The 135,512-nt window shown below is 43.0% G+C and overlaps 4 protein-coding genes and 1 pseudogene across 4 annotated transcripts; 3 read left to right on the plus strand and 2 right to left on the minus strand.

Annotated features, from left to right (window-relative positions):
- Window positions 1-17,994: 17,994 nt before the first annotated feature.
- LOC149444970 (trypsin-like) lies at window positions 17,995-24,474 on the plus strand. Its single transcript, XM_089654371.1, has 5 exons — window positions 17,995-18,034; window positions 20,475-20,622; window positions 21,371-21,624; window positions 21,818-21,954; window positions 24,280-24,474. Exons 1-5 carry the CDS (start codon window positions 17,995-17,997, stop codon window positions 24,427-24,429), a joined length of 729 nt encoding a protein of 242 aa, XP_089510497.1. The 3' UTR covers window positions 24,430-24,474.
- A 7,498-nt stretch (window positions 24,475-31,972) lies between these two features.
- On the plus strand, window positions 31,973-36,109 carry LOC149444971 (trypsin-like). Its single transcript, XM_089654352.1, has 5 exons — window positions 31,973-32,026; window positions 32,098-32,288; window positions 32,780-33,033; window positions 33,228-33,364; window positions 35,821-36,109. Exons 1-5 carry the CDS (start codon window positions 31,973-31,975, stop codon window positions 35,965-35,967), a joined length of 783 nt encoding a protein of 260 aa, XP_089510478.1. The 3' UTR covers window positions 35,968-36,109.
- A 3,669-nt stretch (window positions 36,110-39,778) lies between these two features.
- LOC149444972 (U2 spliceosomal RNA) lies at window positions 39,779-39,894 on the minus strand (annotated as a pseudogene).
- A 19,094-nt stretch (window positions 39,895-58,988) lies between these two features.
- On the plus strand, window positions 58,989-67,455 carry LOC149444973 (trypsin-like). Its single transcript, XM_089654351.1, has 5 exons — window positions 58,989-59,035; window positions 61,455-61,599; window positions 62,129-62,382; window positions 62,938-63,074; window positions 67,234-67,455. Exons 1-5 carry the CDS (start codon window positions 58,996-58,998, stop codon window positions 67,381-67,383), a joined length of 726 nt encoding a protein of 241 aa, XP_089510477.1. The 5' UTR covers window positions 58,989-58,995; the 3' UTR covers window positions 67,384-67,455.
- Window positions 67,456-76,770: 9,315 nt separating this feature from the next.
- Window positions 76,771-114,243, minus strand: LOC149444974 (anionic trypsin-2-like). The gene is made up of 12 exons (XM_089654373.1): window positions 114,103-114,243; window positions 113,759-113,964; window positions 110,808-110,980; window positions 100,831-100,995; window positions 99,873-99,985; window positions 97,588-97,763; window positions 92,373-92,581; window positions 86,040-86,182; window positions 82,023-82,176; window positions 79,623-79,873; window positions 78,018-78,154; window positions 76,771-77,155 (listed from the first exon to the last, which is right to left on the minus strand). The coding sequence occupies exons 8-12, from the start codon at window positions 86,077-86,079 to the stop codon at window positions 77,006-77,008; spliced, it is 732 nt and encodes a 243-aa protein (XP_089510499.1). The 5' UTR covers window positions 86,080-86,182; window positions 92,373-92,581; window positions 97,588-97,763; window positions 99,873-99,985; window positions 100,831-100,995; window positions 110,808-110,980; window positions 113,759-113,964; window positions 114,103-114,243; the 3' UTR covers window positions 76,771-77,005.
- Window positions 114,244-135,512: the final 21,269 nt, after the last annotated feature.

Genomic DNA, 135,512 nt, shown 5'->3' on the forward strand with positions numbered 1-135,512 from the left:
TGAATTGCCCCAGACACCACTCAGGCTGTGTTTGGAAGTGGGCTGGAAATGTTTGCATATTTTTGGCCTTGTAAAGTGTGTTTGTGTGTTATTGCACAATGATTGTGTTTTTTCTTTTTGCATTGAAAGCCTCACACATGTCAATCGTTTTGTTTAAAATCTGCTCTTGTTTTAATTTTGCTTGCTTATTTAGACTCAAATGCATTTTTCTTACAAACCTGCTGACAAATGTATGTGTAGGGGATTTGTAGAGGTGGGAGGGGATTTGTAGAGGTGGGAGGGTTTTTTTCACATGCTTTGTTTTCTTGATATTTTGATCTGAAGACTTTTTTTTGTGAATGGATCTTCATACTAAGTGATTGTGTAAGTAAATCCTATGTGCATGAAAATGTTACTTGATTCATCTTCCCCTTTGTTTCCTGCTATAACCTGAGCACACACAGTTCACTAGAAGTATCTTTAGATTGTAAGCTCTTATGAGCAGGAGTGTTTTATTTTTGCCACATCAATCCTATTTTTGTGACTCACCAAGATATTGACTGTACCTACTTGTTCCTGCTGACCAAATAAATGAAGATATATTTGATCAATAAATATTTGACCGATGTTTTTGTGTTTATTTTATGTTCAATATATGAACAACCTTAATAGTTACTTTGTATACTTATATAATCTGCTCAAATGTAGCTTGTAAGAGCGTGAATATGCAAGTGTGTGCAAACTGGCTTTTTCAAAACCAAACAAAAAAATAAAAAACCTGCCTGCACCACAATATTATGTACTAATGAATATGTCACATTCACTGTGCAGCCAGCTACAGGTTTTCTACAATTCGATTTACAGTAATAAAATAGTCCACACTTTGTTGATTTTTGGCCTTTGGCAACAAATATTAGCCAAGGTTAAAAAAAAACAAATCAATAAGAAACACACATTTGCGAAAGCTATCATAGCCGCACATAAAAATGCGCGATTGCAAACAAATAAGCACCAAACAGGTGTCCGCATGGCGCATGAACGGCTATCCTGGAAGTCCGTCATCACGTGCGCGCGCACCCGGAAGTGGTTGTGGGGAGTGTAAGTGGATGAGAAGTGGTTGGAGGTTTTGTGTTGGTTGAAAATTTTGATAACCTTATTGGCATTTGGACATGGCGAGAGCACAGTTCTCAACTGAGGAGATGATCCTTATATGTAAAGTAACTGTGGCCATTGCAAATATGTTTATAACATGTGAGGGACAAGTAATTGTAATTTTGTGGGTGGGGCCTAGCAGAATCTCACTTGGTGCACATGCTACTTATCTGTACATTAGCTCCTGGGTATTGATGGGTCAATGATATTAACCACTTGCCTACTGGGTACTCATACCCCCTTCCTGTCCTGGCCAATTTTCATCTTTCTGCACTGTTACCCTTTGAATGACAATTGTGCGGTCATGCCACATTGTACCCATCTTAAATTTGTATCAGTTTTTTCAGACAAATAGATCTTTCTTTGGGTGGTATTGACTTGCTGCTGTGAGTTTTACTTTTTGCTCGATAAACCACAAAATAGCTCATAATGAATAAAAGTCTGTTTATATTATAACATTTGGTAAACTGGTAATTTAGCAACACTGATGTGCGTTGATGAGGCGGCACTGCTGGCCACAGGTGGGCGGAACTGTTGGGTGGCACTGGTGGGCACTGATCATCGGGGCCGACCCCTGCTTTGATAACTGCTGGTTCTCGGCAGTACTTTCCACACATTCTGACAGCGTGATGAAAGTGCAGCCAAGACCCGGCAAATGCATTTCCCGGTGATCAGCGTGTCATTGGACATGGCTGATCACATGGTAAAAAGCCGCTGTGATTGGCCTTTACCACATCACGTGATCAGCTGTGTCCTTAAGACACAGCAATCACGGAGAGCGCGTTCTGCCAGGATGTCATATGACACCCTCCCAGAGCTGCCTGGATGCAGTGTAGCGTTATTCGGCTATCTGCGGTCGCCCAATAGGTAACCAGCTAGGCCTTCATGGCTAATCTTTGATATCTGGACATGTATACTGCGTATAATGCATTACATTCTACAATGTGTTGGTGTACATGGTATAACAGTGTGCAATGCATTGCTGGATTCTGCATGACAGTGGACAGCGTATCACAGTGTGCAATGCGTAGCTCCAGCCTGCATGACAGTGTACAGTGCATTACAGTCTACAATGTGTGGGTGTACACGGTATTACAGTGTGCAATGCGTTGCTCCATCCTGCATGATAGTGTACAGTGCATTACAGTCTACAATGTGTGGGTGTACACGGTATCACAGTGTGCAATGCGTAGCTCTATCCTGCATGACAGTGTACAGTGCATTACAGTCTACAATGTGTGGGTGTACACGGTATTACAGTGTATTACAGTGTGCAATGCGTTGTACACTGCAGTGTGCACTAAAGCATTTTACACTCATGCACTGTACACACTAACGCATTTGACATTTTTAGTGTGCAATGCGTTAGTGTGCAATGTCTTGGACAGTACAATACATGTGCATACCCTGAAAAAGGGTCCTGCACATTTTTGGCCCGGATGCGGTGCAATTTGAGGTGTGCAAAATGTTTGTCTCTAATTGCAACGCACACAAATTGCATGTGATTTGCCCAGGAGTGCGGTGTTAGACCACAATGCATGTATGTGAAGCCAGAATAAAAGGATGTGGATTTTGTCTACTTTTACTTGCGCATGTTAACATTATGTAAGTGCATTTTTTTTCTGTTTAACATGCTATAGAAATGCAACATGCATTTGGATGGAGTGTTTTTGTATGTGCATTTTGGAAGTATTCTAAACACACATTGACCCTAGGGCCACACCATATCTTATGCAGGCCATAGATGGGGCGAAAATTGGCCGATTTTTCGGCCGAAAATAAAATCGGCCGATTTTCGGATCGTTAGTGGGCTATTTGTTCGGCCTTTTTTCGGTATTTTGGCAGATTTTTTTTTTCGGTAAAGTTGGAAAAAAAAACGGCCGAATTTGCCGATCGGCCGATTTTCGCGGCAATGATGGGCAAATTGGCCGATTTTTTACTGATAAAAAATCTGCACATGAGCAGTGACCTGCAAGAGGAAGACAAAAAGAAGAAAAAGAAGAAGAGGATGAAGAAGAGGATGATGATGATGAAGAAGAGGATGATGATGATGAAGAAGAGGATGATGATGATGATGAAGAGGATGAAGATGATGCAGAAGAGGATGAAGAAGAAGAGGATGATGATGATGAAGAAGAAGAAGAGGATGATGATGAAGAAGAAGAAGAGGATGATGATGATGATGATGAAGAAGAGGATGATGATGAAGAGGATGATGAAGAAGATGATGATGATGAAGAAGAAGAGGATGATGATGATGAAGAAGAAGAAGAAGAGGATGATGATGATGAAGAAGAAGAAGAAGAGGATGATGAAGAAGAAGAAGAAGAAGAAGAGGATGATGATGATGATGAAGAGGATGATGATGAAGAAGAAGAGGATGATGATGAAGAGGAGGATGATGATGAAGAATAAGAAGATGATGAAGAAGAGGATGATGATGAAGAGGATGATGATGATGAAGAAGAAGATGATGAAGAAGAGGATGATGATGAAGAGGATGATGAAGAGGATGATGATGAAGAAGAAGAAGAAGATGAAGAAGAAGAAGAAGAAGATGATGATGAAGAAGAAGAAGAAGAGGATGATGATGAAGAAGAATAAGAGGATGATGATGAAGAAGAAGAAGAGGATGATGATGATCAAGATGATGAAGAAGAAGAGGATGAAGAAGAAGAGGATGAAGATGATGAAGAAGAAGAGGATGAAGAAGAAGAGGATGATGATGAAAAAGAAGAAGAGGATGATGATGAAAAAGAAGAAGAGGATGATGATGAAGAAGAAGAAGAGGATGATGATGAAGAGGATGATGATGATGAAGAATAAGAAGATGATGAAGAAGAGGATGATGATGAAGAGGATGATGATGATGAAGAAGAAGAAGATGAAGAAGAGGATGATGATGAAGAGGATGATGAAGAGGATGATGATGAAGAAGAAGAAGAAGATGAAGAAGATGATGATGATGAAGAAGAAGAAGAGGATGATGATGAAGAAGAATAAGAGGATGATGATGAAGAAGAAGAAGAGGATGATGATGATCAAGATGATGAAGAAGAAGAGGATGAAGAAGAAGAGGATGAAGATGATGAAGAAGAAGAAGAGGATGAAGAAGAAGAGGATGATGATGAAAAAGAAGAAGAGGATGATGATGAAAAAGAAGAAGAGGATGATGATGAAGAAGAAGAAGAGGATGATGATGAAGAAGAAGAAGAGGATGATGATGAAGAAGAAGAAGAAGGATGAAAAATGAGAGGAATTCCAGTATGGCAAAAAGTGTCCCTGCAGAGAGCTCCGCTATTTCTTTGACAGTTCCTTGACATTTACAGCGGTTGCAACATTGTATCTATTTGTTTCCGAATAAAAACATCTGTATCCTAAATGGATACAAATAGATACAATGTTGCAACCGCTGTAAATGTCAAGGAACTGTCAAAGAAATAGCGGAGCTCTCTGCAGAGACACTTTTTGCCGGCTGTAGACGGGATGAAAATCGGCCGATTTTTTTTTTTACCATTGCTGGTAACGTCGGCCGCTTGAACAACCAATTTTTCATTTTTTAAAAGAAAAATCGGCCGTTTTTCTCCCCGTCTATGGCCTGCATAAGCATTAGTGTGCCTGGGGGAGGGGGGGACCTTTGGCCTTTCCAAACACAGTAGATGCTCCAAGAATGTTTCCTTGAACTCTTGAAATGGTTAAAAAGGAAAGACCCTCTAGATAGCCTGCACTGAGAATTGACTGTCATGATGACGTGTCAATGATTATTTGCTCTCATTTTTCAGGAGTGGTACTGCTTGCGGTTGAAGCTGGTAGAAATCCACCTTCACGTCCTCCACTCACCTTCACTCGTGGCCAGTGGATATTTTGTGGCCCCAGGCAAGAACTGGCATCGAGGACCTGCATAATGACCCTGGCATGCCAGAGGTGGTTTGGAAGCAGCACAGCAATTTGACCATCCCTTTCCTCTATGTTGGTTTTAGGGGTGCAGAATTGCTTCTCGTTGGTGAACGGACTGTCGCCGGATATCAGAGTCCCCATATTTTCAAGATATGTTTTAGCCATGTTGGCTTATTTTTATGTTATTTTCCAAGTGTGTCGCACCTAACCGCACAGTAGTGTGGTGCCATGCGTATTTGTGGCTGTGAATGGGGCTGTTTTTAATAGACGTGTGTAGGTGCAACAACGTTTTCATCATGGTACCTGCGCACATCTACACAGGGCATTGCATTTCTTTGCTGTGCTGGAAAATGTGTGTTCTTGCATGCGTTTCTGCACCACCAATGGTGTGAACAAGTCCTAAGGGCTGGTTCACACTATAGAAACAGTCTAGATGTGTTCCTGATGGGTTTTTTTCATGCCCTTTTGGCATGCATGTTTAGTGTGTTCCAGTACATTTTGAATGCGTTTTGGACATGTTTACATTGCATTTTTATATCCCTTCCACTTATTTTTTTCTATTTTCTTTGTATTCAATGTAGTTAGGGACATGTGCGTTTTAGTACATTCAAGGACGTTTCAATGTGTTCCAGTACAGTTCTGTGCAGAAACAATGCAGCGTGGTCAACTTTGTTTACAGCACCTGCAATGCACTGAAAATGCAAGCGCTGATGTGAACTATGACATTGACAACCATATAACCTTCTTTCTGTGCGTTTGTGATGCTGAAAAAGCAACTGAAACACATGTAGTGTGAACTGGCCCTAAAGTTTATTAGAGGTCAGGGAACGGGACTGACCAGGAATTGTGAATTCAATCAGACTAGTGGTGAGATACAATCAGCAATTGTATAATAATGTGAGATCTGAGCTGTAGCTGATAGAAAATGAGACACATTCACTTGATCAGTAAATAGATAGTTAAAGAGTGGGGCGGTGATCCATAGATTTGCATATGGGACAGGTGATGGCGGGGTGGGGGAGGGGGTCAAGTTGTATAAGGAGACAGATTTAAAAGAGAAAAATGTTACAATGAAATATACACGGCATGAAAATGGCACATTTCCTAATTGGCAGAAGAGTACATTCATCCACTTTCTAGTCATTAGGCAAAATCATAATTGTTTGATCAATATTCCTGGCACTGACACAACCCAGAAAATTGATCTCCATTTTTTAGGATGTAGCCATGACCGGGATTAGAACCCATGACCCAAGTGCTGTAAGTTCTGAGCTCTAACCACTAAACCACTGTGGGAGACACAGTTTGAGCTATAATGTAGAATAGTTCCATTGTTTGAAAATGATAGAGCGAGCGCTGGTCAAATTATATAGACTACTAAAATGGTCTTACACAAGATAAATATAACCACGAACAGTAGTGTATGAACTCGTGAAAGGTCATCCACCCCTGTGACAGTGTACTACACTATTGAGCACCTTTCTGGCTCCTGTGGCTGAGCTAATTCCTCCCCAGGACCATTTGGGCACCCACCCTGATGGATGGATGGATGGATGGAGCTGGATGACTAACCCATAACTGCCAGCATACCGCTGCACCCCCAGATGTGTGGAGTGTATAACCCATACACATTAATACTTTTGTTCTGGTGAGTGTAGACCAGTCCCAAGGGTGGTTTACCTTTCACGAGTTCATGCACTACTGTCCGTCACGGAGAGACCACACGTGCCATTCATAGGCACTCTCTGAGTTGGTACTCTCACACGAAGGACATTCCATTATTCAGGAATGATTCTATGAACATATTTTAGCACCATTTACAATATTACATCATTGTTGCAATTCTTTGCACTTTTTGGTTTTTACATGCGTTCATTATTGATCACATGCATTTATAGCGCTGCACTTGTCTTTACCATAGAATAGTTACGTGATTAAAGAGAATGAAGATATATAATTATATTGGGAAATTAGAAGTATATAAATTATTTGAGATATAAGTGTGTAAATGTTTAACATTTGAGTACAGAATGTATGACATTCATTAGTAAATGCATTAGTTTCCTGATCATTTTGGAGACACAGCAAGAAAATAAATAGAAGAAAATAGAAAATTCTAATACAGGTGTACAGGTGTATTTATAACATTCTAAGAATTCTTTTGCCATCATGAAAACGCCAATGTAAATAAAGCCCGCGCTTGTGCGCCATCTAGCGAACATATCCGGTATTGCACCTAAAAATGTGCCAGTGATAGCAAAGTAGTCAATAGACGCTCGTCAATGAGCTTGCTAGACGCTGGTCAGACGACTGATTGATTGACCGGAGTCTGCCTGAATGGTCAGTCTCTGCTATTACACTCACATCTTAGTGAATCAGGGCCTATGTGTTTCAATATCTTCAATATATATATATATATTTATTACACACAATATACTACATATTCCCCCACGTGAATAATTTCTTTATGCAGAACGGATTCATAAATAGTGAACATATAATCATATCAGGGTTGCATTGTGATTTGAGGTATTGAATGCTTCATAATGGCTCATATAAAATATGAAATTGAAACTGGTTGCATCTCTCTTCACCAGTCTCTAAAATATCCCCATGAATCAGTTATTCGATAATATGACTTTAGACCATGACAAGCACAGGATTTGGTAAACATCAGTGGCCCATATAGCTGGAAGGCCTATTCCATGGCTTGTAGTTTCTTCCGTGTATCCCACCACAGTCATGAGTATTGGGTAATGATAAGCTGACCTCACAGTCCAGTCCTGGGTTTGACTTTAGTACATGAGTCACCTTTCACCATCCTAATTGCTTGGTCCACTGAAAGTAATTGCTCCAATCCACATACATCCAGGATTGTCTCCATTCAATGCACAGGGGTTTTCATTTTTAAAGATTAATTGATAAGTTGTAACCATACTTAATTAAGTATGGAGATTTGACTATTCAAATTTATGCGGACTTAACAGTAAAGACCCTATGGAGAAGGAGATCCCTGAGACCCCTGTTGGAGCAAATGAGGAAACAGAATGTGCAGTTTAGATGGGGTATCTCAGCATCTCTAATTGGCTGGAAAAATGGGGTCACAGCCTATTTGAGATCTCCGGAGGAACTAAGAGACTTTTGCGAGAGACTGGATTTGCAAAGAATGGAGATAGCGGGGTGGGAAGAAGAAGAAGATAAAGGAGATATAGATGTTTCAAGAAAAGAGGACTGGCTGCGGGTCGGGGGGAGGGGGAGGAAGACTTTGGGGTTGGGGAGGGAAAGGAGGGAGAATTAAGTAGAAATTGTGTTTTTTTTTTTTCTCCCACTTCCATCTCTCGCCCCTGGTCTCTCCCCTCCGGGTGTCGAGGTCCTTTAGAACGCTCTGGTGAAGGGAGGGAAGTAAAGATTCTTCTTGAGCCTGGAGGATAGAGAGAGGAGATTTTGGGGGGGTCGGAGGAGAGGCGAGCCGTCCATGGGCGGAGCTTACGCCCTAAGTTTTAAATCAAAGGTGGAAACAGATCCACAAATGATTTGTAGGCAGTTTATAGGCCTAAAAATGGGTAGGGGAAAAAAAAGAGAGGGGGGGAGGGATGGGGGGTGGGAGATGGGTGTCGGGTGGGAGGATGAGGGGGGAGGGGAGGTGGGGTTAAAATACTGCACGATAGAAGGGCCTAATAGGAAGAGGTATAGTAGAAGAGAGATAGACAGATTAAAGAAGGATGGAAGAAATACAGGTTATAATATATAATGTGAACGGGTTGAACTGTCCTGGGAAAAGATTTAAGTTGTTTAAAGAGTTACACCATAGGGCAACGTCAGTGGTATTTTTACAGGAAACACATTTTGAGATAAAGTCAAATGTGAAATTAAAATCTAAATATTATCCAACATGGTACTACGCTGACTCCCCAATTAAAAGAGCAAAAGGAGTGGCAATAGGGTTGGCAAAGAACAAGAGATTTGAACTGGAGGATAGAAGAACTGATCCAGAGGGGAGATTCCTGTTTTTGAAAGGTAAATTACAGGGAATCGAGTGTACATTAACCAATATATATTGCCCCAACAAAAAGCCGGAGAACTATTTGAAGGGCCTGTTGAAAAAACTGATGGACTTTAAAAAAGGGCGTTTGATAGTAGCAGGAGACTTAAATCTCTGTATGGATCCCCAAAAGGATGCAACCTCCCCTGTGCGGAGAGAGGGGGCTGGGTCTCTGAGAGCTTTGAAGAAAGCGATTCACGAGTACCAACTGGTGGACACTTGGAGAATAATGCATATGAGAGACAGAGACTACACCTTCTTCTTTAAGGCACATGAGATATATTCGAGGTTGGATTATATTTTAATAGATCATCAACTCATAGAGTTATTGGTTAAAATAGAAATAGAGATGAGTACATTCTCGGACCATGCCCCTGTCACAATGAAAATGGGATGGGGAAGACGGTGGACGGGAGGTTTAGGATGGAGGTTAAATGAGGCCCTTCTTATGGATGAGGACATAGTGCAGAAGATCGGGGAAGAGATCAAGTTATATTTTAAGGAGAATGAGACAGAGGAAGTATCGACAGCCACAGTATGGGAAAGCCACAAGGCATATATAAGAGGTATCCTGATTGCGATGGGAGCAAGGAAGAAAAGAGAAGAAGAGAGAGGGTTAGTGGGCTCCTAAAAGACATCCTGGATTTAGAGCAGATACAAAAGAAGAAAATAGCAAGAGAAATAGGACAGAAATTAATGGATAAAAAAGATGAATTAGAGAGATTGGTGGACGAAGAGAGGAGAAGGGTATATAATAAAGTACTAAATGAAAGATATAGATGGGGCGACAGACCAGGAAAATACTTAATGAGAGCTCTGAATAAAAAGAAAAATAGAAATTATATAGAAAGGATAAAAAACCCTAAAGGAGAGTTGGTTTATTCAACCAAAGAGATTATTAAAGTGTTCACGGAATACTATAGAAAACTGTATAATATCAGTCCCCATGGCTCTTCAAAGGAAAATGTAAAGGATATTAACGAAAAAAGGATGATATATTTAAAAAATGCAGGATTACCAAAGTTAAGTGAAATACAATTGAACGCCTTGGACGCGGAAATTTTCCAGGATGAAATAAAAGTAGCATTAAGAAGTACAGGGGGTGGAAAAAGTCCAGGACCGGATGGGTATACAGTTAAGTACTATAAAAAATATAGTGAAATATTGTTACCTAAGCTGAAGAAGTATATGAACGACCTGGGAGGAGGGATGGAGGGGAGAAGAGAATCTCTTCAGGCCCATGTTGTACTCATTCAAAAGGAGGGAAAAGACCCTTCCCAGTGTTCTAGCTATAGACCAATTTCATTATTGAACACCGATACTAAGTTGTACACAAAGGTTTTAGCAAATAGGCTGAAAGATCTAATGCCTGAATGGATTCACGGAGATCAGGTGGGCTTTGTCCCAGGGAGAGAGATAAGAGACAACGGGTTGAGAACACTGATGCTCATTCAGAAAAGTAGAAAAGGGAAGGCCCCGACGGTACTATTGTCGATTGATGCCGAAAAGGCGTTCGATAGAGTGGACTGGGGCTTCATGATGGACAACTTAGAAGTGTTGGGGATTGGAGAGAGAATGCGTGAGTGGATAGGTAAATTATATAGGGAGCCCACCGCAATTATCACGGTAAATGGGGAGAGGTCGGAATCCATTGGAATGTCCAATGGAACAAGACAGGGCTGCCCATTGTCCCCCTTGCTGTTTGTTCTGTCAGTGGAACCCCTGTTGTCTACGATAAGGAATAGTGGAGCGGTAAAGGGAATCCAGATAGAAAATACAGAGCATAAAGTAGCGGCCTTTGCGGATGACTTATTGTTTTATGTAGACAACCCTCGAATAACATTACCAAATATAATGAAGATCTTGAAGGAATATGGCGATCTATCAAATTTAAAAATTAATCCAACAAAAACAGAGATCTTGAACATCAACGTACCAAAGAGTGAAAAGGAAAAGCTACAAAAAGAGTTCCCCTTTACATGGAGAGAAAAAGATTTAAAATATCTAGGAATAAAAGTTGCTATCTCATATAAACAACTGTATAGATTAAACTATATTTCTTTGATAAATGAGATTAAGGAAGAATTAAAAATATTAGAAGGTGGAAACCCATCATGGATAGGACGTATAAACCTAGTTAAAATGGTAATCATACCTAAAATACTGTATAGATTCCAAATGGTCCCAATTAAACTCCCAGAGGTGTTTTTTAAGATAATGAAAAAAATGTTAATAAGATATATCTGGAGGAACAAAAAATCAAGAATATCATATGAAATATTGAGTAGAACTAAAGAGAAAGGGGGAATGGGACTACCTGATGTCAAGAGATACTATAAAGCAGTAATTTTAGCAAGAATTTATGATTGGACATTCAACCACAAGGGGAAGAGTTGGGTAAAAATTGAAAACGAATTGAGTGGGATTAGTTTGAGTAAGATGATATGGGTTCCAGCACATCTTAGAAGAGTTAAAGAAAGCACAAGTATTTACACTTTAAATGTTTTAAGGGTATGGGATAATTTACACAAAAGTAGGAAATGGGAATTCAATTCTATATTAATGCCTCTTGTAAATTCTGATTATTTCCCCCCAGGAAAGGATGAGATATCTGGTAGATGGTTTAAAAGGGAAGATATCCAACTGAGAGATGTACTGGTAGAGGGGGAATTGAGACCATTTAAAGAATTAAAAGAGAAGAAGGGAGAAAGTTTTATTGGAATAGATGAGTGGAAATATCATCAGTTAAAATGCTTTATTGGAAAACTACCAAAACCCCTGAGATTAAAAAAGGATTGGAATATGTTTGAAAGGTTGTTGGAAACACGTAGAGATGGGAAACATGGAATTGCCAAAGTTTATAGAATACTCACAGAATTAGACACAGACACAAAGTTAATTTTTATAACGAAATGGGAAAGAGATATGGAGGTGGTGTTAGACGAGGACCAACAGAACAAGATATATAGATTGATACACGAGAATGTTAGTATGAGAGACGTGGAGATTAACTATAAATGTTTGACAAGATGGCATATCACACCGAGTATTGAGCACAAAATGAGGGGGGAGAATTCTAAAATGTGTTGGAGAGGTTGTGGGGAAGAGGGCACGGTGTTTCACATTTGGTGGCAATGTCCGAAAATTCAGGCTTTCTGGAAGATAATAGTTAACTCAATAGAAATAATAACTGGAAATGACATAGGGTTAGACCCAACGATATGTCTCCTACATAGTGTTGGGATCACAGTAAATAAATATAAAGAATCAGGCGTATGGTACTATTTAAATGCTGCAAAGGGGTTGATACCCAAGTTCTGGCAAAAATCAGAGGTGCCGAAGGAGGAAGACTGGATCAACAGAGTAAATCAGATAAGTAGAATGGAAAAATCTTACTATATGCAGGAAGATAGGATGGAAATATACTATACAAGATGGGAAAAATGGGAAAAACCAGGACTGAAAGAGAAGTATAGAAAACTATAAATTAAGAAACTATTGGGCCTCGAGAGAGTATAGAACGTGCAAAGGGGAGGGAGGGGGAAGGGGGGTGGGAAAGGGTTGGGAGGGGAGGGAAAGAAAAGATTTATTAGAAGGGGCAAGGTAGAAATGTATGGAATATTTATATGTATTGTTATCTCTTCTTATGGATTTTTTTTGTAAAAAATGAAAAACTAATAAATATTTAAATTAAAAAAAAAAAATTGATAAGTTGTAACAATTTTCATCACAAATCCCAATTGAAAGTTCCGCCAGCAGTGCTTAGCTTTCACCATTTTGCTGTAAGCCGACCCCACATTGTCTTCAATAGAGCAGTTACTGTGATCATTCAGCATATAATTCCACTGAACAAAATCCTAAAATGGTTTAGTATCACCTTGACATTTATGCTTATCAGATCATCTGTCCAGACAAAGCAGCAGAAGAAATTCTTGCCAGTAACTTCACCATGAAAGTAGAAAGTTCCTTACATCCATACATGTCATAGACTTCAGCATATTATAAACAACTGATTCAATATAATTCAGATTCTGACCGGAGTGATAACTTTCACTCACCCCTCTTATAACTTTAGAGAAAGCCTCCCAAAGTATTAACTTATTCTACCCAGTCTGAGCATCCGTGTGCAAATACAAAGCCATTTTGTAGCATCTCACCTCAGGAGTTACATGTATACAGATGGTTTTAAAATGATTATCAGGTTTAAATGCCTCTCTCTGGTTTTAAAACAAAGATCAAGAGATAAATGATAATGAAAATAAGAAAGAAAAGAAAAAAAATGAAAGAAAATAGCACAATGTAGAGTCCATTGTTTGATGACAATTGAAAGAGTCCATTATTAATTAATTTTATAGAGGTGTCAAATGCAAAATAAGACATTTGCTTGTTCTCCCCCATTAGCAAAACAGGTTCTCATACATTTCTCATCCTTCTGTCTTTCACTTATAAAGGAGTATTTCTGGTCACACAGATTCACACATCTTCAACATCTGAAAGGCAAGAAGTTCTCAAACAAAAGTTTTATTAGCCAAATCCTTCTGAAGATAAGACAAAGTCCTATCTAATTCACCCCCACTGCCATAGAGGTCTAATTTGCATTCAAAGACAGATTATTATTATTATTATACAGTATTTATAAAGCGCCAATAGTTCGCTCAGCGCTGTACATTACAAAGGGGGACAGAACATGTGACAGAACAATACCAATACAATGCAAAACATGAGGGGGTCGAGGGCCCTGCTCTTTCGAGTTTACAATCTAGGAGGATATGAAGGATCTTCACCTTCTGCTATATCTACATTTATGACACCTTGTACTCTCCTCAACTGTTTGTGAAGATTTGCATTTGTTTCCAATCATTTATCACGGTCTGCCTTCATTTTATCATATTTCATTTTCAAATGGTCATATTCCTGTTTCAACTGATAAAATGGTATCTATGTCTTTGATTTTTGTTTATTATTTTGATTATTATTATTATTATTATTTGTTATTATTTTGATTGTTTTGCAAATTAGGATCACAATTCTTTGACCTGGTAAATCCCCCTTGGCTGTTTGGATTATTTGTCCTAAACAATGTGGCTACATCAACTTTTACAGCCTTCTTGTTTGACTGTCTCCATAAATGATCTGCTCTTAATAACGTCATTTAAATCATGAGGATTTGGGGTAACCAGTAAAATATTTTCCTGGATATCCTCACACAAAGCACCTAGAACCAAAATCCTGTGTACCAAGCCTCCATGATCAAATGCAGAACTATTACCAACCAACATTTCCGTGATAGTAGCTATCCTATGTGACAATTCATAGGGAGATTCATTCAGCATTTGTTTGCTCCTCCTATGAATAATAACATCAGAATGTATACCATACAATACACACAATAATTCCAGGAATATATCTCTTGTCCTTAGAGGCTGAATACAGATCTGTTTAATTCTAAACCAAAGCCCACGACCTATAGAATTTTGCACAACTCTTTCTACATCAGATGGATCAGAGTGTACATATCTCTGGATGCTGCAAGTCACAAAACCATTTTAAAAAACTGTTTAAATCATGTCGAGGAACCATTCCTATTTCTTTAAGAATTGTGTCTAATTCGTTTGGTTTTAAAGGTTTAATTACGAGCCGTACTTCACCGGGATTATTACAATTGTAAACTGGGGTAGTCACAGTGGGTGCAGCTGGCAATGAATTATCAGATTTGATATGAGTTTTTTTATCATTTCTTGGTTCTGGGAGGACGTCATATGGCGTCCTCCCACTCTAACCGCGCATGTATGGCTCCGGGAGCGCGCAGTGCGGTGATCAGTGGTGCACTGTGGCCCTATATCTGATCTCCCCGGACCCTGCATACACTATATCTGGTATCCTCAGACCCTGCATACACTATATATCTGGTCTTTCAGGGCCCTGCATTCACTATACCTGGTCTCCCCGGACCCTGCATTCACTATACCTGGTCCCCCTCGGACCCTGCATACACTATATCTGGTCTCCTCGGACCCTGCATTCACTATACCTGGTCCCCCTCGGACCCTGCATACACTATATCTGGTCTCCTCGGACCCTGCATTCACTATATCTGATCTCCCCGGACAATGCATTCACTATATATCTGGTCTTTCAGGACCCTGCACTCACTATATCTGGTCTCCACGGACCCTGCATTCACTATATCTGGTCTCCCCGGACCCTGCATTCACTATATCTGGTCTCCCTGGACCCTGCATTCACTATATCCTCTCTCCCCGGACCCTGCATTCACTATATCTGGTCTCCCAGGACCCTGCATTCACTATATCCGGTCTCCCCGGACCCTGCATTCACTATACCTGATATCCCAGGACCCTGCATTCACTATACCTGATATCCCAGGACCCTGCATTCACTATATCCACTCTCTCCGGACCCTGTATTCACTATATCTGGTCTCCCCAGACCCTGCATTCACTATATCCGGTCTCCCAGGACCCTGCATTCACTATATCCGGTCTCCCCGGACCCTGCATTCACTATATCTGGTCTCCCAGGATCCTGCATTCACTATATCCACTCTCTCCGGACCCTGTATTCACTATATCTGGTCTCCCCGGACCCTGCATTCACTATCTCTGGTCTGCCTGGACCCTGAATTCACCATAGCAGGTCTTTCCGGACCCTGCATTCACTATATCTGGTCTCCCCGGACCCGGCATTCACTATATCTGGTCTCCCAGGACCCTGCATTCACTATATCTGGTCTCCCCAGACCTTGCATTCACTATATCTGGTCTCCCAGGACCCTGCATTCACTATATCTGGTCTCCTTGGACCCTGCATTCACTATACCTGGTCCCCCTCGGACCCTGCATACACTATATCTGGTCTCCTCGGACCCTGCATTCACTATATCTGATCTCCCCGGACAATGCATTCACTATATATCTGGTCTTTCAGGACCCTGCACTCACTATATCTGGTCTCCACGGACCCTGCATTCACTATATCTGGTCTCCCCGGACCCTGCATTCACTATATCTGGTCTCCCTGGACCCTGCATTCACTATATCCTCTCTCCCCGGACCCTGCATTCACTATATCTGGTCTCCCCGGACCCTGCATTCACTATACCTGATATCCCAGGACCCTGCATTCACTATACCTGATATCCCAGGACCCTGCATTCACTATATCCACTCTCTCCGGACCCTGTATTCACTATATCTGGTCTCCCCAGACCCTGCATTCACTATATCCGGTCTCCCAGGACCCTGCATTCACTATATCCGGTCTCCCCGGACCCTGCATTCACTATATCTGGTCTCCCAGGATCCTGCATTCACTATATCCACTCTCTCCGGACCCTGTATTCACTATATCTGGTCTCCCCGGACCCTGCATTCACTATCTCTGGTCTGCCTGGACCCTGAATTCACCATAGCAGGTCTTTCCGGACCCTGCATTCACTATATCTGGTCTCCCCGGACCCGGCATTCACTATATCTGGTCTCCCAGGACCCTGCATTCACTATATCTGGTCTCCCCAGACCTTGCATTCACTATATCTGGTCTCCCAGGACCCTGCATTCACTATATCTGGTCTCCTTGGACCCTGCATTCACTATATCTGGTCTCCCCGGACCCTGCATTCACTATACCTGGTCTCCCCGGACCCTGCATTCACTATATCTGGTCTCCCTGGACCCTGCATTCACTATATCCGGTCTCCCACAGTACACAGAACATGGAAGTCCAATTATTTCTATAAATATAAACTACTAAATACCTTTTCTCATCAACAGTATATAGCTTTCTTGTGACTTCTATCAGTGTCCAGCAGAGCACTGGTTAAAGCTTGTGGAAGAAGTTTTCATTCTCTCTCAATCATCCTATGAGGCTGCATGACCCCTGACCCTGGAGAGGGGTTACACCAAACTGAGTATGCACAGCTTGCCCTCAAGGCTCTGTACTATCAGCAGATGGATTGGGGACAGTAGAAGAAGGGGTGGATCAGAGAAGACAGGATCAAACAGCCTTTTTACACAATGCAGAAGATAATCCCTTAGGTTCCACAGTGAGAATAACAAGCATGCTTTACTGCATATACAGACTGATTGTACTGCTGTGGGTTTAGTCCCCAGTCACACCAGTGCGAAGTTTAATGAGATTTGATAGTTTCAAATCACATGACAAGTCACACCCTATTGTTTGTTTTATTGGTGCGATTCCGACTCCGCTGGAGTCGCACCGATTTGAAGAGTACTTCATGCACTACTTGTAAAAAGTTCAGGTGTGACTCGCATAGACATTTGTACATGAAGTTGCACAGATGTCTTCCAAGTGGCACCTGAAGTCAGACTGACATCCGACTATGAAATTGTGTGAACTCAAGTGAAGTCGCACGATTTCAAAGTCAGATTTGGTGTCACCGAAGACTCTGTAACTATCTATCTATTTATCTATTTCAGGTACACACAGCGCTTTACATATATATTGTACATTCACATCAGTCCCTAACCCTCAAGGAGCGTACAATCTAAGGTAACACATTAATATCAGCAATGGTCTTTGCTGTTTTTATTTTCACAATATTTAAATTATTTATTCATACTTTGTAACAATCCTCTGACAGTGTGCACTGTGTGAAATATAATAGTTTTAGGACATTTTGGATGAAATGTTTTTAGTGAAACAGGTAAGATGATAAACAGATCTTCAATCCTCTATATCTGCCCCACGTGGGAATTTTATAATCAAACCATACGGCCATTAGGGTGACTGTCCATAGACATGCTGCTATAGGATCTGTTTAATTGCATTTGTAATTGCTAAGGCTGTGTGTCATTGGACAGAACCCCTCCCACTTCTGCTTCAGGGTATAAATTCAGGACAGCAAAAGCTGAACCCTTCACTGAGCAGCTCACAGATCAACCATGAAGCTCCGTGTGGTCGCAGTCTTGCTGTGCTTGGCAGGTATGACCATGGGAGGCAAACAAGGCACCTGTTCAGGGGGGCGGTGCTGTGCCTCAGAAGAAGTCAGCAATGTCACTACAGCAGAGGAATCCAGTGAGGAGTGGGAGTATCAGGCCTCCCCTGGACACTGCTGTCCTCCGGGATCATCTCAGTCCTGGCTCCCCACCACCATGCACTGCGGAGAGCTCCGACCCTCAGAGCAGCCTACAGCCTGGCCAGGTGCACTGCATGCTGGGAGTTGTAGTCCTTTCCCCGCCTCCGACCTGCCACCTCCATAGGAGTGAACTACAATCCTGGCAGGGTGTGCGGGGACAGGACTACAACTCCCAGCATGCAGTGCGCCAGGCCAGGCTGTAGGCTGCTCTGAGGGTTGGAGCTCTCCGCAGTTGATGGTGCTGGGGAGCCAGGACTGAGTTATGATCCTGGAGGACGGCCGTGTCCAGGGGAGGCAGGGATCTCTGTCACTGAGAGGGAAGGGAAATGTGGCTGTGAGGAGGATACATACCGGCAGTACATGGCTGCCCCCCTCGGTCCCCACCCCTCCACCAGGCCTGGTGAGTGATCTCCATCCTACTGCTGTGTATATCATGTATACTATGGGAGAAGGGGGAGGGCTGACAGACTGCCAGGTGACTGACTCATGCCACTAAATGACACCTTCATGCCGCTCATACCACTAACTGACACCTTCACAGAAAGATGTGGCTGACCACTAAGTTCTGCCCAGCAAACCTTGGTGCACTGGGGGGGGGGATTTTTGTGTTGCCTATGGCAGCACAAAACCTAAATACACCACTGGGTGTGACATTTAATTGTACTATACAATAGTTTTGTGGTGTGGTGGTTTTTTTTTTTTTTTGTTTTTTTTTAATAAATGGAGTCTATTTAAAAAACATCCATTGGACAATTGTCACAAGTGTTTTCCTCATATCTTTTTAATACTAAAGACTTCCTATGATCGCCAGCTCCATCTAGTGGCCAAAATGTATTATAGCCTAGTTGAGGTGTTTAAATATACTGCATTTTGGCCACTAGATGGAGCGGACGATCATAGGAAGTCATAATATAAGAGGAAATATGGGTAAAGTGTAAAATTCGTGCAGCCTGAGCAAATGCTTCATCCATTGATGAATGTTTTATAAATAGACCTCTAAGTAATGCTAATTAACAATTTTGATTTAATTTGTAAAAATACTCAATGGAAATGCCATACATGGCTGCTGTGCTTCTGTGGAAAGTGGAACTTTTGACCAATGTTGTTACAAATGGAAGATATAGTCATCCCTATCTATAAATGTGTTTTTGAAAGCTCTGCTTTTTCACTGCTCTGCTGTATATTTTAAAAAACTGGATTCCAGGCAAATGTAAAAGACACAGAATAATGCAAATTGTATTAATCCGGGCTTTTATTTCTCAGAGAAGAGGTCCAAGTTACCCCTTGTCTCCATCCCGGAGTTCCACCCCTTACCTACCTCCCAGTACCACCCTTTTAAACAATACAGAACCAAATATCAATTGGTATGGAATTTGTAATAACAAGAAAAGCAGCAAAATAGATCCCATGCAGCCAGCAACAATAGACCCCCCCCCCCCCCCCCTGCAGCAATGGACCACCTGCAACAATAGTCCCCCAGGAGCATCGACAGATCTATCCAGTCAGCCTCAACAGATCCTCCAGCAGCTAACAATAGACCCCTCCCTCAGAGTAGATCCCTTCTTGAAACAATTGACCACACAGACATAAGAACCCCCCCCCAGCAAAAGTAGAGCCCCCACCATAAACAGTAGACCTCCCTATGATCATTAGACTCCTTGCAAAAGTAGATCCTCCCAGCAGACTGCATCAATGGACCGTGCAGTACACCCCACCACCCCTTGCCATTTCATACTTTCAGTGCTGGAGGTTCCCCCACGTTCCAGCTGACAAGGTCCTGATATTAATACAACATTTTATTTTCCAATGCAATTTGACCTGATATCAGCCACTAAGTGCCAGCAGAGCTTAGACTGGGGGGGAGGGACTGTACAGCAGAGCTTAGACTGGCTCCTTTGTAAGCTTCTCTCCCCCCCCCCCCCCCCCCCCCCCAGTTAGCTCTTCTGCAATGTCCATGTGTTGGCAAGAGAACATCTTGATAAGAGATGAGCTCATCAGTCTGCTGCTTCTCCTTTACTGTCCAGTCAAAGGCTGAGGGAGGGACAAGAACTTAAAATGTTGTTAACTGTAGCAAAGAAAAAAGCAGGTCTTCTGCCCTGCCAGCTGCATGGCAGAGCTGTGTAAATCTCAGATCTGGGTGAACAGAGCTACATATCCTTTGGTAGGTGAAAAGCTCTTTTTTTATATTTCATCTGTTTTAGCTGAGAGCCTGGAGTTGAGCTTTAAGCAATCTGCTGTTGTAGTGGCTGCACAATAAATGGTTCTAATCTCAATCTTTGACTGCAGTTGCCTTTGATGACAAGATTGTTGGAGGTTACACCTGCACCCCGAACTCCGTTCCCTACCAGGTGTCCCTGAACTCCGGGAATCACTTCTGTGGGGGGACCCTGATAAGTAGCCTGTGGGTGATCTCTGCTGCTCAATGCTACAAATCGTAAGAGCAATTTTTCTCCTTTAAATCCTGTTTTTTGTGTTTTGTTTTTTTTTTTTGTTCAACAGTCATCAGCATAGCTCTCTGCATAAATACAAGGTGCTCAGGGGTGGGGCTAGGGTTTTCTCTCTATGGTAGGTGGTCCTGACAGATGCAGAAAGTGGTGCTGTCATGATGACATCAGCATATCTCTGCATGAATACAAGGTGCTCAGGGGTGGAGCCAGGGTTTTTCCCTGCAGTGGGTGGTTCAAACTGATACAGAAAGTGGTGATGACATCAGCAAAGCTGTGCATGTGTACAAGGTGCTCAGGGGTGGGGCTAGGGTTTTCTCCCTGTGGTAGGTGGTTCTAACAGATGCAGAAAGTGGTGCTGATGTGATATCAGCATAGTTTTTGCATGGATACAAAGATGCTCAGGGGTGGGGCTAAGATGCACTGCGATCACTCTATCCTTAGTTGTATTGGTTGACTAATGCTGGGAAAACTGAGAACATTTTGTGGTAAAGAGGTACTGTAGACAGCAGATACACTTTTTTTTTTTTTTTTTTTTTTTGGGGGGGGGTATTAAATGCCCAGAACTGAAGCTTTAATCTTCCCCAATTGCCTAATTATTTATTATTCAACTTAACTGCTAAAATTGAGCACCTAAAGGCACACTGGTGCTATGTAAAAGACATGACGTTACATAAAGGAATAAAGATCATTATGGCATGTGATAAATAAATATGTATGTTTTGCTAATTTTTTCAGGAGTATTCAGGTCAGACTAGGAGAACATAACATTGCTGAGCAAGAGGGTACCGAGCAGTTCATAGACTCCGCCAAGGTCATCAGACATGAACTCTACAACTCCCGAACTCTGGAAAATGACATCATGTTGGTCAAACTCTCCAAGCCAGCCTTTATGCAGCCCTACATCGAGGCCGCACCTCTGCCCTCTGCCTGCGCTGACGCCGGTACCAACTGTCTGATCTCTGGATGGGGCAACACTCTGAGCAGCGGAAGTAAGTCACAAAGTATTTACTAGTCTTGTGGACATCTAAATCTTGGAAAGTATCATACTTAGAAGATTTTTTGCTTAGATTTTTACTCTGTACCCAGGTCACCAATAACACTAAATAGTGTGAAATCTTGGAAGGGTCAAACATAGAAGATTCATTTTATGCTGACCTATCTTTGTTTTATTTTCCTTTTTAGCTGATGATCCAGACCTTCTGCAATGTCTGGATGCCCCAATTTTGTCCGATCACCAGTGCCAAAACTCTTACCCTGGTAAAAGCTCAGAAAATGTGTTCTGTGCTGGCTATCGGGCCGGTGGAAAGGACTCCTGCCAGGTAATCTGTGCCGGTTTTTGTACTTGTATATCCATCTGTGAGTAGGGTAGTACTATATCCTCAAATGTACAAGAATATAAAAAAAATGGGGAAAATCTGGTTTTGAGGTACCAGAGACAACCAAATATATCAGATGTATATCTTGTGATGTTATTGGAGGTTTCACTTAACTGTGGTGCTAACCAATGAGTTCAGTCCAGCCTGGGAATATGGGTTTAGGGCTATTGGCCCATTTAAAAGAAAAAAAATAAAGTTCCTTACATCAGGATTCCCAAAGAGGGGGGGGGGGGGTCAGCTTTAAAGAAACAGCCTCCTGGCTATTTAGCAGCTCACCTTTGGCTACACAGCTCTCAGCCTGGGATGCATTTCTATCCAGAACACACTATGCTTCTGCACCACTGAAACTCCAGTTGTCAGCCTGGACATGCAGACATCTGCTCCCTGCAGCGCTGGCCTATGCCCTGAGCAGGTGACTTCCTGTCTCCTGGGTGGGGCCCTGAATGGCAGACAACCCCTTGACCAAAAAGGACATGTGTGCTCCTAGACACACAGCCTGCTGGTCCTCAGTAAAACTTGGAACTTCATCCCTCCAAAGACTCCTTGAAGCCTCTAAATTCCAGAACCAAATGTGAGTTGCAAAATACAGAGAAGTGGAAGACCAGTTTTCTCAGCTTAGAGCATCCATTCTGGAGGACTGCAGTCTGTATTAATGAGAACCCTGTGTGCCTATTCGTTCTGTTTCTTTTCAGCAATAGATCATGTCTAATAGTGCTCTACTGCTCTAGCCACGGGCTAGACAGGTGTAACAGGCCTCTATACTCAGAGGAAGTGCTGTAGTGTCACTGTATTCCCCATGTAAACACAACAGTGAACTGTGTTTTTACATTCACGCCTACAATGCGTTTTTTATTTATTTCAGGTACTTGTATAGCGGTGTCAATTTAAGCAGCGCTTTGCATAAACTGTATGTTGTACATTCACATCAGCCCCTAATGCTAAAGGGGCGTACAATCTAAGGTCCCTAACTCACATTCATACATACACATACTAGGGCCAATTTAGACAGCCAAATTTACCTACCAGCATGTCTTTGGAGTGTGGGAGGAAACACACGCAGGCACTGGGAGAACATGCAAACTCCAGGCAGGTGGTGCCGTGGTTGGGATTCAAACCAACAACCCTAGTACTGCCAGGTGGCTAACCACTGCCCATAAGTCTGTATGAAAATTGAAGGGCTAGGAGCTTATAGTTTCAGCTCCTGGGCTTACTGCTGTGCAACCATCGGCACTGACAACTGGTGGTTTTAGTTCCAGTGCTGTCAGGAGCCACTATCCCAGCACTGTTTTTAAAATGGTGGATGGAACTTCAGTGGTTTAAATTTAAACTGAACCTTCAGTGTAAATCAACTGAATACATGCCATGTGCTCTCAAACTATGTTTAAAGAAAATGAAAGTTGGGCTTTAAACAGTCACATCCTGAATCGAAAACCTTGTCCCCTGCCAGCATAATCTGGCGATGGTCCCTTCCCTTGTGGGGAAGCATTGGTCTTTCTGACGAAGTCTGATACATCCTCTGAGTCGGACCTAATTCTCCAATCAGCAGGGAGAATGAGCTTTGCTGATCACAGGTCTGATCCTGCTTGGGTGTAGAAGACTTCTGCAGAGGGACCATTACTTCCCCACAGAGAGCAAGGGCCCCACTCTGCAGATGCTGGCAGGGGATAGGCATTTCTATTTAGGCTGTGACTGCTTTAGAAAGAAAATGAACTTAAGATAGTGAACATCTTTTTGAATTTGTTTACCTCTGGAATGTATTTAGCTGCCTTAAACTGAGTTCAGTGGGCTTTAAGTATTAAACAAGATATACCACGGGTTAGCCTTCAACACAAAAGAACCTTTGAAATAAGTTTCTGGTCTCAGGGAACCCCTGCTGGAACTTACTATACCTACAACTCATGATATATTCGTGTGATGGTCAGTGGGAAGAATGTTCCTTACACTTGTGGTCATTGGAAAGAATTATCCCTTTTTTTTAGAGCTAAAAGATCAATGGTGTCAGCGGGAACCTGAGAGGTAGAAATTGCTAATTGCCCAAAGAACTGATGGCCTCCACTGGAGGAACCTTATGGCTCCATGAAACCTGCCACAGGTAATTGTTCTCCCAAGGAATTAATTTGCTCTGAAATAAGATCATTTGCCCAGACAGCACTGCTGCAATTATGCAAACTCTATTAGTTTTACATCTGCTAAAAATGAGATTGTTCTTCAAAATTCGGTTTACTACTTTGAAGATGACTATTTGATCTGAACAATCTGTCTCCTCAGGGTGACTGTGGTGGCCCCATGGTATGTAATGGAGAGCTCCAGGGTATCATCTCCTGGGGATATGGCTGTGCTCAGAAGAACTGCCCTGGTGTGTACACAAAGGTCTGCAACTACGTTGACTGGATCCAAAGCACTATGCTTAACAACTAAACCTTTATCTAGAAGGATCCTTCCTAATGATTGCAGAAATAATTTGGAATTGCTATCTGCATCAATGAATAAATTAATAATGGTCTAAACTATGGTGTGTGTGTGTATATATATATATTTTATATTTTTTTAACCTATAAATATATTTAGTTTCCAATAAGGGTCAGATTATGTTAATGTTGAGCTCCCGTCAAACCGCTAAATACACGGGTGAAAAAACATTAAAGGGCAAAAGGTTAATACCAAAATAAATTAGGTACCCAAACGTCTTGCAATAAAAAAGCACCCCAATTAACTTTCACTTAAGGGACGCAAGGACTGCAAATGTCCTGACCTATGGTGAGGCCTAGTACTGGACTCAAACCACATGAATACAGAGACACAACTCTAGTCCCTGCATGTACAGGTGACTCCTTAACCACTTGCCTACCGGCCACTTCTACCCCCTTCCTTACCAGGCTAATTTTCAGCTTTCAGCGCTGTCGCACTTTGACAATTGCGCAGTCATGCAAGATTGTACCCATATGAAATTGTTCGTTTTCTCAAATGGAGGTTTTTTTTTTTCCCCTTTTGGTGTTATTTATTCACCACTGAGTGATTTACTTTTTGCACTATAAATGAAGTGCAAAATATTTGAAGAGAATTATTTCTATTAAATTTTGCAAACAGGTAATTTTTCTTCATCACTGATTTGCGTTCATGAGGCAGCACTAATAGGCAACACTGAAGGGCACATAGGCAGCACTAGTGAGGTGGCACTACTGGGCACCAATCATCAGGGCACTAACCATCGGTGTCCTGATCGGTGCCGATCCCCGTTCTGACAGCTGCCGGTTCTTGGCAGTACTTTCCTCACGCTCTGACAGCGTTAGGAAAGTGCAGCTGAGAACTGGCAATTGCATTTCCCTGTGATCAGTGTGTCATTGGACATGGCTGATCATGTGGTAAAATGCTGCTATGATTGGCCTTTTACCACATCAGGTGATCAGCTGTGTCCATAGGACACAGCAATTGCCAGGGGCACGCAGGAGAGCGTGTTCTGGGAGGACATCATAGGACTGCCTCGCCGCAGTGTAGCTGTCATTCATATCTGCGGTCGGCAACTAGTTAAGAACCACCTAAAACAAGGAACTTAGGGAAATGATCCAGCACCAGCTTAAATTAAAACATAGGCAAGAATTAAAAGGAGGAGCTGCATACTCACCAAGTTATTGAATCACCTGCTGAAAGGGCTTAAACTGACTGATTGATACCCCTTTTAAAGGGTTACCCTAGCTACACGGGGTTATAAAACAAAGTCCCTACTAATCTCCCCCTCCCACTGGCCAATGTTGAATATCTGTTGGGGCCCAAAGTTTAAGTTGGAGAACTCTAAACAGAATTTTGTAATCTGAGCAAGGGGGACACACTTCAAATCCATGGGGGTCCCAGAAAGAGGTAGCACTGTCCAGTTAAGCAGAAATTTGACACCAATGATGGCCAAAGACCTCTCACCACTTTGGCTTCTATCACAAAGGGTCCTACCGCTCCTGGGGCAAGCAAAACAGTCACTGGATTTTGACTGTTAGCAATTCTGGCAGTCCCTGACATGTCAGTAGCAGTTGGATATCTGGATTAATGCTTGTTCGCAGTCTCTCTACAGATTTCCAGTAGTAGCCCCAAGCAGGAGGGCTCACGCATTTAGCAGCAGTGATCAGGGTGGCAAAAGACGTCTCTGGAGCAGACAGCAGCCATGGTCTCAAAGCAGTAGGATAGACTTTTAGGAAGTGTACCACACAGGGTCTCCTCTCTCTCATAACAATGCTCCCTCACTCCCCATGTGAGACTGCTTCCCAATGTAGGCTTTCACAGTTAACCCTCCTTCCTCAGCAACTACCCCTTCTGGGACATGTAGTCCCTCTCAGCCTTTCTCTGGTTTGGGCCACTTTCCTGGGGACTACATCCTCCATGAGTCCTTGAAGCTCCCAGCATTACTGAGCGATACTCTGTTCCTGCAGAGTGGCAGCACTCCCACAGCAGAAGCCAATAGGAATCCTTTTCCCTGTAGAGGGAGGAGCAAGGGAGGAATTGCAGCAGCAGAGGAAATGGTTACAAAGAAAACAGAGGCGCACTGGCCTAGCACATTACCTTAGATCACATTTATTGATAAAAGGTGATAGGTAATCACTTTTTATCAATAATTGATAGTTAAGGTAATGCACTAGGCCAGTGCGCCCTCTGTTTGTTTTCTTTGTATCCAGTGTCTTTGGACTTCCCCAGCCCTTTGAGGGCAGCAAGGCGTGCACTATCCAGGGTCACCAGGATGGATCCATACCCTTTATCGAGTTTCCTACCCACGTGCAGGAGTATTTGTTTGTCATTGAGGAATGGGTTACAACTGGCTCGACTCGCTAAATGGTGAAATGAGTCCTGATTATATATGTTTTTCTGCTAACCTGATTAATTGAAATGTAAGCACTCCAGAGTGACATCATACTGTATATGGTTTTACTTAAGCACTTACTATGAGTTAGAAGCCACAGGCAAGATTCCTTGGAAATACATGCAGACACCCCTCTGTTTAGGGCAACACCATATCTTCCTTTCATCTATGACAGAGATAACAATATGAGGAAGATTATGAATGTGTTATAATAATCCTGCGCTTCTATTAATATTATGTGTACAGTTTGTGTAAGAACAAATTAATTAAATCCCAAGAACTCCAAACCCAGAAAACGTAAATAAATTAAAATACAGTGGGGCAAAAAAGTATTTAGTCAGCCACCAATTGTGCAAGTTCTCCCACTTAAAAAGATGAGAGAGGCCTGTAATTGGCATCATAGGTAGACCTCAACTATGAGAGACAAAATGAGAAAACAAATCCAGACAATCACATTGGCTGATTTGGAAAGAATTTATTTGCAAATTATGGTGGAAAATAAGTATTTGGTCACCTACAGACAAGCAAGATTTCTGGCTCTCGCAGACCTGTACCTTCTTCTTTAAGAGGCTCCTCTGTCCTGCACGCATTACCTGTATCAATGGCACCTGTTTGAACTTGTTATCAGTATAAAAGATACCTGTCCACAACCTCAGACAGTCACACTCCAAACTCTACTATGGTGAAGACCAAACAGCTGTCGAAGGACACCAGAAACAAAATTGTAGACCTGCACCAGGCTGGGAAGACTGAATCTGCAATAGGCAAGCAGCTTGGTGTGAACAAATCAACTGAGGGAGCAATAATTAGAAAATGGAAGACATACAAGACCACTGATAACCTCCCTCCATCTGGGGCTCCACGCAAGATCTTACCCCGTGGGGTCAGAATGATCACAAGAACGGTGAGCAAAAATCCCAGGACCACACGGGGGGACCTAGTGATTGACCTGCAGAGAGCTGGGACCAACGTAACAAAGGCTACCATCAGTAACACACTACACCGCCAGGGACTCAGATCCTGCAGTGCCAGATGTGTCCCCCTGCTTAAGCCAGTACATGTCCGGGCCCGTCTGAAGTTTGCTAGAGAGCATCTGGATGATCCAGAAGAGGATTGGGAGAATGTCATATGGTCAGATGAAACCAAAATAGGAACTGTTTGGTAGAAACACAACTCGTCGTGTTTGGAGGAGAGAGAATGCTGAGTTGCATCCAAAGAACACCATACCTACTGTAACGCTTGGGGGTGGCAACATCATGCTTTGGGGCTGTTTCTCCGCAAAGGGACCAGGACGACTGATCCATGTACAGGACAGAATGAATGGGGCCATGTATCGTGAGATTTTGAGTGCAAACCTCCTTCCATCAGCAAGGGCATTGAAGATGAAACGTGGCTGGGTCTTCCAACATGACAATGATCCCAAACATACCGCCCGGGCAACGAAGGAGTGGCTTCGTATGAAGCATTTCAAGGTCCTGGAGTGGCCTAACCAGTCTCCAGATCTCAACCCCATAGAAAACCTTTGGAGGGAGTTGAAAGTCCGTGTTGTCCAGCGACAGCCCCAAAACATCACTGCTCTAGAGGAGATCTGCATGGAGGATGGGCCAACATACCAGAAACAGTGTGTGCCAACCTTGTGAAGACTTACAGGAAACGTCTGACCTCTGTCATTGCCAACAAAGGATATATAACAAAGTATTGAGATGAACTTTTCATATTGACCAAATACTTATTTTCCACCATAATTTGCAAATAAATTCTTTCCAAATCAGCCAAAGTGATTGTCTGGATTTGTTTTCTCATTTTGTCTCTCATAGTTGAGGTCTACCTATGATGCCAATTACAGGCCTCTCTCATCTTTGTAAGTGGGAGAACTTGCACAATTGGTGGCTGACTAAATACGTTTTTGCCCCACTGTACCTACCAACAGAAGGCTGTAAACATAAAAAGTGTTCCCACCATATCAATACATAAAAACGATATACCGGTAATACAGAACTATACTGCACCAACTATTATATTCATAGAATGTGCAAATAAATGTTTCCCTTATATCTCAGTATTCAGTGTATACAAATGAAACAATATACTGTTTCAAAATTAAGTCTCTGGTGTATTGCTTGCACATGAAGTTCCTATATCCTGCTTTTCCACCAGAGAAGACCGGATCAAACAGCCATTTTTACACAATGCAGAGGATAATCCCTTAGGTTCCACAGTGAGTATAACAAGGATGCTTTACTGCATCTACAGACTGATTGTACTGTTGTAGGTTTAGTCCCCAGTCACACCAGTGCGAATTTGAATGCAATTTGATAGTTTCAAATCGCATGACAAGTCACACCCTATTGTTTGTCAAATTGGTGCGATTCCAACTCCGCCGGAGTCGCACCGATTTGCAGAGTACTTCATGCACTACTTTTTACAAGTTCAGGTGCGACTCGCATAGACATTTGTACATGAAGTTGCACAGATGTCTTCCAAGTGGCACCTGAAGTCAGACTGACATCCAATTATGAAATTGAGTGAACTCAAGTGAAGTCGCACGATTTCAAAGTCAGATTTGGTGTCACCGAAGACTCTGTAACACGTTAATATCATTAGCAATGGTCTTTGCTATTTTTATTTTCACAATATTTAAATTATTTATTCATACTTTGTAACAATCCTCTGACAGTGTGCACTGTGTGAAATATAATAGTTTTAGGACATTTTGGATGAAATGTTTTTAGTGAAACAGGTAAGATGATAAACAGATCTTCAATCCTCTATATCTGCCACACGTGGGAATTTTATAATCAAACCATACGGCCATTAGGGTGACTGTCCATAGACATGCTGCTATAGGATCTGTTTAATTGCATTTGTAATTGCTAAGGCTGTGTGTCATTGGACAGAACCCCTCCCACTTCTGCTTCAGGGTATAAATTCAGGACAGCAAAAGCTGAACCCTTCACTGAGCATCTCAGAGATCAACCATGAAGCTCCGTGTGAGCGCAGTCTTGCTGTGCTTGGCAGGTATGACCATGGGAGGCAAACAAGGCACCTGTTCAGGGGGGCGGTGCTGTGCCTCAGAAGAAGTCAGTGATGTCACTACAGCAGAGGAATCCAGTGAGGAGTGGGAGTATCAGGCCTCCCCTGGACACTGCTGTCCTCCAGGATCATCTCTCAGTCCTGGCTCCCCACCACCATTGAGAGCTCCAACCCTCAAAGCAGTCTACAGCCTGGCTGGGTTCACTGCATGCTGGGAGTTGTAGTCCTCCCCCCCCCCCCCCCACCTCTGATCTGCCGCCCCCACAGGAGCGAACTACAATCCCGGCAGGGTGTACAGGGGAAGGACTACAACTCCCAGCATGCAGTGCGCCAGGCTGTAGGCTGCTCTGAGGGTTGGAGCTCTCCGCAGTTGATGGTGGTGGGAGCCAGGGCTGAGTGATGATCCCGGAGGATGGCAGTGTCCAGGGGAGGCAGGGATCTCTGTCACCGAGAGGGAAGGGAAATGCAGCTGTGAGGATATATACCGGCAGTACATGGCTGCCCCCCTCGGTCCACCAGGCCTGGTGAGTGATCTCCATCCTACTGCTGTGTATATCATGTATACTATGGGGGGGGAGGATTGACCAGAGACTGCCAGGTGACTGACTCATGCCACTAACTGACACCTTCATGCCGCTCATACCACTAACTGACACTTCACAGAAAGATGTGGCTGACCAATGAGTGCTGCCCAGCAAATATTGGTGCACTAGACAGTGGGGGTGCACTGGGGAAGGGGGGGGGGGGGGGTGATTTTTTTGTGTTGCCTAGGGCAGCACAAAACCTAAATACACCACTGGGTGTGACATTTTAATTGTACTATACAATAGTTTTCTGTTTTGTGGTGTTTTTCGTTTCTAATAAATGGAGTCTATTTAAAAAAACATCCATTGGACAATTGTCACAAGCATTTTCCTCATATCTTCTGTAATACTATAGACTTCCTATGATCACCAGCTCCATCTAGTGGCCAAAATGTATTATATATCCTAGTTGAGGTGTTTAAATATACTGCATTTTGGCCACTAGATGGAGCAGACGATCATAGGAAGTCATAGTATAAGGGGAAATATGGGTAAAGTGTAACATTCGTGCAGCCTGAGCAAATGCTTCATCCATTGATGAATGTTTTATAAATAGACCCCTAAGTAATGCTAATTAATAATTTTGATTTAATTTGTAAAAATACTCAATGGAAATGCTATACATGGCTGCTGTGCTTCTGTGGAAAGTGGAACTTTTGACCAATGTTGTTACAAATGGAAGATATAGAACATCCCTATTTATAAATGTCTTTTTCACTGCTCTGCTGTATATTATAACAAACTGGATTCCAGGCAAATGTAAAAGACACAGAATAATGCAAATCTGTATTAATCCGGGCTTTTCCTTCTCAGAAGTCCAAGTCACCCCTTGTCTCTGCCCCGCACCATCCCTTAGTTCCACCCCTTACCTACCTCCCAGTGCCACCCTTTTTAGAGAATACAGAACCAAATCTCAATTGGTATGGAATTTGTAATAACAAGAAAAGCAGCAAAATAGATCCCCTGCAGCCAGCAACAATAGACACCCCACCAGCAACAATGGACCACCTGCAACAGTAGAGCCCCCACCATAATCCGTAGACCTCCCTAACATCATTAGACCCCCTTGCAGAAATAGATCCCCTCCAGTGACAACACATCCTCCCAGCAGACAGCATCAATGGACCGTGCAGTACACCCCCACCACCCATTGCCATTTCATACATTCAGTGCTGGAGATTCCCCCCACGTTCCTGCTGAAAAGACCCTGATATTAATACATTTAATTTATTTCCCAATGCAATTTGACCTGATATCAGCCATTCAAAGTCCCATCAGAGCTTAGACTGGGAGAGGGACTGTACAGCAGAGCTTAGACTGGGAGAGAGATAAGCTTACAAAGGAGCCCGTTAGCTCTTCTGCAATGTCCATGTGTTAGCAAGAGATGAGCTCCCCAGTCTGCTGCTTCTCCTTTACTGTCCAGTCAAAGGCTGAGGGAGGGACAAGAACTTTAACGTGTTAACTGTAGCAAAGAAAAAAGTAGGTCTTCTGCCCTGCCAGCTGCATGGCAGAGCTGTGTAAATCTCAGATCTGGGTGAACAGAGCTACATATCCTTTGGTAGGTAAAAAGCTCCTTTATATTTCATCTGTGTTTAGAGCCTGGAGTTCAGCTCCAATCTGCTGTTGTAGTGGCCGGACAATAAATGGTTCTATTCTCAATCTTTAACTGCAGTTGCCTTTGATGACAAGATTGTTGGAGGTTACATCTGCGCCAAGACCGCCGCTCCCTACCAGGTGTCCCTGAACTCCGGGAACCACTTCTGTGGGGGGACCCTGATAAATAGCCTGTGGGTGATCTCTGCTGCTCAATGCTACAAATCGTAAGAGCCATTTCTCTCCTTTAAATCCTGTATTTTTCCTGTTCAACAGTCATCAGCATAGCTCTCTGCATAAATACAAGGTGCTCAGGGGTGGGGCTAAGGTTTTCTCCCTGTGGTAGGTGGTGCTGATGTGATGACATCAGCATAGTTCTTGGCATATATACAGAGGTGCTCAGGGGTGGGGCTAAGATCACTGCAATCACACTCTATCCTTAGTTCTATTGGTTGAATGATGCTGGGAACACTGAGGCCATCTTGTGGTAAAGAGATACTGTAGGCCGCAGATTGATACTTTTGTTTAGGGGGCCCAATAACAAATGCCCAGAATTGAAGCTTTAATCTTCCCCAATTACCTTATTTAACTTAACTGCTAAAATTGAGCACCTAAAGGCACACTGGTGCTATGTAAGACATGATGTTACATAAAGGAATAAAGATCATTTTAGCATGTGATAAATAAATATGTATTTTTTTTCTTTTTTTTTTCCCAGGAGCATTCAGGTCAGACTAGGAGAACATAACATTGCTGTGCAAGAGGGCACCGAGCAGTTCATAGACTCCGTCAAGGTCATCACACATGGAGGCTACAACTCCCAAACTCTGGACAATGACATCATGTTGGTCAAACTCTCCAGGGCAGCCATTATCAATTCCTACGTCAGGACCGCACCTCTGCCCTCCAGGTGCGCTGCCGCCGGTACCAACTGTCTGATCTCTGGATGGGGCAACACTCTGAGCAGCGGAAGTAAGTCAAAGTATTATTTCCTAGTCTTGTGGACATCTATATCTTGGAAAGTATCATACTTAGAAGATTTTTTGCTTGGGTTTTTACTCTGTACCCAGATCACCAATAACACTAAATAGTGTGAAATCTTGGAAAGGTCAAACATGGAAGATTCATTTTATGCTGACCTATCTTTGTTTTATTTCCCTTTTTAGCTGATTATCCAGATCTTCTGCAATGTCTGAATGCCCCAATTTTGTCCGCTAGCCAGTGCCAAAACTCTTACCCCGGTGAAATCACCAAAAATATGTTCTGTGCTGGCTATCGGGCTGGTGGAAATGACTCCTGCCAGGTAATCTGACTTTTTTTTTTTTTTCATGTTTGTATATCTATCTGTGAGTAGGGTAGTACTGAATCCTCAAATGTACAAGAATATAAAAAATGGGAAAATCTGGTTTTGAGGTACCAGAGACAACCTAATATATAAGATGTCTATCGTGTGATATTATAGGAGGTTTCACTTGTGCGGTGCTTACCAATGAGTTCAGTCCAGCCTGGAAATACGGTTTTAGGGCTATTGGGCCCATTTTTAAAAAATAAAAGTTCCTTACATCAGGATTCCCACACGGGGGTCAACTTTACACCACATTTAAAGAAAAAACTGCCTCCTGGCTATTTAGCAGCTCACCTTGGGCTACACAGCTTTTAGCCTGGCATGCATTTCAATCCAGAACACAACACTATGCTTCTGCACCACTGAAACTCCAGTTGTCAGCCTGGTCATGCAGACGTCTGCTCCCTGCAGCGCTGGCCTATGCCCTGGGCAGGTGACTTCCTGTCTCCTGGGTGGGGCCTGGAACAGTGGACAACCCCTTGATTATAAAGGCTGTGCGCTCCTAGACACACAGCCTGCTGGTCCTCAGTAAAACTTGGAACTTAATCCCTCCAAAGACTCCTTGAAGCCTCTAAATTCCAGAACCCAATGCTAGAGTTGCAAAATACAGAGAAGTGAGACCAGTTTTCTCTGCTTAGAGCACCCATTCTGGAGGACCTCAATCTGTATTAATGAGAACCCTGTGTGCCTATTTTCATTTACTTCATTTTCTGTTTCTTTTCAGCGATAGATCACGATTAGACGTGATCTATCGCTGGCTGCAATCAGCCTGCAATAGATCACTCTAGCAGTGATCTACTGCTGTAGCTACAGGCTAGACATAGGTGTAACCGCTCTGTGGTGGCCTCTATACTCAGGAATTGCTGTAATGCCACTGTATTCCCCATGTAAACACAACAGTGAAGTGTTTCCATTCATATCTACAATGTGTTCCTATTTTAGGTACTTGTATAGTGCTGTCAATTTACGCAGCGCTATATATAGATAGATAGATAGATAGATAGATTTACATTCACATCAGTCCCTAACCCTCAAGGGGCATACAACCTAAGGTCCCTAACTTACATCATACATACTAGGGCTAATTTAGACAGGAGCCAAACTTACCTACCAGCATATCATTGGAGTGTGGAAGGAAACCGGAGGAAAGCCACGCAGGCACTGGGAGAACATGCAAACTCCAGGCAGGTGGTGCTGTGGTTGGGATTTGAACAAATGATCCTAGTACTGCCAAGCGGCTAACCACTGCCTATCTGTCTGTATGATAATCGAAAGGCTAGGAGCTTATAGTTTCAGCTCCTGGGCTTACTGCTGTGCCAACATTGGCACTGACAACTGGTGGTTTTAGTTTCAGTGCTGTCAGGATCCCCAAGAGCCACTGACACCAGCACTGGGGATAGTAAGCCACTATCCTAGCGCTGTTTTAAAATGGTGGATGGAACTTCAGCAGTTTGAATTTAAACTGAACATTCAGTTTAAATCAACTAAATACATTCCATGTGCACTCAAACTATGTTTAAAGCCCAACTTTCATTCTTTGGACAGTCACATCCTGAATCAAAAACCTTGTCCCCTGCCAGCATAATGTAGAGACAGTCCCTTCCCTTGTGGGGAAGCAGTGGTCTTTATGCCGAAGTCTCTGACATCCTCTGAGTCAGACCTAATTCTCCAATCAGCAGGGAGAATGAGCTTTGCTAATTACAGGTCTGATCCCGCTTGGGTGTAGAAGACCTCTGCAGAGGGACAATTACTTCCCCAGCAAGGGCCCCACTCTGCAGATGCTGGCAAGGGATAGGCATTTCTGGTTGGGCTGTGACTGCTTTAGAAAGAAAATGAATAGAAGACAGTGAACATCTTTTGAATTTGTTTACCTCTGGAATGTATTTAGCTGCTTTAAACCTGAAGGTTCAGTGGGCTTTAAGTATTAAACAAGATATACCACGGGTTAGCCTTTTTTCAACAGTTTCAACACAGAAGAACCTTTTGAAATAAGTTTCTGGTCTCAGGGAACCCCTGCTAGAAATGACTATACCTACAACTCATGATACATTCATGTGATGGTCAGTGGGAAGAATGTTCCTTACACTTGTGGTTATTGGAAAGAATTACACCCTTTTTAGATAGATAAAAGATCAATGGTGTCAGCAGGAACCTATCTGAGAGGTAGAAATTGCTAATTGCCCAAAGAACTGATAGCAACCACTGGAGGAACCTTATGGCTCCATGGAACCTGACACAGGTAATTGTTCTCCCAAGGAATTTGCCCTGGAATGAGATCATTTGCCCAGACAGCACTGCTGCAATGATTATGCAAACTCCATTAGTTTTATATCTGCTAAAAATTAGATTGTTCTTTTAAATTCGGTTTACTAATTTGTTGAGATCAAATAGTAATTTTCAATCTGTCTCCTCAGGTTGACTTTGGTGGTCCCGTGGTATGTGATGGACAGCTCCAGGGTATTGTCTCCCGGGGATATGGCTGTGATCAGAACTACTCCTGTGTCTACACCAAGGTCTGCAACTACAACTCCTGGATCTTCAGCACTATGGCTGCCAACTAAACCTTTATCCAGAAGGATCCTTTCTAATGATCCCAGAAACAAATTGGAATTGCTATCTGCATCAATGAATAATAATGGCCTAAACTATGGTGTGATTTTTCTTTGATATTTAACCTATAAATAAAGTTTCCAATAAGGGTCAGATTGTGTTTAATGTTTAGCTCCATTCAAACAGCTAAATACACGGGTGAAAAAACATTCAAGGGAGCCCTCTTACAAATTTGTCAATCCAGTCCTGAGGTTAACACAGGAGTGCTGCACAGCCCTGTCTGGTAAGGTAGGAGAATTGATTTCTCCTTGCTGCAATTAACACATACAGGTCTTGTCCCTCCTCCAGCCTGTGATTGGACCGTGAAGAAGCAGCAGACTGATGAGCTCATCTCACTGTCACTCTGCTGTCTCCTCCTAGAAATGTCCTTTTAGCACTACAAGCAAAGTGATTTGCTGCTTCTCACTCTCCATCTGAGCTCTGCTGTACATGGGTGGCAAAAGCTTAATACCAAAAAAAATTAAGTATCTAAATATCTTGCATTAAAAAAGCACCTAAATTAACATTTGTCACTTTAGTTAAAGGACACAAGGACTGCAATTCACCTGACCTATGGTGAGGCCTAGTACTGTAGTCAAACCACATGCAGATTGAGACACAACTTTAGTCCCTGCATCTATGGGTGACTCCTTAGGAACCATCTTAAAACATGAAACTTGGGGCAATGATCCAGCTTAAATTGAAACATAGGCAACAATTAAAAGAAGGAGCTCCATACTCTTATTAAAGCAGCTGCTGAAAGGGCTTAAACTGAGGGTTTGATATCACTATAAAGGGTTCCCCTAGCTATAGGAGACACAGTTATAAAACATAGTCCTTACTAATTCCCCCCCCCCCCCCCTCCCCTGGCCAGTGTTGAGTATCTGTTGGAAGCCAGTGTTGGGGATCAAAGTTTAAGCTGGAGAACTCTAAACAGTGTTTTGCAATCCAAGCAAGGGGGACACACTTCAAATCCATGGGGGTCCCAGAAAGGGGTAGCACTGTCCATTTAAGCAGAAATTTGACAACAATGGTGGCCAAAGACCTCTCACCACTTCAGCTTCTATCACAAAGGGCCCTACCCGCTCAAGTGAAACAGTCACTGGATTTTGATTGTAAGCAATTCTGGCAGTCCCTGACATGTCAGTAGCAGTTGGATATTTGGATTAATCCCTGGTCGCAGTATCTACACAGATTTCCAGTGGTAGCCCCAAGCAGGAGGACTCACACATTTAGCAGCAGACCTCATGTGCAGTGATCAGGGTGGCAAGACGTCTCTGGAGCAGACAGCAGCCATGGTCTCAAAGCAGCAGGGTTGGGTTTTAGGAAGTGTACCACAGGTTCTTCCCCCCCCCCCCCCCCCCAAGAACCCTTCCCAGAATAAACATCAATTTATAAGAATTAGACAACAGGTGTACCCAATAGACTACCGGGGTTGTATATATTTTCCATTTTTGTACTCGTAGTTGTACAGCTAATGACAAATGATCAGCCCCAGTTACTGCACCTTCACACCTCCAGAACACCCCAATTATTGTACCATCATACCTCAGATCACCCCATTCCCTATACTTTTACACCTCAGATTACCTGAATTCCTATACCTTTACATCTCAGATCACCCCAAATCCTGAACCTTCATACCACAGATCACCCCAATTCCTGCACCTTCACATCTCAGATCACTACAATTCCTCCACCTGTACTTCTCAGATCATGCCAATTCCTGTACCTTCATACCTCAGATCAGCTCCAACTCATGCATCTTTACTTATTAATCCAAGATAGTCACTGGTCAGGGTAGTTTTTATTGCTCCTGTAAAATCCAAAGTGATATCTGGCATTCACTCATTTCCTATGAGGAAATTCTTTAACTAGTTGCTGATCGAAGATAGCCAAATGATGGCTGCACTGCGGCTGGCCAGTTCTGAGAGGGCGTCATATGACATCCTCCCAGAACACGCTGTCCTGCGCACCCCGGGGGCACGCACCCGGCGATCTCTGTGATCGCTGTGTCCTATGGACACAGATGATCACGTGATGTGGTAAAAGGCTAATCACAGCGGCCTTTTACCACGTGATCAGCTGTGTCCAATAACATGCTGATCACCGGGAAATGCAATTGCTGGTTCTCGGCTGCACTTTCCTCACGCTGTCAGAGCGTGAGGAAAGTACTGCCGAGAACCGGCAGCTGTAGGGGCAGGGATCGGCACTGATCATCAGGGCACTGATTATCAGTTCCCCGATGATCGGTGCCCAGCAGTGCCACCCACCAGTTCCGCCCACAAGTGCCCAGCATTGCTGCCAGTCAGTGCTCAGCAGTTGCGCCAGTCAGTGTCGACTATCAGTGCCACCTATTAGTGCTGCCTATCAGTGCCCATCAGTGCAGCCTCATCAACGCACATCAGTGAACGAGAAAAATTACCTGTTTGAAAAAAAAAAGTTTCTTTTATAAAATTTTGCAAATTGTTTGTTTTTTTTGTTTATAAAGCAAAAAGTAAAACACCCAGCGGCACGTAAATACCACCAAAAGAAAGCTCTATTTGCGAGAAAAAATGATAAAAATTTCATATGGGTATAATGTTGCATGACTGCGCAATTGTCATTCAAAGTGCAACAGTGCTGAAAGCTGAAACTTGGCCTGGTAAGGAAGGGGTATAAGTGCCCGGTAGGCAAGTGGTTAAAAGGAGATCTATAGTCAAAGCATATGTATTCATTTTATAACATCAGCACTGTGATAATACAAACAATAATTATTTTTGATAGTCCATTATAAGTGTGCGACTTAAATAAGAACACATATATGTAAAAGCTGAGATCATTCAATGCAAGGGACTTTCAGTCATGTTTGGTTCTGATGGATTCAACATCAGGACTCCCAGGAGTTTCATGAATAGAAGAACAACTAATAAAGTTTAAAGTGTTTTTTCTTTTTTTTTAAGTCTGCAAACGTGCAAACTACAACGAAAAACCCGTAAGTGTTTCACAAAAAAGTGCAAGTGCAAAAACACCACACAAAAAGTGCACTTAGGGGTGTGCCTTGTCCTACCCCCGAAGGGGTTGGACCACTACCCTGATCCCCCGGGGCACGAAGCTCCTGACAGGGACAAGGTTCCCATTTGGTCCTCCTGGCCAAAAGGCCTGGTGGACCACTGTTCCTTATGCCCAGCCGAAGCCGGACATCCAGTACTTGGTCAGGGGGCTCTCCCGAAGAGAAAACCCCCTAGGGATCAGGGGAGGAAGGAACCAAAAGGCCACACATCCTCCCCCTAGACTTCAGGGCAGGCCCGAGGACCCACACCCTCCATCATGTGAAAAAAAACACACACATAAGTAAAAAGTGACAAACGTGGGAGTGAAAAAATAAATAAATAATTAAATAAATCTATAAAAATAAAAAAAGTGGTCGTGCCAAATTGTGCACTGACCAGGCCCTGAGGCCTGTAGCAAAAAAATTGCCCAGGACTTGGCCAAAAGGCCCGGTCCTAGAGGCGCAGTGCAAAAAGTGTTTAAACGCAGTGACCATGTGCTCTGTCGCAACGTGGGGTCCCACACCCAAGTGCTACTCAGAGCACCCCTGAGGCGACTACTCAGGGGGCACTGTGTTTGCGAACTCTCTGCCTTCCCAGCCCCTGGCCAGACAAGGTAGATCAGTCCAAATCAGGAGGTACTGGGTCCTTCCAGTTTTCTCAGGGGAATTACTCCCAGGGCCCCAGCTTAACTTGTGGCACTCCCCGGTTTCTGTCCCCCCGGTACTAGCCTTCCAGACCCCCATCATACCAGTGAGGGTACTATACAACAGCCATCCCCGCAAAGCTAGAATGGCCGGGAGCACCCCCACTGGACACTGATAAGAACAGATACTACACTTGATCTTAGCCAAAAGGCCGAGAAGCGAAGGGGTATAAGTGCCCGGTAGGCAAGTGGTTAAAAGGAGATCTATAGTCAAAGCATACATATTCATTTTATAACATCAGCACTGTGATAACAATACAAACAATAATTATTTTTGATAGTCCATTATAAGTGTGTGACTTAAATAAGACCACATATATGTAAGAGCTGAGATCATTCAATGCAAGGGACTTTCAGTCATGTTTGGTTCTGATGGATTCACCATCAGGACTCCCATGAGTTTCATGAATAGAAGAACTAATAAAGTTTAAAGTGTTTGTAAAGCCAAAACCTTTTTTTCTAGTTTTGGGTATAATGATGACGGGTCACTACCTCTGACAGGTCCTTATTGCTGTCTGTTTCCTGGTTAGGGAGATTCACTGTTGGGGACAAGCTTGTGCTCGGTCAGATCCCATGTTTGGCTGTGTCCGGAAGGGAACTGTCATTTCTGGTCCAATGAGCTACGGGCAGGGGATTCCCTCAAGGTTCACAAAGGGACCTCAGATTTCACATAGGAGGATTAACTAAAGAAAAATATTTCCTCCATGGTTTACAAAAGGGTGGGAATGCTCGTGACATATTTGACCATATATTAGGTCTCATCCCTTACCCCTGTATAGGCAGCTGAGGAGTGGGGGATCACTCGCTCTCAGCTCACTGGCCCAGAAATGACAGTTTCCTGCAAAGTTCAGACCACACCCAAGCTCATTACTCTTCCCCATCTCTATTTGCCCTGAAGACCATTGTCACTGAGTCTAAAAGTCAAGGAAATTCATAACTTTAAGTTTTCATCGGAACAGGAATAAAGAGATATCTTCCAATGGCAACACATTTTTCTGGTGAAAAATGTCTAGGGGAGATCTTGTTTTGGAGAGATCTACTCTTCCTTCTTGTACCAGACAAAAAGTGAAGTAAAACAACTGAGACAACAATAGCAAAAAACTAAATTGAAAAAGATTTAAAGTGACAACAAACTCTGATTTAAAAGGAACTATTCAGGTGTCTATACGTAATTTCAAAATGTTCCTTCTATTGCTTTCAGCCTTCTCCAAATCTCCAAGTTCCCTTATATTTGTTGCTGTGATCCCATTTCCTATTAGAAGGTGGCTGCGATTGTTCTCCATGGTCCTACTGCATGGTGGAACATAGCCACCATTTCTTGCTTGCACCCGAGATGGTCTGCGGACCACAGTCCATAGTCCCTAGTCCATCTGTAGCACCCTCCTAGTTAGCTAGGGGGAGCTAGAGTCCTGATTATAAGAGAGGAGGGCTGAGTAGCAGCCTGGGTGTAAGAGTCAGGAGGTCAAATTGTGGTCAGGGCTGAAATGTTCTGCAGGACAGCCCCCCTGGAATTTCCCCCTGCTCTATAGCTTTGGAACATGTCTAAAGGCAGTGGGCAGAGTGACTGGCCTGATCTCTTGAGGGATCCTGGCCAATCCCCAACAGGAGGCTTGGCAAGGGGCTGGGACACGCTTTAAGAGTTTCTGAGCCTGCTCAGCTGTGGGAGAGTTCGGGTTGCTCTTTGAATGACAATTGCGCGGTCATGCAACACTGTACCCATAACATTTTGTTATTATTTTTGTTACACAAATAGAGCTTTATTTTGGTGGTATTTAATCACCACTGAGTTTTTGTTATTTTTTGCTAACTAAACAAAAAAAAACTAAATTAGTTTTAAAAAAAGACACATTTTTATTAATTTCTGTTATAAAATTTAGCAAATAAATAACCTGCCTTCATAAATTTAGATCAAAATGTATTCTGCTACATTTCTCTGGTGAAAATAACCAAAATCAGTATATATTATTTGGCCTGTAGGAGAGTTCTAGAGTCCACAGATATATATATGTGACAATCGATCAATCCTGATGTACTGACGGTCAATCTAATTTCACGTGATTGGCATGACAAATGCAGTATGAAAGCACACCAAATGAATTTCAGATGTCTATGTACACTAGCCCTATAGAGTTATTCCCTGAAGAAAGGATTTTTTTTTCAATACTTTATGAAGTTTTTAACTGATGAAGGTAGAAGATATAAATTATAATAGGTTTAAAAATAGTTTCAGTCCAACACAGGCTAAAATGTTTGGAAATAGGTAAGATTCTACGGTGCGAAGAGAGGAACAGGAGGCGCCAAGCTAAGTGCCGTATGTAACAGTAACGTCTAATAGTAGTAATAAAAACACTCCCAAGAGCAAGAAATAAAAAAAGCTCATCTGTGTTATGGATGTAAGACCACTCTGAATCTGTTCTGTAGGATATCACCAGTGTGTTAGGGGTGACAACAGGATGGAAAAAGCCTTGGGTGCAGTGTGCAGTCTTCCTAGGATGTGTGGGAGGATGGTGGAACCGATGGACGGCGTCCATTCCTGGGAGAAGCAGGAAATGGTCGCACAACCAGCATGGAACACACCGGTGGAACAGACGTCACAGAAAGTCTCTGAGGGTCAGATGTCCAGATTACACAGAGAAAAGCAGCAGAAACAACAGGCTACGCGCTCGGAGCATTTATCTCCTTCTACGGGCCTCATTTTCTATGGTGCAACCCTAAACCACATGGGGCATTAGTAACATGTGAATGAGTCCATAAAGTCCAAAAATATCATCAATTAGTCCATAAGATGTACATCATAAAGGCAGCTACACCAAGAATGTGTAGTGGGGCCATTGCTGTTTCCCTTTTAAAGAACTGTTTCCCTTTTAAGACTGCATGTTGTCAGAAAGGGTTTGATTGGCTCAGCTCTCTGCAGTATTGGAGTGTTTGCCTCTGTGATGAAACTGCAACTCCCACAGACAATGTAAATTTTACTGCAGAGGACTACAGGACCAGGATGCTTTGCAAGGAGGAAGAGGGGGAGGAGCCACGTGTGCCTTGGCAGAGGACATGCGGGAGCTAGTCTGCAGCCCCTACTTTTGAAGTACACTGACACTGTTTCCAGAACAGCAGAGGTTGCTAAGGACAACGGTTATCTACAGCAGCTGAAGTCAGCAGCAACTGTGATCACTGGTACCAGTCACCCGCGACGGCAGTTACCGACAGCAACGACATCTCCCACCGCAAAGAGAGAAGTCAGAGTGTTGGAAATCGCAGAGGAGGTGTGTGACCATCCCAGGAGAGGCACCTCAGAGATTGTGCAGCACTGACAATTGACAATAGGAAAAAACTAGCCATAGAGACAGAGCCCCATTCATCATCCCTTCAAGGAGTTAACCCCTGGAGACTATTCTTCTTGGATGTGGTGAGCAACTGCTAACCTGTGACATGTCAGTCCTTAAGAGCGCTCCACCGATTCACTAACACAGGCCTATGCAACACATAGACTCACACAGTGTTACAATCCTACAGTATACAAGTGAATTTGGGACTGAGCCTAAAGAGACGTCAGTTTAGCTGGGGACATATTGCTGCTGTAGTTGCAGGGGGTTAATTCTGATCTATAGCTATACCGCTGTATATTGTACGTATATACATGAATATTGTGTTTATTGATGTTATTGTGCCAATTCTAGAAGGTTTGTGTATTCACTGCATTTAACTGCTATTTTCATGTTAATTTGCAGTCTATTTGCAGAGTTTTACCTGTCTTATTAAACCTGTTATAAAACGTCCCACTGGTGTACTGGTGTGCTGTGGATCCAATATATATATATGGTTCATCACTAAAGTAAGGACAGAAGTGCCTGTTAATTCCAACGGCTCCTTCGGGGGTGAGCACTAAACGTGGGGACCTCTTCTGGGATACCTTCTGGTCCCTGTTACAGAGTGATAACCACCACTACTGGCCAAGCCGCCATAATGGATTCTGCTACCGCAGCCAAGAGGTGTGAAGAGCAAAATGTCAGGTTGGGGCTCTGTGTAATTATGTGTCTCTCTGGGCCACTTGGACAGAGGAACAAGTCCAGAATGTACAGTCAACTTTAGTACCTGATCAGAAGACATTCGAAGTGGACCTGAAAGTTGATCAGGCAGCCTCCAGTACTTATACTCTGTTAGAATGGAATAGAGGGATCCCAACCTGTTTCCAGGGTCTAACATACAGTTGCCAGGGGACCTTGAAGCCCAGCTTATATAGACAAGTACGCTGGATGAACACCCTGAGATTACTTACTTACAGTACGTTTAAAACCAGTAAAATTTTATTAGTAAAGTATTAGTAAAGTATTGCACTCACAAAGAAGGTGTTTATCCGTCGGCTACACACCTTCTTTGTGAGTGCAATACTTTACTAATAAAATTTTACTGGTTTTAAACGTCCTGCACCATCATATCTCTTCTTATTCCTCGAGCTTTGCCCATGTTATTGGAAGATCATTTGCTGCTTAGCTGTTCCATATGTGCTGATTGGATCACTATTGGTTGCTGTTCCTCTCCTGGGATATCCTGCAGATCATCGCTCCCAGAGCAAAATGCTATCATGCTGGTTTATAATATAATCAGCATATAGCTCTGGTGAGTGCATTCATTTCATCTGGTGTCAGATTTGCACACGGGGGTTTGTTTTCAAGATTATTATTATTATTATACAGTATTTATAAAGCGCCAATAGTTTGCTCAGTGCTGTACATTACAGAGGGGGACAGAACATGTGACAGAACAATACCAATACAATGCAAACATGAAGGGTTCGAGGGCCCTGCTCTTTCGAGCTTACAATCTAGGAGGGAGGGGATGGTGGCACAGGAGGAGATAGCTGTGGGGGATGGAGTGGTAGGAAGAGTGGAGGAGGTCGGCAAGTTAGCAGGGGGTGGGGTAGGCTTCCCTGAAGAGATGGGTTTTCAGGGTGCGCCTAAAAGAGAGGAGAGTAGGTGATAATCTGATGGGTTGGGGCAGGGAGTTCCAGAGGATGGGTGACACCCTGGAGAAGTCCTGGAGGCGGGCATGGGAGGAGGAGACCAGGGAACTAGAGAGAAGGAGGTCTTGTGAGGAGCGGAGTGTGCGTGTTGGGCGGTACTTGGATATTAGGTCGGTGATGTAGTTCGGGGCAGTATGGTGGACAGCTTTGTACGTCAGCGTTAGGATTTTGAATTTGATCCGTTGCGCAATCAGAAGCCAGTGGAGGGATTGGCAGAGGGGGGTGGCGGAGACGGAGCGGTTGGAAAGGTGAATGAGTCTGGCAGCCGTATTCAGGATCGACTGAAGTGGGGATAGCCAGCAGCGAGGCAGGCCAGTGAGGAGGGAGTTGCAGTAGTCGAGTCGTGATATGATGAGGGAGTGGATGAGCTGTTTAGTGGTTTCTGGGGTTAGGAATGTGCGGATTTTGGCGATGTTGCGGAGGTGGAGTCTGCACGAGTATGTTAAAGATTGGACTTGGGGCTGGAAGGATAGGTTGGAGTCCAGAATGACACCAAGTACTCTGGCCTGCGGGGCGGGTTTGATGGTGGTGTTGTTCGATGTGATAGAGAAGTCAATGGGGGGTGGTGTCCGGGCTGGGGGGAAGACAAGAAACTCGGTTTTGGAGATTGACATTAAGTTGATATTGGACTATCACTGTTATGGTGGCTGGACTTATGTTTATATTTATGAATTTATTTATATTTTTATTATTTATCCTTGCATTTTTTTTGAATAATTAGCGCACTTATTATTATCTTTGCATGTTACAAGATGAATTTGGACGCACAGGGAAAGCTACGGATTTAATCTACCTGTTTGAACATTCATTTCAGCGGGAAGATGAACAGTTGTCTGAGTATATTCGACGGCTAAATGCTGTATCAGATTGTACTGGAGAAAGGAATAGAACCTACAGATGTAGACCAAGTCAGAATGAAACAGATCCTGAGAGGTGCACTGAGTTTAGACCCTATCTGGATTCAGTTGAAGACTTTACAAGGAGGTACTTCACTGCGATACCCTGAGCTTAGCAAGAAGGTACGGGAGGAAGAGGCCATCTTGGAGGAGAAAAAGAAAGGATCAGGATCTACACTGACTACAGAGGTCCGAGCGGTCAACGTGTCCAATGACGGTTCAGAAATAGACCTTTTGAAGAGTCAGATGATGGAGCTGATGACATTACTGTCCGACAGGATTGCCACATCTGAGGAGGAAAAGGTATTGAAACCCATGCAAGCAGAGAGAACACAACATGTTCATACAAGAGAACACTCTCTTTCAGTGGTCTGTTACAATTGTGGAGGCATTGGTCACTATCAGCATGATTGTTCCAGCCCACCCAAGCCACAAAGAAATCAATAGATGGCGGGAAACTCCAGAGGGCCCTGGTGAGGGAGCCAATCGGGTGCCCAATTAAGTCAGTTCACTCCAGTTCCCAAACTGTAAACAAAGGGCAGGTGGGGCCCAAATCTTTGTATAAAGTCTCATCTAAAGCCTCAGTTAGGCTGCCCAAGCTATTCTCTGATGGTCCCAAATCATAGGGAATCAGTGCACACCAAACTCAAAACCATCGGACTAGATAGCAACGGAAACGCACACAAAACAAAAGAGGGATTCAAGCCCAAACAGCCGAGCAAACCGCACCAAAGCAGCCAGGCAGGTTCTCTGACCAGCTGGTGGGCCCTTCTCCCATAGTGCATATTCAGGTAGAGGGTGTATACACAAAAGCCCTCTTAGACTCTGGCGCCCAAGTGACATTACCGTGATTTCTATGATAAACACCTGAGACACCTGCCCTTGAGGAAATTAGAAAGTCTAGAGAGTTGGGGTATAGGAACTAAGACGCTTTCCTACGACCGATATCTCCCAGTCAAGCTTGAATTTGTCGTAGGACAGCCAGTGACTTCTGTCACATTGGCCATTGTATGTCCACGTCCTCCAGGGGCAACTCGGAGTTCCATGATTGTGGAGATGAACACTGACTTAGTTCGACGGTTACACACTCCTCATGTCTCAGAGAGTGAGACTGCAGCTGAAAGTGTACATCCCACATTGCTCTCGCTATACCAGAAGTTGATTCAGAAACAGAAGGCTCCAGCTGAAGGAGTGGGAAAACTATGGAAGTTGGACAGGACAGAAAAGGTTTTGCAACCAGGAGAAGTAGTGTGTTTGCGGGCTTCAGTTAAATTGAATTAAGACCAACCTGGCCCTTACGTTGTCCTTGAAGGTGACCCACAGACAAAAGATCTTGGTTTGGAATTGATTCCAGCAATCATTTTGATGAAGGCCTTACGGAGAGCTAATGGAACGGTTCCTGTCAGTGTTCTCAATGTTACTGATTCTCCAGTGAAGCTGTGGGCCCGAATGATGATAGGGCAAGTGAACCCAGCCACACCCATCACACCACATGATACAGTGGGGGAAGCTGATGAAGAATTATCAGAGGAGTAGTTCTATCCAAAGGGCTCTCCTATGATATCTGAATGGAGAGAATGGACCAAAACACAAATTGGAGTGGAGGAAAATTTTCTCTGCAATTGAGTTTTATGTGGGATGTGCAAAGAGTGCAGAGCACAATATTCATCTACAAGAGTGTTGTCTGATCATAATTATTACAACAATTATTATGACAGAAACCCAGCTGAATACTTGTAAATATTACAATGAACAACAACTCTCAAAGTCCCATTTAAGATACTTCACATCAAGCATAGAGATCCTACACCGTCCAGCACATGTCCGATCTATAATATGCACCTCGGTAGCTTCCATGCATGCAATAGTGTTTAATAATGTGCAATAATTAAAAGAGGTATAGACTCCAGAGAGAGAGATATCACTCCCCCCCCCCCCAGTACAAATCATTAGTAATACTTTATCTGGACCATGCAGTTCAGTTTTGGGCACCAATTCACAAAAAGAACATTGGGGAACTGGAGAAAGTACAGAGAAGGGCAACCAAACTGATAAGAGGCATGGAGGAGATCAGCTATGAGGAAAGATTAGAGGAACTGAATTTACTCTCTCTTGAGAAGAGGGGGGATATAATCTCTATGTATAATACATAAGGGGGGTATGATCTCTATGTATAATACATAAGGGGGGTATGACCTCCATGTATAATACATAAGGGGGGGGTATGATCTCCATGTATAATACATAAAGGGGATATGATCTCCATGTATAATACATAAGGGGGATATGATCTCCATGTGTAATACATAAGGGGGGATATGATCTCCATGTATAATACATAAGGGGGGATATGATCTCCATGTATAATACATAAGGGGGGATATGATATCCATGTATAATACATAAGGGGGGATATGATCTCCATGTATAATACATAAGGGGGGATATGATCTCCATGTATAATACATAAGGGGGGATATGATCTCCATGTATAATACATAAGGGGGGATATGATCTCCATGTATAATACATAAGGGGGGATATGATCTCCATGTATAATACATAAGGGGGGATATAATCTCCGTGTATAATACATAAGGGGGGGATATGATCACCATGTATAATACATAAGGGGGGGATATGATCTCCATGTATAATACATAAGGGGGGGATATGATCTCCATGTATAATACATAAGGGGTGATATGATCTCCATGTAGAATACATAAGGGGGGATATGATCTCCATGTATAATACATAAGGGGGGGTATGATCTCCATGTATAATACATAAAGGGGGGATATCATCTCTATATATAATACATAAGAGGGATATGATCTCCAAGTATAATACATAAGGGGGATATGATCTCCATGTATAATACATAAGGGGGGATATGATCTCCATGTATAATACATAAGGGGGGATATGATCTCCATGTATAATACATAAGGGGGGATATGATCTCCATGTATAATACATAAGGGGGGATATGATCTCCATGTATAATACATAAAGGGGGGATATCATCTCTATATATAATACATAATGGGGGATATGATCTCCATGTATAATACATAAGGGGGGATATGATCTCCATGTATAATACATAAGGGGGGATATGATCTCCATGTATAATAAGGGGGGATATGATCACCATGTATAATACATAAGGGGGGATATGATCTCCATGTATAATACATAAGGGGGGATATGATCTCCATGTATAATACATAAGGGGGGATATGATCTCCATGTATAATACATAAGGGGGGATATGATCTCCATGTATAATAAGGGGGGATATGATCACCATGTATAATACATAAGGGGGGATATGATCTCCATGTATAATACATAAGGGGGGATATGATCTCCATGTATAATACATAAGGAGGGATATGATCTCCATGTATAAATACATCAGTGGTTCATATAGTGAACTCGGTGTAGAGTTATTCCCCCTGAGGTCATCACAGAGGACAAGGGGGAACTCTTTACATCTGGAGAAAAAGAAATGTAATGTTCAAACACAGAAAGGTTTCTTCACAGTGAGAGCTGTGAAAATGTGGAATAGACTTTCTCAAGAGTTGGCTGTGGCCAGCTCAGTGGATTGCTGTAAGAAAAGTCCTGGATTCTTTCTTGGATACACAGAATATAACTGGATATAACATTTATAGGTAAAGTTGATCCAGGGAATATCCGATTGCCTCTCGGGGGTCAGGAAGGAATTTTTTTCCCAGCAGGAGCAAATTGGATCATGCTTTGCTGGGTTTTTTTTGCCTTCCTCTGCATCAACTGTGGGTATAGCATTATAACTTTTTTTTTTCTATGGTTGAACTGGATGGACGTTTGTCTTTTTTCAGCCAGACTAACCATGTAACTATGTAACTCTATGTAATAATGTGAGTTATGATCTATACCCGTGCTCCCATATTATTGACAGGAAAAAGCTCCTCTCTCAGCCAAAATAACTTCCCTTGAAATACAGTTTACTGGAGGGTTTCTGATTGGCTGACAAAACACTTTTGACCTTACATGAAAAGACTTCACTTGTCATCAGATACACAAGTCATCCTTTCACCATTTTCCATGAATTACCCCCTGGAGTCTATTTACCATCAATAAATATTTCTTGTATGGTCAAGTCACATTATTTTCAAGCTTAAACATGTATACAATGTACCCTTAGAAATGTCTAACTAGATAAACAGGCTATTCCCCAAATACCAAGGTGACCTGCATACAATTAACATAGCAAAGAGTTCTTTGGATGTGTAAAGTGGTTCCAAGAATGAACAGTATGTGTTTCAATATCTTCTATATATATATATATATACAGTGGGGATCAAAAGTTTGGGCACCCCAGCTAAAAATGTGTATTAATGTGCATAAAGAAGCCAAGGAAAGATGGAAAAATCTCCAAAAGGCATCAAATTACAGATTAGACATTCTTATAATATGTCAACAAAAGTTAGATTTTATTTCCATCATTTACACTTTCAAAATAACAGAAAACAAAAAAATGGTGTCTGCAAAAGTTTGGGCACCCTGCATAGTTAATATCTTGTACTGCCCCCTTTGGCAAGTATCACAGCTTGTAAACGCTTTTTGTAGCCAGCCAAGAGTCTTTCAATTCTTGTTTGAGGTATCTTTGCCCATTCTTCCTTACAAAAGTCTTCCAGTTCTTTGAGATTTCTGGGCTGTCTGTCACGCACTGCTCTTTTAAAGTCTATCCATAGATTTTCAATTATGTTGAGGTCAGGAGATTGTGAAGGCCATGGCAAAACCTTCAGTTTACGCCTCTTGATGTAATCCCCCGTGGATTTCGAGGTGTGTTTAGGATCATTATCCATTTGTAGAAGCCATCCTCTCTTTAACTTCAGCTTTTTCACAGATGGCATCAAGTTACCATCCAAAATTTGCTGAAATTTTATTGAATCCATTTTTCCTTCTACTCGTGAGATGTTCCCTGTGCCACTGGCTGCAACACAACCCCAAAGCATGACTGATCCAACCCCATGCTTAACAGTTGGACAGAGGTTCTTTTCATTAAATTCTGTGCCCCTTCTTCTCCAAACGTACCTTTGCTCATTCCGGCCAAAAAGTTCAATTTTAACCTCATCGGTCCACAGAACTTGTTTCCAAAATGCATCAGGCTTGTCTATATGTTCATTTGCAAAGTTCAAACGATGATTTTTGTGGTGAGGACGTAGAAGAGGTTTTCTTGTGATGATTCTTCCATGAAGACCATATTTGTACAAGTATCTCTTTATAGTGGAATAGTGTACCACAACTCCAGTGTCTGCCAGATCTTTCTGGAGGGATCGTGCAGTCAAACGTGGGTTTTGAATTGTTTTTCTCACAATCCTGCGAGCTGTTCTGTCTGATATTTTTCTTGGTCTTCCAGATCTTGCTTTAACTTCCACTGTTCCTGATGATTGCCATTTCTTAATTACCGTATTTTTCGCACCATAAGACGCACTTTTTTCCCCCCCAAAAAGGGGGGAAAATGTCAGTGCGTCTTATGGAGCGAATGTAAAGCGGCCGGTCCGGTATTTCTGCCGCCACCATGTCAGAATACCGGGCTGGCCGCTCAGCTGTTCTCTCCTGCAGGGCCTTACCTGTTCCTCGCTCCAGCGCTGCACAGTCTTCCCGCGCTGGCTTCTGTGACAGCCGGGTGCCCACTGCGCATGTGCTGCGCTTTGTGAATGATCCGGTGTCTTCTGGGACACATGAAAGGTCACAGAAGGCGCCGGGCCATTCACAAAGCGAAGCGCTTCTTGCACCTGCGCAGTGGGCACCCGGCTGTCACAGAAGCCGGCCCAAGAAGAAGAGGGAAGGAAACTCCGCGGATGTGGGAGCGGGTACCTGTCAAATTCAGGTACCCGCTCCCCCTCCCTCCCCAAAGGTCAGCAGTCTCTGGTCATCCCCTTCACTGTCTGCAGTCTCTGGTCATTCCCTGCACTGTCCGCAGTCTCTGGTCATTCCCTGCACTGTCTGCAGTCTCTGGTCATTCCCTGCACTGTCCGCAGTCTCTGGTCATCCCCTGTACTGTCCGCAGTCTCTGGTCATCTCCTGTACTGTCTGCAGTCTCTGGTCATTCCCTGTACTGTGTCCGCAGTCTCTGGTCATCCCCTGTACTGTCTGCAGTCTCTGGTCATTCCCTGTACTGTCCGCAGTCTCTGGTCATTCCCTGCACTGTCCGCAGTCTCTGGTCATTCCCTGCACTGTCCGCAGTCTCTGGTCATTCCCTGCACTGTGTCCGCAGTCTCTGGTCATCTCCTGCACTGTGTCCGCAGTCTCTGGTCATCTCCTGCACTGTGTCCGCAGTCCCTGGTCATCTCCTGTACTGTGTCCGCAGTCTCTGGTCATCTCCTGTACTGTGTCCGCAGTCTCTGGTCATCTCCTGTACTGTTTCTGCAGTCTCTGGTCATCTCCTGTACTATGTCCGCAGTCTCTTGGTCATCCCCTGTACTTTGTCCGCAGTCTCTGGTCATCTCCTGTACTGTCTGCAGTCTCTGGTCATTCCCTGTACTGTGTCCGCAGTCTCTGGTCATCCCCTGTACTGTCTGCAGTCTCTGGTCATTCCCTGTACTGTCCGCAGTCTCTGGTCATTCCCTGCACTGTCCGCAGTCTCTGGTCATTCCCTGCACTGTCCGCAGTCTCTGGTCATTCCCTGCACTGTGTCCGCAGTCTCTGGTCATCTCCTGCACTGTGTCCGCAGTCTCTGGTCATCTCCTGCACTGTGTCCGCAGTCCCTGGTCATCTCCTGTACTGTGTCCGCAGTCTCTGGTCATCTCCTGTACTGTGTCCGCAGTCTCTGGTCATCTCCTGTACTGTTTCTGCAGTCTCTGGTCATCTCCTGTACTATGTCCGCAGTCTCTTGGTCATCCCCTGTACTTTGTCCGCAGTCTCTGGTCATCTCCTGTACTATGTCTGCAGTCTCTGGTCATCTCCTGTACTGTGTCCGCAGTCTCTGGTCATCCCCTGTACTATGTCTGCAGTCCATTGGTTCAGAATATTTTTTTTTCTTGTTTTTCACCTCTAAAACCTAGGTGCGTCTTATGGTCAGGTGCGTCTTATGGAGCGAAAAATACGGTACATTCCGAACAGAGGATATTGACATCTGAAAACGCTTTGCTATCTTCTTATAGCCTTCTCCAGCTTTGTGAGCGTCAACTATTTTCAGTTTCAGTTTTCTAGACAACTGCTTAGAAGAACCCATGGTGCTGATTGTTGGGGCAAGGTCAGAGGAGTCTGGGCATTTAAAACCTTTGAGATTAACATCACCTGGTCTTCCCAGACGATGATTGAGAACAATCCATGACACTGGCAGGTCTCAGCTTGGCAAAGGGGGCAGTGCATGCTATAAATTCTGCAGGGTGCCCAAACTTTTGCAGACGCCATTTTTTTGTTTTCTGTTATTTTGAAAGTGTAAATGATGGAAATAAAATCTAACTTTTGTTGACATATTATAAGAATATCTAATCTGTAATTTGATGCCTTTTGGAGATTTTTCCATCTTTCCTTGGCTTCTTTATGCACATTAATACAAATTTTTAGCTGGGGTGCCCAAACTTTCGATCCCCACTGTATATATTTATTACACACAATATACTACATATTCCCCCACGTGAATAATTTCTTTATGCAGAACTGATTCATAAATAGTGAACATACAATCATATCAGGGTTGCATTGTGATTTGAGGTATTGAATGCTTCATAATGGCTCATATAAAATATGAAATTGAAACTGGTTACATCTCTGTTCACCAGTCTCTAAAATATCCCCGTGAATCAGTTATTCGATAATATGACTTTAGACCATGACAAGCACAGGATTTGGTAAACATCAGTGGCCCATATAGCTGGAAGGCCTATTCCATGGCTTGTAGTTTCTTCAGTGTATCCCACCACAGTCATGAGTATTGGGTAATGATAAGCTGACCTCACAGTCCAGTCCTGGGTTTGACTTTAGTACATGAGTCACCTTTCACCATCTTAATTGCTTGGTCAACTGAAAGTAATTGCTCCAATTCACATACATCCAGGATTGTCTCCATTCAATGCACAGGGGTTTTCATTTTTAAAGATGAATTGATAAGTTGTATCAATTTTCATCACAAATCCCAATTGAAAGTTCCACCAGCAGTGATTTGCTTTCACCATTTTGCTGTAAGCCGACCCCACATTGTCTTCAATAGAGCAGTTACTGTGATCATTCAGCATATAATTCCACTGAACAAAATCCTAAAATGGTTTAGTATCACCTTGACATTAATGTTTATCAGATCATCTGTCCAGACAAAGCAGCAGAAGAAATTCTTGCCAGTAACTTCACCATGAAAGTAGAAAGTTCCTTACATCCATACATGTCATAGACTTCAGCATATTATAAACAACTGATTCCATATAATTCAGATTCTGACCGGAGTGATAACTTTCACTCACCCCTCTTATAATTTTAGAGAAAGCCTCCCAAAGTAACTTATTCTACCCAGTCTGAGCATCCGTGTGCAAATACAAAGCCATTTTGTAGCATCTCACCTCAGGAGTTACATGTATACAGATAGTTTTAAAATGATTATCAGGTTTAAATGTCTCTCTCTGGTTTTAAAACAAAGATCGAGAGATAAATGATAATGAAAATAAGAAAGAAAAGAAAAAAAATGAAAGAAAATAGCACAATGTAGAGTCCATTGTTGGATGACAATTGAAAGAGTCCATTATTAATTAATTTTATAGAGGTGTCAAATGCAAAATAAGACATTTGCTTGTTCTCCCCCGTTAGCAAAACAGGTTCTCATACATTTCTCATCCTTCTGTCTTTCACTTATAAAGGAGTATTTCTGGTCACACAGATTCACACATCTTCAACACCTGAAAGGCAAGAAGTTCTCAAACAAAAGTTTTATTAGCCAAATCCTTCTGAAGATAAAACAAAGTCCTATCTAATTCACCCCCACTGCCATAGAGGTCTAATTTGCATTCAAAGACAGATTATTATTATTATTATTATACAGTATTTATAAAGCGCCAATAGTTCGCTCAGCGCTGTACATTACAAAGGGGGACAGAACATGTGACAGAACAATACCAATACAATGCAAAACATGAGGGGATCGAGGGCCCTGCTCTTTCGAGTTTACAATCTAGGAGGATATGAAGGATCTTCACCTTCTGCTATATCTACATTTATGACACCTTGTACTCTCCTCAACTGTTTGTGAAGATTTGCAATCGCTTCGAATCATTTATCACGGTCTGCCTTCATTTTATCATATTTAATTTTCAAATGGTCATATTCCTGTTTCAACTGAGAAAATGGTATCTATGTCTTTGATTTTTGTTTATTATTTTTATTATTATCATTATTATTATTTTGATTGTTTTGCAAATTAGGATCACAATTCTTTGACCTGGTAAATCCCCCTTGGCTGTTTGGATTATTTGTCCTAAACAATGTGGCTACATCAACTTTTACAGCCTTCTTGTCTGATTGTCTCCATAAATGATCTGCTCTTAATAACATGTCATTTAAATCATGAGGATTTGGGGTAACCAGTAAAATATTTTCCTGGACATCCTCACACAAAGCACCTAGAACCAAAATCCTGTGTACCAAGCCTCCATGATCAAATGCAGAACTATTACCAACCAACATTTCCATGAGTGGAGCTATCCTATTCATAGGGAGATTCATTCAGCATTTGTTTAATCTTCCCATGAATAGTAACATCAGAATGTATACCATACAATACACACAATAATTCCAGGAATATATCTCTTGTCCTTAGAGGCTGAATACAGATCTGTTTAATTCTAAACCAAAGCCCACGACCTATAGAATTTTGCACAACTCTTTCTACATCAGATGGATCAGAGTGTACATATCTCTGGATGCTGCAAGTCACAAAACCTTTTTAAAAAACTGTTTAACCTCCCTGGCGGTCTGATTATTTCATATTTTTGGTGCTGAAAGCGGTACCATTATTTTGCATGGAAATATGTAGTTTTTTTATTGTAGGCTGTAATTTTTAGGAATAACACTGAAATTTGAAATATAGCGCCAAGTTCGCACATCGCTGAGCAAAGTCGCAGAATTGTTTTCAGTGTCTGATGAGGAATTTCCCCCACTAATCATTATCACTCAATTCTGCAAGTGGTTCTGATTTACTATCGCTGTTCTCTAGCCGGTCTAAAACCGCTTTTGACCTAAAGGGACGCTTTTTGGACGCCATGGACTTTTCTAAGTTTCCAGGCACAAAGAACAATCAAAATGCAGACAGGGGACAGGACAATGCACTCGGGACAAAATGTATGTGAAATGGTTTGAAAAAAATGAAATTTTTTTTAAATTTTCAAATTTCCCGCCGCCGGCGCCCATACGTCCCGACGTCACAGGGACCGGAACACAGGAGCCGGATGCCGGCATCAGACGGAGGAGATGGCCGGGGACGCTGCAGGGGACACATCGCGGGTGCGAAGGACAAGGTAAGTGCTGCAGGGACTCCCTGTGCAGCGCCGCATGGTAAGCCCGAGTGTAGCTCAGGGTTACCGCTTTTGGTACAGAAACTTTACCCCGAGCTACACTCGGGAATACCGCCAGGGAGGTTAAATCATGTCGAGGAACTATTCCTATTTCTTTAAGAATTGTGTCTAATTCTTTCGGTTTCAAAGGTTTCATTACAAGCCGTACTTCACCGGTATTATTACTATTGTTGTTAACTGGGGTAGTCACAGTGGGTGCAGCTGGCAATGAATTATCAGATTCGATATGAGATTCTTTATCAGTTCTTAGTTCTGGGAGGACATCATATGACGTCCTCCCACTCTAACTGCGCATTCGCGGCTCCGGGGGCGCGCAGCGTGGTGATCAGTGGTGCACTGTGGCCCTATATCTGATCTCCTCGGACCCTGCATACACTATATCTGGTCTCCCAGGACCCTGCGTTCACTATATCTGGTCTCCCTGGACCCTGCATACACTATATCTGGTCTCCCAGGACCCTGCATTCACTATATCTGGTCTCCCAGGACCCTGCGTTCACTATATCTGGTCTCCCTGGACCCTGCATACACTATATCTGGTCTCCCAGGACCCTGCGTTCACTATATCTGGTCTCCCTGGACCCTGCATTCAATATATCTGGTCTCCCAGGACCCTGCATTCACTATATCTGGTCTCCCCAGACCCCGCATTCACTATATCCGGTCTCCCCAGACCCCGCATTCACTATATCCGGTCTCCCCGGACCCTGCATTCTCTATATCTGGTCTCCCCGGACCCTGCATTCACTATATCTGGTCTCCCCGGACCCTGCATTCACTATATCTGGTCTCCCAGGACCCTGCATTCACTATAGCTGATCTCCACGGACCCTGCATTCACTATACCTGGTCTCCCCGCACCCTGCATTCACTATATCCAGTCTCCCCGGACCCTGCATTCACTATATCTGGTCTCCCCAAACCCTGCATTCACTATATCCGGTCTTCCCGGACCCCGCATTCACTATATCCGGTCTCCCCTGACCCTGCATTCACTATATCTGGTCTCCCCGGATCCTGCATGCACTATATCTGGTCTGCCCGGACCCTGCATTCACTATATCTGGTCTCCCCAGACCCTGCATTCACAATATATGGTCTTCACGGTCCCTGCATTCACAATATCTGGTCTGCCCAGACCATGCATTCACTATATCCGGACCCCCCGGACCCTGCATTCACTATATCTAGTCTCCCCGGACCCTGCATTCACTATATCTGGTCTCCCCGGACCCTGCATTCACTATATCCGGTCTCCCCAGACCCTGCATTCACAATATCTGGTCTTCCCGGACCCTGCATTCACAATATCTGGTCTGCCCTGACCCTGCATTCACAATATCTGGTCTGCCCAGACCCTGCATTCACTATATCTGGTCTGCCTGGACCCTGCATTCACTATATCTGGTCTCCCCGGACCCTGCATTCACTATATCTGGTCTCCCAGGACCCTGCATTCACTATATCTGGTCTCCCAGGACCCTGCATTCACTATATCTGGTCTCCCCGGACCCTGCATTCACTATATCCGGTCTCCCCGGACCCTGCATTCACTATATCTGGTCTCCCCGGACCCTGCATTCACTATATCTAGTCTCCCCGGACCCTGCATTCACTATATCCGGTCTCCCTGGACCCTGCATTCACTATATCCAGTCTCCCCGGACCCTGCATTCACTATATCTGGTCTCCCACAGTACACACAACATGGAAGTGCAATTATTTCAGTAAATATAAACTGCTAAATACCTTTTCTCATCAGCAGTATATAGCAGTCTTGTGACTTCTCTCAGTGTCCAGCAGAGCACTGGTTAAAGCTTGTAGGAGAAGTTTTCGTTCTCCTCCAATTATCCTATGAGGCTACTATCCCAAGAAAAATAAAAAACCCTCTAGCAATACAAACCAAACTGAGCATGCAGAGTTTGCCCTCAAGGCTCTGTACTATCAGCAGATGGATTGGGGACAGTAGAATAAGGGGAGGATCAGAGAAGACAAAAAATTACACAATGCAGAGGATAACCCCTTAGGTTCCACAGTGAGTATAACAAGCACGCTTTACTGCATCTACAGACTGATTGTACTGCTGTGGGTTTAGTCCCCAGTCACACCAGTGCGAAGTTTAATGTGATTTGATAGTTTCAAATCGCATAACAAGTCACACCCTATTGTTTGTCATATCTGTGCGATTCCGACTCCCCCGGTGTCTCACCGATTTGCAGAGTACTTCATGCACTACTTTTTACAAGTTCAGGTGTGACTCGCATAGACATTTGTACATGAAGTTGCACAGATGTCTTCCAAGTGGCACCTGAAGTCAGACTGACATCCGACTATGAAATTGTGTGAACTCAAGTGAAGTCGCACGATGTCAAAGTCAGATTTGGTGTCACCGAAGACTCTGTAACACGTTAATATCATTAGCGATGGTCTTTGCTATTTTTATTTTCACAATATTTAAATAATTTATTCATACTTTGTAACAATCCTCTGACAGTGTGCACTGTGTGAAATATAATAGTTTTAGGGCATTTTGGATGAAATGTTTTTAGTGAAACAGGTAAGATGATAAACAGATCTTCAATCCTCTATATCTGCCCCACGTGGGAATTTTATAATCAAACCATACGGCCATTAGGGTGACTGTCCATAGACATGCTGCTATAGGATCTGTTTAATTGCATTTGTAATTGGCTAAGGCTGTGTGTCATTGGACAGAACCCCTCCCACTTCTGCTTCAGGGTATAAATTCAGGACAGCAAAAGCTGAACCCTTCACTGAGCAGCTCAGAGATCAACCATGAAGCTCCGTGTGGTCGCAGTCGTGCTGTGCTTGGCAGGTATGACCATGGGAGGCAAACAAGGCACCTGTTCAGGGGGGCACTTTTCAGGGGGACAGTGCCATGGTTTGGAAGGAGGGATGTCAGTGATGTCTCTACAGCAGAGGAATCCAGTGAGGAGTGGGAGTATCAGGCCTCCCCTGGACACTGCCGTCCTCTGGGATCATCTCTCATTCCTGGCTCCCCACCACCATCCACTGCGGAGAGCTCTGACCCTCAGAGAAACCTACAGTCTGGCCGGTTGCACTACATGCTGGGAGTTGTAGTCCTTCCCCTGCCTCCGACCTGCTGCCCCCACAGGAGTGAATTACAATCCTGGCAGGGTGTGGGGACAGGACTACAACTCCCAGCATGCAGTGCGCCTGGCCAGGCTGTAGGCTGCTCTGAGGGTTGGAGGTCTCCACAGTGCATGGTGGTGGGGAGCCAGGACTGAGTGATGATCCTGGAGGACGGCAGTGTCCAGGGGAGGCAGGGATCTCTGTCACAGAGAGGGAAGGGAAATGCGGCTGTGAGGATACATACCGGCAGTACATGGCTGCCCCCCTCGGTCCCCACCCCTCCACCAGGCCTGGTGAGTGGTCTCCATCCTACTGCTGTGTATACTATGGGAGGGGGGGCTAACAGACTGCCAGGTGACTGGCTCATACCACTTCACGCTGCTTGTACCACTAACTGACACCTTCACAGGAAGATGTGGCCAACCACTAAGTTCTGCCCAGCAAATATTGGTGCACTAGAGACAGTGGGGGTGCACTGGGGAGGGGGGGGGGGGTGATTTTTGTGTTTCCTAGGGCAGCACAAAACAAATACACCACTGGGTATGACATTTAACTGTACTATACAATAGCTTTCTGTTTTTTGGTGTGTGGGTTTTTGTGTTTTTTTTTTTTTTCTAATAAATGGTGTCTATTTAACAGTTGGACAATTGTCACAAGCATTTTCCTCATATCGCCTCTAATATCTTAGACTTCCTATGATCGCCAGCTCCATCTAGTGGCCAAAATGTATTATATATCCTAGCTGAGGTGTTTTGTTTAAATATACTGCATTTTGGCCACTAGATGGAGCGGACGATCATAGGAAGTCATAGTGTAAGAGGAAATATGGGTAAAGTGTAACATTCGTGCAGCCTGAGCAAATGCTTCATCCATTGATGAATGTCTTATAAATAGACCCCTAAGTAATGCTAATTAACAATTTTGATTTAATTTGTAAAAATGAAAAATACTCAATAGAAATGCCATACATGGCTGCTTGGCTTCTGTGGAAAATGGAACTTTTCACCAATGTTATTACAAATGGAAGATATAGAACATCCCTATTAATGTCCATTTGAAATCTCTGCTTTTTCACTGCTCTGCTGTATATTATAACAAACTGGATTCCAGGCAAATGTAAGACACAGAATAATGCAAATTATGTATTAATCCGGGCGTTTATTTCTCAGAGGTCCAAGTCACCCCTTGTCTCCATCCCTGAGTTCCACCCCTTACCTACCTCCCAGTACCACCCTTTTAGAGCATACAGAACCAAATATCAATTGGTATGGAATTTGTAATAAGAAAAGCAACAAAATGGATCCCTTGCAGCCAGCAACAATAGTCCCCCAGCATCATCAACAGATCTCTCCACAGCCATCCTCCATAGATCCTCCAGCAGCTAGCAACAATAGATCCCTCCCTCAACAGAGTAGATCCCTTCCTGAAAAAATTGACCACACAACAACATAAGACCCCCCCCAGCAACCATAGAGCCCACACCATCAATGGTAGAAATCCCTAGCATTAGACCCCCTTGCAAAAATAGATCCCTCCAGCAACAGTACATCCTCCCAGCAGACCGCATCAATGGACCGTGCAGTACTCCCCACCACCCCTTGCCATTTCATACATTCCGTGCTGGAGGTTCCCCCGTGTTCCAGCTGAAAAGGTCCTGATCTTAATACATAATTTAATTTATTTTCTAATGCAATTTGATCTGATATTAGCTACTCAAAGTCCCAGCAGAGCTTAGACTGGGAGAGGGACTGTACAGCAGAGCTTATAACAGGGGAGAGAGAAGCTTACAAAGGAGCCAGTTAGCTCTACTGCAATGTCCATGTGTTGGCAAGAGAGAATCTTGATAAGAGATGAGCTCATCAGTCTGCTGCTTCTCCTTTACTGTCCAGTCAAAGGTTGAGGGAGGGACATTAACTTAAAGTGGTGTTAATTGCAACAAAGAAAACAGTGGCTCTTCTGTCCTGCCAGCTGCATGGCAGAGCTGTGTAAATCTCAGATCTGGGTGAACAGAGCTACATATCCTTTGTGTAAAATGCACCTTTATATATTTCCTGTGTTTAGAGCCTGGAGTTGAGCTTTAAGCAATCTGCTGTTGTAGTGGATGTACAATAAATGGTTCTATTCTCAATCTTTGACTGCAGTTGCCTTTGTTGACAAGATTGTTGGTTTCACCTGCACCAAGACCGCCGCTCCCTACCAGGTGTACTTGAACTACGACAGCCAATTCTGTGGGGGGACCCTGATAACTGACCTGTGGGTGATCTCTGCTGCTCAATGCTACAAACCGTAAGAGCAATTTCTCTCCTTTAAACCCTGTATTTTTCCTGTTCAACAGTCCTCAGCATAGCTCTCTGCATAAATACAAGGTGCTCAGGGGTGGGGCTAGGATTTTCTCCCTGTGGTAGGTGGTCCTGGCAGATGCAGAAAGTGGTACTGTCATGTTGACATCAGCATAGCTCTGCATAAATACAAGGTGCTCAGGGGTGGGGCTAAGATGCTCTGCAATCACTCTATCCTTAGTCCTATTGGTTGAATAATGCTAGGAAAACTGAGGACATCTTGTGGGTAAAGAGGTACTGTAGGCAGCAGATTTGTGGTGTGTGGGTTTTTTTTTGTTTAATGGGGGCCCATTAAAAAAATGCCCCCTGAAGTTTTAATCTTCCCCAATTAATTACCGTATTGAATTTAACTGCTAAAATTGAGCACCTAAAGGCACACTGGTGCGATGTTAAAGACATGACGTAAACTACATAAAGAATAAAGATCATTTTAGCATGTGATAAATAAAGATGTATGTTTGGCTAACTTATTTCAGGAGCTTTCGGGTCAGACTAGGTGAATACAGCCTTTCCTTGAATGAGGTCACCGAGCAGTTCATCTACTCCACCAAGGTCATCATACATGAAGACTACAACTCCTCAACTCTGGAAAATGATGTCATGTTGGTCAAACTCTCCAGGGCAGCCTTTTACGATGGCTATGTCCATGCCGCACGTCTGCCCATTGGCTGCGCTGCCACCGGTACCAACTGTCTGATCTCCGGATGGGGCAACACTCTGAGCAGCAGAAGTAATTCACAAAGTATTTCCTAGTCTTGAGGCCATCTAAATCTTGGAAAGTATCATACTTAAAGATTTTTACTCTGTACCCAGGCTGAATATCTTCTTGCCATGGGAACTCTGCCATACTGAAGTTTCTATCTGCCAAACCCAGCTCTGATGAAGGGAGCACCCTTCGAAACGCGTTAGCCTTCATCCCCCCCCCCTTTTTGGGTTACCTGTAACCCTGTTTGGATTATGGTTACTTGTTATACAATCATTTTGTGAGTATATTTCCTTAAAAAAATTAGTCACTATTTATTGAGGTAATGCGCAAGGTTTGTGCGCTCTTTCATCTTCCTCTACAGTTTTAAGCTTCCCCAGCTTCATGATAGAGCTGCACAACCTCTGATCACCAGCGGATGAACACACAACACGCTGCTTGTCACTAACGCCTGTTTGATCTGAGTCTTTGAGCACAGGAGATAATGGATCAATAACCCTAAACCGTGTTAAATCTTGGAAAGATCAAATGTGGAAGATTAATTTTATGCTGACCTATATTTTTGTTTTATTTCCCTTTCAGCTGATTATCCAGATCTTCTGCAATGTCTGAATGCCCCAATTTTGTCCACTAGCGAGTGCCAAAACTCTTACCCCGGTGAAATCGCTGAAAATGTGTTCTGTGCTGGCTATCTGGCCGCTGGAAAAGACTCCTGCCAGGTAATCTGTGACTTTTGTATGTCTGTCTGTGAGTAGGGTAGTACTAAATCCTCAAATGTACAAAAATATAAAAAAAGGGAAAATCTGGTTTTGAGGTACCAGAGACAAACAAATATGATGTATATCCTAGCCCCACCCCTGAGCACCTTGTATTTATCTCTATCTCTTTACATCAGGATTCCCACACAGGGGGGTCAGCTTTACACGGCATTTAAAGCAAAAACTGCCTTCTGGCTATTTAGCAGCTCCCATTGGGCTACACAGCTCTCAGCCTGGGATGCATTTCAATCCAGAACACAGCACTATGCTTCTGCACCACTGAAACGCCAGTTGTCAGCCTGGTCATGCACATGTCTGCTCCCTTTAGTGCTGGCCTATGCCCTGGGCAGGTGACTGGGTGGGGCCCTGAACGGTAGACAACCCCTTGATTATAAAGGCTGTGCGCTCCTAGACACACAGCCTGCTGGTCCTCAGTAAAACTTGGAACTTCATCCCTCCAAAGACTCCTTGAAGCCTCTAAATTCCAGAACCCAATGCAAGAGTTGCAAAATACAGAGAAAAGTGGAAGACCAGTTTTCTCTGCTTGGAGCACCCATTCTGGAAGACCTCAATCTGTATTAATGAAAACCCTGTGTGCCTATTTTTTTTCATTTACCGGTACTTTTCTGTTTCTTTTCAGCAATAGATCACATCTAATAGTGATCTATCGCTGGCTGCAATAGATCACTCTAGCATTGATCTAGTGCTGTAGCTACAGGCTAGATAGAGGTGTAACAGCTCTGTGGTGGTCTCTATACTCAAAGGAAGCGCTGTAATGTCACTGTATTCCCCATGTAAACACAACAATGAACTGTTACATTCATGCCTACAATGCAAAAAAAATGAAACCTTAAAATCTCCTGCGCTTGAATAGAGCAACCTACCACTAAGCTCCTAACACCCCCCCTTCAATAAAGTGTAAAACAACAATAAATAATAAATGGTGCAGCGCTGAATAAATGCTAGATCAATATACAATCAAACAAATTAAATAAACATAATTTAGTAAAAATTGGTGTATTACTAATTAGTGCTCACACATATAATCAAATTATTAAAGTCATATTAAGTGAATAATATATTTATGCATGTGTATAAAACTCTGTGAAATAATAAAATATATATATCCACTGAAAAAATGTCCCAGCAAAGTAAATATAAATCCGTGATCCACAGCAATGACTCGCATGCAAATATTGTGAATCCAAAAACCTTCTAAAGTGGCCCCTCACCTCCCAATAGTGACCACAAAGGCCAGCTTGCTTTTGGGTAAGTAACTTTCCCAGGAACAATCTCGTCACCACTAGATGAATCCGCCTGGAAATCCACAGGCCTTTATCCTCCTGAGTAGTCCTGTCAGGAATGGACTCGGCACTGGTGGTGGGACTCGCCTGCCATGTGGGCTGCAGTACCAGGGCTGACCAGCGGGTGCTCTCAGCAGCCAGAAGCTCACTCCAGGCAATCAGCCAACACCTGGGGCTGATTGCAGGGGGTGTATTTAAGGAATGGCCAGACCTGTGATCAGGGCCTTGGTGTATGTTTTCCCATGAGCCCCTGTACCTGGTATCCTGTGTTCCTGCCTCGTTGCTGACCCTGCTTGATCCTGACCTCTGCTGACCGTCTCCTGTTGAACCCCTGGCTTGCCTGACCATCCTGCCTGATCCCCTGTACCACGCTGTCCGTGAGTTACTGAACCCGGCTTGTGACCCTGACTATTCTCTGCCTGCTCCCCCTGTACCACGCTGCCCGCACGATACCGACCCAGCTAGTCTGACCTCGCCTACTTCTGACAGTCGCCCGTCCATCCCGCTCGGATCGGGATCTGTCATCCCCTTCACAGCAGGCTCAACCCGGGCACATACCCTCAGCAGGACCCCTCTGCCACCGCCGGGGGTGCCCAGGAACGCGACCTGGTTTCAGTCTTGCACCAAGTCCATCCCCACCATCAGGGGCCCTGGTGAAAAGGCAGACTGGGACTTAGACTCTGCATCCTGGGAAACCCCGTGCCGTGGACCACTAGAGATCCCGTTGGGCGGAGCCTGACAGTACCTTGCAGCCTGCCTGACCATTCCACCTCTCCAGCCCTGACTACGCCTGTGTTCCTGAGGCCTGCTACTTCCCTGTGTCAGTCCACACATTTCTGGTCACACCCGAATCCCTAACTCCACACCCCTGGTACTTGTCTCAGTAGTTCACCCACACAGGATCATGATAAAACAGATACTGATTTACACTATGGAGGATCTTTATCCGTTTTTATCATGATCCTTTAGATCATGAGAGCCACTTTAGAAGGTTTTTGGATTCACAATATTTGCACGCGAGTCATTGCTGTGGAGCACGGATTTAGTGTGTGTGTGAATATATTATTCACTTAATATGACTTTAATAATTTTTGATTATATGTGAGCACTAATTAGTAATACACCAATTTTTACTAAATCGTGCCTACAATGCGTTCCTATTTTAGGTACTTATATAGCACCGTCAATTTAAGCTGCGCTTTACATATATATTTTACATGCACATCGGTCCCTAACCCTCAAGGGGCGTACAATCTAAGGTCCTTAACTCATTCATACATACACATACTAGGGACAATTTAGACAAATTTACCTACCAGCATGTCTTTGGAGCGTGGAAGGAAACCCATGCAGGCACTGGGAGTACATGCAAACTCCAGGCAGGTGGTGTCGTGGTTGGGATTCGAACAAATGACCCTAGTACTGCCAGGTAGCTTACCATCAGTCTGTATGACAATCGCAAGGCCAGGAGCTTATAGTTCAAGCTCCTGGGATTACTGCTGTGCAACCATCGGCATGGACTTTTTTTTTTTTTTTTTTTCTTTATTCAGTCACATCCTGAATTGAAAACCTTGTCCCCTGCCAGAAGAATCCAGAGAAATTCCCTTCCCTTGTGGGGAAGCAGCGGTCTTTCTGCTGAAGCCTGACACATCCTCTGTTGAGTCAGACTTAATTCTCCAATCAGCAGGGAGAATGAGCTTTGCTGATCTTTGCAGAGGGACCATTACTTCACCACAGAGCAAGGGCCCCACTCTGCAGATGCTGGCAGGGGATAGGCATTTCTGTTTAGGATGTGACTGTTCTTAAAAAGAAAAGAGGTGCCAACTGAGGAGGATTGGAGGGGTAGAGTAAACCAGATCTCAGAGACAGAAAAATTGTTCTATATGCATGAGGACAAGTTGGAGTTGTATAATAAAAAATGGAAAGGCTGGGAAGAATACAGAGAAAAGGAAAAATATATGATGAGATAATATCCCAGGAAGAGGTTTAGGAACAACAGAATAATATGGACATAATCCGAGAAGAGAAAATGTGTGGGGGGGGGGGGGGGGGGGGGGGGAAAGGGAGGGGCTAAGGATAGAGGGGGGGAGGTTCTTGGGCGGGGGATGGTAAAAAAAAGAAAGTTGCATATAAATAAATTATGAGGAGAAAACAATGTTTTTGTTTTTTTTTTTTTCTTTTTTTTTTTTTTTAGACGAGTTTAATAGAAATGTTTTTGTATATGATTTGAAAAATCAATAAATATTTATTAAAAAAAAAAAAGAAAATAACAGCACAGTGAACATCTTTTGAATTTGTTTACCTCTGGAATGTATTTAGCTGCTTTAAACTGAAAGTTCAGTGGGCTTTAAGTCTTAAACAAGATATACCACGGGTTAGCTTTTTTCAACATCAAAGAACCTTTTGAAATACGTTTCTGGTCTCAGGGAACCCCTGCTAGAAATTACTAAACCTACAACTTATGATACATTCATGTGATGGTCAGGGGAAAGAATGTTCCTTACACTTGTGGTCATTGGACAGAATTACCCCTTGTAGATAGCTAAAAGATCAATGGTGTCAGAGGGAACCTGAGTGGTAGAAATTGCTAATTGCCCAAAGAACCGATAGCAACCACTGGAGGAACCTTATGGCTCCATGGAACCCTGCCACAGGTAATTGTTTTCCCAAGGAATTTGCCCTGGAATGAGATCATTTGCCCAGACAGTACTGCTGCAATGATTATGCAAACTCCATTAGTTTTACATCTGCTAAAAATTAGATTGTTTTAGATTTTGGTTTGAAGATGACTATTTGATCTCAATCTGTCTCCTCAGGGTGACTGCGGTGGCCCCATGGTATGTAATGGAGAGCTCCAGGGTATTGTCTCCCGGAGATATGGCTGTGCTCAGAAGAACTGCCCCGGTGTCTACACCAAGGTTTGTGAATACACCGACTGGATCCACAGCATTGTATCTGACGACTAAACCTTTATCCAGAAGGATCCTTTCTTATGATCCCAGAAACAAATTGGAATTGCTATCTGCATCAATGAATAAATTAATGGTCTAAATTAGGGTATTTTTCTTTTGTTGTTTAACATACATTTTTATGTTTCCAATAAGGGTCAGATTGTGTTAATGTTGAGCTCCAGTCAAACCGCTACATTCACAGGTGAGAAAAAGAGTCCTCTTACAAACTTGTATTTGTGTCAATCCAGTCCTGAGGTTAACACAGGTGTGCCGCACAGCCCTGTCTGGCAAGGTAGGAGACTTGATTTCTCCTTGCTGCAATTAAGTAACATGTACAGGTCTTGTCCCTCCTCCAGCCTGTGATTGGACAGTGAAGAAGCAGCAGACTGATGAGCTCATATCACTGTCACTCTGCTGTCTCCTCCTATGAACATGTCCCTTTTTAGCACTACAAGCCAACTGATTTGCTTCTTGTGCTGCTTCTCACTCTCTCAATCTGAGCTTTGCTGTACATGGGTGGCAAAAGGTTAATACCAAATAAATTAGGTACCCAAATGTCTTGCATTAAAAAAGCACCCCAATAAACATTTTTCACTTGTCACAAATGTCCTGGCCTATGGTGAGGCCTAGTACTGTACTCAAACCACATGTGTATGGAGACACAACTCTAGTCCTTGCATGTACAGGTGACTCCTTAGGAACCACCTTAAAATAAGAAACTTGGGGCAATGATCCAGCACCAGCTTAAACTGAAAGGCAAGAATTAAAAGATGGAGGAGCTGCATACTCACCAAGATATTAAAGCAGCTGCTGAAAGGGCTTAAAAAAAAAACAGAGGGTTTGCTATCACTTTAAAGTAGGGGTGGGCAACTCTGGCACTCCAGCTGTTGAACTACACATCCCATGAGGCACTGCAAAACTGACAGTTACAAGTGTGACTACCAGAGGCATGATGGGACTTGTAATTCTACAACAGCTGGAGGGCCACAGTTGCCCACCTTTGCTGTAAAGGGTTACCTTAGCTATAGGAGATGCACACAGGGTTATAAAACATAGTCCCTATTAATCCCCCACCTCCCCTCCCACTGGCCAGTGAATATCTGTTGGAAGCCAGTGTTGGGGCCCGAAGTTTAAGTTGGAAAACTCTAAACAGAGTTTTGTAATCCGAGCAAGGAGGGCACTCTTCAAATCCATGGGGGTCCCAGAAAGGGGTAGCACTGTCCATTTAAGCAGAAATTTGACAATGGTGGCCAAAGACCTCTCACCACTTCAGCTTCTATCACAAAGGGCCCTACCTCTCCTGGGTCGAGTGAAACAGAGTCACTGGATTTTGACTAAGCAATTCTGGCAGTCTCTGACATGTCAGTAGCAGTTGGATATCTGGAGTAATCCTTGGTCGCAGTCTCCACAGATTTCCAGTGGTAGCCCCAAGCAGGAGGCCTCACACATTTAGCAGCAGACCTCAGGGGCAGCAGTGATCAGGGTGGCAAAAGACGTCTCTGGAGCAGACAGCAGCCATGGTCTCAAAGGAGCAGGGTAGGCTTTTAGGAAGTGTACCACACAGGGTCCCCTCTCTCATAACAATGCTCCCTCACTCCCCATGTGAGACTGCCTCCCAGTGTTGGTTTTCACAGTTAACCCTCCTTCCTCAGCAATTACCCCTTCTGGGACCTGTAGTCCCTCTCAGCCTTTCTGTAGTTTGGGCCACTTTCCTGGGGACTACATCCTCCATGAGTCCTTGAAGCTCCCAGCATTACTGAGCGATCCTCCGTTCCTGCTGAGTGACAGCACTCCCACAGCTGAAGCAGAAGACAATAGGAATCCTTCTCCCTGTAGAGGGGGGAGGAATTGCAGCAGCAGAGGAAATGGTAAAAGAAAACAGAGTGCACACTAGCCTAGCACATTACCTTAAATAACATTTATTGATACAAGGTGATAGGTAATCACTTTTTATCAATAATTGTTATTTAAGGTAATGCACTAGACCAGTGCACCATTTGTTTTCTTTGTATCCGGTGTCTTTGGACTTCCCCATTTCTTTGAGGGCAGCAAGATGTGCGCTATCCAGGATGGATCCATACCCTTTATCAAGTTCACTCCCAAGTGCAGGAGTATTTGTGCTTTTCATTCAGGAAACGGTTACAACTGGCTCGACTTGCTAAATGGTGAAATGAGTCCTGATTATACATGTTTTTCTGCTAACCTGATTCATTGAAATGTAAGCACTCCAGAGTGACATCATACTGTATATGGTTTTACTTAAGCACTTACTATAAGTTAGAAGCCACAGGCAAGATTCCTTGGAAATGCATGCAGACACCCCTCTGTTTAGGACAACACCATCTCTTCCTTTCATCTATGACAGATAGATAATAATATGAGGAAGATTATGAATGTGTTGTAATAATCCTGCGCTTCTCTTAATATTATGTGTACAGTTTGTAAGAACAAATGAATGAAATCCCAAGAACTCCAAACCCAAAAAACATAAACAAATGAAAATACCTGCCAACAGAAGGCTGTAAACATAAAAAAGTGTTCCCACAATATCAAGAAATAAAAACGATATACCGGTAATACAGAACCAGGGCCGGACTGATAACTCATGGGGCCCATGTCCTCGCCCACACTCAAACCACACCAAAAAAATCCTATGAAAGGTACCAGGGGCATCTCATGGGGCACCCGGACAGTGCCCGAGCACCCGAATGGTCAGTCCGCCCCTGTACAGAACTATGCTGCACCAACTATTATATTCCGTGAATGTGCAAATACATTTTTCCCTTATATCTTAGTAATCAGTGTATACAAATAAAACAATATACCATTTCAAAATTAAGCATCTTTTGTATTGCTTGCACATGAAGTGTCTATATTCTGCTTCTCCACCACACGCTTTTTATTTCCTCAGTACTCCATATATCAGTCTACGTTGTAGTGACTCCCACCATCTCTGTGCCTATGTGCTTACCTCCAACTTTGGACCTGTATAAATCAGCTCAACCTCACCTTCCCCTCTGGAGATCACTACAAATGCTGCTCTGGTGCTACCTCTGGCGGTGTTCCTTCCTGTGGTCTTATTATGTATGAAGTATATTACATTAGGAAGAATGGACATGTGGTCCCTTTAAGAGTTCAGACTGGCCCTCACATATACTCTGCAAATATGCTCACAGACAAATGGGGGCCCCACATTGTGTAGTGTGTTTAAACCGCTTTGGAGCAATAGGAAGAGCCAGCAACTCTGATGTCCATATTAAAGTCTTTATTTGTTACAAGGTAGAGACATAAAAAAAAAGCGTTTCGGCAAGTCGCTTTGACCACAGGACATATATACAAACATGCTCCACCCAACAATTATGTAATTAAAGAATTAAAATCACAAAAAAAACAAACAAGGATGGCAGTTCCGTGCAACAATGGAGACTCATGTAGATAGTATAAACATATATAGTTACATAGTCTGGTTGAAAAAAAAGACAAAAGTCCATCCAGTTCAAGCATTAAACAAAAAAAAAAGTTATAATCCTACACCCACAGTTGATCCAGAGGAAGGCAAAAAAAAAAACCCAGCAAAGCACGATCCAATTTGCTGCTGCAGGGGACAAAAATCCTTCCTGATCCCCCGAGTGGCAATCAGATATTCCCTGGATCAACTTTACCTATAAATGATATATCCAGTTATATTCTGTCTATCTAAGAAACAATCCAGAACTTTTCTTAACCGCCTTCCGCCCGCCATATAGTAATATGACAGTTAATATTAAATAAAGTGGTTTTAACACACTACACAGTGTGGGGCCCCCATTTGTCTGTGAGCTTATTTGCAGAGTATATGTGAGGGCCGGTCTGAACTCTTCAAGGGACCACATGTCCATTCTTCCTAATGTAATATACATCATACATAATAAGACCACAGGAAGGGACACCGCCAGAGGTAGCACCAGAGCAGCATTTGTAGTGATCCCCAGAGGGGAAGGCAAGGTTGAGCTGATTTACACAGGTCCAAAGTTGGAGGTAAGCACAAAGGCACAGAGATGGTGGGAGTCGCTACTGGTATTATATTGGTATATTCTAAGCCAGTCTTCCTCAACCTTTTCAACACAGAGGAACCCTTGAAATAACTTTCCGGTCTCAAGGAACCCCGGTTAAAAATGACTATATCTACAACACATGATACATTAGTGTGATGGTCAGTGGATAGATTGTTCCATACACTCCTGGAGGAATTACACTCTTACAGATAGCTAAATGTATCAGTAGCTTCAGTGGGAATTTATCTAAGAGGCATAAAGTGCTCATTGCTCAAGGAACCCCTAGCAACCTCTGGAGGAACCCCACGTCTATTCTTCCTAATGTAATATACTTCATACATAATAAGACCACAGGAAGGAACACCGCCAGAGATAGCACCAGAGCAGCATTTGTAGTGATCCCCAGAGGGGAAGGCAAGGTTGAGCTGATTTACACAGGTCCAAAGTTGGAGGTAAGCACATAGGCACAGAGATGGTGGGAGTCACTACGACGTGGATTGATATGTGGAATACTGAGGAAATAAGAAACACGCGTGGTGGAAAAGCAGAATATAGGAACGTTATTGTGCAAGCAATATACCAAATGCTTCATTTTGAAATGGTATATTGTTTAGTTTGTATACACTGAATACTGAGATATATGAGAAAAATTCTTTATTTGCACATTCACTGAATATAGGAGTTGGCACAGCATAGATATATATTATATTGTTATTAAATATAAACAAGATTACAATGGCTTTAAAGCAGAACTCCAGCCTTACTTGTGTCTGTCCCAACTACTTCTATTGCCTTTCTGATGTGAATGGGGCATTTCTCTGGCCTGGGGCTGGGAGTCACAAGGAGCCCCCGGTGATGTGCCCCCAGGGGGTGCTGTCCCGGGGATGACGGTAAAACACTTTTGCATTGCACCATATCATGGTGTTTCACTAGCACTTGGTCACTTCACTATAAGCTTTTCTTACATCATGCCTTTGTGTGCATTTTGGCCAGCCAGGGCAATTTTTATACTGAGAAAAAAAAAAAAGAAAAAACTGGTCACCTACCCAGGTCTATAACTGGCTTTTTACACAGTGAACATGGAAGGCGTCACAAAGTAAAAAATAGGACTATCCAGTTCAACTTGCCAGCCTACCCCAGTCTAATCACAGCTATTGTCGGCAAGGAACATGGATAAGTATAACTTATCAAAAGAGGGGGATAAGAAAGCCAGTTCAAACTGCCAGACAGTTAGCCAACTATCAAAAACCAAATTAACCTGTCTAAGAACATGCGTTTAAAAACAGGGGTTTAGTTAGCACACATTTGCAAATACATACGTAAGCCACAGAGCCACATCACGGCACCCTGAGTATCCGTGGTCCTAACTCTATAAATCTTGAGAGTCCTCACAATGGAGGCACATGCATTTAAATGGATAGAAACAAGGGCAGGTGAACCTAAGGGAGCCCACCCCTCATTAAGGTCATGGGAGCGCACCTGACACCCAGCATGTAGCACAACGGCAGCCAGGGTGTCCAATGCACCCACTGAACCTCCAAAATTAACATACAAAGAAAAAACTGGTCACCTACCCAGGTCTATAACTGGCTTTTTAACCCCTTGCCTACCAGGCACTTATACCCCCTTATTTACCAGGCCAATTTTCAGCTTTCAGCGCTGCCGCACTTTGATTGACAATTGCGCGGTCATGCAACATTGTACCCATATGAAATTTTGATCATTTTTTTCTCACAAATAGATATTTAATCGCCACTGGGCGCTTTACTTTTTGCGTTATAAATAAAAAAAGTGCAAAAAATTTGAAAGAAAAAAAAAAAGTTTCTTTCTTTTATAAAATTTTTCAAACAGGTATTTTTTCTCCTTCACTGATGTGCGTTGATGAGGCAGCACTGATGGGCACTGATAGGCAGCACTAAAGGGCACTGATAGGCAGTACTAATGAGGTGGCACGGATAGGCGGCACTGATAGACAGCACTAATGAGGTGTCACGGATAGGCGGCACTAATATGCAGCACTGATAGGCGGCACTGATAGGTGACACTGATTATGGGTACTGATAGACGGCACTGACTGGCATCACTGCTGGGCACTGACTGGCGGCACTGCTGGGCTGCACTGGTGGGCAGCACTGGTGGATGGGCACAGGTGGGTGGCACTGGTGGGCACAGGTGGGTGGGCACAGGAGGGTGGCACTGCTGGGCACAGGTAGGTGGCACTTCTGGGCACAGGTAGGTGGCCCTGCAGAGTGGCACAGGTGGGTGCACTGCTGGGCACAGGTGGGTGATCTGCTGGGCACGGGTGGGCGGAGCTAGTGGGCGCACTGCTGGGCACAGGTGGGCGGAACTTGCGGGTGGCACTGCTGGGCACCGATCATCAGGGCACTGATCATCAGTGCCCTGATGATCGGTGCCGATCCCCGCTCTGACAACTGCCGGTTCTCGGCAGTACTTTCCTCACGATCTGACAGCGTGAGGAAAGTGCAGCCAAGAACCGGCACTTGCATTTCCCTCTGATCAGCGTGTCATTGGACACCGCTGATCACGTGGTAAAAGGCCGCTGTGATTGGCCTTTTACCACAGCACGTGATCAGCTGTGTCCATAGGACACAGCGATCACGGAGATTGCTGGGTGCGCGCCCCCTGGGGCGCGCAGGAGAGCGCGTTCTGGGAGGACGTCATATGACATCCACTCAGAACTGGCCGGCCGCAGTGTAGCCGTCATTCGGCTATCTGCGGTCGGCAGCTAGTTAAACAGTGAACATGGAAGGCATCACAAAGTAAAAAATAGCTTTTCTTACATCATGCCTTTGTGTGTATTTTGGCCAGCCAGGGCAATTTTTATACTGGCAAAAGGGCCTGCTGTGTATTGCACATGGCACTTTTTTATTTTTGTTTTGTTGTTTGTCACTTATTAATTCATAAGCACTTAAACTGGTATTATATTGGTATATTCTAAGCCAGCCTTCCTCAACCTTTTCAACACAGAGGAACCCTTGAAATAACTTTCCGGTCTCAAGGAACCCCGGTTAAGAATGACTATATCTACAACACGATACATTAGTGTGATGGTCAGTGGATAGATTGTTCCATACACTCCTGGAGGAATTACACTCTTACAGATAGCTAAATGTATCAGTAGCTTCAGTGGGAATTTATCTGAGAGGCAGAAAGTGCTCATTGCTCAAGGAACCCCTAGCAACCTCTGGAGGAACCCTAGGGCTCCATAGTACCCTATATGAGAATCCCTGATCTAAGTGCGGGGAGTAGAGTGTGATTTGGGTTTTTGCTTGTCTGGAGGAGTAAGTTGACTGCAGCTGCTGCGGGATTGTTCGTTTAGGGTGCATTAGTAATAATATTGTTAATAACATTATTATTATGATTATCACTTTATTGCGGTTTTTAGGTACTGAATATATTTTGTATTGTTACTACATTGCATGTGTTTTTTTGGAGGTTATTTTTGTGTGTGTTTGCCCATAGACAGGGTCAAGATCATCGGGGGAAGTTCTGTGGCCTTTGGGTCTTTTGCCTCTCCCAATTTGGAGGGGTCTCTTCAGGGGAGTCCCTCACCAACCACTTGTTGGATCAGTTTTGGCTGGTCCCTAAGGAGTGGGGTCCACCTGGCTTGGGTTTAGGAAGACCATGTCATACCTTGCGTCTGTCAGAAGTCTTGAGCCTCAGGAAGTTCAGGGTTAGTGGTCCTTTCTCTTCAGAGGATTGGCCATACTGTACTCTGTGATTTCACGGTTCACTTTTTTGTACACGGGTTCACGGCAGAGCATCAGAGAAAAATCTGCTTCTGCCTCTGGTGTTTGATGAAAAACTGTGTTGCTCTGCAAACTTCTCCCTTTGCCCTCCACACTGTAAGCCACTGAATTTGCAATTGATGTGCATTTCACATTCACACTTCCTGTCTGCAGATATCCAGTTGGGAGGGTGGTAAAAACATGGGGCTGAGCCACCCCTCCAGATTCCCTTACCCTTAAGCTGCAAAGGCAGCAAATGTGGGTATTCTTATGATATGGCCACGTTTTGCTTTATGGCCAAGGCAAAAATGATCCCTCCTGTCACATTCAGCAGGCAGTACTGCCTCCCCATTCAAGCAAATGAGGCCGTGCCACAGCTGTGTACAGTGCAACGCAGTGTGTATCAGTTTAGATAGGCATGATGCCTACTAAATATTAATTACTGTTGAAAGGAGGTTACCATAGTGATGTACTGACTCCACCTGGTTTTATCCCACAGGCCAGTGTGGATCAGACTGAAAGGATCTGGAATAGCCATGCAACTTTCTTTCCATTTTTAAGGTAGAAAATGTCAGATACATATTCAAATAAGGGCATTAAGCTGTACACTATGGGAAGCATAAAAATATAGATTGCTGCAGAATGGAATTCTGTTTTAAACACAATAAAAAATGAGAAGATCCTTCCTCATTGCATTAAAAATGTGTTATTGACTTTGTGTTCGTTGGAGAGATTTCTCATCATTTCTTTACCTGGGTCTCTACCTACTCTAGCCCACATGAAAAGAAATTGGGGGCTGAATTCGGGCTTCAATAAATAAAAGAAAAAAAAAAGACCATACTAGATCCAGCTTCAGATTTTTTTCCAAATTGTTTAAGTTTCACCTATCGGCTGTTTAGGAGGATGGGTGGGGCTTATTTAACTCCTTGGTGCCGATGGTACTCAAATATGCAACCTCTTGGCAGCTGGGCCTTGAAGCTGAGAGGCCGCATATTTGCATACCCGATGTAAACAAACATGTGCTGAGAGCGCGTGTCCTGCACGCTCCCAGCATAGTTACCGGCATCTCACAGAAAGCTCCCGATCTCTACTTGCGATTGGGATCTTTCCGATCATGTGACTGCGGTGAAAGCCAATCACGGTGGTCACATGACCCAAAACCCTGCCCCACCTCCTGGCATCAGAAACCCCTTAAAGGGCCATGTGGTGCCAGCGCCAAGGGGTTAAACATATACAGTGGCTCCCTCCTTCCAGCAGTTTGTGGTCTGTTTCTTGGGGAAGAGATTTCTCATAATTTCTTTACCTGAGTCTCTACCCCTCCTTTCCTACTCTAGCCCACATGAAAAGAAATTGGGGGCTGAATTCGGGTGTCAATAAATAAAAGAAAAAAAAAGGCCATACTAGATCCAGCTTCAGATTTTTTTCCAAATTGTTTAAGTTTCAGCAAGAAATACGAGGCAATATTTGAAGCTTATCATTTGTCTCCAATTGACCACTACCCCACCAGTATTTAGTAACTGATGTGTGTAAATATTGAGCCATTTATGAAGGAACTTAGTTAAGGCAAGACCATAGCAGATAATTGCCAATTTTACTTCAATTAAAAAAAAAACAAGTCATAGTGCTAAATGAAAATTTTTATTTCATGTTTTCCCATTGCAGGGCCCATCAGATGATGACATCGTACACAACAATCATGATATTTTGTGAAAAGATCTCAATTTATAGCTTTTAAAAAAAGGTGGCAAAATAAACCTTGTTGCAGTGTGGGCAATGCTGGATACAGCTGTGGAGGGTTTTGTGGAGTTCAGATTTTGTAGGTGGAAATCTTGGAAAGTATGATGACTCCAGAAATTAGTTGTTGGCGATGGTATCCTCAATCCAGGAGATGTAATTACAGACTTTGGTGTAAACTCCAGGATAATTTGGCAGAGCACAGCCTCTTCCCCAAGACACAACACCTTGGAGCTCTCCATTGACAGCCACTGGTCCACCAGAGTCGCCCTGGATCAAACAAAAAGGGGATTAAAAAGATGTCAGTGTGCCTTCACTAACACACCAACTGTGGACATATAAAGCAATTTCCCCTTCTACCAGACTTGTATAACTTTTCTATAAAACTAATTAAAGAATTGCTGTACTTTTAAAGCACTATGCTCTATAAATAGATTCTTATCACCAGTATGAGGTGGTATCAAAACGTTTTGGGGCTAGTTTTGTAACACGAAAGAGTTAACACATAAGAGTAGCTGCATTGTAAAATGTACATTTTGCAAAGTACAACAAAGGCTTCAGGGATCCATATGGACATGCGTTCTGCTTTCACCTATTGGCTGTCTAGGAGGATGAGTGGGGCTTATTTAACTCCTTGGTGCCGATGGTACTCAAATATGCAACCTCTTGGCAGCTGGGCCTTGAAGCTGAGAGGCCGCATATTTGCATACCCGATGTAAACAAACATGTGCTGAGAGCGCGTGTGCTGAGAGCGCGTGCCCTGCGCGCTCCCAGCATAGTTACCGGCACCTCACAGAAAGCTCCTGATCTCCATTTGCGATCGGATCTTTCCGATCATGTGACAGCCAATCACGGTGGTCACATGACCCAAAACCCTGCCCCACCTCCCGGCATCAGAAACCCCTTAAAGGGCCATGGGGTGCCAGCGACAAGGGGTTAAACATATACAGTGGCTGCCTCCTTCCAGCAGTTTGTGGTCTGTTTCTCCAGTGGTTACATAAGTGTAATGTGTTAATTATTTGTCATATACAAGATTGTATTCCACAAAAGTTAATTTAAAAAGTATTTTCCTGGGGTTTCATTTCTGGTTCTATAGAAATATATTTAATGACTTTGAGTTCACATTCGTTACCTGGCAGGAGTCTTTTCCGCCCTCTGGGAAGCCCAAGCAGATCATGTTCTCTGTAATTTGTCCTGGATAGGACTTCAAGCAGTCGGCGGCAGGCACAACTGGAACATCAACACACTGCAGAAGATCTGGGTTGGATGCTGGGAGAGAAAAAAAAGAGATCTTTCAAACCTCTAAACAAATGAGCACAAATTGAACTCAAGAGAGTAAAAACAAAATAAAAGTCAACTGACAACAAAAATCACCCTATGGGGAAGATTTACTAAAGGCAAATACACTGCACTCTGAAAGTGCAATTGCTCCAGAGCTCAGTAAATTAGGTGAAGCTTCACTTTGCAAAGAATACCCAATCACATGCCAGGAAAATAAAAAAACAAAAACAGCATTTTTGCTTGCACATAAATGGATCGTGGATATTAGAAGAGTTTCCCCTCATTTACTAAGCTCTGGAACAACTGCATTTGCAAAATGTACAGTCTATTTTCCTTTAGTAAATTCACCCCTATGCTTGCACACAGTGGCGTCCCCAGGGGGGTGAGTGCCGCACCCGGTGACACCATCACAGGGGGTGCAGGAGCAGGATGCCAGCAGAGCTTCTGTGCTCTGTGAGGGCCCTGGCCAGTTACTGGGGTGATCCCAGATTCCCAGCACACTGACAGCTGCCTCTGGTGTAGCGGTAAAATGAGTATCTTGTGAAGATATGTATCTCCTGAAGCAACTGCGCATGTGCCGGTTTTAGGCTGAAGAAGCCGACTGCCGTTCTCCGACTTTAGCACAGAGCTGCCACAGTTAACCCCTTACAGGCTGCAAAAGGCTGAAGCTGATCCCGCGGATCACTATGTGTTGCAAGACCAGTTAACCCCGTATAACTTTGCAACCCATAGTGATCCACGGATCGCTTCGGCGGTTTGCAGCCTGTAAGGGGTTAACTGTGGCAGCTCTGTGCTAAAGTCGGAGGATGGCTTCTTCGGCCTGAAACTGGCACATGCGCAGTTGCTTCAGGGGATACATATCTTCACGGGGAAATACTCATTTTACCACTACACCGGCACCGCTCCTTCCTCTCTGTAGGGGTGACACCAAGTGTTACTGCACCGGGTGACACCAACCCTAGGGACGCCTCTGCCTGCATACTCAGTATTAGCTTCTCTTGGGAGGTCTATTTTTTTAAGAAATTTGCTGGACAAATGTCACAAGCATTCACCCAGCTATAACAATGTTTTCCTATATTTTGCACCTACAGGTCATCCATGACATAGTCCCCTGCATGCACTCATACCAAAATCTCCTATTGCAGACCTAACCTTCTGGCAATGATAGATGCCTTGCTGTTGTTGAGAGTACGGGTTCCGTAAAGAAAGATGAGCTCTGATTCTACTTTCTAGATACTTTCTTTGGGCCTAGTGTGTCAGAAACTGTACAAGCCAAAGACAGCCAAGAACCAAATATTTTCAATAGAAGGACAGCAATAGTAGCTACCATAGCTATTACAGCACAGATTTTCTTGAAGGATTGTCTCCTCTGACTTCAGACCTTTCAATATGGTACACATTTTGTGCATGGGGTTCTCTGGTAGTGTGTGGTAGCAGGGCAGCCTTTAGTACTTACCGGTGTTCATGGTGTTCCCCCAGCCAGAGACCAAACACACAGTACCATCAGGTGCACATTGAGATGGGAGAGCGATGGGCTGAACTACGTCACTTAGCTTGGCCGGCTCAGAAAGCTTGATCAACATGATGTCATTGTCAATCGTGTAAGCATTGTACTTCGGATGGCGGATGATCTTTGCCGATTGAATGAACTGTTCTGTTCCATCTACGGCTCTGATGTCATATTCTCCAATTCTGACTTCAATGCGTCTGTACAAGGTGAGAAAAAAAAGCAGACAGGTATTTCAAGGGCTTTCTGGAACTTATGAACATTAGCCACATTTTACATAGTTGAGAAAGTATTAGCAGCTCTTACACATGTATTTTAGGCTTGTAAACAGGTTGGAAACTGCTTAGCAAGTTAGATCCTGGCACAGGCTGAAGGGAGGAACGAGTTAAAAGGCCTTTTGTGTTTCACAAGCTTTAAGGGTCACAGCTAGCCCACCTGTGATATAAAAAGGAGGAAGACTGAGGAGAGCGTTTGTCCGCCTTACTTCAAGTTTGGAGAGGGACTCCGCTGTGAATGCAGAGGATTCCAGAGCACCACCAGAGATGGACTGCACCTGTATGGACTTTTACCTATTCAAGGTTTGCCTGGGTAGCCACTCTTTAATAGTTAGCTTTGATAAATGGGTCATGTTCATATTGAACTGCACTGACAAGGTTTTATGCAGTAAAAGTTATGTTAACTGTATTGAAGTTTTTTTTAAAGGGGTGCATGGAGGTTCTGGTGTACCCAAAAGAACCTGGGTCTGTAAAGTACTATGCGATTTGAAATACATTATGGAAACAGGGTTAAGGAAGAATAATACCATTGCTAAGAGTAACCAAGTACAAGGAACCAGTTGTAGGCATGGTACCTGGTAAAGTGGCACATCCTCCATTAGTGAGGGGGTCACTATTGGACTCCCTCCTCAGCGGTCCTTCTCCCATATCAACTGGGAGAAAATCCTCTTTATGGAGATCCATAAGCTGGTCACAAGGTAAGGAGTTAACATTGAGCATGTTTGAGGTACATGCTATGTGATTGGTGGGACCCCATTCTGTTATTGGGAGTGAAGTAACAGGTGCACTGGATTGGTGGAATGGGTTCACGCTCAGTGAGTCCCTCCTAATGCAACATTTGCTAAAGTTACAGTGTGTAGTGACATGGGACATTCTGTTTTTCAGAGGAACTCTCCATTCTTACTACACACAGGGAAGGCTCGTCTGGGAACTACTAATGTTAGATTCTTCACGTGACCACAATCTCTGCCTGGTCCCAGGCATTGGTGAGCACGCTCCGTGCATAATGGTGCCCCCACATGCACGGGTGTAGACAGGTCCTACCCACAGGATAAAAAAGGTCCGTTAACCTCCCTAGCGGTATGATTATTTCAGATTTTTGGTGCTGAAAGTGGTACCATTATTTTTCATGGAAATATGTAGTTTTTTTTATTGTAGGCTGTAATTTTTAGGAATAACTCACTGAAATCTGTCCAAACAAGAGTCTATTAAACATCCCGGGTAGGATAAAATTTGAAACACAAAATCATAAATTATAATTTAATAAATAATCATTAAAAATAATAATATAATAAAACATTTAATTCAATAATATAATCAAACCAAAAACACTGAAATGTGAAATATAGCGCCAAGTTCGCACATCGCTGAGCAAAGTCGCAGAATCGTTTTCAGTGTCTGATGAGGAATTTCCCCCACGAATCATTATCACTCAATTCTGCAAGTGGTTCTGATTTACTATCGCTGTTCTCTAGCTGATCTAAAACCGCTTTTGACCTAAAGGGACGCTTTTTGGACGCCATGGACGTTTCTCAGTTTTCAGGCAGAAAGAACAGACAAAATGCAGGCAGGGCGCCGGACAAAGCACTCGGGACAAAATGTATGTGAAATGGGTTGAAACAGCAATGTTTTATTATGTAAAATTTGTTTGGAAAAAAATGACATTTTTTAAAATTTTCAAATTTCCCACCGCCGGCGCCCGTACATCCCGACGTCACAGGGACCAGAACACAGAAGCCAGATGCCGGCATCAGCCAGAGGAGATGGCCGGGGACACTGCAGGGGACACATCACGGGAGCGAAGGACAAGGTAAGCTCTGCAGGGACTCCCTATGCAGCGCCGCATGGTAAGCCCGAGTGTAGCTCGGGGTTACCGCTTTTGGTACTGAAATTTTACCCCGAGCTACACTCGGGAATACCGCCAGGGAGGTTAAGACCAATTGTGGCTGTGTCAACATTCTTTTAAATTATTATGGTCAATTCTTGCTTTCACCATCTCTTGGGATGTACAGCCTCAAATAAAGGCCTAGGTGCGCATAGCAGATCAGGCTATCTGAAAAATCACTATACTTACGACTTGTAGCAGTGAGCAGCAGATACAACCCATTCCTCATTGATCAGGGAACCTCCGCAGAAGTGGTACCCGGAATTCAGAGAGACCTGGTATGACACTTGGCAGGGATATCCACCTACTATCTTGTCATCATCATCATAAAAAGGGGTTGCAGCTGGAAAGTAATAAAATATAAAAATTACATAAAGCTTTGTCACTTCCCTGTCTCCAGGCTGTTTACTTGATAAGGAAGATTATGACTACACTGGTCTTGCTTCGACTCTGTTGCTTATGACCTAGTGGCTTAGTGGTTAGCACGTCTGCCTTGCAGTAAATGGGTCATGGGTTCTATTCCCGACCATGGTGCCTCCTGCATGGAGTTTGCATGTTCTCCCTGTGCTTGCGTGGGTTTCCTCCGGGTTCTCCGGTTTCCTCCCACACTCCAAAGACATGCTGGTAAGTTAATTGGATCATGTCTAAATTGGCCCTAATATGTGTATGTATGAATGTAAGTTAGGGACCTCAGATTGTACACCCCTTGAGGGTTAGGGACTGATGTGAATGTACAATATATATGTAAAGTGCTGCGTAAATTGACAGTGCCATATAAGTACCTGAAATAAATAAATACCTTCCTTTTGGTTTCCAGTGCCTGAAAACATCTACAGAATGATGACACTCTCTAAAATAATGGAGTTTCATTGACATAAAGTACCAGGACTTTTTTCTTTCAGACCTAGAGTACATGGGATTATGGGAAATTAATATAAAAAAGATCCCCCAACCCCCAGTCAATGCAAAAGCAACTTAAAACAGCTCAGAAGCACCTCAAAACTTTTCACTTGCTCTTAAATCAAATTCAATAAAACACTGTGAACTCTGGCAACTCTTAGGCACCTTTCAAACAAAGGGTCCAATCAGGTCTGCTTTCAGTTTTTCAGGCAGACCTGATTGGTCCCTTCATTTACCCGTATGGACTGACAGGTGTAAACGGACTTGTATCCACCCCCCTCCGTCTAGGCAGAACAGATTGGAGGGCAGTTGGGTGTAAATGGAAAGCAGAGTCTGTTTACACTCTCCAGCCCATAGAGCAGAGGGGAGAGCGGGCTCTGTCCATGTCTGCTCTGCATAAACTGAGAGGACATGGACCTGTCATCTGCCCGCTCTGCTCTGATCAGCAAGAGATCAGTGGACAGGTCCCCTGCTGATCTAATCAGAGTCCGCCCCATGTGAAAAGGGCCATAGAGAGATGGATGTATAAGCAGCTTGAAGCATTTGACTTGCTCCAAAGGGTTCTTTTACACTGGCGGCCTAGGGGAGGTAAAAACAGGCGGAAAGAGGTTAAACATCCCTAAAACACTGAACTTTACCAACTCAGTGAGAAATAGCTGTACACAGTTCTTCCTCCTGTCACATATGGAGCTCATGTTCATCCAAGTCAATGGAGCTGATTTACTAAAGGCACATAGACTGTGCACTTTGCAAGTACAGTTCCATTCTGCAAGTGCAGTTGCCCAGGAGCTTAGTAAATAAGGTGAAGCTTCATTTTGCAAAAAATACCCAATCACATGCAAGAAGAATTAAACATTTTTTTTAAAAAAAATAGCATTTTGGCTTGAATGTGACAACGGAAGTCAGCAAAGCTTCCCCTCATTTTCTAAGCTTGGAGCAGCTGCACTTGCAAAGAGGTTGCTTTAGTAAAGGCAATTAGACTGTGCACTCTACAGGGGCAGTTGCTCCAGAGCTTGGTAAATGAAGGGACGCTCTGCTGAATTCCATCATCCAATCGTGTGCAAGCAAAAATGCAGTTTTTTAAAAATTTTCCTTGCACGTGATTGGGCATTCTTTGTACAGTGAAGCTTTACCTCATTTACTAAGCTCTGGAGCAACTGCACTTGCAAAGTGCACAGTCTATTTGCCCCCAATAAGAATTCAAAAGCAACTCATAAGCAGCTGAAAGTAGCTTCTTAATTTGTTCTCTACCTATGCAGGACAAAATAGCAGATTTACGTTAAAGGATAGGTTCACCTTTGGGAACAAGTTATATGTGCCACCCGTGACAACAGTACAGGGAGAAGTTCCTCGTATTGGCTGTCCGTTTTCAAAACAGCGTGGCCATGCAGGTCTCTGCCCACACGCCACATCTTTCATTCACAGTGTTCTCTGAATGAATGGACTACAAGTCCCGACAGCCTTTAGCTGTGAGCACTGTGGTAGTTCATTGAGTCTTCCTGTCAGCAAGTATCCGCTTCCCTGTACGGGATGTACGAGCAAGCAGATACACTGACAGTGTGCAGGAGACCTGTATGGCACCAGCGATCAGCTGATCACTGGTGTAATGCTTTACACACTCCAAAATAAGAAAAAAAATTATTAATTGCACATTTTTTTTTTACCTGCAAAAAAATATACATTTATTATTTTGTTTGGAAAGGTGAATGTATCCTTTAATGTCGTCCTTACCAGCAGCATATGTTTTATTATTTATTTATTAGAGGTATTTGTATAGTGCCATCAATTTACGCAGCGTTTTACATGTATATATATATATATATTGTACATTCACATCAGTCCCTAACCCTCAAGGAGCGTACAACCTAAGGTTACTAACTCACATTCATACATACACATAGACAGGAGCCAAATTTACCTACCAGCATGTGTTGAGTGTGGAAGGAAACCAAAGCACCCAGAGGAAACCCACACAGGCACTGGGAGAACATGCAAACTCCAAGCATGTGGTGCCATGGTTGGGATTCAAAACAACGACCCTACTACTGACAGGCGGCTAACCACTGCCCATCAGAGTCTGTATGACAATCGAAAGGCCATGAGCTTATAGTTTAACCTACCAGCATGTCTTTGGAGTGTGGGAGGAAATCGGAGTACCCATAGGAAACCCACACAGGCACAGGGAGAATATGCCAGGCAGGCAGTGCCGTGGTCGGGATTTGAACCAGTGACCTTAGTACTGCCAGGCGGAAGTGCTAACCATTTAGCCACTGTGCTGCCTGTTTCACCCTTACCACTCTATTCACCTGCCATAGTGAAGTAAATTCCATGGAGAGCTACTGTCAGAACTGACACAAGGCTTGTGAAGTCACTGTCACATGGAGTTAGCCATGTGTTCTGTTATACCTGGGAGTATAGCCTTCAGACCCCATAGATGAATGGAAAAGAGGGGGGGCAGAGGAGAGCAAATTATATGCTGGGGGTATTTGAGCAAGCCTTTGCTCCATATGGGCAAATCAAAGGTTTGTTAGTTTCAATTTAAAGGCAAAACCATAAAACACAGAAGCAACTCGAAAAACATCTGAAAGCCTACTGTATTTGATGAGCTTTTGAGTCTGACGTCCAGCTACAAAAGACACGAGTGCACTTTTTGTGTCAAACTAAAAAAAAAAAATGTTTCAAGCATATCTGCATAAAGCAAATGTTCTTGCATTGGGCATCAATAATTTCTTACAGAAAATACTGTCTTAATTTGGTAATCAGTCTCTAGACCAGTGGTTCTCAACCTGTGGGTCGCGACCCCTTTGGGGGTCGAATGACTCTTTCACAGGGGTCGCCTAATACCATTGGAAAACACATATTGCTGCTGTGTAGAAAGCAGCTACTGTGCAGAAAGCAGCTACTGTGTTGAAAGCAGCTACTGTGCAGAAAGCAGCTACTGTGTTGAAAGCAGAAGTATTGGAGGTAAAACACTTCATGAATTATAATTATAATTGTTTTTGTGATCACTATGCTTTAATTATGTTCAATTTGTAACAATGAAAATACATCCTGCATATCAGATATTTACATTACAATTAAATAGTAGCAAAATTACAGTTATGAAGTAGCAACTAAAATATTTTATGGTTGGGGGTCACACAACATAAGGATCTGTATTAAAGGGTCGTGGCATTAGGAACGTTGAGAACCACTGCTGTAGACAATTATAGACCATTACTGAACTGGGAATTTCTTGGCGTAGAATACTAGTAAAGTATAGAAAAATGATCACTGAGTAGAGTTAAAGTTAATAGTAAAACTCACCCGCAAAGCCAAGAACACAGAGAAGTAGAAGGGTCTTCATGATGTTCCACCAGTTGTGCCTTCCATAGCCTCATACCAGCCTTTATACCTCCGCATCGTCCTAATCTTATCTTCTGTCCACATGTCAGAAACGCCGGGCCAACCTGAAGAAAGTGAATGAAGCAGATGTTCAGGGTTGGCATAGATTTGTTTAGGCAGCTTTCCCAAATGGTTTATGATAAGTAGACACTGCTTATACTGCCAATGTTTCGATATCTGCTTTTGCTAGTTGGAATTAATATTCCCCCAATAATAGAAAATGCCACTTGCCCTCCGGAGCATGATCAGGCCATTGTTTGCTGGCGTTGTGCTAATTTACCTGACAATTGTCCGGTCATGCAACACTGTACTCAAACTAAATTTATATCTTTTTTCACACAAGTAGAGCTTTCTTTTGGTGGTATTTGATCAATTCTGTTTTTTTAAAATTCTTATTATATAAAAGAAAAAATACTGACAATTTTGCTAAAAAAAACAATATTTCTACTTTCTGCTATAAAACACATCTCAAAAAAAATAAAAAAATCAAGTCTCTTGATTCTGGCCAAAATGTATCCTGTTACATTTCTTTGGCAAAAAAAAAAAAGAAACAAAAATCCCAATAAATGTATATTGATTGATTTGTGTGAAAGGTATAGTGTCTACAAACTATAGGATATAGACTGGATTTTTTATTTACTTATACTGGGATCAGGAGGGTACAGTACAGGGGGGTCAGGAGGGCACAGTACTGCGATCAGGAGGGCACAGTACAGGGGGTGTCAGGAAGGCACAATACTGGGATCAGGAGGAAACAGTGCAGGGGAAGTCAGGAGGGCACAATACTGGGATCAGGAGAGCACAGTACGAGGGGGATCAGGAGGGCACAGTACAGGGGGAGTCAGGAGAGCACAGTACGAGGGGGGGATCAGGAGGGCACAGTACAGGGGGTGTCAGGAGGGCTCAATACTGGGATCAGGAGGGCACAGTATGAGGGGGATCAGGAGGGCACAGTACAGGGGGTGTCAGGAGGGCACAATACTGGGATCAGGAGGGCACAGTATGAGGGGGATCAGGAGGGCACAGTACAGGGGGGGTCAGGAGGGCACAATACTGGGATCAGAAGAGCACAGTACAGGGGGAGTCAGGAGGGCATAATACTGGGATCAGGAGGGCACAGTATGAGGGGGATCAGGAGGGCACAGTACAGGGGGTGTCAGGAGGGCACAATACTGGGATCAGGAGGGCACAGCACGGGGGTGTCAGGAGGATGCAATAATGAGATCAGGAGGGCACAGTACGGGGGGGGGGTCAGGAGGCACAGTATAGGGGAAGTCAAGAGGGCACAATACTGGGATCTGGAGGGCAAAGTACAGAGGGTGTCAGGAGGGCACAATAATGGGATCATGAGGGCACAGTACAGGGGGGGTCAGGAGGGCACAATACTGGGATCAGAAGAGCACAGTACAGGGGGAGTCAGGAGGGCACAATACTGGGATTAGGAGGGCACAGTACAGGGGGAGTCAGGAGGGCACAATACTGGGATCAGGAGGGCACAGTACAGGGGGGGGGGGGGATCAGGAGGGCACAATACTGGGATCAGGAGGGCACAGTACAGGGGGGGGGGGGTCAGGAGGGCACAATACTGGGATCAGGAGGGCACAATATTGGGATCAGGAGGGCACAGTACGGGGGGGGGGGGGGGGTCAGGAGGGCACAATACTGGGATCAGGAGGGCACAGTACAGGTTCAGGAACACTGCACGGGCCATCCCAGAACAGCTTAGTAAAAAGAGTGACTGTCCCAGCAAATCCAGTACAGCTGGAAAATATAAAGTAATGCAAGATTATCATGGGGCCCCTATGCATCTGGAGCCCCTGGGCACTGCGCAGGGGTGCCCATGCATTAAGACAGCCCTGATAGTATAGCAATCACTACTAGCTTCTGGCTCCTGTGCCAAGCGCTGCCCTGCTGCATTATGAACTCAATAAATGCAAAGCATTCTCTGATTGGACAATCAGAGAATGCACCGGAAACTGACTGGAACTCACTGCTCTGGTGTGAACTAGGGCCATTGAAATACATGGAAAACACTGTGCATGCATTTTTGCTGCAGAGGCTGGTTTACACCATAGAAACGCAGTCCAGATGTGTTCCAGATGCATTTTCACATACATGTTTTTGGTGCGTTTTTGATGCTTTGAAGAGGAACATGTGTTCCAGTGCATTTTTGGTGTATTCTGGTGCTTTTTTGATGCGTTTTACTGCGTTGCAGTACAGTTCTGTGCATGAAAAATTGAGCCCGTTCAACTTTTGTTGCTGCAACCGGAACACACTGGAACTGCAAGCACTGATGTGAACTATGACACTGACAACCATATCACCTACTTTCGGTGCATTTTGTATTCAGAAAAAAAGCAACTGAAACGCATGTAGTGTGAACTGGCCATAAGTGTATGTTTTACTGAAATGTTGCATTTTATAAACTGTTGCCCTAATATAATGTGACATAAAAAAAAAGTTGAACTACCACAAATATATTCTCTTGGTTTCTGCTTTCAGAAAATATATAATGTTTGGGGATTGAAAGTAAACTTCTGGCTTAAAATTATTTTTTAATGATGTAAACCAAAAATTTAAATACATTTTTTTAAAATGGCTCTGGGACTGGTTAAGTGGATGGAAAAAACTGATGGAAAAATCAATGTAACTTGCTCCGTTTTTTCTTTGAAAAAAAAGTGACTGATGACACAAACGGTCCGAAAGTGTAAAAGGGGCCTTAATACCACAACATACAAAGACATGTTAGATAATTGTGTAATTCCAATTTGCTGAAGGACCTTTTTTTGTCCCAGCAGGACTGTGCCACTGTGTACAAAGCCAGCTCCATAAAGACATGACCAGATAAGCTCAGGGGCGGACTGAGAACTCATGGGGCACCCGGGCAATAGGGGATCATGGGGCCCCCGTGCCCTTGCCCAAACTCAAAAAAGCCTATGAAAAAGATACCAGGGGCATCTCATGGGGCCCCCTACTGACCCTGGGCCCTCGGGCAGTGCCCAAGCTTCCAAATGGTCAGTCCGCCCCTGGATAAGCTTGATGTGGAGGAACTCGAGTGTCGAGAATGCAGTCTTGACCTTAACCCTACTGAACATGACTATGTACACAAAGCCAGCTCCATAAAGACATGGTTTGGTGAGTTTGGTGTGGAGGGAGTCAAGTGTCCTGAACCCTGACCTCAACCCTACTGAACACTGTTGGGGTGACTTAGAATGCAAATAGAGAGCCTGGTCTTCTCATCCAACCTCAGTACCCGACTTCACAAATGTTTTTTTTTAACTAAACCGACACAAATTCACACATATTTCCTCCAAAATCTTGTGCAAAGTCTTCCCAAATGAGTGAAGGCTGTTATAGCTACAACTGGGGGCCCACTCTATATTAATGGCCATGGTTTAGGAATACGATGTCTAACAAGCTCATATAGGTGTGATTGTCCACAAACCTTTGACCATGCAGTGTACAAGCCAATTCATGCGCTCACATTATATTCGTTTCTCAATTTTGTTCTCCATCTAGAATTCTGATTATAACAATTAAACTTTCCAAAAAACTATTGATTGTTCCATTGCATGCAGTGTGTCCTCCAGTATAGTGTGATAAAGAGCTTACTTGGATACAAAACACCTGGAAAGGTTGCATTAAGTACTGCCAAAATTACAAGTGACATAGATAAACAGATGACCACCTGGCAGAAAATTTTGTGGGATCCTGAAACTTTAAGTCACACTAGCTTATCACTAAAATAAGGCCGTCTGACTGTATCTGACTGTAATGGTTTGTAGGTCACGTTTATTTTTATAGTCTAAACTGATATTTTTTATATATCTATATATATATATATATATATATACAGTTTCAAGAAAAAGTATGTGAACCCCTTGGGATTACGTGGAGTTTTGCATGAATTGGGCATAAAATGTGCTCTGAACGTCATCTAAGTCACAACAATAGAAGAACACAGTCTGCTGAACATAATACTACACAAACATTAGATGTTGCCATGGTTTAATTGCACATAACATGTAAACATTCACAGTGCAGGGAGGAAAAAGTATGTGAGGCCCTAGCTTAATGACTTCTCCCAGAGCTAATTGGAGCCAGGAGTGAGCCAACCTTGACTCCAATCAGTGTGATGATATTGGATGTGTTGCTGACAGCTGACCTGCCCTTAAAAAACGCACACCTGTTTTGGGTTTACTGGTTTCAAGAAGCACTGTCTGATGTGAACCATGCCTCGCAGAAAAGAGCTCTCAGAAGACCTACGATCAAGAATTGTTGACTTGCATGAAGCTGGAAAGGGTTACAAAAGTATCTCCAAAAGCCTTGATGTTCATGTGTCCTCGGTAAGACAGACTGCCTACAAATGGAGAAAGTTTAGCACTGTTGCTACTCTCCCTAGGCGTGGTCGTCCTGTAAAAATGACTGCAAGAGCACAGCGCAGAATGCTGCATGAGGTAAAGAAGAATCCCAGAGTGTCAGCTAAAGACCTACAGAAATCTCTGGCACATGCTGACATTTTTGTTGACACATCTACAATAAGGAAAACATTAAACAAGAATGGAGTACATGGGAGGACACCACGGAGGAAGCCATTGCTGTCCAAAAAGAAGATTGCAGCACGTTTGAAGTTTGCAAAAGAGCACCTGGATGTTCCACAGCACTACTGGCAAAATATACTGTGGACAGATGAAACCAAGATTGAGTTGTTTGGGAAGAACACACAACACTATGTGTGGAGAAAAAAAGGCACAGCACACCAACATCAAAACCTCATCCCCACTGTGAAACATGGCGGAGGGAGCATCATGGTTTGGGGCTGCTTTGCTGCCTCAGGGCCTGGACGGATTGTTGTCATTGATGGGAAAATGAATTCCAGAGTTTATCAAGACATTTTGCAGGAAAACGTACGACCATCTGTCCGCCAACTCAAGCTCCGCAGAGGATGGGTGATGCAACAGGACAATGACCCAAAGCATACAAGTAATTCAACAAAACAATGGCTGCAACAGCACAGAATACGCCTTCTGGAGTGACCCAGTCAGAGTCCTGACCTCAACCCCATTGAAATGCTGTGGCATGACCTTAAGAGAGCGATTCACACCAGACATCCCAAGAATATTGCTACACTGAAACAGTTTTGTGAAGAGGAATGGTCCAAAATGACTCCAGATCCTTGTGCAGGTCTGATCTGCAACTACAGGAAACGTTTGGTTGAGGTTATTGCTACCAAAGGAGGGTCAACCAGTTATTAAGTCCAAAGGTTCGCATACTTTTTCCTCCCTGCACTGTGAATGTTTACATGTTATGTGCAATTAAACCATGGCAACATCTAATGTTTGTGTAGTATTATGTTCAGCAGACTGTGTTCTTCTATTGTTGTGACTTAGATGACGTTCAGAGCACATTTTATGCCCAATTCATGCAAAACTCCATGTAATCTCAAGGGGTTCACATACTTTTTCTTGCAACTGTATACCGTATTACCAAAAGTATTGGGCCCGCCCTCCAAATCATTGGATTCAGGTGTTCCAATCCCCTCCATGGCCACAGGTGTATACAATCAAGCCCCTAGGCATGCAGACTGCTTCTACAAACATTGGTGAAAGAACGGGTCGCTCTCAGGAGCTCAGTGACTCCAAGCGTGGCCCCATGATAGGTGGCCACCTGGGCAATAAGTCCATCTGTGACATTTCCTGGCTACTAAATATTCCACACTCAACTGTTAGTGGGATTATAACAAAGTGGAAGCAACTGGGAACAACAGCCACTCAGCCACCAAGTGGTAGGCCACGTCACATGACAGGGTGGGGTCAGTGCATGCTGAAGCGCACAGTGCGCAGAAGTCGCCAACTGTCTGCAGAGTCAATAGCTAAAGACCTCCAAACTTGGTGTGGCCTTCAGATGAGCCCAACAATAGTGTGTAGAGAGCTTCATGGAATGGGTTTACATGGCCAAGCAGCTGCATCCAAGCCTTACATCACCAAGTGCAATGCAAAGCATCGGATGTAGTGGTGTAAAGCACGCCACCACTGGACTCTAGAGCAGTGGAGACGTGTTCTCTGGAGTGGCGAATCACGCTTCTCTGTCAGGCAATCCGGTTTTATCTATAAGACTAGATGTTCAGAGCAACCCCCTCCCTTACATCAGATGTCAAGAACCCCCCACCCCCCTACCATAAGAAGTCAAGAATCTCCCACCCTCACTTACATCAGAATCTCCCACCCTCACTTACATCACAGTGCACCCCCTTACCTTGTGCTGCTGTGGGGAAAAAGAAGAGGGCGGAGCTGAGAAGCACAAAGTGCAGGGTCTGGAGGAGGACCAGAGGAGGGCTGGAGTCAGCTGCCGGAGTCTGCTGAATGCTGAAACCAGGGGAGGTGGAGACACAGAGGCACACAGGATCTGTAGGAGTTTTGATCTCTTCTCTGTTTCCGACTGCTGGCTTGTGTTTGACTCGTGGTCTAAGAAAATAAATTAAATTAAATCTCCCCATGGGACACAGACAAGAAAAATGAGCTTGACAACACATTGGTTTGTGGTGTGAGGGGTGACCAAAGGCTTGACAGGGGTTTTAACCCTTCTCTATACAAAAGTGAAAAAAACGCTTGGGGCTATCCATACACCTTAAAGACTAAGTTCACCTTTAGAACAGTACATGTTACATCCATATTTAGGGTGTAACATGTAACATGTTCCTGCAATCCCATCCCCCCCCCCCTTGAGCACCCCTCTTCCCCATGACAGCAGATGGGAATTCCTCCCCAGAGCAGCCACTGCAGCTATAAAAAAAAGTCTTGTGTGCGATTGTGGCAAACGGCTTGTACTTCTTAATGGACTGTGAGTCCAATGATCAGCATGCTCACAGTCCATTCACTCTTCCTCCAGCTTTCTAACCAAAGAACCTATATAGGAGCTATGGGGAGAAGCTGGAGGGAAAGTGTGCAGGAGCCTGACATTGCACCTGCACATTTGCAGACTCCTGAAGGTAAAAATACAGTAAATGCACATTTTTTTTCTGAAAAAATATGTGCATTTATTTTTTTTTACTTAAAGGTGAACTTATCCTTTAAAAATTAACTCTAGGTAAACAGCTTATTACACAGATGAAATACTGGACATTACTGGGAGCTCTTTTCCCTGTTGAAGAACTGGGACTCCTCTTTATCCAGTCCTTAGATTTACACAGCTCTGCCACACAGTCCAGCCCTGACAGGACAGGGGACATTATTTTTTTTTTTCTGCTGCAGTTCAGTAACACTTACAGGTCTCTCCCACACTGACTAGACAGTGAAAGGCTAAACAGCAGACCAATGAACTCTGTCGCTCTGCTTTATCTCAGATTGCATGCCCCTTTTAAGCACACATGAACTGCAACACAACAGGCAGACTCCTTGTGCTGCTTCTTCCTCTTGCAGTCTGAGCTCTGCTGTACAGGGGACTACATGAGGCTGGTGCCAAGTCAGATTCAAGTACTTGCACTGTTTACATCTAAAACATAGATATATTTGTGTCTTACATATCATTTATTTGTGTCTTATATATCTGCCTGGAGCTTAAATGTTTCTATTATAGCAAAATTAGTTAAAACACATATTGTAGTTTTTATGAATTACATATTTTTTTACATTCACAAAAATGAAATAAAATATTGTGTTAAAAAAACTATAAACTATATTATAAATAATAACGGTCGTCTGTAGTTATTAAAAAGTGTGTAAACCTTTCTCCAGGAATCTATGGGGTTGATGGAGGTCAGCTACATCCCCAACCTCATCTATTGATATCGCCCACTCTGCTCCTTCCCAACACATCTTCCTCTCTAGCTCCCTCATCATGGGGCCCCATACATCCTATCTGACAAAAAGGCATCAGCTGATGAGATTGACATTAAACTGAGTAGGCTTTTGGCTTTCTCTGCATATTGATGTGCCTAGGCACCCTTGCTGATCTGATGAGGCCCAGGCCTGGTACAAGAGTACTGCCTGTTACCCCCTTTTTAGTGGCCCTGGCTAAGAATATGAGATTATGTGGGCTTGTTGTCCTTATCCTTCCTTCCTCACTTCTTCAGGAATCACTGACCTTGAACATGCTGCATCAGGTGTCAGAATAATATGATTCAGGAGAAGCTGGAGGTGAAACAAGGTTACTGATAATGTTCAGCATGAGTAAATGCCCAACATCTAATAGATTTTCCTCCATTCAGTTGGCACAGAGTCATGAGAACCCCCAGGTGTCACCACATAATAATGGATATTTGTGGTATAAAGTCTATTGTGGACCTCAGAAATTCTCAATCTCTCACCATGAAGTGTCTTCTCCTCCTCTCAGTCCTTGGCCATGCTGGTAGGTCCTCAACCGAAAACTTTACATTTTGTAAAACTGCTCAATGAAGGCATGCAGAACCAGGAAGGGAAGGGGAGGGTGGGGTGCAGGAAGGGCAGCTGCCCCGGGTGCAAGGTTTTCTTGTAGGGAAGGGGAAACCCAATGTAGCAAGCTGTGCCCTTTAACAGAGCAAACGTGGGGTGATGGGAACTAGGATAAAGCCTGTACTGTCAAGTGGAGAGACTGCCACCTGATTGTACAAATAAAGTCTTGGCCTCACTTTGGAGAGATAGAATGTGGTGTAGGAGCGTGTGATCAGGTAATTAACCACTTCCCGACCGCCCGTTGCATATAAATGGCCGGACGGTGGCACTGCAGGATCAGGTGGCTGTTTATAAACGGCCTCCCCGCACCCTGCTTGTTGGATAGCACCCTGCTATTCACAACAGCCTTGTACCATTTGACAAGCTGTGACCAATCACAGCTCACTCAGTACTTCTCAATGAGTGCAAGAATGCAGCCAGAGAGAAAGAGAAATGATTGCTTTTACATCCTATATGGGTGTAAAAGCAATCAGTGTAAAAAAAAAAAAATATTCATCACCCCCCACAAGTAGTACAGTGTCACCGTGGTGACATTGTACTGCTAGGGTGACAGTATGTAAAAAAATAAAACAGAAAATAATATAAAAAAATAAAATAAAAATGTAAAAAAAATGTTTAAAAATTATAATGTTTGGTTATAAACTAATTTGGATTTTTTTTTTTTACTAAAAAGATAACGGAATAAATTTTGGCAAAGATTTATGATGAAATATTATTTATTTGCAAAATTTTATAAAAAAAAACACTTTTTAAAAAAATTTTTGGACTTTTTCATTTACATGGCAAAAAAAATCCCAGCGGTGAATAAATACCACCAAAATAAAGCTTTATCTGTCTCAAAAAAATGGTAAAAAATTCATTTGGGTACAGTGTTGCATGACCGCGCAATTGTCATTCAAAGTGTGATAGCGCTGAAAGCTGAAAACTGCCCTGGTCAGGAAGGGGGTAAAAGTGTCCGGTCTGGAAGTGGTTAAGGATTTACCCTTAAGTTTTGGTTCGCTGAATTTTAAACAGGATTTGCCAAACCTTCAGCAAATCAAATCTGGGCAGATCAGTACATCCCTACTCATATTTACTATAATGTAACCATTGGCAGTAACACGCAGCATAATTGAGAGTCGAATAACAAATTAGATTAGCCCATCAGCTGCCTCATTGCACACAGGGTGAAAAGAGAGAATTCTCTTTAAAAATGATGTGTGAATGGAGTGAATTCTCTTTAAAAATTGAATTTTGTTAAATACAGACAAAAGAAAATCTAGAAAATATCCCTTATAGGAATCACACAGTAAACCTTTATAACCAGGCTACTATTAGTTGACCTGCTCTTTAAAAATGATGTACTTTCTGCATGGTTTGTATTCTATCTTAGAGCAGAACTAACCTCAATCATCATGAACTATTTTTTAATCCTTATGCTGCTGGCATTAGTAAATCGATAGGAAAGTATATTATATTTTCATGTTCTAACCATTTGTTTTACATTTCTTCAGTTGCTTTCTGGTTTCTGGCCTAGGCCAAATTGATGTCATACATTCCAGGACTCTTCAGGAGCCGAGAAAGGGCTTTCTCAGCTAAGCACACCCTCCTGTCTGCATGCCTGAGCTAAGGGAGACCAAGAAGTAAATGTTACATTGAATCATCTGCCCTTATTCAAGATGGCCGCTGCTTAAAATGGAGTTCCACTCACGCTGTCAAAAAATAAAAACTGTAGCTGCTGACTTTAAAAAAACAGCCACTTACCTGTCCCTCGGTCCCGCGGTGTGTCCCCTGCAGCCCGTTTTACTGGCCATCTTCTCTCCCTGGGTGCCGGCATCTTCCGTGTGGGCACCCGGCTGTGACAGTTTGCGGCTTCACAGCCGGGTACCCACTGAGCATGTGCGAGAAGTGCTGCACTTCATGAATGGTCCTGTAGTCTTCTGGGACCTGTCACGTGTCCCAAAAGACTACAGGAAAGGAGGGAGGACACCTTCCACTTCTGATTGCCTAGGCGATCGGAGCAGAAGTGGGAGTAAGTACCAGTCAAATTCAGGTACCTTTAAAGCAGAACTTCCCCTTTTGGGTGGAGCTCCGCTCTTTCCTCCCACCCCTCAGCCACTTCCTACTGTACCTTTACCCCCTCCCTCCTAGATTGTAAGCTCGAAAGAGTAGGGCCCTCTTACCCCTCGTACGTTGTTTGTTATTGTTGTACTGTGCCATGTATTGTCCCCCCCTCTATTGTACAGCACTGAGCAAACCCTTTGGCGCTATATAAACTCGATGTAATAATAATAATAATAATAAAGTGATTTCTTACTCGCCTTTGCACACTAGCACAAGGGGGCAAGGGCACTGTAAATTAGTTTTTATTTTACTTATTTTTACACTATCTCTTTTCTTTTAATTAACTTTATTGCTGTCAAAAGGGATTAAAAACATCAGAATCTCAAAATACTTGTCACTTCCGGTTTCTGAGACCGTAGAAATGATCAGGGACATTCCTGTCCCGGATTATCTCTATGGTCTGCTGGTGGAACCGGTGAGACAGGAGAGCCTGGGAAGGTGGTGGGTGGACGGGGGGGCTCACTTCTGCCACCTGTAAAAGCAGTCCAGCAGCTATTTAGCCGCTTGGATTGCTTTTACAGTTTTCAGCATCACCAGTTAAAATGCTGATACTGGGGTCATGGTTACAGCCGTGGCCCCAGTCTCTTCGCTTCAACCAGAGGACATACAGGTGATCAGGTTGAAACAGGTAATCAGGGAGGTTGAATAAGGCTGAGTCAAATAAATAGCTCCCTCCAGTGGTTATTCCACAAATCTCTATTTAAAAAAAAATAAGAAAAAAATATGGAAAGGCAATCATTCAGAAAAGTGAAATTCACATTAGCAAATTCCAGTAATAATGCAAAAATATGCAAATATGCTGTACTTTTCATTTAATGTCCAATCGTTCAAAAATGTTCAGCCCTAACAATAAACATAACCATTCATAACTGTATTGTTACATTCTCATTTAGTTGCTCTACCATATTATGGTGACAAGAAGACATACTGTATCTTACCCTATCAAGCATCCCTTAACATCGGATACCATTTCTGTAGTGGAGCCCTGATCAGCCTGCAATGGGTTTTATCTGCTGCACACTGTTATAACCCGTAAGTATATTTAAAAAAAGCATTTTAGGTATCGCCTACAGATCGATCTTCATCACATGTCTGCTGCGGCACGTTCGATATTCTGCAAAATCCATTTTAAAAAGTCAGAAAAAGAAAATGCATAAAATGAGACAAGGGGATGGAACAAAGGGTGAGAATAATCAAACATGTAAAGTGATATTACACCCTAAGTAAGGACTTTAGGCAGCTAATTTAATTACTTACTGACTATGCAGCTTCTTTATCTTTTAATCCTAGTCTATGTTTCAGTTTAAGATGGTGCCATGACCACTGCCCCCTCTTCCCTTGCAGTATCCTATGGAGGCAAGCTTGTATGCTGGGACTAGAGTTGTGTCCCCCTACACTGCGTGCAACACTAGAAACACACAGCCTGGGATGGCAAGGCACTCCCTTGCTCCTCCCCCCTCCAAGTTAGAACACTAGCTGAAGACTGCACTGTCCCGTTAAAATGGTAGTAAATTCTCCTACATTTTTTAAAATTGGGCCCCCTGCAGGTTTGTGCCATAACATGCTAGTATGCACCTCATACTGGCACATTATGACAGACCTTCCTTACAAACAGAGCCTTTCGCTGCTGAGCTGGCACAGCTCTCTACACTGGGAGTCACTACCATGGCAAAGCACTCTCTGCATTCAGGGCACACTCAGTGCAGAGCATACTGTGAATGCACGTAATCGGCTGGAGCTGTTGTGAAGATCTACTTAACGGCACATGTTTAGTATATAATTGGTCATTTCTATTATCTAATGTTCAATAAGTAAGTTTTTGAATATTTTTTAACTACCTGTGTCTAATTGGTGCCTTAAAAATCTCAGCCCACGATTTCCTCTTCTTTTTCTTATTACCATTAGGCCCCTTTCACACAGGGCGGTCTCCGTCAAGTGGATCCGCCTGCTCACCAGGGGATCTGCCCGCTGCTATCCAATAAGCAGGCAGATGACAGGTCCGTGTCCATTCCGCTTGTGCAGAGTGGACATGGACACAGCCCGCTGTTCGCTATGGGGTGGGCGGATGCAAATGGACTGTCTGTCTGCTCACATCTGACTGTCATCTGATCAGATCCGCTAGACGGAGGGTGAACGTATCCACATCTATCCAATTTTGGTGGACCAGATCGGATCAGATGCAGGCAGGGATAAGCGGACACGTCCGTTTACATGCACCTCCCCATAGAGAACAATGGGTTGTCTAATCGGATCCACCTGAAAAACGGACAGGCAATCGGTCCACTCGCGTGAAATGTGCCTTAGGGATGTGGAACCCTGGCATGTATGAGACTGTATTTTAATATAAATGTTGTAAATATTCATGGTACCTGCAGGTAATACTTACTATAAGCTTACCTGTAGGGAAAAATATAAAATTGAATTTTAATATCACTTTAACCTTTTCCTGTGCAGTTCAGGGAAGCACCAGGAGCCAGCAGCATTGACAGTTGTTAACTGTATGTGCTGAGGTAGGATTTGTAACAGTTTACTGGTGAATGTTTATGTTATTGTGATTAATTTGTTAATCTAAAAAAGCTGAGTGTTTAATACCACTTTAACTAAAAATAGAAAATCAAACTAATAATTCTATTTTACTAATCCCAAGGCCTGGGGGGCCATTCCAAAGGGTTTCATGTGGCCCTCGAGTCATGGGTTGGACACCAGGAGTGTAGAGGGATTTTACAGTCAGACTGTAGTGTGTTTCCAGAATTATAAAACACAAAAAACCTGTGCTTGGATGTAACCACACTCTAAATTCAAGAGAGCAAAATAGTAAGTAAAAGCAGCTTGCACACAAAAGGCAAATTTAAAACTGAACAAGAATGCAGCGCTAATCAATAATGCATTAAAATATCAACATAAAAGTCCAAATAAATCCTCAAGTGAATGAGAGGCTGCAGGAGAAGATTATGGTGCCATAAACCGTTAGCAAACACCCAAATAAATAAGCCCCTTACCGGACGTTCAGACCGTATAATATCGGTCAATATGCGCAGTGCATAAGGAATCAATGAGGCAGGTCTTTTTCACTAAGAAACCTCCTTAAGGTGATGAATACTCCTCCTCTTTAAAGATCTTCAAAAACTAGAAAAACTCCCATCCAATATTCAAATAAGGGATATAAAACAAAAGCAACTCATAGTGTAGTATTTCAGTAAAATTTAATAAAGGATCCACGTACATCAAGTATTAAAACAGCCAGCATTGAATGTGAAATGCTTCAAACCAAAAATATGGCCGCCGTCCCTCCAGAACGTGGTGACGCCAAAGCTCCACCTTTCAGCGAGACGAAGACTGCAAAAAGAAAAAAAAACAACAACAAAAAACAGAGGTTTTAACACTTCCCTACCATATGAAATATAAAAAAAAAAACTTTTACCTTTACATATACTTTACGTTTACCTTTTTTGCCTTTCCTATTTATTCAGTTTATTTACTCATTTATATGTATTTCACTGTTTTATTCCTTTTTAAAGAACCTCTTGGTGCATGCCACTGAGCAGTTATATTCTCTGATACTAATTTAGTCAACCAAGCTTTTAATTCCCGCATTTTGTTGTCTTTTGTATGTATTTTAAAAATATTAAAAAATAGTTATGTTGTTGGTGCACTGTTTTCTTTATTTTTTTATGTGCAATTGATGGCCCCTGCACGGGCGTGTCTTGTTGCTCCTGTTTTTTTTTTAGATGTTTATAAATTAATAAAAATCATTGAAATACAAAGAAAAAAAAATAACATTGTTGTGTAAATTCAAATTACCTCTATTTATTTTTGTTTTTTGATTGACTGTTTTTTATACTCCAATACAGAATGATCAAAGTGACTCTTGGAGAGTACAAACTTGATATGAATGATGGATCAGAACAAAGTTTTAAATATGCCAACATTATCACCCACCAGGGCTACAACCGTTTTACATTTGACAATGACATCATGTTAATCAAACTTTCAAAACCGGCTAATCCTGTTAACAACCGGATAAATCCCATCAGCCTGCCCACAGAGTGTCCTCCCATTGGAACCAAATGCAGGGTTTCAGGATGGGGTATCAAAACATGTATCAGAGGTGAGCCATGCAACTTGACTTATATATTCAATTTGAATTGAGGAAAGAATTATAGCAGTGGTTTTCACCTTACTTGATATAGGGGGCCCCAACTGTTGACCATGACATCCCAGGGCAGTACATAATATTCAGCAAGCATAATGGCACAGAATATTGTCAGAGACTGCTGACATCCTTTTGAAAATGGTCACAGACTAGGGACATGCTGCAGGTGCGGCTGGAGACACGCTTTTGGAACCTGTTCAAGAATGGGACATGTTACATGAGACTGATTGAGATAACTGCCATTGCAGCTCCTTTAAAAATCAATGTTATCATTATTAGTTGCTGGGGTCCAAAGGCTGTACAGTAAGTATGAGTTAGGAAATGGGGTTACAACCTCTGTCAGGTATTAATCATCATATGTGTCCCTACTGGGAAGACTTCTCCACATTTTCTGTCAGGACAGGAGGCCACAGAAAAAAAATCTCTAATGGTGTAACATTATAAAATATAATTAATTATTTAAACCAATTAATTGAATTAACTGTACAAATAATATAGTACAGTAATATTTTAACACAAGTTCTACAGTAATTTTCCAGTGAATAGGCATTTAAACCAATAAAAGGTGTAAAAAGAATATATTTGCTAAATTTAAATATAAAATATTCCAATTGCAGAACATAAGAGTAATGGATTTGTATGGAATAAAAGTGACTTCACACAGATATGAAGTCCAGTCCAACTATCTACACCTTGCTTAAAGTGGTAGTAAACACTGCTTGGTCAGTGTATAATAGACCAGGCCTTTTGTTTACAAGTAAAAATCAGTATTTTTTGCTAGAAAAGTACTTATATATACACACATACATAATGAATATATATATATATATATATATATATATATATATATACACACACATATATATATATATACACACACATATATATATACACACACACACACATATATATATACACACACACACACACATATATATATACACACACACACATATATATACACACACACACACATATATATATATACACACACACACACACATATATATATACACACACACACACACATATATATATATATATACACACACACACACACATATACATACATACATACATTTTTTCGCAGAGAGCCTAGAGAATAAAATGGCGATCGTTGCAATTCTTTGTCACACAGTATTTACGCAGCGGATTTTCAAACACAATTCTTTTGGAAAAAATACAGTTTAATGAATTTTAATATAAAAAACACAATATATAACCCATTTTTTTGGTAAAATAGATTTTTGAGTGTACGCTCTAACGAGCAGGGCCCCCGATCCTCCCTGTATTAATTAGTATTGTAGTTGTACTGTTTGCCCTTATGATGTACAGCGCTGCGTAAACTGAATAATAATACAAAGATGATGTTGCACAAAGTAAATAGATACCTAAAATGTCATGCTGTAAAATTGCGAACGCTCATGGAATGGCGACAAACTATGATACTTAACCACTTCCAGACCGGACACTTTTACCCCCTTCCTGACCAGGGCAATTTTCAGCTTTCAGCGCTATCACACTTTAAATGACAATTGCGCGGTCATGCAGCACTGTACCCAAATTAATTTTTTACCATTTTTTTGAGACAGATAAAGCTTTATTTTGGTGGTATTTATTCACTGCTGGGATTTTTATTTTTTTTGCTATGTAAATGGAAAGGTCCCAAAATTTTGAAAAAAAGTGTTTTTTTTAATAAAATTTTGCAAATAAATAATATTCCATCATAAATCTTGGCCAAAATTTATTCCGTTATCTTTTTAGTAAAAAAAAAAATCCAAATTAGTTTATAACCAAAAATTATAATTTTTAAACATTTTTTTTACATTTTTTAATATTATTTTTTTTTTATTTATTTATTTTTACATACTGTCACCCTAGCAGTACAGTGTCACCATGGTGACACTGTACTACTTGTGGGGAGTGATGAGGATTTTTTTTTTTTTTTACACTGATTGCTTTTACACCCATATAGGATGTAAAAGCAATCATTTCTCTTTCTCTCTGGCTGCATTCTTGCACTCATTGAGAAGTACTGAGTGAGCTGTGATTGGTCACAGCTTGTCACATGGTACAAGGCTGTTGTGAATAGCCTTGTACCATGTGACCTCTGTGATCATTCACAGATTTCACACGTAGTAAGCAATGATGTCAGAAGTGACATCTTGCTTACTACTTTGCATGTGATCACTGATTGGCCAATCAGTGATCACATGATCGGGACCTCGTACAGAGGTCCCGTCCGACGATCGGTGTTTCACTGTGTCCGGAGGACACAGCGGGCACCGGATCGCGGTGCTGCGCGCTCCCAGGGAGCGCGCACAAGCAGGGTGCGGGGAGGCCGTTTATAAACGGCCACTCGACCCTGCACTGCCACCGTCCAGCCGTTTATATGCAATGGCCGGTTGGGAAGTGGTTAAAAATCTCCAAAGGTGATGCTTTACAAATTTTTACAGGTTACCTGTTTAGAGTTACAGAAGAGGTCTAGTACTAGAATTATTGCTCTTGCCTAATGTTTGCGGTGCTGCCTCACAGTTTACGCATGCAAGACTAATGTATGCGTTCACTACTGTGAGCAAGCACGGAGGGATGGGTGCACTTTAATTTTTTTTTCTTATTTTGTTTTTTTCCATGTTTACACTGTCCATTTATTTATTTTGATCATTTTTATTCCTTTTAAAAAGAATGTAAGCAGTAATAGAAATAAGGTTTGACAGGTCCACTTTATGGAGAGATCTGGAGTTTATAAAACCACAAATCTTTTCTCTACCTTGAAAAGCAAAAAATTAAAAACAATGATCACTTTTATTCCTTTTACAAAGAATGTAAGCAGTAATAGAAATAAGGGATGACAGGTCCTCTTTATGGAGAGATCCGGCTGGGGTTTATATAACCCCAAATCTTTTTTCGACCTTTAAAAGCAAAAAATTACAATGTTTGATCTTTTGCTTTAAAAAAAAAAAAAGTTTACTTCCGCCCTAGACTGGTAGTGAAGTCATAACGTCACTTCGGTCCTCCAAAATCATAGAGGCGACCAGAGACGATCTGGTCTCTGTTCACTTCTATAGCCAGCTGTGCGAACCATCGTATCGTTTCCCGGGCTCACTGGTAAAAGCAGTAAGCCCAAGAAACACCAGCGAGTGTCTGGAGGGGGGGTGACCCATCCCGCTACTTCTGAAAGCAAGCCAGTGGCTACTTAGCCACTCGGACCACTTTCATGAGAAAGACGATTGTTGGATGAAAAAGAAAAATACCAGGGTTATGGTTGATAGCTTCAGCTATAACCCCGGTAAACCACTTGCAAACCACAACGTATATATATGTATTGTGGTTGGCAAGAGGTTAGCTTAAAAACCAAAAAAACTGTTATAATAAACACAAAAACCTACCCCCAATGTGTGCAAATGTGTTATAAATCACAACTCATTAAATAAGATGTAAATGAAAAGCTGCCGATATAAATACCCACATGCAGATATTACAGTATTTTCTGGCGTATAAGACTGCTTTTTATACTTAAAAATATACCCCAAAAATTGGGGGTCGTCTTATACGCGGGGTATAAAACGTGAACCTTGAGTTTGTTTGGGTCAAGCTGGCTGGATGTGCAGTAATGTACATACAGTATACCTCGCTGAGCCAAGGCAGCTCAAAACAAATGTCCCTATGAGAGATTAATCTGTCAGCCCGCTGCATGTGCGGTATATACAGTATACTGCGCTGAGCCAAGCGGTTTCAAAATGTACCAGTACGTCCCTCCTGTAATCAGCCCGCTGGATGCATGTATGTACGGTAGCTGCGGCTACATACAGTATACACTGGGCCAATCACGGCGAGCGATGTATTCTACTAATGAATACAAAGCCTGCTCGGATTGGCTGAGTCAGAGAGGTGGGCTGATGATGTCACAACCTCAGCCAATCCGAGCAGGCGTTGTATTCATTAGAATACATCACTCGCTGTGATTGGCCCAGCGTATACTGTATGTAGCCGCAGCTACTGTACATACACGCATCCAGCGGGCTGATTACAGGAGGGACGTACCGGTACGTTTTGAAACCGCTTGGCTCAGCGCAGTATACTGTATATACCGCACATCCAGCGGGCTGACAGATTAATCTCTCATAGGGACATTTGTTTTGAGCCAGCTTGGCTCAGCACGGTATACTGTATGTACATTACTGCACATCCAGCGGGCTGTATATATACTGTATACTGTATGTAGCCGAAGCTGCCGTATTACCGCACATCCAGCGGGCTGTATATATACTGTATACTGTATGTAGCCGAAGCTGCCGTATTACCGCACATCCAGCGGGCTGTATATATACTGTATGTAACCGAAGCTGCCGTATTACCGCACATCCAGCGGGCTGTATATACAGTATACTGTATACTGTATGTAGCCGAAGCTGCCGTATTACCGCACATCTGGTAACCATCTGATTTGGAATTTGATCCATATGGTGACTGTCTTACAAATGTATCACAAGATGTCATTCATGAACTTATGATGTCAGAGGATGAACATGAGGATTTTGAAGGATTTTAAGTACCGGTAAGTCATAACCATTTCAATAAAAAAATCTGATGTTTTTAAATGGTGTTGCCTTGGAAGGGGGGTAGTCTTATACGGCGAGTATAGCCCAAAACTTGTTTTAACTGGAAAATTAGGGGGTCGTCTTATACACCCAGTGGCCTTATACGCCGGAAAATACGGTACTGATAATCTAAAACCATACATGTAAAGCGCTATCCTCAGTGTTCTCAAACGTAGGTAATGTCCCTTTAAATCTACAATACACCACGTGAAATTTATCTTTGAAATAACGTGATTTTGCGCACCCCTGCCACCCTGTAGCAGTATATCTGGGAAAACAGTTAAATAAGAATATGACAACATGGTAATCATATGGTATTGTGCTTATTAATAACACTTTGATGCATTGGAGACAATATTAAAGCTGAAGTTTAGGCATGAATACTTTTGCATAGTTACATTGGTCCACCTTTGACCAATGTAACTGTGCATATACTATACCTGTGGGATCCCTGTGGAAGCTGGAAATCACTGTATTAGACACCACTACTGCAATGATCTCCACTAGCTTCTGGGTCCTATGCAGACTTAGCACAGGAGGTCACTTGCTAAACATGGGTACCATTCAGAGAACACTTTCAGGTTGATTTACTAAAACTAGAGAGTGCAAAATCTGGGGCAGCTGTGTATGGTAGCCAATCGGGTTCTAACTTCAGCTTGTTCAATCAAGCTTTGACTAAAAAAAAAAAACCTGGAAGCGGATTGGTTTCTATGCAGAGCTGCAGCAGATTTTGCACTTTCCAGTTTTAGCAAATCAACCCCCATTGCATTTTCTCATTGAATGCAAAATGATATTTGATTGGATAAGATGGAGTGGTGGTGTGATGAGGTCACAGGCCTTATGCAGAGTATGCTTTGGTTGCCATCATGGGCCATTTTATATAAATAAACACATTTTAGCTAATTATGTGGCTTATAAAACAGTTTTTTTCATGCATTTCTGCTTTGCTGTTTTAGATGTTAATCCTAATTCAATTTATTGTGATGATTCGGAGATTGAGACTAATGACCTCTGTAATGAGGTATACCCTGGCCAAGTCAAAGACAACATGAGCTGCATGGCCTACTCTTCAAGTGTTCGAGAGATGCCCTGCCAGGTAATTCATAATTAGAGGTTTCTAACAAATAAACGCTAAGGAACACAAAGATTTGAAATGGCTTATGGAGTTACAACAAGTAATAAAAGGGAAAGTTTATAAACGGGCACAACACTAGACAAGTAGTCAAGGGATCCACCTTGCAAAGTGGTTGAGCAGTGGGCATGGAGCATAGACTGTATGGGCTGAGCTCTTCTGCATGGTCATGGTCATGGGAGTTTGGTACAGTGATGAAGAATGTGACCACCAGCAGATCCTTAACTGCTTGAACACTCAAATGCACTCATACTCAAATTAAAGTGGTTATATAGCCTAAACATGCACTCCTTGCATTAAGGTAATAAATGTTTAGGGCTTCAGTATGTCCCCTTCACCCCCCCCCCCCCTTATAAATACCTAAACCCTCATTCGATCCAGCGCTGTGCTCATCTGCAACTCTTCTCTCCCTTCACTTCTGGATCTCACAAGCTTTGCTGAGGCAGTGGCTCCTGTTGCTGGCAATCAAAGTCAGTGACAAGGGCATGGGGGGCAGGATCCAGAGCCGCTGTCTGTATCTATGGACTCAGACAGGAATGAGCCCGCATGAATGCCCCCCATAGGAAGCACCTTCCTATGAGGAAACTCACCTGAGAGGAGAAGCCTCTTGCTATTTTGTTTCTTTTATTTTTGTGTTTACAATCACTTTAAGATTTCCAAACAGTGTCCCTGCTAGGAAGATTCACTTTTTCTAATTGTCTTTCTGTCCATTGACCTAGACAAAAAGTGGTGGAAAATCCTAAATATTAGAGTTGCTACCAGAAATCTCCCCATGGAGAAACCTGTTCCAGTTATGATTGGAGAGATTTCCTTTCACTTCCTGCTCAGTCTCCTGCCAAGGACATTTTTTTCCTTTTTCACACGCATGTATGCCCATCTTTGGCCTGAATACTACATCACAGTCCGAAAACATAAGTGAAAAGTAGAAAACCTGGTAATTGCAATCTTTAATGTCACATGAAGTTAGCGCAACTATTTATCTAATCTATATTTTCTGTAAAAAAATTCCCCCCAATTAATTTTAGTGCATGCAAATACAACATAATCCCCAATTTTTGGTGAAATATACAAGATGAGGTTAGGTCCAGTAACCAAGATACCAAATATATGAAACCTAAAAATTGCGTGTGCAAGGTGAAACTGCAAGAAACTACGGAACCCAAACTTGTCCATAAGTGACACTTTAAAAGCTTTACAACGCATCAATTTGCAGTTAACTGAATATTGGCACTAGAATGATCCCTTTCATTGTGGCATGCATGGTAATGCCTAATAATGTGTCACACAATCATTGTTTTTGTACCTAAACATGCCTGAAACACACATTTGCTTGTACAAGTGTGAAGGGAGACCCCTAAGGTCATCTCTGTGCTCCATCAGCTGCTACAAAGACAGAGCTGCTTTGGGGTTGACAGCTGTAAACCTGGAAGTGCTAAAAACTGAGCATTTCTGAATTCATTGATCACAGGAGTGACCAGCAATGATTACTGGTCTCCTTCTCCATCCTGACATCTGCCATAGAGGCACCCAGGAGGGACAGGTAAGAATGGGACACATAGCAGGGGGCATGGGCAGCTGTAAACTGACTAGTACTGCTGCCATAATACTTACAGCAGTGGCAGAAAATGATACCCAATGGTACCAACAATTGCCAATCTTCTTCCTACCAATGCTAGTGTTGGGGCATTATTCTGCCCACTGATGCCAATGATGGGGCATTATTCTGCCCACTGACAGCAATGATAGGGCACTATTCCTCCTATTAATACCAAAGATTGGCCATTATTCCTCCTATTAATACCAGTGATTGGGCTATATTCATCCTATTAATACATATGATGGGCATTATTCCTCCCACTGACACCAATGATGGGGCACTATTCCTTCCACTGACACCAATGATGGGACACTATTCCTTCCACTGACACCAATGATGGGACACTATTCCTCCCACTGACACCAATGATGGGGCACTATTCCTCCCACTAATACCAATGATGGGACACTATTCCTCCCACTAATACCAATGATGGGACACTATTCCTCCCACTGATACCAATGATGGGGCACTATTCCTTCCACTGACACCAATGATGGGGCACTATTCCTTCCACTGACACCAATGATGGGACACTATTCCTTCCACTGACACCAATGATGGGACACTATTCCTTCCACTGACACCAATGATGGGACACTATTCCTCGCACTAATACCAATGATGGGGCACTATTCCTTCCACTGACACCAATGATGGGGCACTATTCCTCCCCCCACTGACAACAACGATGGGGCACTATTTCTCCCACTGATACTATTCATGGGGGACTATTCCTCCTATTAATACCAATGATGGGGCACTATTCCTCCCACTGACATCAATGATGCGGCACTATTCCTCCCACTGACACCAATGATGGGGCACTATTCCTCCCACTGACACCAATGATGGGGCACGATTCCTCCCACTGACACCAAAGATGGGGCACGATGCCTCCCAATGACACCAATGATGGGGTATGATTCCTCCTATTAACACATATAATGGGACACTATGTCTCCCTCTGACACCAATGATAGGGCACTATTCCTCCTATTAATACATATGATGGGGCACTCTTCCTCCCACTAACACCAATGATGGGACACTATGCCTCCCACTGATAGGGCACTATGCCTCCCACTGATACCAATGATGGGGCACTATTCCTCCCACTAAAACCAATGACGGGTCACTATTCCTCCTAATAATGCCACTGATGGGGCACTATTCCATCTCCTACTGCCCAAAGGCATCTAAAGTCTGAAGTATAGTAATCTGGCTCTTTGTTTAGTAAATTTGGAGGCATATGTTATAAAGTGGTAAGTTAATATAGGCCTGAAAAGAAAATTCCTAACAATAAAACCTGCTTTTATCCTAGGGTGACAGTGGAGGACCTGTGAAATGTAACAATGAACTGCATGGTATTGTATCTTGGGGCAGACAGTGTCCTCATCCATACAATGTGGTGGTTTTCACCAAAGTCTGTCTATACTTGACCTGGATTAATGACAACATAGCCCAAAATTAATCTCTGCAATCAGGAAATCAAAGCATGTATAAATCAAACCAAACCTTTAAAATGGTGATTATTTTGAACATGTATGAATACTTGAAAAGTGTATCTATAGGCAAAACTTTTTTTATTTAGAGTTTTGGATTGAGTAGGGGAGGATCGGAACCTCTGTTCAGTTTTTGTTACTCTCTGTGTTCCCACTAAGAAAAGTCGCCTTCTCTAATTGTCTTGATGACCATTAAACTACATAAAAATTGGTGTTACCAGAATGACTGAGGGGAAATCTTCCACTAGGGGCATCTGTTCCAATAATGATTCCACTCACGTTGGGGAGATTTTCTTTCACTTTCTTTTGCGTCTCCAGGAAAAGAAGTCAAGAGAAATAAAGGAGACAAATAGCAAAAAAAAATAAAAAAAACAGATTGCTGGAGTTGTAACCTTTCCCTTCTCTATCCAACTGAAACAAAATGCGTCTTTTATATCTGTTTGAAGTTTAAATATTCCTATTATTGCAAAATGAGAAAAATCACATATACTGATTTACATAATTGTCATTTGTAGTTTCTTACTGTCAAAAAATGAAATCAAATATTGTGTTAAAAAAATAGTTTGCTATGACAGATAGATAGATAGATAGATAGATAGATAGATAGATAGATAGATAGATAGATAGATAGATAGATAGATGGATGGATAGATAGATAGATGGATGGATAGATAGATAGATAGATGTCTGGGTGTGTAAACCTTGTCAGTGAATCTATATATTTCACAACACAGTATATGAGGCTGATAGATAAACAATGTGTAGCCTTTACACGGAAGCAAATTAATCTCTGCCTAAGTAGATATGAAATGTTTTATTATTCATTACACCAAGTTACAGAAGGCTCTCATCTGTACAAATTTTGCTCAAAGAGGACCTTGCATTAAAATCACAAAAAAAATAAATATGTTTTTTATATATATATATATTATATATATATGTATTTATGTAATAGAATGGGGACAGGTACGTTTTAAGGATACGCGGGCTTCCTCCAGAGTAGCGGGGTTCCTTAAGCAGTAACAACTTAATCTCTACAGTGACAAAACATGACCAAGGCAATTTTCCTTTGACATCAAATTGAAGGTGTCATATCTACAATGTCAAGCAGTATAAGGGGCATATTTCTACTGACCAGTGACCATCGATGTAAATGATCACTACACTCACCACCAATGTAAGGGGTACTTGTCTGCACCAACCACCAGTGTAAGGGGCACTTCTCTACTGACAGCGAATGTAAGAGGCAATGTAGGCAGGCCCTTCTGGACATCTCCAGTTTGACACCCCTGATCTAGATGCTCTCGATCCATCTGGTCCTTTTAGAAGCCTTCAGTGGATGCCTGTTTAAGAAGAGACGACTATGATCAATCTATGAGGAGCACTTCAGTGTACTGCCACTAAATAGTTACAAACCCTATGAAGAAATATCTACCTCTAGGACAGTAAAGTAGAACCGCTAGGACAGTCAATGGCTGTTTGTAAATACTGAGCTTCTGTGGATAAACCCTGAGAATTTTTTTCTCATTTAGGCCTGGGATCACCAAACTCCAGCTGTATGTAACACCTCTTTACAAAAAGAACACTGCTCAACGTTGTTCTATGAATTATGAGGTCCCTATGTTTTGTAGAAGGGCTCTAGGTTTTTGTCTGCACAGAGCTCAGACCTCAACCCCATTGAACACATTTGGGATGACCTGTTTTGCCAGCTACAGGGGCAGACTGTGTCTCCTAACACTGCAGCCATTCATACGGCCATCGAAACGGGTCAGGCTGTTTCTTTGCCACATGCCCTGCCTCTCCTCTGAATATCTAAGCTGGGACTGATAAGTATCACTTCATATATCATATTGCCACTATAAGAACATGCTACTACGCTGTTGGGCAGTATATGGCAGGAGCTTCTTTGGATATTTGATGGACTCTGCAGCCATGGTTCCTCCATCGTGTGGACTGGCTTATCTTTATATGCAGGTGTGTGAGGGATGTGTAATGGGGTGGCCCTTCACATGAATGATTATTATACAGGTGATGACCTTGATCAGGTTCAGCTTGGCGACCATTTCAGTTTTCCTCCTTTGGACCACTGTGCCTGCTCACATATATTACACCACCAGCTGCTGAAGCTTTTATAAGTGGAGAATAATTTATATACAGGTTCAATCACTCTGTGGATTCCAACAGATATATATATGGACTGAAATACACAGTTCGGGCATGTTCCTGCCATCTTATAGTCCTACAACTAATCTAATGGAATGTGCTTGAGTGGACTTTTACCATCATGTATATTACAGTTTTCCAGCTTTAATTATATCCTTGAGACTGGCAAGTTGATTATATGAAATAGAGAATCAAAGGTTTACAACATATATTTAATCAGTATGTATTGTATTGTATCCACATTTTATTATTTTTACATGTTTTGTTTATCATTATGCTTTTAGCAAGCAAGTTTATTAAAGATTTTGTAAATTTTATCTGTCGGGTGGAGTACTGAGTTATGGAGGTCATTGCATGCACCTTTCACGTATATAAGGAGTGTTGATAAGAAGGTAGGTTTCTAACCCAGTTTTTTTATCAGTTTGTTTACAATCTGTGTAAACAGCACGTGTTGTGTGCAGCCGGGGCCTCTCACCCTGAGCTTCCCTATGGTGCAGCTTCAGAGCATTCTCTGCATGAGCGTAAAAAACCTTCTGTGTGCAGAACTGTCCCCTCAATACTTACCTGAGCCCAATCGAGATCCAGCGATGTGCAAGACAGCCTTGACTGTCCCGAGTCTTTGCCTCCTCATTGGCTGTCAATCACAGCCAGTCAGCCAATGAGGAGAGAGAAAGAGGGGGGCCGAGCCAAATCACAGCTCTGTGTGTGAATGGACACATGGAGCAGCGTGTGACCCCATAGCAAGCTGCTTGCTATGAGAATGCAGGCTGCTCTGTGAAAAACCACTGCACACAGCAGGTAAGTATAACAGATCTGATATTTAAAAAAAAAAAAAAAAAAAAAGAATGTTCGGTATCGCTTTAATGGCTGAATGGGCACATATTCCCAATCTTGTGAAAAGCCTTCCTAGCAGAGGCTGTTATGGATTTGGAATGGTATGTAGAACACGCTCATGTAAGTGTGACGGTCAGGTGTCGAAAAATGTTTGACCGTATGGTTCGTGTAAAAGTTAAATCCTGCTTTTACATTATAAAACTTTCCCAATGTCATTTTACATCTAGAATTCTGATTATCATATCATTTCTAGAGAACTATTGATTCTTCCATTGCGTGGAGCATGTCCTCCAGATAGTGTGATAAAGGGCTTGTTTGGACACAAGACAGTTGGAAACTTTGTGAGAAGCACTGCCAAAGGTGACAAGGATAAATATATATATGGATAAATGACCACATGGCAGAAAACGTTGTGGGATCCCTAAAATGGTTGTAAAGGCTTAAGGTTTTTTACCTTCATGCATTCAATGCACAAAGGTAAAAAAAAACCTTCTGTGTGCTGCTCCCTCCAGCCCCCCTTATACTTACCTGAGCCTGATCTTCATCCAGCAATGAGCACAGCTGTCCCAGACCTCCCTCTCCTCATTGGCTGAGACAACAGTGGGAGCCATTAGCTCCCACTGCTGTCAATCACAGCCAGTGAAAGAATGAGCAGACAGCAGGGGGTGGGGCTGGGCCATGGCTCTATGTGTGTTATGGATGCATAGAGCTGGGCTCAGGAGCGACCACGCACCAGTGCCCCCATAGTAAGTGTCTTGCTGTTGGGGGTACTAGATAAGGGGCAGGAGTCAGGAGTGCCAGCAGGGGACCCAAGAATAAAAGGATTGGGGCTGCTCTGTGCAAAACCACTGCACAGAGCAAGTAAGCATGACATGTTTTTTTTGTTTTTTTTTTTAAAGCTGAACTTTTACTACTACTTTAGAAAGCTCTGTGTGATCCTGATAAAATAATACGTAACCACTCTGGTATCAATTCACAAAAGCGTAGCACATGCAGGTTTAATTAGCATGCATATTCCCTAATTTTAACCATCTTTTAACTTAATTCAGTGGTTTTGAGAAATGTACCGCATGTATGTCATATCATCAATTCTTCCCTCATCCTGTATGTAACTTGTCACGTACCTGGTGGAGATCGAGTTGGAGAGGGGGCTTGTCTTGCACTTCTTGTCCAACACCCTTGGTAGTGATGACAGGAGCTGTGAGGACACAGTGGCACGAGGGCAGATATAGTAAGCAGTGCCAGCTGTGGGTTGCAGGCTACAGATGACCGTGGATAACCAGACAAGGACCAGAACATGATGACACTTGATCAGCAGGCATGAGCAAACCTAGGACACAAGCCAAAAGCTCATCAACAGTTGGGTAGAAAGTTACAGGAACATTAGGCAGAGTCAAGATACAAGCCAGGATCAGTCCACAGCCAGGCAGCAAGGTACTGGAACACCAGGTAGAGTCAGGATACAAACCAGGATCAGTCCACAGCCAGGCAGCAAGGTACTGGAACATCAGGTAGAGTCAGGATTCAAGCCAGGATCAGTTCACAGCCAGGCAGCAAGGTACTGGAACATCAGGTAGAGTCAGGATTCAAGCCAGGATCAGTTCACAGCCAGGCAGCAAGGTACTGGAACATCAGGTAGAGTCAGGATTCAAGCCAGGATCAGTTCACAGCCAGGCAGCAAGGTACTGGAACATCAGGTAGAGTCAGGATACAAGCCAGGATCAGTCCACAGCCAGGCAGCAAGGTACTGGAACACCAGGTAGAGTCAGGATACAACTCAGGATCAGTCCACAGCCAGGCAGCAAGGTAATGGAACATCAAGCAGAGTCAGGATACAATCCAGGATCAGTCCACAGCCAGGCAGCAAGGCACTGGAACATCAGGTAGAGTCAAGATACAGGCCAGGATCAGTTCACAGCCAGGCAGCAAGGAAATGGAACATCAGGCAGAGCCAAGATACAAGCCAGGATCAGTTCACAGCCAGGCAGCAAGGTACTGGAACACCAGGCAGAGGCACAGTCAGGATACAAGCCAGGATTAGTTCACAGCCGGACAGTGAAGTACAGGAACATAAGGCAGTCAGAGTATGAGCCACGGCCATAACATGTAGGCAGGAATCCACAGGCAGGTCAGAGACAAGCTGGTTTGTGCATGGGAGGGAAGATATAACAGGCCAGGGTGCAGGTAAAGCAGGAACTAGCTAAAGACCATCCAGCAATTAGTAAATAGGCCGCTTGACGTAAATACTAGTGCCAAGTGTGGAGAGCGTATTGCAGTGAGACTTCTTATTCCAATACATACTGGACTTTTCTTACAGTAACATTCATAAGTCAATTCTCAAAGATTATTGTGGGGGTTTTGGCTCCTTCAAATATTGCTAATAGCAAGTGGGAGACTCCCCCTGTATAAAAGAAAAGAGCGGGATTTTACATGGGTCTTCAAGGGTTAATTTTCAATTTACTCAACAATATAAAAAACTATAAAATATAATTTATTGTAGATATACATTAAAAGCATCACTAAAACATAGTTAATCAGACTCCATATAAGAGAGATTACAACAGTTCACAAACTTTTAAGTATTCACAGTGCTGAAAATCGATGCTTTTCACATTAGGTAGTCACTTCTTTAGAATAGGCGCTGGCATGCAGGCCTAGTCACATCATCTACTGTACTCTGAAGCTGCAATCAAATATCTACAAATAGTTATATATAAAAATTATATAAATCACAAAATAAATCACAAATACATTCCAGATAAATAAATAATGAAAGAGGAGTTCCAGTCAGTTTTGTGTTTATTAAAAGTCAGAAGATACAAAAACTGTAGCTGCTGACTTTTAATAAACGCACACTTACCTGTCCCAGGGTCCAGCAATGTGCTCACCTGCGCTGTCCCTTCTCTGCCTCTTCTCTCCCCAGCGCTGGCATCACAGCTGTGGGCACCAGGCTTTGACAGCTTGCGGCTTCACAGCCGAGTGCCCACAGCGCATGCGCGAATCGCGCTGCACGTTCTAATTGGTCCAGCAGTCTTCTGGGATCTGTGAAGGTTCCCAGGAGACTGTGGGAAGAAGGAGGGGGCTGTGGCGAAGTGAGCCGGAAGTGGTAGAGGGTACCTGTCAAAAACAGGTATTCGCTCCCTTTTCCCCCCCAAAAGGTGCCAAATATGGCAGTGGAGGGGGGGGAGGAGGCAGATAAGCAGAGCTTCCACTTTTGAGTGGAACTCCGCTTTAATTGTATTCATATTAAAAACAAAATATATGTAAAATTATAATATATTTTTCTTCTTTCTTTCTTTCTTAAATATCATGGGTTTCAGAGGCAATTCTATTTTCTTTTTAACATGAGCATGATTATCTTTTAATTGATCCGGAATGTATCTGTGATGTATATAACAGTATTTGATATAACTATTTGCAGATACATTTGGCTGCAACTTCAGACTTGATGAGGTGAACAAGCCTACATTCCAGCTCCTATCCTCAAGAAGTGACTACCTATTGCAAAATGTCAGTTTTAAGTGCTGTGAATACTTATAACTTTGTGAATTGTTTCTATATGGAGTTTGGTTGACTCTATGTTTTAGCCTTTAATATACAGTATATACTGTATACAATAAATATAATTATTTTGGTTAAATTATTGTGTAAATTGAAAATGAATTCCTGAAGGTACATTTACAATCATGTTCTATATGTCCCCTTTACAGGCGGAGTCTCCCACTTGTTACTGAATAATTATGAGATGGTACCTCTGAGGGTTTATTATTATTATTATACAGTATTTATAAAGCGCCGATAGTTCGCTCAGCGCTGTACATTACAAAGGGGGACAGAACATGTGACAGAACAATACCAATACAATGCAAAACATGAGGGGATTGAGGGCCCTGCTCTTTCAAGCTTACAATCTAGGAGGGAGGGGATGGTGGCACAGGAGGAGATAGTTGTGGGGGATGGAGTGGTAGGAAGAGTGGAGGAGGTCGGCAAGTTAGCAGGGGGTGGGGTAGGCTTCCCTGAAGAGATGGGTTTTCAGGGTGCGCCTAAAGGAGAGGAGGTGATAATCTGATGGGTTGGGGCAGGGAGTTCCAGAGGATGGGTGACACCCTGGAGAAGTCCTGGAGGCGGGCATGGGAGGAGGAGACCAGGGAACTAGAGAGAAGGAGGTCTTGTGAGGAGCGGAGTGTGCGTGTTGGGTGGTACTTGGATAATAGGTCGGTGACGTAGTTCGGGGCAGTATGGTGGACAGCTTTGTACGTCAGTGTTAGGATTTTGAATTTGATCCGTTGCGCAATCGGAAGCCAGTGGAGGGATTGGCAGAGGGGGGTGGCGGAGATGGAGCGGTTGGAAAGGTGAATGAGTCTGGCAGCCGTATTCAGGATGGACTGAAGCGGGGATAGCCAGCGGCGAGGCAGGCCAGTGAGGAGGGAGTTGCAGTAGTCGAGTCGTGATATGATGACGGAGTGGATGAGCTGTTTAGTGGTTTCTGGGGTTAGGAACACCTCCTATCATTATTGTTTCCTCTTCAGATTTCATCACATGCAGATATTTGATCAAATATTTCTAATTCCTGACTGTTGGTAATGGCGAGTTTTCAAGATGTGTCTACTGAGGAAAGTCGGGAAAGGAGCCATTTTAGATGAACATAAACTAGAATATAACAATGACCTATGAGATACGACCCCAGAGATATACAATATAGTGTAGGAGAAACAGAGGCTTAGGCTATCCTATCCTATCCTATATTGCTGCATTTTAGTTAACTTCCCTGGCCCATCATTTACATCTCATGCACACTGCAACTCTTCTAAACGCCTTTCTTCTGCGTTTTTTAAATGTGTCAAGGCATGTTTAGAAACGTTCAGGTATGTCAAGTGCTTTGGCGTTTAATTATTTCATTGGCCAGAATATTCATTCAGTCTGGCCATTGAAATGAATGAACACTCAAGCGCCAAACATGCCAAGCGCTTAAACGCATTTAGACTCACGTAAACGCATTTAGACTCACGTAAACGCATTTAGGTGCATGAGGTTTTATTGTGCGGCAAAATGCTCCTCTCCTGAACGTGCTGGCCCTGGAGTTTTTTGCCTGCCTTAAACGCCTATATGTGCATGGACACACTGGGGTTGATTTACCAAATGCATACAGACTGTGCACTCTGCAAGTGCAGTTGCACTCTGTAAGGGCATTTGCTCCAGAGCTTAGTAAATGAGGGGACTTCCATCATCCAATAATGTGCAAGCAAACGCTGTTTTTATTTTCCTTGCTTGTGATTGGGTATTATTATTTGCTAAGTGAAGCTTTACCTCATTTAGTAAGTTCTGGAGCAAATGCCCTTGCAGAGTGCAACTGCACAGTCTGTATGCCTTTAGTAAATCTACTTCATAGGCTAACATACAGGAGCGTCAAATGCCCATAAAAGCGCATTTTTAACATTTAGTGTGCATGATGCCTTTGCTTATTTTCTATTCTACAGTAATAGAAGTACAAAAAATGTTTTTGTTTTCCAACTTCGCCATTTTGCATGTCACCATTCATTTCAGTTGTTAGAACCAGACTCTCTAACCAACAGGCCTGTTGGCTTGTTATTATATCATGTTACAAGTTTCAAAAAAGTACCAAGATTAAGTCTATTGGAGGTCTGTATTTTATGTACCTTTTCACCTGTGAAAGAACAAAAATGGGTCTTACTAGTCCTTAGATGTGGTGGCTGCAGTTCCTTTTCTCCAGGCAGATTTTCTTTTATTTTCACCTGGTGATCCTGCCAGTAACAATCTTCCTGTGCTTGGGTGACAATGCTCTGAGGATCACCAATATGGGTACAAGAGTTTTAATGAACGATCATATAGTTACAGCAAGGCAACGTTTCGGAGTCTCGCAGGATCCCTTCATCAGGCATGTGACACATGTCACATACCTGATGAAGGGGTCCTGCGAGACTCCGAAACGTTGCCTTGCTGTAACTATATGATCGTTCATTAAAACTCTTGGACCCATATTGGTGATCCTCGGTGTGCTGGTGCAATTCTCCCTTGCTGATTCTGTTCGGTTCCAGCTGACGGTCACTACAGCACCCACTTATACACACAGCCAATTGTAATGCAGGAACGTGTGCGTTTGGATTGTGCACTTGGGTGACCATGCTCACACGATACACTGTAACTAGGAAGTGAAAGGAAAGGACAGTTAGAGAAGGTGAACCTCCCCACTGGGGACATAGACAGCAATAAAAACCCTATGGATTCTAAAAACAAGTGGCTGAGCAGCGGTTTTACTTCCCCCTCCCTGGCTGCTCACCTGCTCTATAACAATATAACTTTAGTGGATAATTAATAATTTAACACTTCTGCACTTTATTATATAAATGGCACACAAAAATTGATACAAAAAAAAAAAAAAAGCTGCCAATACAGTATTGCAGGCAACAACACATAATCATATAGTACACAAAGGTGCGGCACTACGGATAATCATAATACAGAAAAAAATACATGAAATAAAAGTCCAATAATGTCTGGTATAAATAAAAGCCTCTGTAATAAAATATTGTGGATATCATATAATTTCCAGAAAAAATTCCAATAGATTGGGAGAGCCCACCATCACCAACACCCCAAATGATTGGACTTTTATTTCATGTATTTTTTTCTGTATTATGATTATCCGCAGCGCCGCACCTTTGTGTTCTGACAATAGAACTTTGTGCAGCATTTTCAGCTCAGAACCGTCAGTCAAAATTCATCAACTGATTTCAGTGGGGACAAACCACATTCATGAGCCAAATGTTCGGCTTGCAGTTGCAGCGTCATCCCCCAATGTGAAACTGGCAATTAGAAAATAGAAAAGAAAAAACAAAAGGAGAAGCACTGATGACAGAAGAGACCAAAAAGGTCTCTTCTGAGATAAAAATCCTGTCTGTCAGCATGGTTCCATGTTAAATGGACGATTCTTTAAAAAACTGAAAATGAATGAAGAGACACAACTAAGGTTTCCATGTTTGGCAGGAGAGAAAGACCAGTTTTGATGGGTGTGGCCTTAAACAAACGTGGCCTGAGCATAAAACACTAACCCTAGGTTCACATCTGTGCAGGTGGTGCCGCTGCGGATCTGCACGAAAATCCGCTGCACCACCCGCACAAAGAAATGCGGACCTGCTGGTGGGTGCCATAAGCTCTAATGGCACGCCGTCCGCACTGGAAATCGCAACCGTACTGGGAACCGAGGTTCCTGTGCGGGCTGTGTTTTCCAACGAAGTGCAGAGACGTCTTCCCTGCGTGTCACGGGGCACAGGAGTCCATTCAAATGAATAGGCTCTCATGCCCGTGCAAACCGCGGCCCGCACGGCCACATATATGTGAACCGGGGCTGAAGAACAAATTTAATTTGACAATCACCAAACATTCTCTACAGGTGAATCTTCTAGGTACCTAGGTTTTAAAAGACAGTGATTGATTCACCACAAGTGAATGTTTGGTGGAAGTCGCCTTCATTGCTTTATAATTATGCCCAGGGCTGTCAATAGTGTGGTAGAGATAGCCCTGGGTCCCATTAGTTCAGCAAGGGCCCTGCCCTCACTCCACAGCACAGGTTCTCTATCTCCCCCTGCTGGCTGGAGGGATGACAACGCCAAATCTTCTGTTCAGCTGTAATCAGTCCTGTCAGTGAGGAGGCCCCAACATCTACATCAGCAGAGCCCCCCATAAACATGGTGCCCGCCTGGTCCCTGGTGTACAACATATAGTATATACCACATAACACCAATGTACATCATATATAGTCACAGAGATCCCAACCCATTACTAGGAAACCACCTCTAGACATCAATGGACAACCCATAATAGCAATGCACAGCCCATAGCAACCATTCAGAGTCCACAGCAAAAGTGCAATGTGCATAGCAACAGGGTACCACGTATGTAGTTACGGAGAGACCAACCTATTACTAGAAAAACTACCTCTAGGTGTCCATGGATAGCCCATAGCAACCATGAAAAGTCCATAGCAACAGGGTGTGACGTATATAGTCACATGGAAGTCCACAGCAACTGTGTAGTGTATATATATTATATACATTTTATGTAAACACACACATGAACATTTATATAGAATGGACCTCCCGTGCTACCTGCCTGTGCACCAAAGAAAGGGGGATCTGCTATAACCTGACTATATGCCAACATACACCATTTTGTTGTCATTTACACACGAACATTGCCCTGGTGTTGAATATAAAACACACACAAACACACATATATATATATATATATATACATAGTAACACTGCTAAGTGCATAGTAACAGTGCTGAGCTGTTATTGTACAATATATACAGTTACATAGACATCAACCCATTACTAGAAAGCCACCTCTACACATCCCATAATAACAATGCACACCCCATAGCAACCATTGACAGTCCTTAGATCCAGTGTGAATCCAATCATGTATCATACAGAAGTATACACACACATATGGAGAACATTGGCCCGGTGCTGAATATATATGAAGTTACAGAGACACCGACCCAATACTAGAAACCCACCATGGAGAGCCCATAGCAACCGCTCCCAGCTCCTAGCAACAACACAAGTCATTCCCATAGTACACAGCAGACTGAATGTACAATACATATATAGGAGAATCATATCCCCCACAGAGACATCCATAGACAGAATGACATCCAAATCCCCTTCTTTGTGGGGAATGTGATGTTTATAAACATAAATAAATACAGAATTATCAATCATTATAGGATTTTGTTTTTTATTTTTGTCTATAGATTGTGTAAATATAAAAACAAAAACAATATCACCGCAAGAAATCCTTTTGTTATCTTATAGCCCTCATGCACACAAGATATTTTTACCGCGGCTGTTTTTGGCGTTTGACTTTTTTTTTTTTAACAGCCAGTAAACCCCCCAGCATGTTATCCTATGTGTCCATACACACATAGACTGCAATCAACGTTTATGGGCTGGGATGTTTTTAGACTGGGAAAAAAACCAAAACTAGTGGGTTTCTAGAGGAGTTTTTCAGCTGGTAAAATTCTCTAAGGCTGAAAAACGCCGCAAACCGCTGTTTTTTGACCCCAAAAAATATTTTTTTTGTTAAAAAAAACACTGAAAAACACAAACGTGGGTAAAAACCCGGCTAAAAGCTAATGCAAAAACGCTAAACAAAAGCTGGAAAGCTCATGTTAAGAATGCGGCAAACTGGTGTTTTTGGGCTTTTTTTTTTACTAAAAACATTTTTATTAAAGAAAAAAAAATAAAAATTTTTAATAAAAAATTTTTTTTTTAAATTAAAAAATGATAAAAAAAAAACAGAAAAACTTGTGAAAATGCCGCTAAAAGCTAATGCAAAGACGCTGAAAAAAAAAAAGTTGAAAAACTCACATTTTTAACATGACTTTACACAGCATACGTTCCCAGCGTTATCACAGCGTCCCGTGTGTGTGAGGACTTATAATACCGAAATGATGACCAAATCAATAGGCTGATGTCGGTTCAGTGTGAGGCTTTCTCCTGTCCATCAGGGATCACAGGCAGTTGGCAGACCTGAGCAATCGATCCAGAGCAACCGATCAGCCAATCAGCACTCTCCTAGGAAATTCAAATCCTTGCTGCGGTAATGTGTGTGGCTAGCATAGTGGGTTTCTAGAGGAGTTTGTCAGCTGTAAAAACGCTCTAACGCTACAAAACGACGTTTCTCTACTTTTTTTTACCCTAAAAAATATTTTTTTTTGTTAAAAAAGGCTAATAAACGTGGGAAAACGCTGCTAAAAGCTAACGCAACATCGCTAAAAAAATCTGAAAAAGTCACATTAAAAACACAGTTAACTAGCGTTTTTGGACTTTTTTTTTACTAAAAAAAATAAATTTTTATTTAAAATTTTTTTTTACATTTTTTTTATTAAAATAAAATACAGAAAAACACAGAAAAATGTGGGAAAATGCTGCAAAAAGCGAATGCAAAAATGATTAAAAAAAAGCTGAAAAATGCTTTTAATGTGACTTTACACAGCTTACGTTCCCAGCGTTATCACAACGTCCCGTGTGTGTGAGGACTTATAATACCGAAATGATGACCAAATCAATAGGCTGATGTCGGTTCAGTGTGAGGCTTTCTCCTGTCCATCAGGGATCACAGGCAGTTGGCAGACCTGAGCAATCGAGCCAGAGCAACCGATCAGCCAATCAGCACTCTCCTAGGAAATTCAAATCCATGCTGTGGAAACGTGTGCGGCTAGCCAGCCTGGCCAGGTGATGACATCACAGTGCAAATCTACTGAGCATGCCCAGAAAGGTGATGACATCACAGTGCACAGGGGAGTAAACAATTGATTGAACTGGTCAGTCAGTCTATAGACTACGGAGGAAGGAGGAGGTTGTGCGTCTTGTGTGTCCAGAGAGAACTTCATATTTCAGAGAATGACCCGCATGATTAGAAAGAATACATTTGTTCCTCCATTTACCATCAGAGAGGAACCAACATTGAACAGACAGGATATGGAAATGAAGCCCGACCCCAGCAGAGATTCTGCCCAGCCTGCCCATCAGAATACCACCACTGAGCGCAAGCGTCGGCCATTTATTGGCCGGGTTGGGGCTTTTTTCCGTCGTCTGTTCCGTCGTAAGAAGAAGAAGAGAGCAGTTAGGGATCCAGAAGGTAAGATTTACGATCTGTACAACAGCTGTACAAGATCCATTTTATTAAGAGGTGTTACAATAGGAGAGATTTACTAAAACTGGTGCATTCAGAATCTGGTGCAGCTGTACATGGGAGCCAATCCGCTTCTAGCTTCAGCTTGTTCAATGAAGCTTTGGCAATAAGACCTGGAAGCTGATTGGTTTATATGCACAGCTGCACCAGATTTTTCACTTTCCAATTTGGGGGTTCTGAGGAGAGGGGTGATCTGGGGGGGTTGAAGAAGAGAGATGGGGGGCTGTGGAAGAGAGAGGAGGTCTGGGGAAGGCTTAAGGGGAGCGGGAATCTTGCGGGGGGAGGGGTCTAGGGGAGCTGAGTTCTCCCCACTTTCCCCCTTGTACACACCTGTCCTGTGCAGGCAGCTTCTTCTGTCTCTATCCAGTCAGGCAGTGACAGGTCACATGACAAGGGGAGACAGGAAGAAGGGCGTCTGCCCTCACTTCACAGCACAGGCTCTCTATCTCCCCTTGCTGGCTGGAGGGAGGACAAAACCAAATCTTCTGTTCAGAAGTCCTGTCAGTGAGGAGGCCCAAAACTCTACATCAGCAGAGCCCCCATAAACATGGCGCCCGCCTGGCCCCTGGTATACAACATACAGTATATACCCCATAACACCAATGTACATCATATATAGTCACAGAGATCCCAACCCATTACTAGGAAACCTACCTTTACACTTCCATGGAGAGTGTAAAGGTAGATTTCCTAGTAATGGGTTGGGATCTCTGTGACTATATATGATGTATATTGGGGTTATGTGGTATATACTGTATGTTGTAAACCAGGAGACCCACCATGGAGAGCCCATAGCAACCGCTCCCAGCTCCTAGCAACAACACAAGTCATTCCCATAGTACACAGCAGACTGAATGTACAATACATATATAGGAGAATCATATCCCCCACAGAGACATCCATAGACAGAATGACATCCAAATCCCCTTCTTTGTGGGGAATGTGATGTTTATGAAACAAAAATACATACAGAATTCTCAATCATTATAGGATTTCGTTTTTTGGCGTTTGACGTTTTTTTCTACAGCCAGTAAACCCCCCGGCATGTTATCCTATGTGTCCATACACACATACACTGGCATCAATGTTTATAGGCAGGGACGTTTTTTGGCTGGAAAAAAAAAACAAAAACTAGTGGATTTCTAGAGGAGTTTTTCAGCTGTAAAAACCCTCTAACGCTGCAAAACGCCGTTTTTTGACTTTTTTTGACCAAGAAAAACATTATTTTGGGTAAAAAAAAAAGGTTAAAAAATAAAAATGTGGGAAAACGCCGCTAAAAGCTAATACAAAAAAGCTAACAAAAGCTGAAAAAGTCACGTTAAAAACGTGGCAAACTGGCATTTTTGGACTTTTTGTACTAAAAAATGGCGTCGGCCATTTATTGGCCGGGTTGGGGCTTTTCGCCGCCGTAAGAAGAAGAGAGCAGTTAGGGATCCAGAAGGTAACATTTATCATCCATACAACATACAAGCTAGCAGAACACAATCCATTTTATTAAGGTGTTACAATGGGGGAGATTTACTAAAGCTGGAGCACTCAGAATCTGGTGCAGCTGTACATGGCAGCCAATCAGCTTCTAGCTTTAGCTTGTTCAATTAATCTTTGGCAATAAAACCTGGAAGCTGATTGGTTTCTATGCAGATCTGCAGCAGATTTTTCACTTTCCAGTTTTAGTAACTAAGCCCCCATGGCATCTTTTCATTGGTGAACAGCAGCCTACAGACCACACCCTTAAATCTAGCACCCTATTCCTATTGGTGGCCAGTGGCTTATATTACACCCAATCACTGGTCACTGACTGTACTCTTTATCAGAGACCATGGCAGGAGTTTATGGGGCCGAGGCATTGTACCCAACTCCCCAGCGCTCCCATCTTCTCCGGGGCACCACAAGTATCAGACACCCTATAACCCATCAGTCCAGGGCTGGTGATCTCTTCTATCTGACCTCCCCCACCTGGTGCCATTTAATGGGCTGTGTCTGGCAATGCCACCATCTGCCAAAAGCAACTCATTGAATACAGTATTCCTGCCAGACGGCCATGTTAACTTACAGCCTGGTGGCTGGGGTGGGGGGGGGGATTGAGGTTCCACGGCTCAATTGCCTATTTTTACCAATCCCCCTGCACACGGTGTAAACGAGGCATATCTGTCTCATGTCATGATATAAAATGACTTGTGCACAGTGCTGCATGGCGGAGTAATTGTCAGTCAAATAGAATGAAGGAGTCTTACCGGCTCATATTTGAGTGATTAAAGTGCATTTAAAGTCCAGTTATTTTTTTTGGTTAAAATAGCATGTTGAGGGGTTAGAAGCCCTGTCATATATCTATTGCCCGGCCCCTGTATTTGTCCTGGTGGCCATTACCCCAGATATAGAAAGTGATGTGTCATCCAAAGTAGCAGAAGTGTTAGAACTACTCTGTTCCATAAGGGGGGGAGGGGTGCAGGTGCCAGAGCTGAGACCACACCTTCCAGCAGCAACCAATCACAGCCTTCCTATACATTTAATACCTGCACAGGGGAAGTGACAATAGGAAGCACATTTACCTTTCAAGTAGCTTGTTTTGCATTCACATTATTAGAAAACAATCCAAAATCTGTATACTGTAAGCTGCTGCAGCACTTCTTTACATTAAATTCACAGCATCCTCTGCATGTCGGCTGAAATTTCAAATCAGGCTTCTGGCAAGGATGTCCACACTGACTGTTGGAACGAGGAAGAGGTGGCACAGAAGGGATGTTGACAGCGTCCCATCTGCTGCTTTTCGTATGTGAAGCTCTGACAGCGTCGTATTACTTGTAGGATTGTTGGATTGGGCAGGTTTAGTCTTATTTAGAGCCAAAACTTATATTTTCTGATTAGGAAAGAGTGGTGATGGGCTTACACCTTGTCACATTATTTTTGCTGGGGATTTCACTCATATATTTCTCCCAATGACAGTTGTCACCGAAACAGGAAGTCAGCTGTGATCCTAAATTTTGGATTTGTCACCAGAACTAGGGATCACAGTAGGTCTTTCAGTGGTGACACCTGTTCCAGTAACAACTCAAGAGGGGAATTTCTACTCACTTTGGAGGGATTTCCTCTCACTTCCTGTTGCATCGCCAGGACAGGAAAAAGTGGAATTTCACAAATGGCAAAACATAACCTGATAGGGATTTTAGCCCTTTCTTACTCTATTTTTAGGCTATACATGCACTTCACTAACATAAAAACAAAAGAAATGGATCTATAAAAAGGCAAGTGTACATTTGTGATTTAATTCTGCTCAGCCAGTCTTGGGATTTATTTGGTCAGTTCTGTACTAGTTGATATTCTAGATAAATAAATACATGAATGGAAGCTAATATATTTGTTTCTTTTTTCTACAGAAATCAATGCGATCCCTCCTGCTATCACCGTTGACAACCCGACCGTCTCAGAAACTGAGACGATGACTACCAGAGGCACAGCCAGTGCCCACCGACAAACCGCAGAGGAGCTGGTGTTCAACCCATCTGCAGAGACTGTGGCTGCACCAATGGATGGGCTAGAAATCAGCCTCTCTAAAGAGATTGTGTTTATACCTGAAAGCGAGATCGAGATCCCTGCTTTTACAAGCAACGACCCGGCTTCTAGAAGCAATGAGCCTGATGACTCCACAACAACGAGTGATCCTAGATCAGACAGTATCTATGTACCAGATACCGCCATTGAGCTCCCTTCTTCTACAAGCAGCGAGTCTGATGACTCCACAACAAGGAGTGATCCTAGCTCAGACAGTACCTGTGTTCCAGCAAGTGAATTGGACTTCACCTCTGCTCCACAGACTGTGGCTGGGCTAAAAGACTGGAGAGAGATCAACATCCCTACAGAGACTGTGCCTATCCCAGATACCATCATTGAGATCCCTTCTTCTACAAGCAGCGAGTCTGATGACTCCTCAACCAACACAAAGAAGGATCCAAGTTCAGCCAGTCGCTATGTACCAGATACCGTCATTGAGATCCCGTCTTCTACAAGCAGCGAGCCTGATGACTCTTCAACCAACACAAAGAAGGATCGCAGCTCAGCCAGTCGCTATGTACCAGATACCATCATTGAGATCCCTTCTTCTACAAGCAGCGAGTCTGATGACTCCTCAACCAACACAGAGAAGGATCCCAGCTCAGACAGCAGCTATGTACCAGATACCGTGATTGAGATCCCTTCTTCTACAAGCGAGTCTGATGACTCCTCAACCAACACAGAGAAGGATCCCAGCTCAGACAGTCGCTATGTACCAGATACCGTCATTGAGATCCCATCTTCTACAAGTAACCATTCTGACTCAGAAGACACCCCGACAGATGAGACTGAAACCATACTTGTAAAGTCTGTGGCTAACAAAAAATATGGGACGAACATGACAATCTGCACAGAGACGGTGTCTGTAGGAGACTGGCTAAAATTAAAATGGGAAATAAATATAGATCCCAAGATCACAAGCAGCCCAAGTGGTTTTCAGATAGAAATTACTGAGAAAACCTTCAATTCTACCACCAGCGAGGAATCTGTCCAATCTGCCCAGCAGGCTTCCACCCCTGTGGGCAATGGTCAGTCATTCCTCAGCAAGGTCTGGGATATTTTCTTCAAGTCAGAAGAGATAGAAGAAAATGAAGAGACAGAAAGAGAGGAAGAAGAGAAGGAAGGAGAGAAAGAAGAGAGGAAAGGAGAGAAAGAAGAGAGGGAAGGAGAGAAAGAAGAGAGGGAAGGAGAGAAAGAAAAGAGGGAAGGAGAGAAAGGAGAGAGGGAAGGAGAGAAACTAGAGAAGGAAGGAGAGAAAGGAGAGAGGGAAGGAGAGAAAGGAGAGAGGGAAGGAGAGAAAGAAGAGAGGGAAGGAGAGAAAGGAGAGAGGGAAGGAGAGAAAGAAGAGAGGGAAGGAGAGAAAGGAGAGAGGGAAGGAGAGAAAGGAGAGAGGGAAGGAGAGAAAGGAGAGAGAGAAGGAGAGAAAGAAGAGAGGGAAGGAGAGAAAGAAGAGAGGGAAGGAGAGAAAGGGGAGAGGGAAGGAGAGAAAAGAGGAGAGAAAGAAGAGAGGGAAGGAGAGAAAGAAGAGAGGGAAGGAGAGAAAGAAGAGAGGGAAGGAGAGAAAGAAGAGAGGGAAGGAGAGAAAGAAGAGAGGGAAGGAGAGAAAGAAGAAAGGGAAGGAGAGAATGGAGAGAGGGAAGGAGAGAAAGAAGATACTTCTTCAAAAGGTAAGAATTGTGAACAAAATGAACAATGTAAGTTGGCTGAACAAGATCCATTATTTAGAGATGTTTCATATTGGCGGGAACTTATTATACATCTAAATAGATGACACAGGGCCCCAAAGGAAATGTTTGGTGGAGGCTCCTCCCTCCAGCCCCCCCCACTGGGTGCTGAAAAGCAGATAATATAGCATATCCCTAATTATAGCCTTCATTGCCAGTGGGGACTTATAATATACTGTCTGCCTCAAGTATCTACTATAGCCTTGCATTGCTGAAGGGTGTTTGGTGTCCCCTAATATCAATCCCTTCTAACTGGTTTTCAGAGCTCCTTTTCACTGGTCCTTAGTGAAACATTCTCACATTTCCTATTGCGAGGGCCCTTGGATGCTCCTGTACTAGATCTCCATGATGTTTAAGTATTTGTTTTGCTATATGATTAGATGCATGACATAATACCCCTGTGTGGGCTTGTCACTTTCGCCCCTTTGTCATTGCTCATTTAATCATTGTATTTGTAATATATGTAATTTTCTGCTGCAACAGTTTCTTTGGTACCAGAAAAAAATGCCCTTAAAGGATAAGTTAACTTTTAAAAGGCTTGTCTGTCAATAAATCCCCCCGGCCCCTTGAGTGCAGCTCCCCATATTAAACGCCTTCCTGAAGACTAATAGGGCAGAATGTAGTCACTTCACATCATACACTTGTTCAGTTAACTTTAGTTATACTTAGAAAAACTCAATAAGGCTCCATGCACACTGACTGAAAATGCTGCTCAGAGAAGTTTAGTGTTTTGCCTGTAGAAGCAACTAATGTTCTCCTATGTGCCCATGCACATTAGGTAGGCTAGAGGCGTTTCTTAAGCTCAGCATTTAGAGGCACAAAAGCTCCTTCTGTTTCTGGCAGACAAAAATGCTAAACGCTCCTAAATGCAAGACCAAAAAAATGCTCAAATTTAGCATTTTTACAGCCAAGACTACTGGCGTTTTTTTAGCCAGTGTGCATGGAACCTAAAAATCGTTGAAACGTAGCTGGAGGTAAACTAATCCCATTTTTTTTTTCTTTTTAGAAGTCTGCCAGATACCGTTGGATGTTTCCGCCTCTCTGACTCCAAAAAGCTTCACATATCATAAGATACTTGGAAAAGGAATGTTTGGACAGGTAAGTAATTGAATTTACAGATTTTCTATTTATATTCATGTAACAGGGATCCTGTATAGAAGGGAGGCATGATAACTCGCTTTAAGGCTGGATTCACACAGTTGTAGTGTTTTTCCACCACTTATAGTTGTGCCATAAAGTGCATCATGTTGAGGCAGCCCATTCATGTAAATAGGCAGCCTAATTCTCCAAGATTCGCCATAATAGGTGCATTAGTAGGTGTGTTGGGTGCCATTAAATCAGAAATCCAGCTTAAATCTCAGTAGTCTTAAATATGTCCCCTTGCCCCTCCTAACACCTATGCTGACTAAGCTGTGTAAGAAAGAAGTATATACTTAACTATTTGCAGCCCGCTCCGGTCCCATCAAGTGATCCTATGTCAGGCAGTGGCAGCTGCAGGGGAGCGGAGAGAGCGATTGATAATGGCTGGTAAACCCTGGAGCAGTGATGTCACCTTCAGAAGTCCCAGCCATTGTCAATGCCCTCCCTGCTATCCCCTGCAGCCACCACTGGCTGACATAGGGGAGCCGGATCACATGACCGGATCAGAGTGGGTTCAAAATAGGTAAACATTCAAATCATTTCTACATAGGTTAGCTAGTATAGGTGTTAGGAGGGGGAGGGAGCATTTTTAACCTCTTCATGCCAGCCACACACAAATGTGCAGCCTCCCGGCATCAGGGCCACATTTACGTTCTATTAAAAAAGAACATATGTGCCGAGAGCGCGTGCCCTGAGCTCTCCAAGCACACATGTCCGGTACTCACGGAAAGGTCCCGGTCTCCTCTTTTTCGATCGGGACCTTTCCTGATCATGTGACCGCCGCGACGATGCATCATGGCAGTCACATGACCCCTAAACCCCGCCTTCTGAAACTCTTAAAGGGCCCGGGAGGCACCGGTGTGAAGGGGTTAAAGCTAGTCAGGTTTAACCTGGAGTTCTACATTAAGAATGAACAGTGGCTCACAAATGCACATAACACGTGTTTTTGCATATTGAAGTTGACTCAGCGCAACAGTGTGCAACTGAGTTCAAGATAATAGCTGAAATGCGGCTTCTTTATGAAGATAAAGTATCTATATTTAAGGCTGAGTTACACTATATTTCCATATGGGCACTGTGGTGCCATTCATTCTACATGGCACCTCAACGCATGTGAGCTGCAGCACACCATAGCTCACGGTACGGCGCTACCACTGTGTTATAAAAAAAAAGCATACACCATTTTTGGTGCATGTGGTGCATTACTCAGTCCATTCTAAGAATGGGCTGCCTTAATGGATTGACATGTAATACTCTAAAACCGTGTGAATCCAGCCAAAAGCTCCGATGCCATGGTAAAATGTAGCACAGGATAAGGAAGGGTGGGATGTGGTGTCAATCTCTCTGGTGGATTTTCCTTTGAATTTACTTTGCAGAGAATGAGTAAACTTTCAGAAAATTGGGAGGGTAGAAATGGGAACTCCAGGGGATAAATTTCACCTTCGGAGACCTTGGGGTTGAGCTCTGGAGCAACTGCACTTGGGAAAGTACACAGTCTGTTTTCCTTTAGTAAATCAACCCCCATGTGAGATGTAAAGAGCCATCGGGTAATTGGCATATTTACATCTAACCCCAAAAAGAACTATCATTTGTGAGTGAGCTGACCTTCAACTGACAATACTAATATTTTATTCTTCTTTCTCCTTCAGGTACTTTTAGCATCACATCCTGCCGTCAAGCAGCTGCTGGCAATAAAAATTGCCAAAAAACCACCCTGGCCACCTGAAACACTTCTGGCAGAGCGTCACGCCATGGTAGCAACGGAGGGTTGCAGGTTCTTCCCGCAATTATTTGCTACTTTCCAGACAAAGGTAAGCAACTTTATATTTTACTTATATGGAGAGGGGAGTTCAGGAGAGTCAGAATCAATAAAAACTGACATTTTCCTACCCCTTATGGCTCTCTATTCACTTGTATTGTTAAATGTCAGTCAACTTGGCTGGTTCTGTAATCATTGAAGTGTTTATGATGGTCATCCAAGCAGGTTCTTCGGTTCTTGCTGCTTGTAAAAGGAGCATAATATCTTCTTCATCATCACAGAACAAGCCCAGTAATTGTGACTATTTGTAGCTATAAAATAACTCTTCACAGACATGTCGCCAAATGTTTCACTGAAAGCCTCCAAAAGGAGAGAAGACAAAGGTGAAGGGTTGAATATGGACTCTCATAGTGAATAATGAATGCATTATAATGTTTTCCCTTTTTTTTATCTTCTTCTAGGAATTCCTTTTCTATGTCATGGAGTTTGTGAATGGTGGGACCCTGAATGACTACATAGAGAAAAACCTTAAACTGGATATTGACACCGTAAGGTAAGTCTTCGACAATGGAACTCACTAGGAGTGGGGAGGGTGGTAGAAAGGTCAATTGTAGACAGATCACTTTTAGGCAATGGGGCCTCCGTATTAATAGATATAATGGGACATGCCTACTTTAGGTAACCACCCCCAGGTAGACTTGTCGGGTGCTCTGCTCTTAAACGCTATGTTTAAGAAAGGAGGGTAGCTGAGATGTCACACATATCCTATATCTCTTATAGGGGGAAGCAACGTTAGTTACTGGGCCAGGATTCATACCCTGACAATATTAGTCTGCCAACAAGTCATGGGAGGGACTCATACACCTGAGATCGTACTTTGATCTTTCCAAAAATATACTGTAACATCCAGGGGTAGCTTTAGACTGACATTACCTATTGGATAGGATTCGGGAAGATCTAACTAATAAGAGATTGGTATAATGAAGACTTTCCTGGTTGTGTTCTTAGCTGGACAACAGCCGTTTCATTAGTACTTGGAAACCAGAAATAACTCAATAATGAGAATACAAAAGGGTTTGCTATAGCCAAATAAAAAAGCAATATGCATATAAAACATTTGAATACCCTATGGCTATATTTTGCTAAAATAATTTAACAATATACAAGCTGTCTTCAAAAATATACCTATTTCTTCTAGCATTAGGATGCGGTAATATTAATCAGGGATCTAGTTACTGTAAGTTTATCACTAACAAATCTTTTCTTCTTTTTTCATCAGATTTATTGCGGCGGAGCTCCTGTGTGGCCTTCAATTTCTCCATTCCAAAGGAATCGCGCATAAGTAAGCAATCAATTCATAATATTTTTTTGTTATAGCTCATTGGTCTCCAAACTGTGGCCTGCAGGTCAGATGTGGCCCTTTGCTTACATTTTTTTAGCCCTTGGGGCACTATTTCTCCCTCTGACACCAACGATAGGGCACTATTCCTTCCACTGACATCGACAATAGCGACCTATTTGTTCTAGTGACAGCAACAGTAGGGAACTATACCTCCCCACAGACACCAATAATGGGGCACTATTCCTTCCACTGACACCAACAATGGGGAACTATTCCTTCCACTGACACCAACAATGGGGAACTATTCCTTCCACTGACACCAATCATTGGACATTATATCTCCCACTGACACCAACTATTCCTCCTACTGACACCAACAATAGGGCACCATTGCCCCCACTGACACTAACGATGTGCACTGTTCCTTCCAATAAGGGAGAATGTCGCCAGCACGCCGAGGATCACCAATATGGGTTCAAAAGTTTTAATGAACGATCATATAGTTACAGAAAGGCAACGTTTCGGAGTCTCACATGATCTCATCACATGCCTGATGAAGGGGTCCTGTGAGACTATAAAATATTGCCTTGCTGTAATCGTTCATTAAAACTTTTGGACCCACAGTGGTGATCTTCGGTGTGCTGGTGACATTCTCCCTTGCTGATTCTGTTGGGTTTCAGCCGAAAGTAGGGCACTATTCATCCCGCTGACACCAACAACAGGACACTATTTCCTCCATTGATACCATCAATAGGGTACTATTCCTCTCACTAATACCAATGATGGGGCATTATTCCTTCTCCTACTGACCACAGGCGCTATGTAATAGTCTTATTCCCAATGATCACGAAGCCTGAGACACGATATACTCTCACTGACACCAATGCATTTTCTACTCCCACTGACCACAGTCCACCCCCCAACATCTGAAAGACAGTAATCTGGCCCTTTGTTTAGAGACTCCTATTGTAGCTGATAATGGTCTGGAGTAGCCGACTTACCCTTTTCCTTTTCTTCTTTTTTACAGTGATTTACATACAAACAACATCCTCGTGGATGGAACCGGACATATCAAGATTATTGATCTCGGAATGGCAACGATAAAAAATATTTCATCCTGCCTGGATACTCAACCTGCTATGCCCGTGATGGTAAGATTCATGCTGTTCATTTATTGACTGTGCTGTAGTGTTTTTCAGGCCAAAAAGAAGATCCTAACCTCTTCCGCTTGAGCATTTGATTTTCCTCTTTTCGCACAAATGTTATCAAAACTATATTTGTGCCCCCCGAAATTGTGAAGTACGGTGCCCAAAATGATCAGAGGCACTTTAGTTGTCTTCACAGCTCATCAGTTTAGAGTTAAATGTAATTGAGGCACCTAGAATTATTACTCTGTAGTGCGCACCTTGAGACTTAATTTGGGTTGCGCAAATAAAAGTGATCAGGCAGGTTTACAGCCACCCGGATCATTCTTTTAGCAAAGCCAGAAACCTGCTGCTAAAAACAAAAACGCTGGTGAGCTTGTTAAACTTCTTCAGAATTTGGACGTACCAGATACGCCCAAAAGGGCTGAATAGATTAAAACAATAAAAACTGGCGAAAAATTAAACTTTGCCTAGACCCACAGAATGGGGTTGGACCTCTGCTTGGTGTTGCAGAATTATGGCACAGTCAACTACTGTTATGATGTATATATATTAAAGGGGAACTAAACCCTCCTATCCTTTACAGCCAAGGAAGCTGCCATCTTAGCCTCTGTTTGATCTGCTGTTGCCGCAGTGCTGCACATGTGATCAGTTATGACACCAGCCATTTCATGGCTTGACAGTTCACTTGAAAGCAAAAGCAACTGTGACAATTATCAGTCACGATGTGCCTTGAATGTAACTGTTTTGGGAAACTGTTAACGTGATGGTTTGAATTCTGCTTTAATTATTATAGGAAATGTATGGTATTTGTGTATTTATTTTATGTTCTGGGCTATAAAAATATATATTTTTTTTTATTTCCTTCAGGAAACACGGCAAGATTTTGGGGTAGATTTCTATAAATTTAGGAATGCACTCTTTGAAATGACACGTATGCACAAGGGTGCAGATATCCAAATCCAACGCTTAGTAGACTTAGCAGAAAAGGTAAGTAAATGCGCTCTTCTAGCCAGAGATAGAAAAAGCTTATTTGTGCTATAAAATTGGCAAAATTAAATTAGTGATTGCTTTTGTGATGTTAATGATCTATCTTTTTATTATATGCAGGCTTTAGCCCAGCCAAGGCCTACGTGGAGAGAATTGCGAGAACACCCATTCTTCACAGGAATAAACTGGGATGAACTGGAAGCTGGAAATATGCGTCCACCACACATCATGGAGGCTGTAAGTATTGGACTGGGAAATGGGATCATGTCTGAAATTGGGCTATGTCTGCTGTTGTTTACATTCTCTGGCATGTAAGAGGAGTTGGATTGATTATTGGGTTGCAAGAGTGCTATTCAAGCGATTGCACTTTTATGATGGAAAAAACAATCCATAGTGGACCATTTATAAGTCATTCATCTCTAAAGCATAAGACCTATCAACATTTCATGGGCACCTTCATGCTTCTAACTGACAGGTTCCTGCAGAGATTTTAAAAACAATGCAGTA

Source organism: Staurois parvus, unplaced genomic scaffold (genome assembly GCF_062004578.1).
Source record: "Staurois parvus isolate SC_StPar_1 unplaced genomic scaffold, SC_StPar_1.0 ptg000758l, whole genome shotgun sequence".
In the NCBI taxonomy this organism is placed as follows: Eukaryota; Metazoa; Chordata; class Amphibia; order Anura; family Ranidae; genus Staurois; species Staurois parvus.

Excerpts from the sequence above, each read along its gene's own strand:
- LOC149444970 (XM_089654371.1), top strand. The coding sequence starts at position 17,995 with ATGAAGCTCCGTGTGGTCGCAGTCTTGCTGTGCTTGGCAG. Across the intron at positions 18,035-20,474 it reads AGTCTTGCTGTGCTTGGCAG|TTGCCTTTGATGACAAGATT; the intron begins GTATGACCATGG and ends CTTTGACTGCAG. Across the intron at positions 20,623-21,370 it reads GCTGCTCAATGCTACAAATC|GAGTATTCAGGTCAGACTAG; the intron begins GTAAGAGCAATT and ends TAATTTTTTCAG.
- LOC149444971 (XM_089654352.1), top strand. The coding sequence starts at position 31,973 with ATGGCAGAGCTGTGTAAATCTCAGATCTGGGTGAACAGAGCTACATAT. Across the intron at positions 32,027-32,097 it reads ACAGAGCTACATATCCTTTG|TGGCCGGACAATAAATGGTT; the intron begins GTAGGTAAAAAG and ends CTGCTGTTGTAG. Across the intron at positions 32,289-32,779 it reads GCTGCTCAATGCTACAAATC|GAGCATTCAGGTCAGACTAG; the intron begins GTAAGAGCCATT and ends TTTTTTTCCCAG.
- LOC149444973 (XM_089654351.1), top strand. The coding sequence starts at position 58,996 with ATGAAGCTCCGTGTGGTCGCAGTCGTGCTGTGCTTGGCAG. Across the intron at positions 61,600-62,128 it reads GCTGCTCAATGCTACAAACC|GAGCTTTCGGGTCAGACTAG; the intron begins GTAAGAGCAATT and ends AACTTATTTCAG. Across the intron at positions 63,075-67,233 it reads CTGGAAAAGACTCCTGCCAG|GGTGACTGCGGTGGCCCCAT; the intron begins GTAATCTGTGAC and ends CTGTCTCCTCAG.
- LOC149444974 (XM_089654373.1), bottom strand. The coding sequence starts at position 86,079 with ATGAAGACCCTTCTACTTCTCTGTGTTCTTGGCTTTGCGG. Across the intron at positions 82,177-86,039 it reads CTGTGTTCTTGGCTTTGCGG|CTGCAACCCCTTTTTATGAT; the intron begins GTGAGTTTTACT and ends ATTACTTTCCAG. Across the intron at positions 78,155-79,622 it reads GGGGAACACCATGAACACCG|CATCCAACCCAGATCTTCTG; the intron begins GTAAGTACTAAA and ends TTTCTCTCCCAG.